A 144,179-nucleotide genomic window follows, 5' to 3' on the forward strand; every position below is an offset into this window, starting at 1 on the left:
GAGTACAAAAGCAGGGAGGTCCTGCTGCAACTGTACAGGGTATTGATGAGGCCGCACCTGGAGTACTGCGTGCAGTTTTGATCATCTTACTTAAGGAAGGATATACTGGTTTTGGAGGGGGTACAGAGACGCTTCACTAGGCTGATTCCGGAGATGAGGGGATTACGGGGAACAAAGAAATGGCGGACCAATTGAACAAGTACTTTGGTTCGGTATTCACGAAGGAGGACACGAACAACCTTCCGGTTATAAAAGGGGTCGGGGGGTCTAGTAAGGAGGAGGAACTGAGGGAAATCCTTATTAGCCGGGAAATTGTGTTGGGGAAATTGATGGGATTGAAGGCCGATAAATCCCCAGGGCCTGATGGACTGCATCCCAGAGTACTTAAGGAGGTGGCCTTAAGGAGTGGATGCGTTGACAGTCATTTTCCAACATTCCATTGACTCTGGATCAGTTCCTATGGAGTGGAGGGTAGCCAATGTAACCCCACTTTTTAAAAAAGGAGGGAGAGAGAAAACAGGGAATTATAGACCGGTCAGCCTGACATCGGTAGTGGGTAAAATGATGGAATCAATTATTAAGGATGTCATAGTAGTGCATTTGGAAAGAGGTGACATGATAGGTCCAAGTCAGCATGGATTTGTGAAAGGGAAATCATGCTTGACAAATCTTCTGGAATTTTTTGAGGATGTTTCCAGTAGAGTGGATAAGGGAGAACCAGTTGATGTGGTATATTTGGACTTTCAGAAGGCGTTCGACAAGGTCCCACACAAGAGATTGATGTGCAAAGTTAGAGCACATGGGATTGGGGGTAGTGTACTGACATGGATTGAGAACTGGTTGTCAGACAGGAAGCAAAGAGTAGGAGTAAATGGGTACTTTTCAGAATGGCAGGCAGTGACTAGTGGGGTACCGCAAGGTTCTGTGCTGGGGCCCCAGCTGTTTACACTGTACATTAATGATTTAGATGAGGGGATTAAATGTAGTATCTCCAAATTTGCGGATGACACTAAGTTGGGTGGCAGTGTGAGCTGCGAGGAGGATGCTGTGAGGCTGCAGAGCGACTTGGATAGGTTAGGTGAGTGGGCAAATGCATGGCAGATGAAGGATAATGTGGATAAATGTGAGGTTATCCACTTTGGTGGTAAAAAGAGAGAGACAGACTATTATCTGAATGGTGACAGATTAGGAAAAGGGGAGGTGCAAAGAGACCTGGGTGTCATGGTACATCAGTCATTGAAGGTTGGCATGCAGGTGCAGCAGGCGGTTAAGAAAGCAAATGGCATGTTGGCCTTCATAGCAAGGGGATTTGAGTACAGGGGCAGGGAGGTGTTGCTACAGTTGTACAGGGCATTGGTGAGGCCACACCTGGAGTATTGTGTACAGTTTTGGTCTCCTAACCTGAGGAAGGACATTCTTGCTATTGAGGGAGTGCAGCGAAGGTTCACCAGACTGATTCCCGGGATGGCGGGACTGACCTATCAAGAAAGACTGGATCAACTGGGCTTGTATTCACTGGAGTTCAGAAGAATGAGAGGGGACCTCATAGAAACATTTAAAATTCTGACGGGGTTAGACAGGTTAGATGCAGGAAGAATGTTCCCAATGTTGGGGAAGTCCAGAACCAGAGGTCACAGTCTAAGGATAAGGGGTAAGCCATTTAGGACCGAGATGCGGAGGAACTTCTTCACCCAGAGAGTGGTGAACCTGTGGAATTCTCTACCACAGAAAGTTGTTGAGGCCAATTCACTAAATATATTCAAAAAGGAGTTAGATGAGGTCCTTACTACTAGGGGGATCAAGGGGTATGGCGAGAAAGCAGGAATGGGGTACTGAAGTTGAATGTTCAGCCATGAACTCATTGAATGGCGGTGCAGGTTAGAAGGGCCGAATGGCCTACTCCTGCACCTATTTTCTATGTTTCTATGTTTCTACCTTATGATGATGGATTGAGTAGACTGGGTCTTTACTCGTTGGAGTTCAGAAGGATGAGGGGTGATCTTATAGAAACATTTAAAATCATGAAAGGGATAGACAAGATAGAGGCAGAGAGGTTGTTTCCACTGGTCGGGGAGACTAGAACTTGGGGGCACAGCCTCAAAATACGGGGGAGCCAATTTAAAACCGAGTTGAGAAGTAATTTCTTCTCCCAGAGGGTTGTGAATCTGTGGAATTCTCTGCCCAGTGAAGCAGTTGAGGCTAGCTCATTGAATGTATTCAAGTCACAGATAGATACATTTTTAACCAATAAGGGAATTAAGGGTTACGGGGAGCGGGCGGGTAAGTGGAGCTGAGTCCACAGCCGGATCAGCCATGATCTTTTTGAATGGCGGAGCAGGCTCGAGGGGCTGGATGGCCTACTCCTGTTCCTAATTCTTATGTTCTTATGTTCTTATGTTCTTATGTCATTCAGATCAATTTCCTGTGACACAGTGGCGTGATCATCGTTTACATTTTGTTGCTGCCGCCTGCTCTCTACCTGATCATGAAGGTTGGGGTGAACCAGCGAGAGTCTGGTTTTAAGTGTCCTTTTCATGAGTAGCTCAGCCGGGGGCACCCCTGTGAGCAAGTGGGGTCTCGTGCGGTAGCTGAGCAGTACTCGGGACAGGCGGATTTGGAGTGAGCCTTCTGTGACTCGTTTAAGGCTCTGTTTGATGCTTTGTACTGCCCGCTCTGCCTGCCCATTGGAGGCTGGTTTAAACGGGGCCGAGGTGACATGTTTGATCCCATTGCAGGTCATGAATTATTTAAATTCGGCACTGGTGAAACATGGCCCGTTGTCACTGACCAGTATGTCAGGCAGGCCCTGGGTGGCAAACATGGCCCTCAGGCTTTCAATGGTGGCGGTGGCGGTGCTTCCCGACATTATTTCACATTCAATCCATTTTGAAAAAGCATCCACCACCACCAGGAACATTTTACCGAGAAACGGGCCCGCATAGTCGACATGGATCCTCGACCATGGTCTGGAGGGCCAGGACCACAAACTTAGTGGTGCCTCTCTGGGCGCGTTGCTCAACTGAGCACACACACTGCATTGCCGTACACAGGACTCTAAGTCAGAGTCGATACCGGGCCACCACACGTGGGATCTGGCTATCGCTTTCATCATTACTATACCCGGGTGTGTGCTGTGGAGATCCAAGATGAATGTCTCCCTGCCCTTTTTGGGTAGCACTACGCAGTTACCCCACAACAGCCTGTCTGCCTGAATGGAGAGCTCATCCTTTCGCCACTGGAACGGCTTGATTAGCTCTTGCATTTCAACGGGGATGCGGGCCCAGCTCCCATGCAGTACACAGTTTTTTACTCTGGACAGCAGAGGATCTTGGCTGGTCCAAATCCTAATCTGGCGGGCTGTGACAGGTGATTTATCATTTTCAAACGCTTCCATGACCATCAACAAGTCTGCGGGCTGCGCCACCATCAACAAGTTTGCAGGCTGTGCCATTTCCACCCCCGTGGTGGGCAATGGTAGCCGACTGAGAGCATCCGCACAGTTCTCGGTGCCTGGCCTGTGGCGGATGGTATAGTTATACGCTGATAGCGCGAGTGCCCACCTTTATATGCAAGCTGAGGCATTAGTATTTATCCCCTTGTTTTCAGTGAACAGGGATGTGAGGGGCTTGTAATCGGTTTCCAGCTCAAATTTGAGGCCAAACAGGTACTGATGCATTTTCTTTACCCCGAACGCACACGCTAATGCCTCTTTCTCAATCATGCTGTAGGCCCTCTCGGCCTTAGACAAGCTCCAGGAAGCATAGGCGACAGGTTGCAACTTCCTCGCAACGTTAGCTTGTTGTAATGCACATACGGTTCCGTACGATGACGCGTCACATGCTAGCACAAGTCTTTTACACGGGTTATACAATACAAGCAGCTTGTTGAAGCATAAAATGTTTCTGGCTTTCTCAAAAGCAATTACTTGTTTTTTTTCCCATACCCAGTTCTCACCTTTACACAATAACACATGTAGGGGCTCTAAGAGGGTGCTTAACCCCGGTAGGAAGTTACCAAAATAGTTGAGGAGTCCCAGGAACGACTGCAGCTCCGTGACGTTCTGTGGCCTGGGCACATTCCTGATAGCCTCTGTCTTGGCATCTGTGAGCCGAATGCTGTCCGCCGCGATCTTTCTCCCCAAAAACTCCACTTCTGTTGCCATGAAGACGCATTTCGACCTCTTCAGCCTCAGCCCGATGCGATCCAGTCGCTGGAGGACCTCCTCCAGGTTTTGTAGGTGCTCGACGGTGTCCCGACCCGTGACCAATATGTTGTCCTGAAAGACCACCGTGCGTGGTACCGACTTGAGTAGGCTCTCCATGTTTCTCTGGAAGTTCGCTGCAGCCGACCGAATTCCAAACGGGCATCTGTTGCAGATGAACAGTCCCTTGTGCGTGTTGATGCAGGTGAGGCCCTTCGAAGACTCCTCCAGCTCCTGCGTCATGTAGGCCGAAATCAGGTCGAGCTTGGTGAACATCTTGCCTCCTGCCAGCGTCGCAAATAGGTCATCTGCCTTAGGTAGTGGGTATTGGTCCTGTAGCGAGAAACGATTAATAGTTACTTTATAATCGCCGCAAATCCTGACCATGCCATCAGTTTTGAGTACTGGAACTGTCGGGCTTACCCACTCGCTGAATTCCACTGGGGAGATGATGCCCTCGCGTTGCAGCCTGTCCAGCTCGATTTCCACTCTCTCCCTCATCATGTGAGGTACCGCTCGCGCCTTGTGGTGAATGGGTCGTGCCTCTGGAACCAAGTGGATCCGCACCTTCGCCCCGGAAAAGTTTCCAATGCCTGGCTCAAAAAGGGAAGGAAATTTGTTAAGAACCTGGGTACATGAAGCCTCATTGACATGTGATAGTGCTCGGATGTCATCCCAGTTCCAGCGGATTTTGCCCAGCCAGCTCCTTCCAAGCAGTGTGGGGCCATCGCCCGGGACAATCCAGAGTGGCAGTTCATGCACCGTGCTCTCGTAGGTGACCTTGACCATGGCGCTGCCCAGGACAGTGATAAGTTCTTTGGTGTACGTTCTCAGTTTCGTGTAGATGGGGCTCAGGGCTGATCTGAATGCCTTGTTGCACCACAGTCTCTCAAACATCTTTTTACTCATGATGGATTGGCTAGCTCCAGTGTCCAGTTCCATGGCTACGGGTAAGCCATTCAATTTTATGTTTAGCATTATAGGTGAACATTTCATCGAAAATGTGTGCACACCATGTAGTTGGCATCTGCCTCCTCTCTCTGAGGCTCGAAATTGCTTTGATCCACCATGGACCGGTCTTCCTCTGCCACGTGGTGGTTAGCAGGTTTTGTAGAGCTTGCAGCTGTTTGCAAGCTCGTTGGAGGTGCCCCATTGTTCCACAGCTCTTGCAAACATACCCTTTGAAGCGGCATGAATAGGCTGAATGGAAGTCTCCACAACGCCAACAAGGTGTGAATTGCCTTGCATTCATCCTTTGTTGGGGACTCTGAGTCATCTGGGTCACCTGAGGCCTGCTGGCAGTTGCAGGCTTGTGGTTTCTGCCCTGTACATTTCTGCTCGCAAACACAGTTCCAGTTAATTTATGAACATTGCTAGCACTTGTATGCTGAGAGATTTGTTTGGTGTTATCACTGGTGGCCAGAAACGCCTGTGCTATCGCAGTGGCCTTACTGAAGGTCAGTGTCTCTACAGTCAAAAGTTTTTGTAGGATGGTCTCGTGGCCAATGCCCAGTACAAAAAAGTCTCTGAGCATTTGCTCCAGGTAGCCATCAAACTCACATTGTCCTGCAAGTCGCCTTAGCTCGGCGACATAGCTCGCCACTTCCTGACCTTCAGATCGCTGGCACTTGTAGAACCGATACCTCGCCATCAGCACGCTCTCCCTCGGGTTAAGACGCTCCTGAACCAGTGTACACAGCTCATCATACGACTTATCTGTGGGTTTCACCGGAGCCAGAAGATTCTTCATGAGGCTGTAGGTCGGTGCCCCGCAGACTGTGAGGAGGACCGCTCTCCTTTTTGCAGCGCTTCCTTCTCCGTCCAGCTCGTTGGCTACAAAGTACTGGTCTAGCCGTTCGACATAGGCTTCCCAGTCCTCACCCTCCGAGAACATAAGAACATAAGAATTAGGAACAGGAGTAGGCCATCTAGCCCCTCGAGCCTGCTCCGACATTCAACATGATCGTGGCTGATCTGGCCGTGGACTCAGCTCCACTTACCCGCCCGCTCCCCATAACCCTTAATTCCCTTATTGGTTAAAAATCTATCTATCTGTGACTTGAATACATTCAATGAGCTAGCCTCAACTGCTTCCTTGGGCAGAGAATTCCACAGATTCACAACCTTCTGGGAGAAGAAATTCCTTCCCAACTCGGTTTTAAATTGGCTCCCCCGTATTTTGAGGCTGTGCCCCCTAGTTCTAGTCTCCCCTACCAGTGGAAACAACCTCTCTGCCTCTATCTTGTCTATCCCTTTCATTATTTTAAATGTTTCTATAAGATCACCCCTCATCCTTCTGAACTCCAACGAGTAAAGACCCAGTCTACTCAATCTATCATCACAAGGTAACCCCTAGTGAATCGTCTCTGTACCCCCTCCAAGGCTAGTATATCCTTCCTTAAGTAAGGTGACCAAAACTGCACGCAGTACTCCAGGTGCGGCCTCACCAATACCCTGTACAGTTGCAGCAGGACCTCCCTGCTTTTGTACTCCATCCCTCTTGCAATGAAGGCCAACATTCCATTTGCCTTCCTGATTACCTGCTGCACCTGCAAACTAACTTCTCCAGGAAGTCCACAGTTTGCTGCATCTTTGCGTTGGATTCGTATTCTCGTTGCCAGTTATTGTGTTTCTAACACAGATAAGGCTGCACACAGGGAGGTTAAAGTAACAGTGACCTCAGTCTTTAATAAGACACTCCAGAGTGAGGAACAGGCCTTAGGGGCCGGCTTATATACAGTGCTCCCAAGGGATGCTGGGATCCCTTGGGACTTCAGGGGATGAGCTTCCTGGTGGCGGAACATAGGAGTGCATGCTTTACAGATACACAACAGAGGGCTGGCAATCCTGGACTGGGTGATGTGTAATGTGAAAGGACTATTAACAATCTTGTTGTGCGAGGCCCCTTGGGGAAGAGTGACCATAATATGGTAGAGTTCTTCATTAAGATGGAGAGTGACACAGTTAATTCAGAGACTAGGGTCCTGAACTTGGGGAAACGTAACTTCGATGGTATGAAGCGTGAATTGGCTAGAATAGACTGATGAATGATACTTAAAGGGTTGATGGTGGATAGGCAATGGCAAACATTTAAAGATCACATGGATGAACTTCAACAATTCTACATCCCTGTCTGGAGTAAAAATGAAACAGGGAAGGTGGCTCAACCGTGGCTAACAAGGGAAATTAAGGATAATGTTAAATCCAAGGAAGAGATATATAAATTGTCCAGTAAAAGCAGCAAACCTGAGGACTGGGAGAAATTTAGAATTCAGCAGAGGAGGACAAAGGGTTTAATTAGGAGGGGAAAATAGAGTATGAGAGGAAGCTTGCTGGGAACATAAAAACTGACTGCAAAAGCTTCTATAGATTTGTGAAGAGAAAAAGATTAGTGAAAACAAATGTAGGTCCCTTGCAGTCAGATTCAGGTGAATTGATAATGGGAAACAAAGAAATGGCAGACCAGTTAAACAAATACATTGGTTCTGTTTTCACGATGGAGGACACGAATAACCTTCCGGAAATACTAGGGGACCAAGGGTCTAGTGAGAAGGAGGAACTAAAGGATATCCTTAGAAAGCGGGAAATTGTGTTAGGGAAATTGATGGGATTGAAGGCCGATAAATCCCCGGGGCCTGATAGTCTGCATCCCAGACTACTTAAGGAAGTGGTCCTAGAAATAGTGGATGCATTGGTGATCATTTTCCAACAATCTATCGACTCTGGATCAGTTCCTATGGACTGGAGGGTAACTAATGTAACACCACTGTTTAAAAAAGGAGGGAGAGAGAAAACGGGTAATTATAGACCGGTTAGCCTGACATCAGTAGTGGGAAAAATGTTGGAATCAATTATTAAAGATGAAATAGCAGCAAATTTGGAAAGCAGTGACAGGATCAGTCCAAGTCAGCATGGATTTATGAAAGGGAAATCATGCTTGACAAATCTTCTGGAATTTTATGAGGATGTAACTCGTAGAGTGGACAAGGGAGAACCAGTGGATGTGGTGTATTTGTACTTTCAAAAGGCTTTTGGCAAGGTCCCACACAAGAGATTGGTGTGCAAAATCAACGCACATGATATTGGGGGTAATGTACTGACGTGGATAGAGAACTGGTTGGCAGACAGGAAGCAGAGAGTCAGGATAAATGGGTCCATTTCAGAATGGCAGGCAGTGACTAGTGGGGTGCCGCAGGGCTCAGTGCTGGGACCCCAGCTCTTTACAAGATACATTAATGATTTAGATGAAGGAATTGAGTGCAATATCTCCAGGTTTGCAGATGACACTAAACTGGGTGGCAGTGTGAGCTGTGAGGAGGACGCTAAGAGGATGCAGGGTGACTTGGACAGGTTAGGGGGCAAATACATGGCAGATGCAGTATAATGTGGATAAATGTGAGGTTATCAACTTTCGGGGTGAAAACACGAAGGCAGAATATTATCTGAATGGTGGCAGATTAGGAAAAGGGGAGGTGCAATGAGACCTGGGTGTCATGGTACATCAGTCACTGAAAGTGGGCATGCAGGTACAGCAGGCGGTGAAGAAGGCAAATGGCATGTTGGCCTTCATAGCTAGGGGATTTGAGTATAGGAGCAGGGAGGTGTTGCTGCAGTTGTACAGGGCCTTGGTGAGGCCTCACCTGGAATATTGTGTTCAGTTTTGGTCTCCTAATCTGAGGAAAGACATTCTTGCTATTGAGGGAGTGCAGCGAAGGTTCACCAGACTGATTCCCGGGATGGCGGGACTGACATGTGGAGAGACTGGATCAACTGGGCCTTTAAACGCTGGAGTTTAAAAGGATGAGAGGGGATCTCATAGAAACTTATAAGATTCTGAAGGGACTGGACAGGTTAGATATGGGAAGAATGTTCCCGCTGATGGGCAAGTCCAGGGGACACAGTCTTTGGATAAAGGTTAGGCCATTTAGGACTGAGATGAGGAGAAACTTCTTCACTCAGAGAGTTGTTAATCTGTGGAATTCCATGCCGCAGAGAGTTGTTGATGACAGTTCATTGGATATATTCAAGAGGGAGTTAGATATGGCCCTTACGGCTAAAGGGATCAAGGGGTATGGAGTGAAAGCAGGAAAGGGGTACTGAGGGAATGATCAGCCATGATCTTATTGAATGGTGGTGCAGGCTCGAGGGGCCGTATGGCCTATTCCTGCACCTATTTTCTGTATTTCTATGTTACAAGTGGTCCATGTCCCTGAGCCATACAGGAGGGCGGGTATTACTACAGCCCTGTAGACCATAAGCTTGGTGGCAGATTTGAGGGCCTGGTCTTCAAACATTCTTTTTCTCAGACGGCTGAAGGCTGCACTGACGTACCGGAGGCGATGTTGAATCTCGTCATCAATGTCTGCTCTTGTTGAGAAGAGGCTCCCGAGGTGTGGGAAATGGTCCACATTGTCCAGGGCCGCGCCGTGGATCTTGATGATTGCGGCAGTGCTGTGCGGTGAGGACAGGCTGGTGGTGGACCTTTGTCTTACGGATGTTTAGCGTAAGGCCCATGCTTTCACACGCCTCAGTAAATACGTTGACTGTGACTGTAGCTTGATGACAGAGGTTGAGGTGGTTCTTGGACCTGGCCTGGAGATGAAGAAGGTTGAGCAGGTTCCCACTGGTTCTGTAGTTTAGTTCCACAGAACGGTTACAGCACAGAAGGAGGCCATTCGGCCCGTCGAGCCTGTGCCGGCTCTCTGCAGGAGCACCTCAGCCAGTCCCACTCCCTCGCCCTTTCCTTCAGGGACTTATCCAACTCCCTTTTGAAAGCCACGATTGAGTCTGCCTCCACCACCCTCTCAGGCAGCGCATTCCAGATCCTAACCACTCGCTGCGTAAAAATGTTTTCCCTCATGTCGCCTTTGGCTCTTCTGCCAATCGCCTTAAATCTGTGTCCTCTGGTTCTCGACCCTTTCACCAATGGGAACAGTTTCTCTCTCTCTACTCTGTCCAGACCCCTCATGATTTTGAACACCTCGATCAAATCTCCTCTCAACCTTCTCAGCTCCAAGGAGAACAACCCCAGCTTCTCCAGTCTATCCACGTCACTGAAGTCCCTCATCCCTGGAACCATTCTCGCAAATCTTTTCTGCACCCTCTCTAAAGCCTTCACATCCTTCCTAAAGTGTGGTAAAGTGTACTCTATGCCTCTATTTATGAAGCCAAGGATCCCATAAGCAGTGTTAACCGCTTTCTCAACCTGCCCTGCCCCCTTCAATGATTTGTGCCCATACACCCCAGGTCTCTCTGTTCATACACCCCCCTTTAGATTGTATTTATCAGATAGGGTTACAGCAGTTTGGGAAGGAAAGAATCTGGGGAAGAAAAAAGAATATAGAAGCACTGGAACCAAATTTTAATTTGGTTTAAGGTTTTGTTAAACTTCAAAATGTTAATTTGTGGGTTCTAGTGCCCTTGCCAAAGTTTCAAATAAAATAGTTACAGAGGCACTGGAGAAGGTGAAAAAATATTTACAAGGATGATACCAGAACTGAGAGCTTATACCCATCAGGAAAGATTGAACCAGCTGGGGCTCTTTGCTCTTGAAAAGAGAAGACCAAGGGGTGAGTTGACAGAGGTATTTAAAATTATGAAAGGGTTTGATAGGATAGACATAGATAAGATGTTTCCATTTGGTGGGAGACTAAAATTACCGCTTATAAATATGACAATCATTAATAAATTCAATAAAGAATTCAGGAAAAACGTCTTCACCCAGAGCCTGGTGAGAATGTGGAACTTGACGAGGACAGTTCTTCACATGTCCAGCAGGGAGCAGTGCGAGCCAAACAACACAACACACTACATCCTGTCACTGTCTGAGTCCAGCACATGGGCACCGTGTCATGTGGGCAGGCAACCTGCCGAGCCCTGCTCACACATAGACTGAAGATACACTTGCAGCCGAATATTCTCTGCTCACCATTCCCCGAGTTTCACAAACACACACCATGTCATTTAAAGCAAGTAAAGCACGAGATTTGTGTTTAGATAGAAACTTATTTCATCTCTCAGAATTGCGCTGCAATGCTTCATCTACACGGAAATACTTTTAAAATACCGCGCTTGTTGTCATATAGGCACATGAGTAACACCGCGAATATCGATGGAGTAACAGTGAAAGTATCGGTGGAGTAACACTGTGAGTATCGGTGGAGTAACACCGTGAGTATCGGTGGAGTAAAACCGAAAGTATCGGTGGAGTAACACCGAGAGTATCGATGGAGTAACACCATGAGTATCGGTGGAGTAACACCGAGAGTATCGATTGAGTAACACCGAGAGTATTGGTGGAGTAACACCATGAGTATCGGTGGAGTAACACCGAGAGTATCGATTGAGTAACACCGAGAGTATTGGTGGAGTAACAGTGAAAGTATCGATGGAGTAACACCAAGAGTATCGATCGAGTAACACCGAGAGTATCGGTGGAGTAACACCGTGAGTATTGATCGAGTAACACCGAGAGTATCGATGGAGTAACACCGAGAGTATCGATGGAGTAACACCGAGAGTATTGGTGGAGTAACACCACGAGTATCGATGGAGTAACACCGAGAGTATCGGTGGAGTAACACCGAGAGTATCGATGGAGTAACACCGAGAGTATCGGTGGAGTAACACCGAGAGTATCGGTGGAGTAACAACGAGAGTATCGATGGAGTAACACCGAGAATATCGGTGGAGTAACAGTGAAAGTATCGATGGAGTAACACCGTGAGTATCGGTGGAGTAATACTGTGAGTATCGATGGATAACACCGAGAGTATCGATGGAGTAACACCGAGAGTATCGGTGGAGTAACACCGAGAGAATCGGTGGAGTAACAGTGAAAGTATCGGTGGAGTAACAACGAGAGTATCGATGGAGTAACACCGATAGTATCGATGGAGTAACACCGAGAGTATCGGTGGAGTAACGGCGAGAGTATCGGTGGAGTAACAACGAGAGTATCGGTGGAGTAACACCGAGAGTATCGGTGGAGTAACATCGTGAGTATCGATGAAGTAACACCGAGAGTATCGGTGGAGTAACACCGTGAGTATTGATCGAGTAACACCAAGAGTATCGATGGAGTAACACCGAGAGTATCGATGGAGTAACACCGCGAGTATCAGTGGGGTGACAGAGAGAGTATCGATATAGTAACACCGAAAGTATCGGTGGAGTAACAGAGAGAGTATCGATGGAGTAACACCGAGAGTATCGATGGAGTAACATCAAGAGTATTGATGGAGTAACACCGAGAGTATCGATGGAGTAACACCGAGAGTATCGGTGGAGTAACAGAGAGAGTATCGATGGAGTAACACCGAGAGTATCGGTGGAGTAACAGTGAAAGTATCGATGGAGCAACACCACGAGTATCGGTGGAGTAACACCAAGAGTAAGGATTGAGTAACACCGAGAGTATAGGTGGAGTAACAGTGAAAGTATCGATGGAGTAACACCGAGAGTATCGATCGAGTAACACTGAGAGTATCGGTGGAGTAACACCGAGAGTATCGGTGGAGTAACACCGAGAGTATTGACGGAGTAACACCGAGAGTATCGGTGGAGTAACACCGAGAGTATCGATGGAGTAACACCGAGAGTATCGGTGGAGTAACACCGAGAGTATCGATGGAGTAACACCGAGAGTATTGGTGGAGTAACACCGCGAGTATTGATCGAGTAACACTGAGAGTATCGGTGGAGTAACATAGAGAGTATCGGTGGAGTAACACCGAGAGTATCGATGGAGTAACACCATGAGTATCGATGGAGTAACACCGAGAGTATCGGTGGAGTAACGGTGAAAGTATCGATGGAGTAACACCGCGAGTATCGGTGGAGTAACACCGAGAGTATCAATGGAGTAACACCGAGAGTATTGGTGGAGTAACACCGAGAATATTGGTGGAGTAACACCGAGAGTATCGATGGAGTAACACCACGAGTATCGATGGATTAACACCGAGAATATCGGTGGAGTAACAGTGAAAGTATCGATGGAGTAACACCGTGAGTATCGGTGGAGTAACACCGAGAGTATCGATGGAGTAACACCGAGAGTATCGATGGAGTAACACCGAGAATATCGGTGGAGTAACACCGAGAGTATCGATGGAGTAACACCGAGAGTATCGGTGGAGTAACAACGAGAGTATCGGTGGAGTAACACCGAGAGTATCGGTGGAGTAACAGTGAAAGTATCGGTGGAGTAACAGAGAGAGTATCGGTGGAGTAACAATGAGAGTATCGATGGAGTAACACCGAGAGTATCGGTGGAGTAACACCGAGAGTATCGATGGAGTAACACCGAGAGTATCGGTGGAGTAACACCGCGAGTATTGATCGAGTAACACCGAGAGTATCGGTGGAGTAACATCGCGAGTATCGATGGAGTAACACCACGAGTATCGATCGAGTAACAGCGCGAGATCGATTGAGTAACACCGAGAGTATCGATGGAGTAACACCGAGAGTATCGGTGGAGTGACACTGAGAGTATTGATGGAGTAACACCGCGCGTATCGATGGAGTAACACCGAGAGTATCGATGGAGTAACACCGAGAGTATCGGTGATGTAACACCGAGTGTATCGATGGAGTACCACCGAGAGTATCGGTGGAGTAACAGAGAGAGTATCGGTGGAGTAACACCGTGAGTATCGATGGAGTAACACCGAGAGTATCGGTGGAGTAACAGTGAGAGTATCGATGGAGTAACACCACAAGTATTGATGGAGTAACACCGCGCGTATTGATCGAGTAACACCGAGAGTATCGATCAAGTAACACCGCGAGTATCGGTGGAGTAACAGCGAGAGTTTTGGTGGAGTAACATGGCGAGTATTGATCGAGTAACACTGAGAGTATCGATCGAGTAACACCGCGAGTATTGATGGAGTAACACCGAGAGTATTGGTGGAGTAACACCGAGAGTATTGGTGGAGTAACACCGAGAGTATCGATGGAGTAACACCGATAGTATCGATCGAGTAACAGCGCGAGTATTGGTGGAGTAACACCGAGAGTATTGGTGGAGTAACACCGAGAGTATTGGTGGAGTAACACCGAGAGTATCGATGGAGTAACACCGATAGTATCGATCGAGTAACAGCTCGAGTATTGGTGGAGTAACACAGAGAGTATCGGTGGTGTAACACCATGAGTATCGATGGAGTAACACCGAGAGTATCAGTGGAGTAACACCGAGAGTATCGATCGTGTAACACCAAGAGTATCGGTGGAGTAACACCGAGAGTATTGGTGGAGTAACACCGAGAGTATCAATGGAGTAACGCCGAGAGTATCGATGGAGTAACAGAGAGAGTATCTGTTGTGTATCTGGACTTGTATATACTCTGTACAGCCACCAGAGGGCTCATTCCCCGGAGTCCCAAGGGATTCCATAATCCCTTGGGAGCACAGGTATTTAAGGAGGCCTCACAGGTTGGAGAGGCACTCTGGAGACCTGCAATAAAAGACTAAGGTCACATTTTACTTTGAGCTCACAGTGTTCAGTCTGATTCTTTCTCCATACACAACAACTGGCGACGAGATACAGATAGCGAACCCAAAGATGCAGAAAACAGTGAGCAGCCTGGAGAAATTCTCGGAGGGAGATGATTGGGAAACTTTTGTGGAGTGACTCGACCAATACTTCGTGGCCAATGAGCTAGATGGGGAAGAGAGCGCTGCCAAACGAAGGGCGATCCTCCTCACCGTCTGTGGGGCACCAACGTATGGCCTCATGAAGAATCTGCTCACTCCAGCGAAACCCACGGAGAAATCATACGATGATTTGTGCACACTGGTCCGAGAGCATTTGAACCCGAAGGAAAGCGTTCTGATGGCGAGGTACCGGTTCTACACCTACAAAAGGTCTGAAGGCCAGGATTAGTGGCGAGTTATGTCGGCGAGCTAAGACGTCTTGCAGGACATTGCGAATTTGAAGGACATTTGGAGCACATGCTCAGAGACTTTTTCGTACTTGGCATTGGCCACGAAAACATACTTCGCAAACTTTTGACTGTAGAGACCCCAACCTTGAGTAAGGCCATAGCTGTCATGTATTTCACCATCTTGCAATGACTATAAGTATGTAACTGTAACTCATGCATACTGTGCCTGTATCCTTGTAATGCACACCCTGACCACAAGGAGTGAGCTCCTTACCTGGGCTTCCAGGTATAAAAGGGGAGGTCCCACCCAGGATCAGCACTCTTCAGTCCTGGGAATAAAGTGAAGGTCACAGAGTGACCGTGTCTGATATGTAACTGTACCCTCACTGCACCGTATAGTGACACATGTAATGTAACTTGATGAACGTACCACAGTGTATCCTGGATTGTATGAATTGTACCTTGAAATGTAAAGTAAAGAAATGTATTGAACGGAACTGCCGTCAGCATCCAAATGTACTGAACTGCTTTCGAATGTATTGTGCAAATTTTTATATGAATAAAGTATATTTTGAAATTTAAAAAAAGAGTGACCGTGTCTGATATATACATGCCGCGTGTGAGTTTGTAACAAGGTGCAGGGACACTACATTTGGCGACGAGAATCAGGAATCACCGAACCACGAGGATGGCCACCGGTGGCACAGAGGAATGCTACTGTGTGGGTGAGGACTGGGATGACTTTGTGGAAAGACTCCAGCAGAGCTTTGTCACAAAGGACTGGCTGGAAGAGGCAGCGGCTGGCAAGCGGAGGGCGCATCTACTGACCAGCTGTGGTCCACAGACGTATGCGCTGATGAAAGACCTGCTCGCACCCCAAAAGCCAGTGGACAAGTCCTTCGAAGAGCTCAGCCAGCTGATCAATGAGCATCTCAAGCCGGCAAGTAGCGTACACATGGCCCGGCACCGGTTCTACTCTCACCGGCATCGGGAGGATCAAAACATCTCGGACTTCGTGGCGGAACTGTGGCGTTTGGCCAGTCTCTGTAAGTTCTCCGATGCCTGCAGGGGGGAGATGTTAAGGGACTTTTTCATCGAGGGCATTAATCATGCCGGGATTTTCAGGAAGCTCATAAAGACTAAGGATTTGACTTTAGAAGGAGCAGCGTTGATAGCTCAGACCTTCATGGCAGGGGAAGAGGAGACCAAGCTAATCTACGCACACAGCCCTGGTTTCAATGTTGCGATGAACCAGCGAGTTAATGTTGTAAAAAGGACACAGAACCCCACAGGCAGGCAAGGGCAATTCGACACCATCCAAGCAGCAACTAGCTCCAGGGTGGGCCTGCTACAGGGACAATGGAAAGGGGATCGGCAATTCACGCCATCACGAGGAACAATGCATCCTGTGATGGGACAATTAACACCCTCCATCAGAGTGCTTAGAAACAGCCAAACGAGCCATCAGAGAGGAATTCCTGGGAATAGCACTTTTGTTAACAGCAATCTCAGCTCATGTTAGAGATGCGGGGGCAGACACACTGCAAAAATCTGCAGGTTCCAACTTTACACCTGCAGGATTTGTAATGTCAAGGGACACCTGGCCAGGATGTGCAAAAAGGCAGTAGCGAGGCTAGTCTGCGAGACAGAGGAACCAGACGAGGGGTCTGCAATGCAGGATGAGGCCTGGGGAACAACCATGGATGCTGAAGTTCAGAGAGTTCATGTGGCTGACGTCCACAGCTCATACACCAAAATGCCACCCATGATGATGAAAGTCTTACTGAATGGCATCCCGGTGCACATGGAGCTGGATACCGGAGCTAGCCAGTCCCTCATGAGCGCCCAACAATTTGAGAAACTATGGCCACACAGAGCGATCAGGCCCAAACTGGAACACATTGAGACGCAGCTACGGACGTACACCAAAGAGATCATCCCAGTGCTGGGCAGTGCAAAGCTGGTGGTAACGCATAATGGATCACAGAACCGGCTGCCACTCTGGATTGTTCCGGGAAATGGCCCCGCGCTCTTGGGGAGGAGTTGGCTAGCTAAGATGAATTGGAAATGGGGGGATGTGCACGCCATTTCATCTGTGGAACCAAGTTCATGCTTGCAGGTATTGCAAAAATTCGAGTCACTCTTTCAACCCGGTGTCGGAATATTCAAGGGCACCAAAGTAGTGATTCACATCACCCCGGACGCCAGACCAGTGCACCACAAAGCCAGAGCGATGCTGTACGTGATGCGTGAGAAAATTGAAAGTGAATTGGACAGGCTGCTCAGAGAGGGCATAATTTCGCCCGTTGAATTCAGCGACTGGGCAAGTCCCATTCTTCCCGTCCTCAAAGCAGAGGTCAGGATTTGTGGCGACTACAAAGCCACCATCAACCGAGTGTTGCTGCAAGACCAATACCCAAGTTTCTGACCACCATCACGACGCACAAAGGATTATTTGTTTACAACAGGTGCCCGTTTGGCATTCGTTCGGCAGCGGCTATCTTTCAGCGAAACATGGAAAGTTTGCTCAAGTCCATCCCTGGAACGATCGTGTTCCAAGACGGCTTCCTTATAATGAGTCGAGACACTGAGGAACACCTCCACAACCTGGAGGAGGTGCTACGCCGATTGGATCGGGTAGGCCTGCGGCTGAAAAAGGCCAAGTGCGTGTTTTTGGCCCCAGAGATCAAGTTGCTGGGCAGGAGGGTTGCCACAGATGGGATCTGGCCCACTGAATCAAAAACTGAGGCAATTAGCCGGGCGCCCAGGCCCGGCAACATGTCGGAGTTGCGATCATTCCTGGGACTCTTGAACTATTTTGGGAACTTCCTGCCGAACTTAAGCACATTGTTGGAGCCGTTACACATGCTCCTCCGTAAAGGTTGTGAATGGTTTTGGGGGGATTGTCAAGAACCGGCTTTCAATAAGGCGAGGAACCTGCTGTGTTCCAACAAACTGTTGACTTTCTATGACGCCTGTAAAAAACTGGTTTTAACATGCGATGCGTCATCCTACGGGGTTGGGTGTGTTGCAGCAGGGTAATGATGACGGTCGACTCCAACCGGTGGCTTACGTCTCCAGGTCGCTCTCCCAGGCAGAGCGTGGATACGGCATGGTCGAGAAGGAGGCACTCGCTTGTGTGTACGGTGTGAAAAAGATGCACCAGTACCTTTTCGGTAGACAGTTCGAGCTAGAGATGGACCACAAGCCGTTAACATCCCTGTTGTCCGACAGCAAGGCTGTCAATAGCTAATGCATCAGCTCACATACAGCGAAGGGCCCTCATGCTGGCTGCGTATGACTACACCATACGGCACCGGCCAGGCAACGAAAATTGCGCTGACATGCTCAGCAGGCTCCCACTGACCACCACCGAGGGGGCTTTGGAGCAGAGCGCTGAGATGGTCATGGCCGTTGAGGCTTTTGACACTGCGGACTCCCCCATCACAGCCTGCCAGATCAAACTCTGGACCAACAGGGACCCCCTCTTATCCATGATAAAGAAATGTGTCCTGACAATACTAAGCAAATCTCTCAGCACACAAGTGCTGCTACAAGTACTGTCAACAAAGTGATGTTGTTTTCGAATAGTAACAGACAGGGCAGGTCACACATACCTGCAGCTACACGTCCACAGATGTCTCAGAGTCCACCATCAAGGGTGATGAATACAAGGCCATTAACACCTTGTTGGCGCTGCGGGGGTGATCATCGTTTCCATTCATGCCGATTCAAAGGATACATTTGCAAGGGCTGTGGAACAATGGGACACCTCCAAAGAGTGTGCAGGCGAGCTGCTAGGCCTGCTAAACCTGCAAACCACCACGTTGCAGAGGAGGACAGATCCACGGAGGATCACAACGAAACAGAACCTCTGAGAGAGGAAGCAGAGGGACATGGGCTGCACACATTCACCACGAATTGCCCCCCGATAATGCTGAAGGTTGAACTAAATGGACTCCCGGTGTCAATGGAGCTGGACACGGGCGCGAGCCAGTCCATCATGGGCAAAAAGACTTTCGAAAGGTTGTGGTGCAACAAGGCCTCAAGGCCAGTCTTAACTCAAAGTTCGCACGAAACTAAGAACTTACACGAAAGAACTGATTCCTGTAATCGGCAGTGTTACCGTAAAGGTCTCCTACGATGGAGCAGTGCACAAGCTACCACTCTGGGTGGTATCGGGCGATCGTCCCACGCTGCTCGGCAGGAGCTGGTTGAGAAAGATACACTGGAACTGGGACAACATCCGAGCGCTATCGCCCACTGACGACACTTCCTGTGCCCAGGTCTTAAACAAATTTCCTTCACTGTTCGAACCAGGCATCGGGAAATTCCAAGGAGCAATTCCGGGGCGCGATCCATCCATCACAAAGCGAGAGCAGTACCGTACATGATGAGAGAAAGGGTAGAGATTGAGCTAGACCGGCGTGGGGTGTGTATTGCAACAAGCTAATGATTTCGGGAAACTGCAACCGGTTGCTTATGCATCCAGGAGTCTGTCTAAGGCTGAGAGAGCTTACAACATGATTGAAAAAGAAGTGTTAGCGTGTATCTATGGGGTAAAGAAAATGCATCAATATTTGTTTGGGCTAAAATTCGAATTGGAAATTGACCATAAGCCACTTATATCCCTGTTTTCCGAGAGCAAAGGGATAAATACCAACGCATCGGCCCGCATCCAGAGATGAGCGCTCACGTTGTCCGCATACAACTACGCCATCCGCCACAGGCCAGGCCCAGAAAACTGCGCCGATGCTCTCAGTAGGCTGCCATTGCCCACCACGGGGGTGGAAATGGCGCAGCCCACAGATCTAGCCATGGTTATGGAAGCATTTGAGAGTGAGCAATTACCCATCACTGCCCGGCAGATCAAAACCTGGACAAGCCAGGACCCCTTATTATCTCTAGTCAAAAGCTGTGTGCTTCACAGGAGCTGGTCCAGTGTCCCAGTGGAAATGCAGGAAGGGATAAAGCCGTTCCAACAGTGCAAAGATGAAATGTCTATACAGGCAGACTGCCTTCTGTGGAGCAATCAAGTAGTGGTCCCCAAGAAGGATAGAGACATCTTCATCAATGACCTCCACAGTACCCACCCAGGCATCGCAATGATGAAAGTGATAGCCAGATCCCACGTGTGGTGGCCCGGTATCGATGCAGACTTAGAGTCCTGCGTTCACAGATGCAATACATGCTCGCAGTTAAGCAATGTACCCAGAGAGGTGCCGTTAAGTTTATGGTCTTGGCCCTCCAAACCCTGGTCTAGGGTACACGTCGACTATGCAGGCCTGTTCTTGGGTAAAATGTTCCTTGTGGTTGTAGACGCGTACTCCAAGTGGATTGAATTTGAAATAATGTCGGCTAGTACGTCCGCTGCCACTACTGAAAGCCTGCGGGCCATGTTTGCCACACATGGCTTACCCGATGTCCTGGTGAGCGACAACGGGCCATGTTTTACCAGTGCTGAGTTCAAAGAATTCATGACCCGTAACGGGATCAAACATGTCACATCTGCCCCATTTAAACCAGCATCCAATGGTCAGGCAGAGAGAGCAGTGCAAACCATCAAGCAAGGCTTGAAGAGGGTAACTGAAGGTTCACTGCAGACTCGCCTATCCCGAGTCCTGCTTAGCTACCGCACGAGACCCCACTTGCTCACTGGGATCCCACCTGCTGAACTGCTCATGAAAAGAGCACTTAAGACAAATCTCTCGTTAGTTCACCCTGATCTACATGAACAGGTAAAAAGCAGGCGGCTTCAACAAAGTGCATACCATGATAGCGCAAATGTGTCACGCGAGATTGAAATCAATGATCCTGTATTTGTTTTAAATTATGGACAAGGTCCCAAGTGGCTTCCTGGCACAGTCGTGGCCAAAGAGGGGAGCAGGGTGTTTCTGGTCAAACTTTCAAATGGACTCATTTACCGGAAACACTTGGACCAAATCAAACTCAGATTCACGGACTACCTTGAGCAACCAACATTGGACCCTACCTTTTATGATCCTCCAACATACACACCAGTGGCAACCGACACCACGGTTGACCACAAAGCAGAACCCATCATCCACAGCAGCCCAGCAGGACCCAACACACCAGGCAGCCCAGCAAGGCCAGCTGCACAACAGCCCAGCGAGGGCCCAACAAATGATTCAACAACACCAGCTTTCACACCGAGATGATCAACCAGGGCAAGAAGGGCCCCAGATCGTCACACATTGTAAATAGTTACACTATTGACTTTGCGGGGTGGAGAGTTGTTATATATGTGGACTTGTATTTACTCTGTACAGCCACCAGAGAGCTCATTCCCCAAGGGATTATAAGATCCATTGGGAGCACAGGTATTTAAGGAGGCCTCACAGGTTGGAGAGGCACTCTGGAGACCTGCAATAAAAGACTACGGTCACACTTTACTTTGAGCTCACAGTATTCAGTCTGACTCTTTCTCCATACACAACAGTATCAATGGAGTAACACCGAGAGTATCGATGGAGTATTTATGCTCCACATGAGACTCCTCCCCCTTTGTTCATCTGACCCTATCTGCATAGTCTTCTGTTCACTTCTCCCTTCTGTACTTTCACAGGCACCCCGTCTAAATTACAATACCATAAACACCTTGTATATTTACATTTCATCAGTGTCTAAACCATGCTGTACCTGCCCTGTGAGTGTTTGATGGGACAGTGTAGAAGGAGCTTTACTCTGTATCTAACCCCCTGTACCTGCCCTGGGAGTGTTTGATGAGACAGTGTAGAGGGAGCTTTACTCTGTGTCTAACCCCCTGTACCTGCCCTGGGAGTGTTTGATGGGGACAGTGTAGAGGGAGCTTTACTCTGTGTCTAACCCCCTGTACCTGCCCTGGGAGTGTTTGATGAGACAGTGTAGAGGGAGCTTTACTCTGTATCTAACCCCCTGTACCTGCCCTGGGAGTGTTTGATGGGGACAGTGTAGAGGGAGCTTTACTCTGTGTCTAACCCCCTGTACCTGCCCTGGGAGTGTTTGATGGGACAGTGTAGAGGGAGCTTTACTCTGTATCTAACCCGTGCTGTACCTGCCCTGGGAGTGTTTGATGGGACAGTGTAGAGGAGCTTTACTCTGTATCTAACCCGTGCTGTACCTGCCCTGGGAGTGTTTGATGGGACAGTGTAGAGGGAGCTTTACTCTGTATCTAACCCGTGCTGTACCTGCCCCGGGAGAGTTTGATGCTAAGATTTTGTGTCCGATATGAAAAATGCTCCACTTCTTAATACTTAGATCTGTCTCCTTGAAAGAACAATCTATATCCTGAGGGGATTTGAGCCCAATCGTTATTTTTTTCCAACGTCGTACAACTTCTGGCTTCTCAGTCTGCCGCTAGAATATTCCGTGAGTGAGTGGGCCCCTTTAACAAACCCCCCCCCGCTAACATGACATCACTCAACTCTGACCTCTGGAAAGAGCTGATTTGAGAGTTTTCATCCAAATTCTTTTCATCGCTTCAGATATTCAAAGTAATGCGGCATCCCTAATCCCACACGTTGTTTAGTCCAGTGGCGAACCACGGAGCTGGTGTGATTCTAACCTTCCGGCACTTGGTTAAAATCATTGTGCAAACGATATTCCACAGTGGTTCAAACAATTAAGAAAGAAAGACTTGCATTTCTATAGCGCCTTTCACAACCACCAGATGCCCCAAAGCGCATCACAGGCAATGGAAAGCTATTGAGGCTGAGGGCCAATTGAAAACTTAAAATCTAAGATTGATAGATTTTTGTGGGTAAGGATAACAAAGGGTTATAGAAACAAAATCGAGGTATGGTGCAGATCAGCCATGATCTCATTGAAAGGCCGAACAGGCTCGAGGGGCTGAACGAGCTCCTGCTGTCTCTATGAACAAAAAGAGCTTGCATTTATATAGCGCCTTTCACAACCACCGGACGTCCCAAAGCGCTTTACAGCCAATGAAGATTTTTTTGAAGTGTAGTCACTGTTGTAATGTGGGAACCACGGCAGCCAATTTGCGCACAGCAAGCTCCCACACACAGCAATGTGATAATGAGCAGATAATCTGTTTTAGTGATGTAGATTGAAAGATAATTATTTGCACCAGAACACCGGGGAGAACTCCCCTGCTCCTCTTTGAAATAGTGCCATGGGATCTTTTACATCCACCTGAGAGCAGACGGGGCCTCGGTTTAATGTCTCAGCCAAAGGACAGTGCAGCATAAGAAATAAGAACATAAGAATTAGGAGCAGGAGTAGGCCATTTGGTCCCCTGAGCCTGCTCCACATCTCTGCCCGCTCTCTATAACCCTTCACTCTCTTATCGTTCAAAAATCTGTCTATCTCCACCTTAAATATATTTAATGACCCAGCCTCCACAGTTCTCTGGGGCAGAGAATTCCAAAGATTCACAACCCTTAGAGAGAAGAAATTCCTCCTCTGAATCCCTCAGTACTGCCCCTCCGACGGTGCGGCACTCCCTCAGCACTGCCCCTCCGAAAGTGCGGTGCTCCCTCAGTACTGCCCCTCCGACGGTGCGGCACTCCCTCAGTACTGCCCCTCCGACAGTGCGGTGCTCCCTCAGTACATCCCTCCAACAGTGCGACCCTCAGTACTGCCCCTCCAACAATGCAGTGCTCCCTCAGTACTGCCCCTCCGACAATGCAGTGCTCCCTCAGTACTGCCCCTCCGACAGTGCGACCCTCAGTACTGCCGCCCCCGACAATGCGGCGCTCCCTCAGTACTGCCCCTCCGACAGTGCAGCACTCCCTCAGTACTGCACTGGGTGTCTCAGCCTAGATTTTTGTGCTTGAGTCCCTGGTCTGGGACTTGAACCCACAACCTTCAGACTGAGAGGCAAGGGTGCTGCCCACTGAGCCACGGGTGAAACAATATTCCTAGTTAGTCAAGGGAAAACCTGGTCAGAGACAACAAGCGAGGGATGTCCAGGTTTCAGTTCCGTGCCTTTTCTTTGAACTATAAGGAGACACTGGTGTGCCCCAGTCCCATCAAACGGAACAAGAAAACCTAACGAAGGTGCCCCCTATTGCGAGGGGAACAACTAATAGAAAGCAAACAAAAACCAAGGAAAGGTATTAATATTATTTATCCGCTGTACTCTCCGGTCGCCATGGTGCCCAGGAGGCTTCGAGTGTCCGGATACCCGGACGTGAACACGACCGAGGAAGAGAGGCAGCCGGAGCGGCCCCTCTTCCCATTCCACTGGCCAGGTCCAATCTCGACCTGTGGATGGCCAGGTCACAGGAGCAGACCCACGAGAAGGTTCCCCTGACTTGTCCACGGCCCCCAGTCCCCTCCCCATCGGGCGGCCAAAGATCAGGGGTGTTGGGGACTGGAGTGGAGCCATTAGTTGCGGAGCAGCCCCTACAAGCAGCGCAAGAGAGACAGTGATCCCCCTCTCTCTCTCTACGGCTCAGCTTCGAAGCCAACGGGTAAGACATGGACACATCCAGGCCTCAGCAGTTCCAGGCGGCTGAGCGCCACTCTCCACCCCAGGTCTCCGATGGTGCCAGGGACGTCTCCTGTGTAGAGAGCGCTTCCAACAGCCTCCGCCTGACAGGGAAGGGTGCACAGGCTGGGTCCCTCGCCTCTTGAAATGAGAAGGCTGAGGGGTGACCTAATAGAGGTCTTTAAATTATGAAAGCTTTTGATAGAGCGGATACAGAGAGAATGTTTCCACTTGTGTTCTGTGCACCACGCTCCAGGCCAAGTCCCCAATAATTAGAGGGAGGACTCCTGCGTAAGGAGCACTCCATTGGGGACCTCCGTCTCCTCCGGACGGCAAGATGGTGCACCACGGTGTGTCCGGACGGCAGGCGAGGATGGCAAAGTGGAGAGTGTGCAGGAGCAGCCCGTACAGGAATCCCCTCCGTGCTGAACTGAAAGGCACGGAGGGGATTTCCCGGAGGAGGCTCAAGTTGTGAGGCGCCGACTTCCCTGGGAGGTTTTGGGGCTTGGCGCTGATGAGGAATTCCGTCTTAACAACTTAACGTACTCACAGGTGCATACATTGCAGTCGCCAATAAATCCAAAAGGGAATTCAGAAGAAGCTTCTTTACCCAGAGAGCAGTGAGAATGTGGAACTCGCTGCCACAGGGAGTGGTTGAGATGAATAGTATCGATGCATTTAAGGGACAGTTACATAAGCATGAGGGAGAAGGGAATAGTGGGTTATTGTTATATATGTAAACCTGTATATATCTGAGTAGCCACCAGAGGGCACATTCCCCAGGAGTCCCAAGGGATCCCACAATACCTTGGGAGCACAGGTACTTAAGGAGGCTTCACAGGCTGGAGAGGCACTCTGGAGACCTGCAATAAAAGACTAAGGTCACACTTTACTTTGAGCTCCCAGTATCCAGTCAGACTCTTTATTCATACTTAACAACTGGCGACAAGATACAGATGATGAACCCAACGATGCAGAGAACAGTGGGTATCCTGGAGAAATTCTCGGAGGGAGATGATTGAGAAACCTTTGTGGAGCGATTCGACTAATACTCCGTGGCCAATGAGCTGGAAGGAGAAGCAAATGCTGCCAAATGAAGAGCGATCCTCCTCACCGTCTGTGGGGCACCAACGTATGGCCTCATGAAGAATCTGCTCACTCCAGCGAAACCCACGGAGAAATCGTACGACGATTTGTGCACACTGGTCCGAGAGCATCTGAACCCGAAGGAAAGCGTTCTGATGGCGAGGTACCGGTTCTACACCTACAAAAGGTCTGAAGGCCAGGAAGTGGCGAGTTATGTCGCCGAGCTAAGATGCCTTGCAGGACATTGTGAATTTGAAGGACATTTGGAGCACATGCTCAGAGACTTTTTCGTACTTGGCATTGGCCATGAAACCATACTTCACAAACTTTTGACTGTAGAGACCCCAACCTTGAGTAAAGCCATAGCGATAGCCCAAATGTTCATTGCCACCAGTGACAATACTAAGCAAGTGCTGCGACAAGTACTGTGAAGAAAGTGATGTTGTTTTCAAATCATAATGTACAGGGCAGGTGCCACATACCTGCAGCTGCATGTCCGCAGATGTCTCAGAGTCCACTATCAAGGTTAATGAATGCAAGGCCATTAACACCTTGTTGGCGCTGCGGGGGTGATCATTGTTTCCATTCATGCCGCTTCAAAGTGTACATTTGCCAAGGTTGTGGAACAATGGGACACCTCCAACCTATGTGCAGGCGAGCTGCAAACCCTGTTAAACCTGCAAACCACCATGTTGCAGAGGAGGACAGATCTACGGCGGATCACGACGAACCAGAGCCTCAGACCAAGGAGACAGAGGTATATGGGGTGCACACATTTACCACAAATAATGATGAAGGTTGAATTAAATGGACTCCTGGTGTCAATGGAACTGGACACAGCCTCAAGGCCAGTCTTGACTCCCATTCGCACGAAACTGAGAACTTACACAAAAGGAACTGATTCCTGTAATCGGTAGTGCTACTGTAAAGGTCTCCTACGATGGAGCAGTGCACAAGCTATCACTCTGGGTGGTACCGGGCGATGGTCCCACGCTGCTCGGCAGGAGCTGGCTGGGAAAGATACACTGGAACTGGGACGACGTCCGAGCGCTCTCATCCGCTGACGACATTTCGTGTGCCCAGGTCTTAAACAAGTTCCCTTCGCTGTCGAATTAGGCATCAGGAAATTCCAAGGAGCAATTCCGGGGCGCGACCCATCCATCACAAAGCGAGAGCAGTACCGTACATGATGAGAGAAAGGGTAGAGGTTGAGCTAGACCGGCTGCAACGAGAAGACATCATTTCATTGATCGAATTCAACGAGTGGGCCAGTCCGATTGTTCCAGTCCTCAAGGGAGACGGCACCGTCAGAATCTGTGGTGATTACAAAGTAACTATCAATCGTTTCTCCCTGCAGGATCAATACCCACTACCAAAGACTGACGACATTTTTGCTATGCTGGCGGGAGAAAAGACTTAAATGAAGCTTTAATCAGGGGACACTTGTTTATTGTCTTCAACAAAATAGTTGTAGAGCTGTTGCATTGTGAGTGGCTTAGCCAGTCATGTGATGTTCAACAAGACTCAATAAAACCCCAGCCAGTTGGGTGTCGGTCATCCACGATGAGGTATGCTGTTGTGAGCCTGGTGGATGAACCGGTAATGTGTAGTGTGATTGTTAAATCTTTGTTAATAAACCAACTAGTTTTTAATAGCAATGTGTTGCTATGAATTCTTAAGCAAAGAACCCATGAAGCAAAAACAGTGCAAAGGCCAACCCAAATATCTAATTCCCTTATGAAAGAATTTTGGCTTCAAACAACGGTTTGTTTGCCGAGATTTCCAATGTTCGATCTGCGAAGAGAACCTCCCCATAAATTCCTTGATATCTCGCGCACATATTTTAATAAACCTTCTCCAGTCAAGGAACGGATCTGGTTTCTTTCACAAGGGGGGTTCTGGGATGAAGCACCATGGAACACACTCACACTCACACACACACACTCACTCACACACTCACTCACACACACACACACACACTCACACACACACTCACACTCACACACACTCACTCACTCACACACACACACACTCACACACACACTCATACACACTCACTCACACACACACTCACTCACACGCGCTCAGACACACTCACACACACACTCACACACATACACACACACACTCATACGCACTCAGACACACTCACTCACACACTCACACACACTCACACACACACTCACACTCACTCACACTCAGACACACTCACTCACACACTCACTCACACACACACACACACTCACACTCACACTCACTCACACACTCACTCACACACTCACACACACACACACTCACACACACACTCATACGCACTCAGACACACTCACTCACACACTCACACTCACTCACACACACACACTCACTCACACAGTCACACACACTCACTCACTCACTCACACACACACTCACTCACTCACTCACATTCACACATGCTCACTCTCTCACACACACTCTCTCACACACACACTCACACACACATGCTCTCACACACACACTCTCACACACACACTCACTCACACTCACATTCACACACGCTCACTCACACGCTCACTCACACATACACACTCACTCACACACACTCACATTCACATACGCTCACTCACACACTCATATACACACTCACTCACTCACACACGCTCACTCACACACACACTCACACACTCACTCACACACACACACTCACACACACACTCACACTCACACACTCATATACACACTCACACACACTCTCACTCACACACACACACTCACTCATACACACACACACACACACAGTCACATACCCTAACACACACACACTCACTCACACACACACACACACTCACACACTCACTCACTGGTGTCTGTGGAGTGCGATCTGAACCCACAACCTCTTGACCCAGAGTGCTACTCACTGAGCCATAGCAGACACCTAGATGGAGTGAAAAGTAAAGGGATTCAGTATCCCTGGGTGTCCATTCACCCAGGGCCCCTGCCTCCAATCTCTAACCAGTGACATCTGCTAGAAATCTGAGTGCGTGTCTAGTGAAAGAAAAACCTGCAGTTGCTGAAAATTGGGCGAGGACTGTATTGGGCTCAACTTTTACTGTTCCATGACCGAATAGCCTGCTGATACACCAAGCTCACACAGGGGAGATGGCCACTTGGGGGAGGATAGATGTGTGGGGAAAGGAAACATTTAGGAACCCCGGAACAGGAGGTGGCCATTCAGCCCCTCGAATCTGTTCCGCCATTCAGTGAGATCGTGGCTGATCTGCGATCTAACTCCATATACCCGACTTTGGCCCGTATCCCTTAATACCTTCGGTTAACAAAAATCTCAGATTTAAAATTAACAATTGATCAATTGCTGTTTGCGAACTTCTACCCTTTCTCTCTCAGGCAGTCCCTCGGAGTCGAGGATGACTTGCTCCCACACTAACACAAGTTCTCAGGAGACTGAAGAGTCCAACGCGGGACCTACAATCTCTGTCACAGGTGGGGCAGACGGTGGTTGGAGGGACGGGTGGGTGGGGGGCTTGGGTTGTCGTGTGCCCCTTCCGCTGTCTGCGCTTGGCTTCCGCGTGCACCCGGCGATGAGACTCGAGGTGCTCAGCACCTTCCCGGATGCTTCTCCTTCACTTTGAGCAGTCTTGGGCCAGGGATTCCCAGGTGTCCTTGAAGCGTTTCCTCTGCCCACCTGGGGCTCGCTTGCCGTGTTGGAGCTCTGGGTAGAGCGCTTGTTTTGGGAGTCGAGTATTGGGCATGCGGACGATGTGGCCCGTCCATCGGAGCTGGTCGAGTGTGGTCAATGCTTCGATGCTGGGAATGTTGGCCTGAGAGAGAACACTGACGTTGGTGCGTCTATCCTGTCAATGGATTTGCAGGATCTTGCGGAGGCAGCGCTGGTGGTACTTCTCCAGTGCTTTGAGGTGCCTGCTGTATATAGGCCACGTCTCTGAGCCATACAGGCGGGCGGGTATCACTACTGCTCTGTAGACCATGAGCTTGGTGCCGGGTTTGAGGCTCTGGACACCCTCTTCTTCAGGCGACCGAAGGCTGCACTGCCATACTAAAGTGATGTTGGACTTGGTCATCAACATCTGCCCTTGTTGACAGTAGGCTGCTGAGGTATGGAAAATGGTCCACATTGTCCAGGGCCTCATCGTGGATGCTGATAATCGGGGGCCTTACTGTGTGGCGGGGTCAGGTTGGTAGAGGACCTTTGTCTTACGGATGTTTAGTGTAGGGCCCGTACCCTTGTACGCCTCGGTGAAGGTGTTGACGATGGTTTGGAGTTCGACCTCCGAGTGTGCGCAGATGCAAACGTCGTCTGCATATTGTAATTCAATGACAGAGGACGGGATAACCTTGGATCTGGACTGGAGGCGACGGAAGTTGAACAGTTTCCCGTTTGTTCTGTAGATTCACTCCACTCCAGCGGGGAGCTTACTGAGGGTGAAATGGAGCATTGCGGCAAGGAAGGAACTTCCACCAACCTGTGTGTGTAGAAGTGTTTCCTAATGTCACTCCTGAAAGGTCTGGCTCTAATGTTTAGACCCTGCCCCCTAGTCCTAGACTCCCCAACCAGCGGGAACAGTCTCTCTGTCTATCCTCTCTGTTCCCCTTAATATCCTGAAAACCTCAGATTGTCCCTTAACCTTTGAAATTCCAGGGAATACAACCCTCGTGTGTGTAATCTCTCCTCGCAATATGAAGGATTTATGGGGAAAGAGCAGGAGGAGTGGGACTAATGGGACAGCACATTCAAAGAGCCAGCACAGGCACAATGGGCCCAACAGGATCTTTCTGTGCAACAGAGGGCAACTGGTGCTCCTGGAAGCTGCACCTCCCTCTCCCCTCCCCACTCTCCCCCTGATCCCCTCCCCTCCCCTCCCCTCTCCCCCCCCTCGTCTCCTCCCTCCTCTTCTCTCCTCTCCCTCCCAGCCTGGGGTCGACACCTCCCAGGGGCTCAGACAAACCTCCTTTCTAGAAAGGATGCCATTGTGTGAGTGTGGGAGCTGAAGGGGTTAAGGAGAGGGTTATTGTACCTTGCAATAACCGCAGTTTCTGCGTGTTTTGATTGCAAAACATGAGAGCAGAGCCTACTGCTATTTAACAGCAGAACCAGAAAACACAGATGCAAACCATTTGCAATAAACTGAGGCTGATTTACACAACCCCCACCGGGACACAGATCGACAATCGGTACCTGGGGGGGGGGGGGAACTCGAGTTGCTTCGCAATGAAAAAGATATCATTTTAAAAATTGAGGTTTTTTTCTCTTCAACCTTGAGTTTTTTTTAGAAATTGTGATTGTGCGTGGAGAGAATTTGAAACACACACACACACGGGGAAATCGTGAAAATCCGTTTTGCTAATTTTAACCCCGGCTGTTCTCATAAAGAAACTGGGTCAGCTGCAGCACCCCTCCCTGAAATAAAGTGGATTGAAGGAAGATTTTGTCCAGCTATGTCAGTTTTACATATCCGACCCCCCGATGAAAGCTCTTGGGGGATTTCTCAGGGGAACTTTCCGCGGATTGCAAGAAGTCTTTCTGTTTCTGAGCTGGTGCCAAGGCTCAGCCCTGATTCACCTCCGCCTCTCTGCTCCTCCCAGGGACATGGTGTGATTGACAGCATGATAAACTGAGGCCACAGCATGCACAAGTGGCGCCCGAGAGCAGCTCTGCCCTGCAACCGCTGTTCACCTTCTCCCTCATTCCCACTGTAGCCTTCCCAGGGAAGGCTCGTTCTCACATAGTGCCTGCCCCTGACATTAATAACAGGGCAGGTGAGAGAGAGCCGAGAGAGAGAGAGAGAGAGAGAGAGAGAGAGATACACACACAGTGTGTGTGACAGTGAACAAGAGCCTCTCACTCTAGCATTCTTGCACAGCACAATGAGTGGCCAAAACTGCTGGGGCTACGGGGAACATAACGGTGAGCTATTTAATCTTTGATGCTTTTATTTTAATAAGAATTTCTGAACTCTTGTGCCATAGGCTATTGCCCCCCACGCCCCAGTGACTAATTGGAAGTGTGTGTGTGTGTTGTGTGTGTCTATTTGTAATGTTTCGAACCATGAAGGGTTCAGGCAGTTTCTCTTAATTCACTCTTTCCAGGGGCTCAAGGGTCACTAACCAGAGGGACACAGATTTAAGGCGATTGGCAAAAGAACCAAAGGCGATATGAGGGAAAACTTTTTTATGCAGCGAGTGGTTAGGATCTGGAATGCGCTGCCTGAGAGGGTGGTGGAGGCAGACTCAGTCGTGGCTTTGGAAATGGAATTGGATAAATAATTGAAGGAACCATAGAAACATAGAAAATAGGTGCAGGAGTAGGCCATTCGGCCCTTCGAGCCTGCACCGCCATTCAATGAGTTCATGGCTGAACATGCAACTTCAGTACCCCATTCCTGCTTTCTCGCCATACCCCTTGATCCCCCTAGTAGTAAGGACTACATCTAACTCCTTTTTGAAACAATAGCAGGGATATGGGGACAGGGCGGGGAGTGGGACTGACTGGTGGCTCTTTGAAAGAAGCTGGTGTGGACTCGATGGGCCGAATGGCCTCCTCCTGTGCTGTGATAGCCGATGATTCTAGAAGGTGACATGATTTATAAAAGCTCAATGTTATGATCGTGATTGACCTTAATGGCAGGATGTTCTGAACATCTGAAATTTAAAACGTTTCCCGCCAACTCTGTATTACCCGTGCTGTTCCCCCTTATTGTAGTATTTAAAGTTTTATTCGTTAGTTTTAATTGTATCTGATTCCGGACAGGAATTCTCTGGGTTTAAAAAAAATACATGCTCCCAGAGATATTGAAAATGTATTTGGGCTGTGCTGCATTCAGTCTGCAGGGTACAACCTGGTTATAAAGTTACATCAGGAGAAACTCCAGTGTCAGGAGGTGGGTAACCAGAGGACACAGATTTAGGATAATCGACAAAAGAACCAGAGGGGTAGAGGAGGAGAATTATTTTGTGAGGTCGAAGAGATGGACATAACACTGAATGATACTGGTAATGAGATAAGTGCATTCAAAATAAAAAGAGGGGATGTATTAAATAAACTAATCAAACTTGAGGATAAAACCCCAGGCCCGGATGGATTGCATCCACGCATTTTAACAGAGTCCAGGGAAGAGCTAGCCGAGGCATTACTACACACATTTAATAATTGGTTAGAAAAAGGTGTAGTGCCAGAAGACTGGCAGATAGCTAACATAATACCAATATTTAAGGAGGGGGAATAGAACATATCCAGGGAATTATAGACCAGTCAGCTTAACATCGGTGGTAGGAAAAATAATGGGATCCCTACTTAAGGAGAAAATAGAAGAATGTCTAGAAACTAAAAATATAATATTGAATGGTCAACACGGATTTCAAAAGGGAAAGTCTTGTTTGACCAACCTCAGTGAATTTTTTAAAGAGGTAACAGAGAGAGTAGACAAGGGTAATGCAGTAGATGTCATTTATCTAGATTTTCAAAAGGCCTTCGATAAGGTGCCCCATAATAGACTGATGAACAAGGTCAGAGAATGCAGAGTCAGGGGACAAGTAGCAGAATGGATCGCTTGCTGGCTTCAAGACAGAAAGCAGAGAGTAGGGGTAAAGGGTAACTATTCACAGTGACAGAAGGTGTGTCATGGTGTTCCACAAGGATCAGTGTTGGGACCACTGCTGTTCACAATTTTAGTTAACAATGTAGACTTTGAAATCAAAAACACAATTTCTACTTTTGCGGATGACACCAAATTAGGCAATAGTCAATACTAAGGAGGACTGCAACAAATTACAGGAGAACATTAATAAACTTGCAGAATGGGCATATAATTGGCAAATGAAGTTCAACAGAGATAAATGTGAGGTATTACATTTTGGTCGGAAGAATAGGGAGGTCACTGATTACTTGGAGGGTGTGAGTCTGGGTGAGGTAGAGGAACAAAGGGATCTCGGATACAAATACACACATCGCTAAATGTTGCGACACGGGTTAGCAAGGCTGTAAAAAGCAAACCAAGCACTAGGGTTTATTTCTAGAGGGATAGAATTGAAAAGTAGGGAAGTTATGCTGAACCTGTATCGAACCTTGGTGAGACCACACTTGGAGTACTCTGTACAGTTCTGGTCGCCATATTATAGAAAGAATATCGAGGCACTGGAGAGGGTACAGAGATGATTTACAAGGATGATACCAGAAATGCGAGGGTATACATATCAGGAAAGGATGAACAAAGAAGGCTGAGGGGTGACCTAATAGAGGTCTTTAAAATCATGAAAGGTTTTGATAGAGTGGATACAGAGAGAATGTTTTCACTTGTGGGAAAGAGCATAACTAGAGACCATCAATATAAGATAGTCACCCAGAAATCTAATCCCAGAATTCAGGAGAAACTTCTTTACCCAGAGAGAGGTGAGAATGTGGAACTCGCTGCCACAGGGAGTGGTTGAGGGGAATAGTATCGATGTATTTAAGGGGAAGCTGGACAAGCATATGGGGGAGAAGGGAATAGAGGGTTATGCTGATAGATTTAGATGGGGAAAAACGGGAGGAGGCTCGAGTGGAGCATAAACGCCGGCCTGGACTGGTTGGGCCCAATGGCCTGTTTCTGGGCCGTATATCCCGTGTGATCAATGTAATGCGTTGTTGTGATGTGGAATGCGTTGCCTGAAAGGGAGCTGGAAGCAGATTAAATAGTCTCTTTCAAAAAAAGAATTGGATAAATAATTGAAAAGAAAAAGCACGTGCGGGTCTGTGGGGAAAGCGCGAGGAGGCTGGGACTATTTGGATCGCTCTTCAAAGAGCCGGCACAGGCATAGATGGGCCGAATGGCCCCCTCCCGTGCTGTATGATTCTCATGAATCCTCCTTCTTTTGACAGGTCCCTTGAACTGGTACAAGGATTTCCCGTTCGCCCAGGGAGACCGGCAGTCGCCCATTGACATCGTGTCCGGCCAGGCGGTGTACGATGCAGGCCTCCAGCCCATCTCTATGTCCTACAGTGCCTGCACCTCCATGTCCATCTGCAACAATGGCCACTCGGTCATGGTGGAGTTCGAGGACTGCGATGATAAGACGGGTGAGAGACTGAGGGGGGCGGGGCGGGGTGCGAGGGCACCAGACTGTTGCTGCATTCGAGAAAGAACTTGCCTTTATATAGCGCCTTTCACAACCTCCGGATGTCGCAAAGAGCTTTCGAGCCAATGAAATACTTTGTTTTAGAAGTGTAGTCACCGTCACAAAGTAGAAAATGCCAATTTATGCACAGCAAGCTCCCACAAACAACTAGCTAACAATAACATGAACTTGCATTTGTATAGCGCCTTTAATGTAGCAATCCGTCCCAAGAAGCGATTATCAGACAAACTCGGACACACAACTACACAGGGAGATATTGGGGCAGGTGCAAAAGCTGGGTCAGAGAGGTCAGTTTTAAGGAGTGTCTTAAAGGAGGAGAGAGAGGTCGAGAGGCGGAGAGGTTTAGGGAGGGAGTTCCAGAGCTTGGGGCCCAGGCAGCTGAATAATGATCACATAATCTTTTTTAGTGAATTTGATTGAGGGATAAATACCAGAACACCGGAGAGAATTCCCCTCTGCTCTTTAACGTCCAGCCGGTGAGATTAAATTTAAATCTTGCTGTAGTTTAGCTTCTCTGCAGAGGGTTTTGTGCGTAGACTGCAAAGTTTGATCAAATACAGAATGGAACAGGGGGATAGCTATATTTAACAGATTTTAAAACTCTTCTGTGTGGGGAAACTTCCTGCCAATACTGACACACTTGGGAGCCCCTGCAAAGGGTGGCTGACTACGGCCCGAACTTCCTGCACATACGGGCACCCAAATAAAGAACTTGCATTTCCATAACGCCTCTGGCCACCTCAGGATGTCCCAAAGCGCTTTACAGCCAATGAAGTACTTTTGGAGTGTAGTCACTGTTGTAATGTGGGAAACACAGCAGCCAATTTGTGCACAGCAAGCTCCCACACACAGCACTGTGATAATGACCCAGATCATGTCTTTTTTTTTAAAGTGATGTTGATTGAGAGATAAATATTGCCCAGGACATCGAAATAGTGTCATGGCATCTTTTACACCCACCTGAGAGAGCAGACCAGGCCTCGGTTTAACGTCTCATCCGAAAGACGGCTCCTCCGACAGTGTGGCGCTCCCTCAGCACCGCCCCTCCGACAGTGCGGAGCTCCCTCAGTACTGCACTGGGAGTGTCGGCCTGGGTTTGTGCTCCATTCTACCCAAAGGAAAAATTAATTTGTGTAAACAGAAATAATGGGAAAGTAAGCCAACAAATAAGCAGAATGCTAAAGGCTCCTCCGACCCCAGGAATCCTCTCTCAGATCATTGGTTTGATTGTTTAGACCATAAAGGTGCTTATCCAATGTTTGTGTCCATGAGGCTCAGTGGACAGCACTCTCGCCTCTGAGTCTGAAAGTTGAGAGTTCAAGTCCCACCTCAGAGACTTGAGCACATAATCCTGGCCTATACTCCCAGTGCAGTTCTGAGGGAGCGCCGCACTGTCGGAGGGGCGGTACTGAGGGAGTGCCGCACTGTCGGAGGGGCAGTACTGAGGGAGCGCCGCACTGTTGGAGGGGCGGTACTGAGGGAGTGCCGCACTGTCGGAGGGGCAGTACTGAGGGAGTGCCGCACTGTCGGAGGGGCGGTACTGAGGGAGGGCGGTACTGAGGGAGCGCCGCACTGTCGGAGGGGCGGTGCTGAGGGAGCGCCGCACTGTCGGAGGGGCGGTGCTGAGGGAGCGCCGCACTGTCGGAGGGGCAGTACTGAGGGAGCGCCGCACTGTCGGAGGGGCGGTGCTGAGGGAGCGCCGCACTGTCGGAGGGGCAGTACTGAGGGAGCGCCGCACTGTCGGAGGGGCAGTACTGAGGGAGCGCCGCACTGTCGGAGGGGCGGTACTGAGGGAGCGCCGCACTGTCGGAGGGGCAGTACTGAGGGAGCGCCGCACTGTCGGAGGTGCAGTCTTTCGGATAAGATGTTAAACCGAGGCCCCGTCTGCTGTCTCCGGCACTAGTGGAAGAAGAGCAGGGGAGTTATCTCTGGGTGTTCTGGCCAATTTTTATACCTCAACCTTTTTTTAAAAAAGAAAGATTAATTAGTAATTTATCTCATTGCTGTTTGTGGGAGCTTGCTGTGTGCCAATTGACTGCCGTGTTTCCCACATTACAACAGTGACTACACTTCAAAAAGTACTTCATTGATTCTTGAAAGGAGAGGAGATGTACTGATCCAGTGATTAGGTGCTGTATATAAGAAAGAAAGTCTTGCATTTATATAGCGCCTTTCACGACCACCAGACGTCTCAAAGAGCTTTACAGCCAATGAAGTACTTTTGGAGTGTGGTCAGTGTTGTAATGTGGGAAATGTACAGCTCCTCCATTAAACTAAAGAAAATACAGCAGGTGCTGGAAACCTGGAATTAAAATCGGAAGCTAGGGAAGGATTCTGCCCGTCAATGCAGAGAGAGGAAGCTGGGATTAACGTTTCCGGACGGTGAGTGCCCTGTTTCTACCTTTGCCGCTTTTCTCCCTCCTTCCCCGGGAGAGTGGAGGTGGCAGAAGGTCAACGACTGGAATACTGAGCTGCCAAGACCCTCGATAAACCAGCGCTTAGAAATTCTGCTTTTCTGCATATGTAAAAAAAAAGAATTGTCCGGGATGTGGGCGTCGCTGGCAAGGCTGGCATTTGCTGCCCACCCCTTAGTTACCCTGAAGTTGTCCAGCCACTGCCTTTCTATAACTGTTTGGATGCCACCGAGCTTCTCGCTGGGCCACCAGGGGGCAGTTAAGAGTCAACCACATTGGTGTGGAACTGGAGTCACCTATAGGCCCAAACCGGGTAAGGACGGGTTCCTTCTCCTGAAGGACATTAGTGAACCAGTTGGGCTTTTAAGGCCAATCTGGCTACTTCCTGGTCACTTTTAATGATAGCAGATTTTAAAAAAAAAAACTGAATTCAAATGTTCAAACAGCCCTGGTGGGATTTGAACTCGAGTTCTTTGGATTACTAGCCCAGGCTTCAGGATTACTATTCCAGCAACAATCACCACAGCACTCCCTTCTGCTGTTCTGATGCCAGTTAGCTCATCTCTTGACCTCTTGCTCTCCTGGGCTCCCATTACTAAATCCTCCCACCTTGCTACTGCTCTCCTTTGTTTAGGAACAGGAGGAGGCCATTCAGCCCCTCCAGCCTGTTCTCCCCCCAATCAATTAGATTATGGCTGATCTGGGGCACAACTCCATCTACCCACCCTGGTTCCGTATTCCTTAATACCTTTACCTAATGAAAATCTCGCGATCTCGGGTTGGTCATTTTGAATTGACCCCCCAGCCTCAACAACATTTTTGGGGGAGAGCGTTCCCGATTCCCACCGCCCTTGGTGTGACGAAGTGTTTCCTGACATCGCCCCTGAACGGCCTGGCTCTAGTTTTTAAGAATATCCTTGTTCTGGGCTCCCTTCACCAGAGGAAACCGTTTCTCTCTGATTTACCCACTCAAATCCTTTAATTATCTTAAACACTTTAATTAGATCACTCCTTAATCTGTTCCTGTACTCGAGGGAATGCGAGCCGCGTCTATGCAACCGTTCCTCTTCATTTAACCCCTTTATCCCCGGTATCACCCTGTTTTTTTTTTTCCCCCCTTGCTCTGTCCACTCCCACTGGGTTCCATCTCCTTACTGACGCATCGCTCCCTGCACCCGAGGAGCTCGACAAAAGTTCGGGTTGCTGACCAATGCTGTCATCGCAGGCTGGAAATTTATGCTGATTTTTAAAACTGTCAATTTTATGTACAATGTTCCCTGTTAATCAGGGGTGGGGGAATGAAAGGCGTAGGTTGCAGTATGTGGCGTTGAAAGGGTTCCATCTTTTTTTGTAATGTTTTGCCAGTTAATTATTTATTTAGAAATGGCAGTGCGGTCTATATTTACAGGCCTGTCCCGGCACGTATTGCAGTGTCATTTTCTTGGTAAATGAGATACAGGGGCTGACGTTCAGCAGTGCAAGAATAGCTGGCGCACCGGAGAGATTTGGTCTGGTTTTACCGCAGGGCTCCGTGAGGCGACCGTACCATCGATTTTCAGGACTTTGACATTTTTTCCAAGTCCCACCGGAAGTGGGTGATCGTGGGGGTGGGAGATGGACAGGGAGGTGGGCTGAGGGGCTGAATTTGGGTCGGGACCGGGACTCCTCTGCTGTCACTCAGTGGCGGAGGGATGGTGATGTCACAGCGCGTGTGCGTCGCCACGCTCTCCCGCCTCTGTTAAAGGGCGTTTTTTAATCTTCGGCCACTGGGGCCACCAGGGAAGGTTAGGGCCAGGCCAGCGGCTTGGCATCCAAGAGGGGGTACCGGGCTGCCCATTGACGGCCCGGCCGAACCCGTGGGCACAATCTTTCTGTGCCGATCAGGAAGTCGGCCGGCAAAAATAAAGACATGGCGGCTGCGGCAGGCCCTCCCCCTGAAGAGTCGCCACGCTGTCGGGCCGCGCACACTGGGGATAAGGTGCACCGATAGACAAACCTGTCGGGGCACAGCGCAGGGGCATCGATTTCTTCACCTGAATTTTGTTGGGTGGTGAGAGCGGAGGTGAGGGAGAGCGGAGGTGCGTGTGTGAGGTGAGGGAGAGCGGAGGTGCGTGTGTGAGGTGAGGGAGAGCGGAGGTGAGGAAGAGCGGAGGTGAGGGAGAGCGGAGGTGCGTGTGTGAGGTGAGGGAGAGCGGAGGTGAGGAAGAGCGGAGGTGAGGGAGAGCGGAGGTGCATGTGTGAGGTGAGGGAGAGCGGAGGTGCGTGTGTGAGGTGAGGGAGAGCGGAGGTGAGGAAGAGCGGAGGTGAGGGAGAGCGGAGGTGCATGTGTGAGGTGAGGGAGAGCGGAGGTGCGTGTGTGAGGTGAGGGAGAGCGGAGGTGAGGGAGAGCGGAGGTGCATGTGTGAGGTGAGGGAGAGCGGAGGTGAGGGAGAGCGGGGGTGCGTGTGTGAGGTGAGGGAGAGCGGAGGTGAGGGAGAGCGGAGGTGCGTGTGTTAGGTGAGGGAGAGCGGAGGTGCATGTGTGAGGTGAGGCTGAGGGAGAGCGGAGGTGCGTGTGTGAGGTGAGGGTGAGGGAGAGCAGAGGTGCGTGTGTGAGGTGAGGGTGAGGGAGAGCGGAGGTGCGTGTGTGAGGTGAGGGAGAGCGGAGGTGCGTGTGTGAGGTGAGGGAGAGCGGAGGTGCGTGTGTGAGGTGAGGGAGAGCGGAGGTGCGTGTGTGAGGTGAGGGAGAGCGGAGGTGCGTGTGTGAGGTGAGGGAGGTGCGTGTGTGAGGTGAGGGTGAATTTAGGTCGGGACGGCCACAGGATTCTGACACAATGCCACCGCAAACGGTCTCTTTCTGAGACCCTGCAATACAGCCCCACACAATCTCGCATCTTAAATCCAACATTTAAAAACTGCAATCATGTTGCAGCACAGACTTGACGCAGTGACACAGCTCTAGCAGGAACAGCTCTCTCTCTCTCTCTCTCTCGTGCTCTCTCTCTCTCTCTCTCGCTCTCTCTCTCTTGCTCTCGCTCTCGCTCTCTCGCTCACTCTGAAGACAATGATTCTTTATAACCAGGACACGGAACTTAAATCTTTGCTTCTTCAGCACACCTCTCTGTAACACTACCTTCTGATACCAAAGCTCCTGGTTATATCCCATGTCTATATTCAGAACCTGCCAGACAGATCTCCCCATCTTAATTGAATTTGTTCCTTTTTAAGTTAACCCTTTCTCTGCTGTCCTCACTATATGCTCTCTCTCTGCTGAGTTTTCCAGCATAGACACAGGCCGCTGTCCAATCCTGTCTCTGCTGCAGCTTTTCTCCTCGTGAGCCACCCAGTCTAATCCCCCTCATCCCTCCCCTCACCCTTTATCTTTCCTCTCTCTTTCAAGCAACTATTTAATTCTCTTTATAAAATAATTTAGGGAATCTAATTTGTGCTGTGTGTTGGAGAATGCCCCTTTCTAACCATCCTCTGTTTGAACTACTTCTTTTCCCCAGATCTCCTCTTTATTTATTTTTTGTGAAGTTTGTGCCCTCTTGTTACCACGGGACAGTGACGGTCCACGGGGCAGGTGCTCGCAGAGCTGTGTTACACACGGAGCTGCACCAGTCGCGCTGGCACTGACAGGACATTCAGTCCTCACCGAGGGCTCTAACAGATTACAGAATAAACAAGTGGAACTGTTCAAATGCAAAGCCTCCGTTGTCCCTTCGGCAACACCTCCCAAACCCGCCACCTCCACCAGCCGGAGGGGTAGGAGCAGGCGGTGTGTGGGAGCACCACCACCTCCACCTTCCCCTCCGAGTCACACATGGGCCAGTGAGGGGGGGTCAGCTGAGAGAGGCATTAGGCCCTCGCCCCACCCCAGTTACTGAGAGAAACGGGCAGGAGCTCGGGTACTGCACCTTTTATATTTTATTTTATTCGTTCCTGGGATGTGGGTGTCCCGGCATTTAGTGCCCATCCCTAATTGCCCCTTGAGAAGGTGGTGGTGAGCCGCCTTCTTGAACCGCTGCAGTCCGTGTGGTGAAGGTGCTCCCACAGTGCTGTTAGGGAGGGAGTTCCAGGATTGTGACCCAGCGACGATGAAGGAACGGCCGATATATTTCCAAGTCGGGATGGTGTGTGACTGGGAGGGGAACGTGGAGGTGGTGGTGTTCCCATGCGCCTGCTGCCCTTGTCCTTCTAGGTGGTAGAGGTCGCGGGTTTGGGAGGTGCTGCCGAAGAAGCCTTGGCGAGTTGCTGCAGTGCATCTTGTAGACGGTGCACACTGCAGCCACGGTGCGCCGGTGGTGGAGGGAGTCGATCACAGATGAGGCCGATCCTGCCCTCACACAACATCTACACACACACTTTCCAGCGGCAGCCATTGATTTCCAATTCTTGCCTCCCTCTCCCCCTCCCCTACCTCTCGCTCACCTCCCCCCTCCCCTCGCCCAGGAGCCCTGACTCCAATTTTAACGCTCCTGCTGCCCAGTCACAGGCGGTGAAAGGAATCTGTGCCTCACGGTCTGTGTGACTCGTCGGTGTGATGCCATTGACAACCGAACCGTGACTTCTTGCTTTCTGAAGGATGGAGGGGAAATGGCAGACACGCAATCCCAGGTCATCGGAAGCCACTCGAAGGGTCACCTCCTGTTGTGCCGTGACTTGACTCAGATTTAATGAAAGGCTTCGGGTGATCGAAACCGCAGAGGGGCAGGTCGGACATCCCTTGGTTTGGGTTTCAGTCGCGGACTCACTCACTAACGTGGTTTGGGCAAAATGCTGAGCTAAAAGTAGTGGCAAATTACAGGATGAAAGAGGAGGGCTATCATTGTATGATGGAGCAACACAGCTGAGTGGAACACCCGATGCTGCAGCAAAGGACGGGCTTTGTTTTTTATTTATAAGCTCTTGGAGAACAATTAACTGGTCAGCAAGTGGCAACAAACTCTACATCATCATGTACCACAGCTGTGGCTTCGTAGGAATCACTCGAGTCTCTGAGTCAGAAGGGCATGGGTTCAAGACCCACTCCAGAGATTTCAGCACATAATCTAGGCTTCAGTACTGAGGGAGCGCCGCACTGTCGGAGGGGCAGTACTGAAGGAGCGCCGCACTGTCGGAGGGGCAGTGCTGAGGGGGCCACGCACTGTCGGAGGGGCGGTGCTGAGGGGGCCACGCACTGTCGGAGGGGCAGTACTGAAGAAGCGCTGCACTGTCGGAGGGGCAGTGCTGAGGGGGCCACGCACTGTCGGAGGGGCAGTACTGAGGGAGTGCCGCACTGTCGGAGGGACAGTCCTGAGGGAGCGCCGCACTGTCGGAGGGGCAGTACTGAAGAAGCGCTGCACTGTCGGAGGGGCAGTGCTGAAAGAGCGCCGCACTGTCGGAGGGGCGGTGCTGAGGGGGCCACGCACTGTCGGAGGGGCAGTACTGAGGGAGTGCCGCACTGTCGGAGGGACAGTGCTGAGGGAGCGCCGCACTGTCGGAGGGGCAGTCCTGAGGGAGCGCCGCACTGTCGGAGGGGCAGTACTGAAGAAGCGCTGCACTGTCGGAGGGGCAGTGCTGAAAGAGCGCCGCACTGTCGGAGGGGCAGTGCTGAGGGAGAGCTGTACTGTCGGAGGGGCAGTGCTGAAGGAGCGCCGCACTGTCGGAGGGGCAGTACTGAGGGAGCCCCGCACTGTCGGAGGGGCGGTACTGAGGGAGCCCCGCACTGTCGGAGGGGCGGTGCTGAGGGAGCCACGCACTGTCGGAGGGGCAGTACTGAGGGAGCGCCGCACTGTCGGAGGGGCAGTACTGAGGGAGCGCCGCACTGTCGGAGGGGCAGTACTGAAGGAGCGCCGCACTGTCGGAGGGGCAGTACTGAGGGAGCGCCGCACTGTCGGAGGGGCAGTACTGAGGGAGCACCGTACTGTCGGAGGGGCAGTGCTGAAGGAGCGCCGCACTGTCGGAGGGGCGGTACTGAGGGAGTGCCGCACTGTCGGAGGGGCAGTACTGAGGGAGAGCTGCACTGTAGGAGGGGCGGGGCTGAGGGGGCGTTGTGATGGGGGTCGAGGTGAGAAATTAAATTTGATTTGAGAACAGTGATGGACAATCAGTGTCCCAAAGTGTTAGGATGTAGTTATCCTCATTTGCTCTGCTTAAATTTACATTGTTGCTTCGCTGTGCTTTATTTCTGAACCAACATGTCCCCGCAGGTTCTGTCCCAGAATGATTCATGAATGCTGTTATCATTGTCTCATTTTTATGTCTGACAAAATATCTCCTCTACAGTTAATTTCCATCCTGTTATGCAAACAGTTTTCTACTTGCACTTTAATGTAAGATTCTCCGAGTACCCGGGGACGGTGTGATGTCTGATTTGCACAGATTTCTGTTCACCTCTGGGACCTGCCCTGGCCAGATGTCTGTTTCACACACCGACAGATCTTCCCGCAACTCGGCCCGAAACTCTGTCGCTCGAGAGACTGAAAGCTTTGTCCGGTGTGTGGGAGTGGGACAGGAACATCGGGTGAGGGGGAAGCAGTGGGTGTGTTCCAGCCAATCGGCCAATCGTTGTGGCGACTATTTGATACAATATCCAAACCCATCCCACTTTACCCATTCTCTCCCCGCTGTCTCTCTACTTCAAATATTTAGCCAATCTTCCATTAAAAGATGCAATGGTCTTCTGCCGCACACATGCACCATAACCAGGCATTCCATGCTCCAATAACCTTCTGTGAAAAAAGTTCCTCCTAAATTCACTCTTCACTCCCTTAGTGCCACTTTTAAATCAATAATCCCTTGCCACTGACTGCTATAGAAACATAGACAATAGGTGCAGGAGTAGGCCATTCGGCCCTTCGAGCCTGCACCGCCATTCAATGAGTTCATGGCTGAACATGCAACTTCAGTACCCCATTCCTGCTTTCTCGCCATACCACTTGATCCCCCGAGTAGTAAGGACTTCATCTATAGAAACATAAAAGTTGGCAGTGCTCGTCTGGGCTCAATCGCCTTCGCCATTCACACTCTTAACATTCATCATTTCCTCAATTTAATCTCCTCTTATCCTTCTCTGCTCCAGTGGAAATAATGCCAGTATCTCCAGTCTCTGCTCCTAACTAACATAGAAACATAGTAAATAGGTGCAGGAGTAGGCCATTTGGCCCTTCGAGCCTGCACCGCTATTCAATAAGAGCATGGCTGATCATTCCCTCAGTTCCCCTTTCCTGCTTTCTCTCCATACCCCTTGATCCCTTCAGCCGTAAGGGCCACATCTAACTCCCTTTTGAATATATCTAATGAACTGGCCTCAACAACTTTCTGTGGTAGAGAATTCCACAGGTTCACAATTCTCTGAATGAAGAAATTTCTCCTCAACTCGGTCCTAAATGGCTTAACCCTTATCCTTAGACTGTGACCCCTGGTTCTGTACTTCCCCAACATCGGGAACATTCTTCCTGCATCTAACCTGTCCAATCCCGTTTGAATTTTATATGTTTCTATGAGATCCCCTCTCATTCTTCTAAATTCCATTGAATGTAAGCCTAGTCGATCCAGTCTTTCTTCATATGTCAGTCCTGCCATCCTAGGCATCAGTCTGGTGACCCTTCGCTGCACTCCCTCAATAGCAAGAATGTCCTTCCTCAGATTAGAAGACCAAAACTGTACACAATATTCAAGGTGTGGCCTTACCAGGGCCCTGTACAAATGTAGAAAGACCTCCCTGCTCCTATACTCAATTTCTCTCGCTATGAAGGCCAACATTCCATTTGCCGCCTTCACCGCCTGCTGTACCTGCATGCCAACCTTCAATGACTGATGTACCATGACACCCAGGTCTCGTTGCACCTCCCCTTTTACTAATCTGTCACCATTCAGATAATAATCTGTCTTCCTGTTTGTCCACCAAAGTGGATAACCTCACATTTATCCACATTATACTGCATCTGTCATGCATTTGCCCACGCACCTAACCTGTCCAAGTCATCCTGCAGCCTCTTAGCATCCTCCTCACAGCTCACACTGCCACCCAGCTTAGTGTCATCTGCAAACTTGGAGATATTACACTCAATTCCTGCGTCTAAATCATTAATGTATATTGTAAATAGCTGGGGTCCCAGCACTGAGCCCTGCGGCACTCTACTAGTCACTGTCTGCCATTCTGAAAAGGACCCGTTTATTCCTACTCTTTGCTTCCTGTCTGCCAACCAGTTCTCTATCCACGTCAATACATTATCCCCCAATACCATGTGCTTTAATTTTGCACACTAATCTCTTGTGTGGGACCTTGTCAAAAGCCTTTTGAAAGTCCAAATACACCACATCCACTGGTTCTCCCTTGTCCACTCTACTAGTTACATCCTCAAAAAATTCCAGAAGATTTGTCAAGCATGATTTCCCTTTCATAAATCCATGCTGACTTGGACCGATCCTGTCACTCTTTCCAAATGTGCTGCTATTAAATCTTTAATAATTGATTTCAACATTTTCCCCATCACCAATGTCAGGCTAACCGGTCAATAATTCCCTGTTTTCTCTTTTCCCCCTTTTTTAAAAAGCGGGGTTACATCAGCTACCCTCCAATCCATAGGAACTGATCCAGAGTCGATAGACTGTTGGAAAATGATCACCAATGCATCCACTATTTCTAGGGCCACTTCCTTAAGTACTCTGGGATGCAGACTATCAGGCCCTGGGGATTGAATTTGATTTGAGAACAGTGATGGACAATCAGTGTCCCAAAGTGTTAGGATGTAGTTATCCTCATTTGCTCTGCTTAAATTTACATCGTTGCTTCGCTGTGCTTTATTTCTGAACCAACATGTCCCCGCAGGTTCTGTCCCAGTATGATTCATCAATGCTGTTATCATTGTCTCATTTTTATGTCTGACAAAATATCTCCTCTACAGTTAATTTCCATCCTGTTATGCAAACAGTTTTCTACTGTTACCAGCCATCCCTGGTATCAACTGTTCACCCATCTCATCAAATTCGGCTGCCCCCGTGTCCTAACTCGCACCTAGTCCCGCTCACCCATCACCCCCTGTGCCCCGTGTCCTAACTCGCACCGAGTCCCGCTCACCCATCACCCCCTGTGTCCCATGTCCTAACTCGCACCGAGTCCTGCTCACCCATCACCCCCTGTGCTCACTGCCCCGTGTCCTAACTCACACCAAGTCCCACTCACCCATCACCCCCTGTGCTCACTGCCCCGTGTCCTAACTCGCACCGAGTCCCGCTCACCCATCACCCCCTGTGCCCCATGTCCTAACTCGCACCGAGTCCCGCTCACCCATCACCCCCTGTGCTCACTGCCCTGTGTCCTAACTCGCACCGAGTCCCGCTCACCCATCACCCCCTGTGCTCACTGCCCCGTGTCCTAACTCACACCAAGTCCCACTCACCCATCACCCCCTGTGCTCACTGCCCCGTGTCCTAACTCACACCAAGTCCCACTCACCCATCACCCCCTGTGCTCACTGCCCCGTGTCCTAACTCACACCAAGTCCCACTCACCCATCACCCCCTGTGCTCACTGCCCCGTGTCCTAACTCGCACCAAGTCCCGCTCACCCATCACCCCCTGTGCTCGCTGACCTACATTGGCTCCCGGTTAAGCATCGCCTCAATTTAAAAATTCTTATCCTTATTTTCAAATCCCTCCATAGCCCTCGCCCCTCCCTATCTCTGTAATCTCCTCCAGCCCCACAACCCCCCCGAGATGTCTGCGCTCCTCTAATTCTGCCCTCTTGAGCATCCCTGATTATAATCGCTCCACCATCGGTGGCCGTGCCTCTGTTGCCTGGGTCCCAAGCTCTGGAACTACCTCCCTAAACCTCTCTGCCTCTCTATCTATCTCTCCTCCTTTAAGACGCCCCTTTAAACTCTCTCTCTTTGACTGAACTTTTGTCACCCGCCCTAATATATGTCCTTCGTTAAAGGTTCTATATAAATGTAAGTTGTATCCAAAGCCTACGTTAATTGGCAGCAAATGAGCATGTTCACGGCCCAATGGAATGTATTTTTCAGGTTTGTCACCAAGTTTGCTTGTGTTCTATTTACTGGGCAATCGGAAGCTGTGAAGTTTGAGATTGAGATCCCGGGACTCGAGGCGAATCAAATTACTGAACTGAGCCCTCTGGGCCAGTTTGGCCTTTTGATGCACATAAATTATTCAGTGTCACTCTCGTACCGGTTTGATTAAAGGGGAGGGGCAGCCGTGTTGACTGATTTCCTTCAGCACATTCGGAACAGGATGAGGCCATTCAGCTCCTCCAGCCCGCTCCACCATTCTAGCAGACCACCGCTGATCTGCACCTCAACGCCACCCGACCTTGGCTCCATATCCCTCGATACCCTTACCCAACGAAAATCTATCTTGGCCTTGAAAGCTCAAATTGACCCCCAGTGTCTTTTTGGGGGAGAGAGTTCCAGATTCCCACCGCCCTTTGTGTGAAGAAGTGCTTCCTGACATCACCCCTGGCTCTAGTTTTAAGGTTACACCTCCCCTTGTTCTGGACTCCCCCCCCCACCAGAGGAAATAGTTTCACTATCTACCCCATCGAATCCCTTTTATTATTTGAAACACTTCGATTACATCATCCCTCAACCTCCTAAACACAAAGGAATATAAGAGAAGCAACTTATATTCTCACAATCATCATCATCGGCGGTCCCTCGAACGAGAATGACTTGCTTCCACATGGGTTCACAGATGTTTCAATGTAGGACACCATGTTCCAGTCCTGAACTCCAATTGAGGGGGTGGAAGATGCCTGTGTGTGGATTTTTTTAACGTGTGGTGACCGTTGACAGAGCGAGGTCTTGGGTCCAGGGGCAAGGGTTAACCAGGACGACTGGAGACCAGCTCTGCTGCACAGACCTAGTGCGTGCACATATCGCACAGTGTGGGCTGGGCCCGTGCTGCCCCCGGGCCCTGGGCTCTTCTGGGCCCCGAACCCTCATTCGCCGCACCTCCGCACCAAACATTCACTGATCCTCCGTCACGCTCACTCACCAAATCTCAGCCACGATCCCTCATCACTATCCGCTCCGATCACTTGTCGCCAGTCCGCTGCTCTGCCGTACCAGGGCCCTGCCGATGCTCCTGCTCACGCTCCAAACCTGGGTCCTGATGACATCACCCAGTCCCCCACCTTGAAGCCGTTGTACAGTTGTGTCGGCTCGCACTGGAAGCTGCAGTGGCTTGCTCCAGCTATTTTTATAGCCCCGACTTATAGAGATGTTCTCTCGCAGGCTGGGGTGGCCCATGATGTCCCAGGGCCCGGTGCTCCAGCTCTATTTATAGCCCCGGTATAATTCTGGTGAATCTGCGCTGCTCCCTCGCCAAGGCTCCCTCGCCTATCCAGTGCCTCCATCAGTCTTACTCCTGCACGTGAACAGCCATATTGGGAGTGAGTTCTTCGCTTTCCCGCTGCCTTACGGATCTGACAGAGTTTCAGAGAGGTTCCTTGACTCAATGGGCAGCGTGTTACAAAAAAGGAGCTGGACATTTAGTGAGAGAGTGGGGGGGGTTGAGGATTCTTGAGTGTATGTAACAACACTGTGTGATTGACATTTCCCAGTGAGGTCACGGAAGTAACCTGCTGGGGCGGGGGATGGGGGAAGGAGTCTCTGATCGAATTATCCGATGTCTGTGGACGTGATGGCCTTTTACTCATGGCAGAATTTCTCGCTCTACACGCTAGGATCTGAAGCCTTTACTTTCCAGGTTTCCCAATTTCCATCGCTCCACCATCGTTGGCCGTGCCTTCAGCTGCCTGGGCCCCAAGCTCTGGAACTCCCTCCCTAAACCTCTCCACCTCTCTCTCTCCTCCTTTTAAGATGCTCCTTAAAACCTGTTATGCATGTAAACTTTACTAGTGTGTAAGACTTGCCACCAGGGGGCGCACCTGTGGGAGACCCAAGGGTTACCTGCACACCCTGGGCAAGCAGGTATAAAAGGCAGTGTACCAGGCTGCTTCCTCACCCTGGAGTTACATTAAAGAGACCAAGGTCACAACAGTTTGAGCTTACAATATACAGTCTTGTGGATTTATTCTGAACATAACAAAACCCACCTCTTTGGCCAAATGTTTGGTTATATCATCACAGAATTCTGCAGCACAGAGAAGGCCATTTGACCCATCATGCCTGTGCCAGCTCTTTGGGTGAGATGAGATGTTTCCCGTAATTTATTTTGGGTGCACAGACTCTTTTAAGGGGCTTCGCGAGCCATTCAAAATACCGAGCATGTGCGGTTTTTACATTGACATGTCGGCCGCGCGGTTTCCCTGGAGCGCTGCACGGCTGCGTACTTTACAGAGAGCCATGATCTCGCCTGATATCTCCTTGGATAACGCTCTTGTGAAACATATTGGGACGTTTTACTGTGTTAAAGGTGCTATATAAATCCACGTTGGATGAGCCAAAATGGCAGAAAGGCTTTCCTCGTCTGTCCTGTGACCTAAGAACAGATCCAGGCAGCGGGCGGTCGAGGGGGTCGTTCAGCCCGACTGCCTGCCCCTCTCCCACGGTTACATCCGAGCCAGGGTGTCCCTGGAGATGGAGCACGCGGTGTCCACCGGTACGCTCGCGGCCTTCCGCGGGAGGTGGGTGCCGGAGGGAGTGGAGTGCATCATCACCCCCGGCAACCAAATTTTAATTTGATCCATTTACTGTTAAAAGTTTGATTTGTTTAATTTGTCGGTTTTAGTGCTCCTTTAGTCAAGGAGCACTTGGTTATTGTTTCAACAAAATAGTTGTGACCTAAGAACATAACGTAAGAATTAGGAGCAGGAGTCGGCCATTCGGCCCCTCGAGCCTGCTCCGCCATTCACTGATCACGGCTGATCTTCGACCTCAACTCCACTTTCCCGCCTCATCCCCATATCCCTTGATTCCCTTAATATCCAAAAATCTATCGATCTCTATCTTGAATATACTCAAAGACTGAGCCTCCACAGCCCTCTGGGGCAGAGAATTCCAAAGATTCACCACCCTCTGAGTGAAGAAATTCCTCCTCATCTCAGTCCTAAATGGCCGACCCCTTATCCTGAGACTGTGACCCCTGGTTCTAGACTCCCCAGCCCGGGGGAAACATCCTCCCTGCATCTACCCTGTCAATCCCTGTAAGAATTTTGTATGTTTCAATGAGATCACCTCTCATTCTTCTAAACTCAAGAGAATATCGGCCCAGTCTACTCAATCTCTCCTCATAGGACAATCCCCCCATCCCAGGAATCAGTCTGGTGAACCTTCGTTGCACTCCCTCTATGGCAAATGTATCCTTCCTCAGGTAAGGAGACCGACACTGTACACAATACTCCAGGTGTGGTCTCACCGGGGCCCGATATAATTGCAGTAAGACGTCTTTACCATTATACTCAAATCCTCTTGTAAGAAAGGCCATCATACCATTTGCTTTCTTAACTACTTGCTGTACCTGCATGTTAACTTTCGTGCACAAGGACACCCAGGTCCCCTTGAACATCAACACTTCCCAATCTCTCACCGTTTCACCATTTCCCAATGGGTTCTAACCTGGTTCTAACCCGTTTTTGATCCCGCAGTGGTCTGTGGTGGCCCCTTGGAGCATCCCTACAAACTGAAACAGTTCCACTTTCACTGGGGACGGAGAGGTTGGCGAGGATCGGAGCATACGGTCGATGGCAAGTCTTATCCTGGGGAGGTAAGCAAGTGTTCATTGGATCACACACTGCTCGGGGATGATGTGGGGGGGAGGGGGTGCGGTTATGTTTTATTCCCTTTCCCAAAGGTACTGACTCCCATAAGAACATAAGAAATAGGAACTGGAGTAGAACCATATGGCCCCTCGAGCATGCTCCACCATTCAATACGATCATGGCTGATCTGATCTTGGGCTCAGCTCCCCTTCCCCGCCCGCTCCCCATGACCCTTGACTTCTTTATCATTCAAAAATCTGTCTATCTCCACCTTAAATATATTCAATGACCCAGCCTCCACAGCTCTCTGGGGAGAGAATTCCAAAGATTCACGACCCTCTGAGAGAAGAAATTCCTCCTCATCTCCGTTTTAAATGGGCGGCCCCTTATTCTGAAACTATGCCCCCTAGTTCTAGATTCCTCCTCGAGGGGGAATATCCTCTCTGCATCTACCCTGTCAAGACCCCTTGGGTTCAGTCCTGAGACACTGGTTGGCCTCCCTTTCCTCATCCAAGTTTTTATTCGGCGTCGCTGGCAAGGCCGGCATTTATTGCCCATCCCTAATTGCCCCTTGAGAAGGTGGTGGTGAGCCGCCTTCTTGAACCGCTGCAGTCCGTGTGGTGAAGGTGCTCCCACAGTGCTGTTAGGGAGGGAGTTCCAGGATTGTGCCCCAGCGACGATTGAAACATAGAAATATACAGCGCAGAAGGAGGCCATTCCGGCCCATCGTGTCCGCCCCGGCCGATACAGAGCCGCACGGCCCTCGGTCAGCAGCCCTGAAGGTTACATATAAACCTATGAACAGTGACAGAAAGGCAAAGAGCACCCAGCCCAACCAGTCCGCCTCACACAACTGTGACACCCCTTATACTGAAACATTCTACACTCCACCCCAACCGGAGCCATGTGATCTCCTGGGAGAGGCAAAAACCAGATTAATAACCCAGGCCAATTTAGGGAGGAAACAATCTGGGAAAATTCCTCTCCGATCCATCCAGGTGATCGACACTAGTCCAGGAGATCACCCTGGCCGTATTCTATTCCCTGCAGTACTTACTATTATATCTGTGCCGTCCAACAAAAGGTCATCCAGTCTAATCCCAATTACCAGCTCTAGGTCTATAACCCTGCAGGTTACAGCACTTCAAGTGCCCATCCAACCATCTCTTAAAAGTGGTGAGGGTTTCTGCATCCACCACTCTTCCAGGCAGCGAGTTCCAGATCCCCACAACCCTCTGTGTAAAGAAGCTCCCCCTCAAATCCCCTCTAAACCTTCCACCAACCACCTTAAAACGATGCCCCCTCGTAATAGACCCCTCTACCAATGGAAATAGACCCTTGCTATCCACTATGTCCAGTCCCCTCAATATTTTGTACACCTTAATGAGATCTCCTCTCAACCTCCTCTGTTCCATTGAGAACAAACCCAGCCTATCCAATCTGTCCTCATAACTAAGATTCTCCATTCCAGGCTGCATCCTAGTAAATCTCCTCTGCACCCTCTCCAGTGCAATCACGTCCTTCCTATAATACGGCGACCAGAACTGCACGCAGTACTCCAGCCGTGGCCTAACCAAAGTATTATACAATTTAAGCATAATCTCCCTACTCTTATATTCTATGCCTCGGTCAATAAAGGCAAGCCGATATATTTCAATGCAAGCAATGAAGGAACGGCCGATATATTTCCAAGTCAGGATGGTGTGTGACTGGGAGGGGAACGTGGAGGTGGTGGTGTTCCCATGTGCCTGCTGCCCTTGTCCTTCTAGGTGGTAGAGGTCGCGGGTTTGGGAGGTGCTGCCGAAGAAGCCTTGGCGAGTTGCTGCAGTGCATCTTGTAGATGGTACACACTGCAGCCACAGTGCGCCGGTGGGGGAGGGAGTGAGTGTTGAAGGTGGGGGAGGGAGTGAGTGTTGAAGGTGGGGGATGGGGTGTGAGTATAGACAAGTGGCCATGCTTCATGCTACGCCTAGGTGGTGAGTACTGACAGGCTATTGACCCGCCTTCAGAAGACATTTCTGCCGAGCCCCCCCCTCCCACAAGCCATCCTTGCGCAGGCTGAGATGGATTAACAACACTGGGTAACTTTTCCAGCTGTCGGTCGGGTAATTCAATCAAACACTGACCCACGAGGGCCGGTGTGAAAGGAACGTGAACCGCCAGCGAGAGGGGGAGTGGATTGGGCCTTTTTGGAGGGTTTGGAGCCCAGGATGTCTGCTGCAACTCCCTGCAGGTCTTTAGGACCATGAATATTGAGAGAATCCCTGGGAAATCTCTCTCTCGGCAGGGAATTCACAAGTGGAGCTTGTATGTTGTGTGACGTATAGGCCGGTTTTATGGGTCTGGCTTAAACCGAATAAGCCATATTTGGGTGAGCTGGGTATATTTTCTGATTCCTTCCAAAGTATTTTAGAAGAATAATAACGGACTGGTGAGGAGCCTTTGGTTCATTGAGCCTGTCCCACACAATGGTGATAACTTGTGTCCCACGATAGAGATACACTCCACCCCACCCGGAACATTCTGATCCCCTGGGATGGGTGAAAAACACAGGCCAATGTGGGAGGGAAACATTTCTTGGACATTCCTCTCCCCTCCCCACCCCTCACTTTGGCGATCAAAACTAGCTCAGCAGAGCCTTGTGGCCTCAATAATTCTCTACAGTATCCCCTTTCAGTAAGATGCGATCTCTGTCGTGGCCAGAAACTCGCGCTTGAAGGAATTGATCGAATCAGTGTCCACCGCTCGAGACGGCAACTTGTTCCAAAGGCCCACTGTGCTCTGGGACAAGACCCATCTCCTGACAGCGAACCCAGATCTGGCCTTGCACAAATTAAGATTGCAGCCCCTGTTCCTCCCTAACCTATTGAATTGGAAAAATTTGTAATCTCTTCATCTTATAAACCGCGATCGGATCACCCATCATCTACGCTTCTCTAAAGGGCAGCGTCCCAGCTCTTTTAGCCCATCATAATAACGAAAATGCTTTAAACTGGGATTAACCTAGTGCCCCCCGCCCCACACACACAGTGACGCCCCCACAAGTCCAGGTCAGAATTGAGATGATTGGGTAATTCCCCCGTCAATCACGCCTGGCTGTCAGTGACTGGGATTGACGTTACACACAAACACACATACACACACACACACTGTGTATTCTGTAACTTCCCTCCAATCACTGCACTGCGCTGGGGAAATAATCCTGCCTCACTCGGGAGACTTTGCTGTAGTTTTGGTCGTGAGCTCCGTTTGCTGTAGTTCACCGAGACGGTTTGCTATAGAGCGCTGTCGTGTAGTCTCTGTTTAAATAGACTGTTGTTGCGTAGACTATGTTTGAATCGATTGTTTGCGGATGGCGGGCGAGTTCCTTGGTCTCTCCGAGCACGGGTGATCGATCTTTCTTTCCCCCCCAATTGCAGCTTCACTTGGTTCACTGGAACTCGGCAAAGTACAAAACCTTTGCGGAGGCAGCAGTGTCACCGGACGGTCTGGCTGTGGTCGCCATATTCCTGGAGGTAGGTTTTTTTTTTAATGGTGACAAGGTGTATATATTTTTCGGGACCTGAATCGACCGGTGAATGGAAAGCTAGCGTGATTCTACCCGCAATAAACCAACGTAAATATCGGTCGTCTTTGACCGTGACCCACTCTCCAGCGGTGTGTGGAACGCTACAGGCTACATCCCGACAGGGTGTCTCCCACTGAGCCAGACTTCAGCCAGACGGAATGAAAGCTCAATTTGTCACAACCATTGCGACAAACCTCTTGGAATATAAGAACATAAGAAATAGGAGCAGGAGTAGGTCATACGGCCCCTCGCGCCTGCTCCGCCATTTAATATGATCATGGCTGATCTGATCATGGACTCAGCTCCACTTCCCCGCCCGCTCCCCATAACTTTTGACTCCCTTATCGCTCAAAAATCTGTCTCCATCCACCTTAAATATATTCAATGACCCAGCCTCCACAGCTCTCTGGGGCAGAGAATTCCGCAGATTTACAACCCTCTGAGAGAAGTTGTTCCTCCTCATCTCAGTTTTAAATGGGCGGCCCCTTATTCTGAGACTATGTCCCTTACTTTTAGTTTCCACTATGAGTGGAAATATCCTCTCTGCATCCACTCTGTCGAGCCCCCATATTACCTTAAAAGTTTAGATAAGATCACCTCTCATTCTTCTGAACTCCAATGAGTATAGGCCCAACCTACTCAACCTATCTTCACAAGTCAACCCCCTCATCTCAGGAATCAACCAAGTGAACCTTCTCTGAACTGTCTCCAATGTCAGTATATCCCTCCTTAAATACGGGGACCAAAACTGTACACAGTACTCCAGGTGTGGCCTCACCAATACCCTGCACAGTTGTAGCAGGACTTCTCTGCTTTTATACTCTATCCCCCTTGCAATAAAGGCCAACATTCCATTTGTCTTCCAGATCACCTGCTGTACCTGCATACTAACTTTTTGTGTTTCATGCACAAGGACCCCCAGTCCCTCTCCTGCAGCACTGTTAGCAAGAAACTATTTGCCTTTATATAACGCATGCTGCAACCGCAGATCGTTCCAAAGCGTTTAGCAGCCAATGAAGTACTTTTATTGAAGTGCAGTCGCTGTTGTTTTGTAGGAAACGCAGCAGCCATTTTTTGCACAGCAAGCTCCCACAAACAGCATTGTGATCATGACCAGATAATCTGTTTGTGATGTGGATTGAAGAATAAATATTGGCCAGGACACCGGGGATAACTCCCCTGCTCTTCTTTGAAATAGTGCCATGGGATCTTTTACGTCCACCTGAGAGAGCAGACAGGGCCTCGGTTTAATGTCTCATCCGAAAGACGGCCCCTCCGACAGTGCAGCACTCCCTCAGCACTGGCCCCTCCCTCAGCACTATACTGGAATGTCAGCCTGGATTATGTGCTCAAACCTCTGGAGCAGTACCCTATTGCTCCATAGTACTTCAGTGTTCCATGTTGCAAGTGTTTTTTTATTCCATCCCCAGTAGCTCAACCAGTAGGTTAATATTATATAAAAAGGATGTAGATGCATTGAAAAGATGCAAAAAAAGATTTACAAGGATGTCTCCAGAACTGAACGGTTATTGCCATCAGGAAAGGGTGAACAGCCTGGGGACCTTCTCTCTAGAGGTGACCTGATTGAGGTCTTTAATATTATGAAGGGGTTTGTAGGGTAGGTGTAGAGCAGATGGTTCCACTTGTGGGCGAGACCAGAACTAGGGGCCATCAATATGAATAAATAAAGAATTTGGGAGAAACCTCTTTACCCAGAGAGCGGTGAGAATGTGGAACTCGCTGCCACAGGGAGAGGTTGAGGCGAATAGTATCGATGTATTTAAGGGGAAGCTGGATAAACACATGAGGGAGAAAGGAATAGAAGGATATGGTGATGGTGTGAGATGGAGAGGGGTCGGAGGGGGCTGGTGTGGACCATAAACACCGACACGGAGCCGTGGGGCCCAATGGCCGGTTTCTGTGCTGCATATTCTGTGTAATTCTATCAGAGGTGCTCTTACCCGAACTAATCTAGTCCTATTTCTAAAATCTTCCCCTCTCTTTCAGACTGGAGATAAACATGCCACCTTGCACCGATTAACCGATGCCTTGTACATGGTGAAATTCAAGGTAAGGTGAAAGTGTTGTAAGGAGCCAGTCCCCGATCAGGTGTGGTGCAGTTGTAGGTTTGTTGTGCAATGGCTTATTGATACTTTATCCCGCTTTAGAACATAAGACCATAAGAAATAGGAGCAGGAGTCGGCCATTTGGCCCCTCGAGCCTGCTCCGTCATTTAATAAGATCATGGCTGATCTGATCATGGACTCAGTTCCACTTCCCTGCCCGCTCCCCATAACCCGACTCCCTTATCGCTCAAAAATCTGTCTATCTCCGCCTTAAATATATTCAATGACCCAGCCTCCACAGCTCTCTGGGGCAGAGAATTCCACAGATTTACAACCCTCTGAGAGAAGAAATTCCTCCTCATCTCAGTTTTAAATGGCCGGCTCCTTATTCTGAGACTATGATTTAGTTTCCCCTGTGAGTGGAAACATCCTCTCTGATCCACCTCGTCGGGCCCCCTCATTATCTTATAAGTTTCAATAAGATCACACCTCATTCTTCTGAACTCCAATATGTATAGGCCCAACCTACTCAATCTATCCCACTTTGTTCAATGCTGGTCTCCAGTTGCTCCGAGAAAGTGCTGAGGGATATTCCCAATCCTAATTAATCTTACAACAGTGTGGCTTGCTAGGCCATTTCATTGGGGTATTAAGAGTCAACGATGTAGATTGGGACGGATAGGCCGAACCAAGCTAATTCCTGACAGACTCCTCTCCCTGAAGGACATTTGGGAACCATTAGGTTTTTGAAACAATCCCAACAGCTTTCACAGACGTTTATCCTTGGCCCTAAATAATAAAAAGTTGTGAGCGGGAGCTGAAACTGATGTTGAATCTGTGTCTTCCGTTTCCAATCAACAACAATCTACACTTGTACAGCGCCGTCAGTCTCGTGAAACCTCTCAAGACGCTTCACAGAAACATAATCAAACAAAAATTGACATTGAGCCAAAGACTCAGGCATCTGGACAGGGGGGTGGGATTTAAGGAGCACCTTTAAAGGAGGAGAGAGAGGTGGAGAGGTTCAGGGAGGGAGTTCCAGAGCTTGGGGCCCAGGCAGCTGAAGGCATGGCCACCGATGGTGGAGTGATTATAATCAGGGATGTACAACAGGCCAGAATTGGAGGAGCGCAGAGATCTCTGAGGGATGGAGGAGATTAGAGATAGGGAGGGGCGAGGCCACGGAGAGATTTGAACACGAGGATGCGAATATTTTATTTGCTGGACCGGGAGCCGATGTGGGTTAGCGAGCACAGGGGGTGATGGGTGAGCGGGACTGGGTGCGAGTTAGGACACGGGGTCAGTGAGCACAGGGGGTGATGGGTGAGCGGGACTGGGTGCGAGTTAGGACACGGGGTCAGTGAGCACAGGGGGTGATGGATGAGTGGGACTGGGTGTGAGTTAGGACACGGGGCAGTGAGCACAGGGGGTGAGGGGTGAGTGGGACTGGGTGTGAGTTAGGACACGGGGCAGTGAGCACAGGGGGTGATGGGTGAGTGGGACTGGGTGTGAGTTAGGACACGGGGCAGTGAGCACAGGGGGTGAGGGGTGAGTGGGACTGGGTGTGAGTTAGGACACGGGGCAGTGAGCACAGGGGGTGATGGGTGAGTGGGACTCGGTGTGAGTTAGGACACGGGGTCAGTGAGCACAGGGGGTGATGGGTGAGCGGGACTGGGTGCGAGTTAGGACACTGGGCACAGGGGGTGATGGGTGAGCGGGACTGGGTGCGAGTTAGGACACGGGGCAGTGAGCACAGGGGGTGATGGGTGAGTGGGACTCGGTGCGAGTTAGGACACGGGGCAGTGAGCACAGGGGGTGATGGGTGAGCGGGACTGGGTGCGAGTTAGGACACGGGGGCAGTGAGCACAGGGGGTGATGGGTGAGCGGGACTTGGTGCGAGTTAGGACACGGGGCAGCAGAGATTTGGATAAGCTCAATATTATGTAGGGTGGAAGATGGGAGGCCGGCCAGGAGAACGTTGGAGTCGTCAAGTACTGCTACTGGGCCGTCCCTCGTGACCAGGATGACGCTCTTCACACCAAAAAAAGATGGGCTCACAGGTGTTACAATGAACTACATCTTGAACAGTGGAAGATACCTGTGCGTGGATTTTTTTTAACGTGTGGTGGCCGTTGCACACCAGTCACCACACGGGCTTTTGGTCCAGTGGCAAGGATTACCCAGGACGACTGGAGACCTGCTCTGCTGCAAGGATCTAGTGTGCTCACATATCGCAGTGTGGGCTGGCCCGTGCTGCCCCTGGGCCCTCGCCTCTTCTGGGCCCCGATCACGTCGCTCTCCGATCTCGCCGCTCCTGCTGTACCTGCCTGTGCTCCAGTCACCGACCTGGACCTTGATGACGTCCGATCCAGTCGCCCTCTTCACTGCCGTTGCCCTCCTGCACCAGCTCGCGCTGCACCTTGCAGTGGCATAGCCGCCACGCTGCCCATGGCCGCCGCTCACCACTCCCCCTGTGGCCCTGACCCGTTGCTGATGGTCTCTCGCGGGTCGGGGGCCGTAAAAGGAGTGGCGAGCAACGGCCACGAGCAGCGTGGTGGCCCAGGCCTGTGACAGACCAGCGGCAGGCCAGGACCACAGAAGGAGTTTAGTTCAGTTCTTGCTCACGTCATCTTGCTTCTGAATCAGATGGTCGCGGGTTGGAAACCCACCCCAGGATTTGAGCCCATAATCTAGGCCAACGCTTCCGCGCGGTACTGAGGGAGAAGTGCGGCACCCGAGGTAGACACTAAACATCAACGTGGCACTTGCAAATCCCCTGGGAGGACAGGCGCACCAACATCCGTGTCATCGTCCAGGCCAACATCCCCAGTATTGAAGCACTGACCACGCTCGATCAGCTCCCCTGGGCAGGCTACATAGTTCGCATGCCAGATACGAGACTCCCTAAGCAAATGCTTTATGTGGAGCTCCTTCGTGGTAAATGAGCCAAAGGAGGACAGCGGAAACGTTACAGGGACACCCTCAAAGCCTCCCTGGTAAAGTGTGACATCACCACTGACACCTGGGAGACCCTGGCCGCAGACCGCCCGAGGTGGAGAAAGTCCATCCGGGAGGGCGCTGAGCTCTTCGAGTCTCGACGCAAAGTGCGTGAAGAGGCCGAGAGCGCAGGCAGCGGAAGGAGCGCGCGGCAAACCAGCCCCACCCTCTCCTTCCCTCGACGAATGTCTGTCCCACCTGTAACAGGGTCTGTGGCTCTCGTATCGGACTGTTCCGCCACTCGAGAACTCACTTTGGGAGTGGAAGCAAGTCCTCCTCGATTCCGAGGGACTGCCTGTGATGATGAATGGCACTCGAGTTAGGAGATCTCACTTAGACAGATTAGCTGGTCATTTATCTCAATGTTTGTGGGACTTTGCTTCCTGCCAACTGCTGGCTGCGATAAAAATCACTTTTAGAAAGTAATTGATTTATTAAGTGAACCATTTATTCTTGGAATGTGGACTTGGCAATGAGAATGTAATGGAGAGCCTGGCTGGGCCAAGTGGCCTCCTTCGGTGCTGTACGATCCGATAATTCTTAGATTTATTGCCCGCCCCTACTGGCCGACTTGAGCCACTGCAGTAATGGTTCGTTACAACGAGTGGCTTGCTGGGCCACTTCAGAGGGCCGTTAGGGGTCAAGCACAGTGCTGTGTGGGACTGGAGTCACCTATAGGCCCAGACCGAGTAAGGGCGGCAGGTTCCCTTCACTAAAGGGCATTCGTGAACCAGTTGGGTTTTTAATGACAATCCGACAGATTGATGGTCACTTTTACTGAATCCAGCATTTTCACAAAACTGCAATAGGAACAGAAATAGGAGGCCATTCAGCCCCTCGAGCCTCTTCCACCATTCAATGAGATCATAGGTGATCTGTGACCTAACTCCATATCCCTTAATATCTTTGGTAAACAGAAAGCTATCAATCTCCGATTTTAAAATTAACAATTGACCCAGCATCAATCGCCGTTTGCATAGAAACATAGAAACATAGAAACATAGAAAATAGGTGCAGGAGTAGGCCATTCGGCCCTTCTAGCCTGCACCGCCATTCAATGAGTTCATGGCTGAACATGCAACTTCAGTACCCCATTCCTGCTTTCTCGCCATACCCCTTGATCCCCCTAGTAGTAAGGACTTCATCCAACTCCTTTTTGAATATATTTAGTGAATTGGCCTCAACAACTTTCTGTGGTAGAGAATTCCACAGGTTCACCACTCTCTGGGTGAAGAAGTTTCTCCTCATCTCGGTCCTAAATGGCTTACCCCTTATCCTTAGATTGTGACCTCTGGTTCTGGACTTCCCCAACATTGGGAACATTCTTCCTGCATCTAACTTGTCTAAACCTGTCAGAATTTTAAACGTTTCTATGAGGTCCCCTCTCATTCTTCTGAACTCCAGTGAATACATGCCCAGTTGATCCAGTCTTTCTTGATAGATCAGTTCCACCATCCCGGGAATCAGTCTGGTGAACCTTCGCTGCACTCCCTCAATAGCAAGAATGTCCTTCCTCAAGTTAGGAGACCAAAACTGTACACAATACTCCAGGTGTGGCCTCACCAAGGCCCTGTACAACTGTAGCAACACCTCCCTGCCCCTGTACTCAAATCCCCTCGCTATGAAGGCCAACATGCCATTTGCTTTCTTAACCGCCTGCTATACCTGCATGCCAACCTTCAATGACTGATGTACCATGACACCCAGGTCTCTTTGCACCTCCCCTTTTCCTAGTCTGTCACCATTCAGATAATAGTCTGTCTCTCTGTTTTTACCACCAAAGTGGATAACCTCAGTACAGGGTCGTTCGTGTGAACCAGTTCCTGATAATGAGCGAAGTGATTGTTCCGAGGTTGGTGTGTGGAGCAAATGGCGTGAAAACCACTCTCTCCCTTAGCCCATGTGACCCCCGGGTCTCTGCCTGTCCCAACAGGCTGACTTGAAAAGTGACCGAGAAAGAAAGAAAGAGACTTGCATTTATATAGCGCCTTTCACGACCACCGGACGTCTCCAAGTGGTAGAGAGTTCCAAACTCCTACCATCCTGTGTGTAGAAGTGTTTCCTAATGTCACTCCCGAAAGGTCTGGCTCTAATTTTTAGACTATGCTCCCTAGTCCTAGACTCCCAACCAGCGGGAATAGTCTCTCTCTATCTACCCTATCTGTTCCCCTTAATATCCTGAAAACCGCGATCAGATCTCCCCTTAACCTTCTAAATTGTCGGGAATACAACACCTCGCCTCGTAACTTTACCCTTGGAGTCCGGGTATCATTCTGGTAAACCTCCAAGGCCAATATATCCTCCCTAAAGTGTGCTGCCAAGAACGGCTCACTGAACTCCAGGTGAGGTCTAACCAGGGTTTGTACAGCTGCAGCATAACTTCTACCCCGTTGTATTCTAGTCCGCTAGACATGAAGGCCAGCATTACATCAACCTTTTTGACCAAACGTCAAAAAATACTTCATTGGCTGTAAAGCACTTTGGGACGTCCGGTGGTCAAGAATGGTCCATTCTGTGCTCTCAGGTGGACGTAAAAGATCCCATGGCACTATTTTGAAGAAGAGCAGGGGAGTTCTCTCCGGTGTCCTGGGGCCAATATTTATCCCTCAACCAACATCACTAAAACAGATTATCAGGTCATTATCACATTGCTGTGTGTGGGAGCTTGCTGTGCACAAATTGGCTGCCGCGTTTCCCACATTACAACAGTGACTACACTCCAAAAATACTTAATTGGCTGTAAAGCGCTTTGAGACGTCCGGTGGTCGTGAAAGGCGCTATATAAATGCAAGTCTTTCTTTCTTTCTCGGTCACTTTTAAAGTCAGCCTGTTGGGACAGGCAGAGACCCGGGGGTCACATGGTTTTCACACCATTTGCTCCACACACCAACCTCGGAACAATCACTTCGCTCATTATCAGGAACTGGTTCACACGAATGACCCTGTGACCTTTGGTCAAAGCTGTAAGTATTCAGCATTGACTGGCAGCTGAGTTATGGTTGGTGCTGACTGTGATTCTGTGGGAAATTGGCTGGATCCGTGTGCCGAACAGCTCAGGGAAAGATTCTACCGTCATTGTGATTTGTAAACGTGAAACGAACTACAGCCCCACAGCCATTGTTGCCCAAGGCCCCCATTTGTAAACTGGAACCACAATATGATGCCGTTAAACGCGTTCACTGCAGGAATACAAACAGAATCACAGTCCCTCGAAGCCCACCCCTTGGGTACCTAAACTCCCCCAAAATCCATCCGACAAGGGCCCAAACTCTCCCACTGTAGCCTGTTTCCACCACGGCCTTGCCCTAGTTTTTACTACCTCTATACTTGCGCCCCTTGACCTGCATGAAAACACCATCGGTAGCAGGCGGGGTATAAGAACATAAGAAATAGGAACCGGAGTCGGCCATTTGACCCCTCGAGCCTGCTCCGCCATTCAATAAGATCATGGCTGATTCGATCATGGATTCAGCTCCACTTCCCCGCCCGCTCCCCATAACCCCTTATCGGTTAAGAAACTCTCTATCTCTGTTTTAAATTTATTCAATGTCCCAGCTTCCACAGCTCTCTGAGGCAGTGAATTCCACAGATTTACAACCTTCAGAAGAAATTTCTCCTCATCTCAGTTTTAAATGGGTGGCCCCTTATTCTAAGATCATGCCCCCTAGTTCTAGTCTCCCCCATCAGTGGAAACACCCTCTCTGCATCCATCTTGTCAAACCCTCTCATAATCTTAGACGTTTCGATAAGATCACCTCTCATTCTTCTGAATTCTAATGAGTAGAGGCCCAAAAACTTTCCTCATAAGTCAACCCCCTCATCCCCGGAATCAACCTCGGGAACCTTCTCTGAACTGCCTCAAAAGCAAGTATATCCATTCGTAAATATGGAAACCAAAACTGCACACAGTAGGTAGGAGAGCAGCCATTGCAGGAAGTGGTGTGAGATGGCCCAGGGTGACTGGACAGACGACCCTGCAGTCCAGGTAGCCTGTTGGAGTGGCATCCTCACTGCAGCCTTGGCTGCGATCACACAGGTTAAATATGGAGTGTCTGTGGATGATGAGATACATCTGAGGAGAGGCGAGAGTTCGGGGCCCAGGAGAGGCGGGGATCCAGGCAGCACGGACCAGCCCACACTGCGATATGTGAGCGCACCAGGTCTGTGCAGCAGAGCTGGTCTCCAGTCGTCCTGGTTAACCCTTGCCACTGGACCAAGACCTCGCTCTGTCAAGCCCGTGTGGTGGCTGGTGTGCAACGGTCACCCCACGTTAAAAAAATCCACGCACAGGCATCTTCCACCCTTCAGGATGTAGTTTGGGATTCGGAATATTTGGCCCTTCATTGTAACACCTGGGAACTCATCCCTTTTTGGTGTGGAAGCAAGTCACCCTCGATACGAGGGACTGCCTACGATGATGAAACTGCCAGGAATTGTTTGGTGTAGGTACAACAAGTAATTAGGAAGGCAAATGCTATGTTAGTCTTTATTTCAAGGGGGTTGGAGTATAAGAGTAAGGAAGTCTTGCTACAAATACATAGGGCTTTGGTGAGGCCACACCCCGAGTACTGTGCCCAGTTTGGGTCTCCTTACCGAAGGAAGGATATATTTGCCCTGGAGGGGCTGGAACAAACTATTTGTGTGTAGAAATATTTCCTAACTTCACTCCTGAAACGCCTGGCTCTAGATTTTTGTTCACTAGATTGATTCCTGGGATGAGAGGGTTGTACGATGAAGAGAGAGTGGGCCTATATTCTCGAAGAATGAGAGGTGATCTCATTTGAATGGTCTAAATTTCTTAGAGGGCTTGACAGGTTAGCAGCTGAGAGGCCGGAGAGTCGAGAACTAGTCTCAGAATAAAGGGGGCGGCCATTTAGGACTGAGGCGAGGAGAAACTTCTTCACTCAGAGGGTGGTGAATCTTTGGAATTCTCTACCCCAGGGGGCTGTGGATGAATCAGAGACTCATAGAATCAGAAAGATTTACAGCACGGAAGGAGGCCATTCGGCCCATCGTGTCTGCGCCGGCCGACCAAGAGCTACCCAGCCTAATCCCACTTTCCAGCTCTGGGTCCGTAGCCCTGCTGGTTACGGTACATCCAAATATTTTTTAAATGTGGTGAGGGTTTCAGGCAGTGAGTTCCAGACCCCCACCACCCTCTGGGTGAAGACATTTCCCCTCAAATCCCCTCTAAACCTTCTACCAATTACTTTAAATCTATGACCCTGGTTGTTGATCCCTCTGCCAAGAGAAACAGGTCCTTCCTATCCACTCTATCCAGGCCCCTCATCATTTTATACACATCAATGAGCTGAGTCTTTGAGTATATTCACGGCTGAGATCGCTAGATCTTTGGATATTAAGTAAATTAAGGGATATGGGGATCGGGCGGGAAAGTGGAGTTGAGGTCGAAGATCAGCCATGATCTTTATTGAATGGTGGAGCAGGCTCGAGGGGCCATGTGACCGACTCCTGCTCCTAATGCCTGTGTTTATTTGCACAGTTTGGTGTTAATCGATAAATACTGAGCTGAATTAATGCGACTGGATCTCTGAGCCGGCCAAATTTGAAACTGAATCTGTCTCGATCTCTTGACAGGAAACCAAGGCCCAGTTTAAGGACTTTGATCCACAGTGTCTCCTGCCCCAGTGCAGGGATTACTGGACGTACCCAGGCTCCCTGACCACACCACCTCTCCACGAGAGCGTGACCTGGATCGTCTTCAGGGAGCCCATCAGGGTGTCCGAGAAGCAGGTGAGTGGCCTCGTGTAACCAGGTTCGCCAACCCTCCAGGATTATCCTGGAGTCTCCGGGAATTCAAGGTTCCATGTGTACGCTGTCAACCTGCCACACCACCGCCCTCCCTCACCTTGTCTCTGATTTGTCCCACATCCAGATGAGTAGAAATTTCCTCCAGCTAGGTATTGGGAAGACCGAAGCCATTGTCTTCAGTCCCTGCCACAAAACTCCATTCCTCTCCCTGGTAACTATCTGAGACTGAACCAGACTGTTCGCAACCTTGGTGTCGGATTTGACCCCGAGCTGAGCTTCTAACCATCCCCAAGACCGCTTTATTCCACCTCTGTAACATCACCCGACTCCGCCCTGCCTCAGCCCATCTGCTTAAAACTCTGGAGGGTTTTGGTAGAGCGAATAAGGATGGGCCATTTTCTCTGGTTGGGGAGTCACTGATGAGGGATCATCGATTTAAAATGACCCAAGAGTTAGGAGAGAGGTTCCAAGAGATGTATTTACATGTGAGCCGGACGATTTTGAAACGCAATCTGTATTGATCTCTTGACAGGAAAAAAAGGCCCAGTTTAAGGACTTTGACCCACAGTGTCTCCTGCCTAAATGTCGGGTTTCTCAACTGGGGTATTGTGTCCAATTCTGGGCCCCGCACTGTAGGAAGGATGTGAAGGCCTTGGAGAGGGTGCAGGGGAGATTTACCAGAATGGTTCCAGGGATGAGGGACTTCAGTGACGGGGATAGACTGGAGAAGCTGGGGTTGTTCTCCTTGGAGCAGAGAAAGTTGAGAGGAGATTTGATCGAGGTGTTCCAAATCGGGAGGGGCCTGGACAGAGTAGAGAGAGAGAAATTGTTCCCATTGGTGGAAGGGTCGGGAACCAGAGGACACAGATTTAAGGTGATTGGCAGAAGGACCAAAGGCGACATCAAGAAAACAGCGAGTGGTTAGGATCTGGACTGCGCTGCCTGAGAGGGTGGGGGAGGCAGACTCAATCACTGCTTTCAAAGGGAGTTGGATAAGTACCCAAGATAATTTTTTTTTAAAAGAGGGCTACGGGGAAAGGGTGGGGGAGGGGGACTGGCTGAAGTGCTCTTGCAGAGAGTCGGCACGGGCTCGACGGGCCGAATGGCCTTCTGCGCTGTAACCGTTCTGATTACTGGACGTACCCAGATTCCATGACCACGCCTCCTGTCTACGAGAGCATGACCTGGATCACCATCAGGGAGCCCATCAGAGTGCCACTGTGGCTCATGGGGAGCACTCTCGTCTGAGTCAGTAGGTTGTAGCTTCATAAATCTAGGCTTGCGCTCCCAGTGCAGTACTGGGGGAGCGCTGCACTGTCGGAGGTGGCGTCTTTCGGATGAAACATTAAACCGAGGCCCCGTCCGTGCTCTCGGGTGGATGTAAAAGATCCCATGACAGTATTTTGAAGCTGATTCAGGCGGGGCACAGGGTTGGTGGGGAATAGGTGGGGGGGGGAGGTTCGAAGTTCTCCCTGGGCCAATATTTATCCTACAAACAACATCACAAACACATTATCTGGTCATAGAATAGAATCATAGAAATTTACAGCACGGAAGGAGGCCATGTGACCCATCATGTCTGTGCCGGCTGACAAAGAGCTACCCAGCCTAATCCAGCTCTCGGTCCGTAGCCCTGTAGGTTACGGCACTTCAAGTGCACACCCTCTGGGTGAAGAAATTTCCCCTCCTATCACATTGGTCATTGCCACATTGCTGTTTGTGGGAGTTTGCTGTGCACAAATTGGCTGCCGCGTTTCCCACATTACAACTGTGACTATACTTCAAAAAAAAAAACTGCATTGGTTGTAAAGGGCTTTGGGACGTCCGGTGGTTGTGAAAGGCGCTATATAAATGCAAGTCTTCCTTTTTATGAAATGCTTTGCAACAGGGAATGGTTGAGGCAGAAACCATCGATCTGAGAGAGAATCGCATAAATATCTGAAGTAGAGGATGATATAGGGCAGTGGGTTAGTTTTGGATTGGACTAGCAAAGGGCTGGCACAGGCTCGATGGGCCGAATGGCCTTCTGTGCTCTCTTGCTCGGTAATTAAAGCTGAATTTAGCTGTTTCCAGTACCCACCCCATTAATATCCCGTATCTCACGAGTGGCTTTTCCAATGAGATTGATCGGAAACAGTTTCCAATGGACCTTCCTGGCATTTGCTGTTTATAGAGTGCATTAAAGATTACTCCATTAAATCATTAGGCAAAGTTAATTGTTAATTGTATCAAAAGGTTATGGAGATAAGGTTAATGGTGCCCAGGATTCCAGAGAAGCTGGAGAGCACGAGGTCTAATTGCACTGTTAAACCACGATAATTGGACATGCACGCTCTCTCTGGCTCCCCCTCTCTCGCTCCCACCGCAGGATCCGACAAATCCCTGGGAGGACAGACGCACCAACATCAGTGTTCTCGCTCAGGCCAACATCCCTAGCATTGAAGCACTGACCACACTCGACCAGCTCCGTTGGGCGGGCCACATTGTTCGCATGCCCGACACGAGACTTCCAAAGCAAGCGCTCTACTCTGAACTCCTACACGGCCAGCGAGCCCCAGGTGGGCAGAGGAAACGTTTCAAGGACACCGTCAAAGCCTCCCTGATAAAGTACAACATCCCCACCGACACCTGGGAGTCCCTGGCCAAAGACCGCCCTAAGTGGAGGAAGAGCATCCGGGAGGGCGCTGAGCACCTCGAGTCTCGTCGCCGAGAGCATGCAGAAACCAAGCGCAGGCAGCGGAAGGAGCGTGCGGCAAACCAGTCCCACCCTCCCCTTCCCTCAACCACTGTCTGTCCCACCTGTGACAGAGACTGTAATTCCCGTATTGGACTGTTCAGTCACCTGAGAACTCACTGTCAGAGTGGAAGCAAGTCTTCCTCGATTCCGAGGGACTGCCGATGATGATGATGGGGGAAGGGTGGGGGTCGAGGGGGTGGGATGAGAGGATGGGTGGGGGTGGGGGGTTGTGGGGGTGAGGATGTCAGTCCCTAGCTCCTATAGTCAGATGCCGATACGTACGGTGTAAATACCACCACTGCAGTTACTGACTGATCTGGAAGCTCGGCTGCCGACAAAGACCCGAAGGGTTAAAGCTGTTGGGGGAGGGGAGATTCAGTGCAAGTGACGCTCAATTGCTTCAGTGTGAGACAATCTTTTTCGTTCTGTTCTTCCTCTTCATTCCCCCTCCCACCCCCACGCTGCAGACTGCACTGCGTACAAAGCCTGTCCCTGCCCCGTGTTGCTGTCCCTGCCCTGGTTCTGTCACTGTGGTGACTCACTGCTCAATGCCCGAGTCTCCTGCCTGCCTACAGTCTGCCCCCATTCTCCCGCGCTGGTCTGCTGCGAACGTGTCCTTTCTCTGTCCTCCCACACCGTTAATCTCCTGCTGCTCTGATTGCTGTTATATTGTTCTCTCTCTGCGGTGCATCGAATTCACAGCACAGGCCTCTCGCCCAGCCCTGGTTATACCCCACGTCATCCTGCTCCCACTCCAGTTAGATCATCCGCCCCCCTCCCCCCCCCCCCCTCTCTCTCTCTCTCTCTCTCTCTCTCTCTCTCTCTGCCTCTCTCTCTCTCTGCCTCTCTCTCTCTCTGCCTCTCTCTCTCTCTCTCTCTGCCTCTCTCTCTCTCTCTCTCTCTCTCTCTCTCTCTCTCTGCCTGTCTCTGTCTCTCTCTCTCTCTCTGCCTCTCTCTCTCTCTGCCTCTCTCTGTCTCTGCTCTCTCTGTCTCTCTCTCTGTCTCTCTCTGTCTGTCTGTCTCTCTCTCTCTCTCTCTCTCTCTCTCTCTCTCTCTCTCTCTCTCTCTCTCTCTCTGTCTGTCTGTCTCTCTCTCTCTCTGTCTCTCCCTGTCTCTCGCTGCCTGTCTCTCTCTCTCTGTGTCTCTCTCTCTCTCTCTCTCTCTCTGCCTGTCTCTCTCGCTCTCTCTCTCTCTGCCTGTCTCTCTCTCTCTCTCTCTCTGCCTGTCTCTCTCTCTCTCTCTGCCTGTCTCTCTGTGGAGGCTACCTGAGCATATGAGGGAGAAGGGGTTATGCTGATTAGATTTAGATGAGGAGAGACGGGAGGAGGCTCGAGTGGGTCATAAACACCGATATGGACTGGTTGGGCCGAATGGCCTGTTTCTGTGCCGTATATCCCGTGTGATCCGATGTTCTGGACTCGCCCACAGTGGAAAATGTCTCTCGCCACCCCTCCAATTGAACCTTTCTATTATGTCTGTAATGTCCCTATGAGTGACTCCACGATGCAATGTGTTGTACTCAAACTGTAGTGACCTTGGTCCGTTATTTGTAAAGGGTGACTTGGACAGGTTAGGTGAGTGGGCAAATGCATGGCAGATGCATATAATGTGGATAAATGTGAGGTTATCCACTTTGGTGGTAAAAACAGAGAGACAGACTATTATCTGAATGGTGACAGATTAGGAAAAGGGGAGGTGCAACGAGACCTGGGTGTCATGGTACATCAGTCATTGAAAGTTGGCATGCAGGTACAGCAGGCGGTGAAGAAGGCAAATGGCATGTTGGCCTTCATAGCGAGAGGATTTGAGTATAGGAGCAGGGAGGTCTTGCTGCAGTTGTACAGGACCTTGGTGAGGCCTCACCTGGAATATTGTGTTCAGTTTTGGTCTCCTAATCTGAGGAAGGACATTCTTGCTATTGAGGGAGTGCAGCGAAGGTTCACCAGACTGATTCCCGGGATGGCAGGACTGACATATGAGGAGAGACTGGATCGACACGGCCTTTATTCACTAGAGTTTAGAAGAATGAGAGGGGATCTCATAGAAACATATAAAATTCTGATGGGACTGGACAGGTTAGATGCAGGAAGAATGTTCCCGATGCTGGGGAAGTCCAGAACCAGGGGACATAGTCTAAGGATAAGGGGTAGGCCATTTAGGACTGAGATGAGGAGAAACTTCTTCACTCAGGGAGTTGTTAACCTGTGGAATTCCCTGCCGCAGAGAGTTGCTGATGCTAGTTCATTGGATATATTCAAGAGAGAGTTAGATGTGGCCCTTACGGCTAAAGGGATCAAGGGGTATGGAGAGAAAGCAGGAAAGGGGTACTGAGGTGAATGATCAGCCATGATCTTATTGAATGGTGGTGCAGGCTCGAGGGCCCAATGGCCTATTCCTGCACCTATTTATATGTTTCTGTTTCCAGAGTGAGCAAGCCGCATGTGGCTACCCTTTTATACAGCCCCTGCCACCAGGGCCGGAAACCCCAGGTCTCCACCAGTTGCACCCTCTAGTGGTACCAGCATAGTATATACACAGTGTAAACCTTATTGATAGTACATCAGGTAAACAAGTCTTCATCTAATGCAACTATACAGTGACTACATGGAGTATATCTATAGTCTGTATATATAACACTTTCATTATTTTAAAGATCTCTATCAGGAGAAACATTCTGCATCAAAAGCAAATTTATTTTCTGCAAATTGTCAGAAAAGTTTCTGAATTAAAGGGCCAACTCATTCAGCCCCAGGGCCAGTCTGAAAACCCGTTGGGCGTTTGAAACAGGAAACCCTTTAAGAACAGTTTGTCAGTGTGGCAGCAACTGGTTTTTCTGGCCTTCTGTTGGACGTTTTAACTTTGCTTCTTTGAATGTCTCCGTGTGTGTTTTCTGAATTCTCATCCGCAGGCTGCCACTTCCGATCACTCTCCAGTGACCCCGTGAGTGTGGGAGTAGTGGAGACCTCAGTTTACTCCAGCTACCTGCCCCCCCCCCCCCATCCCCAGGCCCCCATGCCCTCATCTTTGCAGGAGTCAGCTCTACGGCCCCTCGAGCCTGCTTCACCATTCAATAAGGTGATGGCTGATCTTCGACCTCAACTCCACCTTCCCGCCCGATCTCCAGATCCCTCGATTCCCCGAGAGTCCAAAAATCTATTGATCTCAGCCTTGAATATACTCAACGACTGAGCCCTCTGGGGCAGAGAATTCCAAAGATTCACCCCCCTCTGAGTGAAGAAATTCCTCATCTCAGTTCTAAATGGCCGACCCCTTATCCTGAGACTGTGTGACCCCTGGTTCTAGACTCTCCAGCCCGGGGGGAAACATCCTCTCAGCATCTACCCTGTCAATCCCCCTCAGAATCTTTGTACGTTTCAATGAGAAAGTATTGTTAACGAAACAGCCTTTGGTAAATGCAAAGAATATGTAAATTGTGGGGGAGGAACAAGCTTTGCATTCTGGGTTGTGCAACTTATACAAACCGGTGTGTTGATGGATGATGGGATCCCAGGAACGGGAATGTGATTTTGAGCCAGGTGGTCAATGGTTTGACCGGTTTTACCATCATGCCGAGGGACACCGCCCGAGGCCAGTGCAGTTTCAGTGGGACTTGAGCAACGATGTCACAATCTTAAACCCCAACCTCCAGTTCTGTTCTCACAATGGAGACCTGGTGAACACCCTTCGGTGAGTGTAATGGATTTGCTTCATGGGTTCTTTGCTTAATAGCAATATGTTGCAATAAATTTTTAAGAACTAGTTGGTTTACTAGCAAAGGTTTAACAGTCACACGACACATTACCGGTTCATCCACCAGGCTCACAACTGCATACCTCATCGTGGATGACCGACACCCAACTGGCTGGGGTTTTATTGAGTCTTGTGAACATCACGTGACTGGCTAAGCCACTCTCCGTGCAGCAGCTCCACAAACCCGTGAGCACCCTCACCGGTTCATACATTACAAGAGGAGAGCCTGAGTTTCTTTCAGACCGAGCAAGGATGATTGTGCGAGTATTTGGAGAAAGACGAATAATTTAATTGGGATCGAAGCATTTTTTCAAATCATTTTTACACACTCACTCGCCCCAAGTGCCAGACCTCGATTTTTCACTGAATTTCAGAAACCAGCTTATACAGTCTCAGGCGGGCCTCCGTTCCCAGAAACCTACAAGGTCTTTTAGCAGGGGCTGGGGAAAGAGTGGGGTTAAAAAATGTTGGGGTTGAAGGGGTGAAGCAGAAGGTAAGAGCCCCAAGGTTAAGTGCTGATGTGACCCATTTCAGTATGTGGCAAAAATGGAGCCATTTCTCAAGGTTTTTTTTTAAATCTGTTTCATCCGAGTTCCAAATCTGAGCCATGTTGCATTGCATTCACAGCACAGAGACTGTCCATTCGGGCCCAATGATGGTGTTCCTGCTCCACACCAGCCTTCTCGCACCCTGTTTCATTTCACCTTATCACCATACTCCTTTCCCCGTCGTGTGTTTATCCAGCTCCCCCTTAAAAGCATCGATACTATTTGCTTCAACCCCTCCCTGTGGCATCGAGTTCCACATTCTCTGGGCAAAGAGGTTTCTTCTGAATTCCCGGTTGAATTTCTTGGTGACTATCTTATATTGACGGCCTCTAGTTTTGGACTCACCTACAAGTGGAACCATCTCTGTCTATCCTATCGACCCACTTCATGATCTTGAAGACCTTGATCAGGTCAGTCGGGGAACCTCCCTTTTCCTGGTTTTGATGCCGTTGTGTTATCTCCTGCGGCCTACTCCTAGAGTTGGACCTATTCTGGTTGGATGCATCTCTGGAGATTTCGTCACATGACTGCCCGCCTACAATCGCCCCCTCCCATGCCCTCCAGCCATCGGTCGCCCGTCACACCCATCCTCGTGACGACCCGCCTTCCCGCGGCCAATCGGAAAGCCCGATTGACAGTCAACAATCATTCAATCAAACGCCCTTTCATTCCCATTTTTTTTCAACTAATAAACAAAACTGTTCAATGAAAATGAAAGAAAACCCGCTTATTTTTTTATTGTCCTGTTGATTTTTCTCCCGTGTTTTTGCTGGTGGCTGTGCCCTGTGCAGGTTAATCTTCAATTGCTGCCGATCTCCAGGACTGCCCTGGAGGGGTTGGGAATGGTACCTCTTCCTGCTCTGGCTCTGGGACTGCAGCACTGACCTCGGTCGGGGCCAGTGTCGGGGGCTGCCTCAAGCTTGAACCGGCCACTGCGTGATTGCTGGGTGCCGATGCAGGGATTGCAGGAAGTTCCTCCGGAGCGGGGAAAGGCTGTGATGGAGAGGTCAATGCTGACAGTCCCTGGGGTTAGCTCCAATACAGGAATGCTGCAAGTTTAATACATAAACGATCGAAAATAGACAGTCAGCACATTTAAAAAAAAAAAGCTTGCAACATTGCCTTTTGTCACCTCCGGATGTCCCAAAGCGCTTTACAGCCTATGCAGTATTTGTGAAGTGTAGTCACTGTTGTAATGTGGGAAATGCGGCAGGCAATTTGTGCACAGCAAGCTCCCACACACAGCAATGTGATAATGACCCAGATAATCTGTTTTAGTGATGTTGATTGAGGGATAAATATTGGCCCCAGGACACCGGGGAGAACTCCCCTGCTCTTCTTTGAAATAGTGCCCCGGGATCTTTTACATCCACCTGAGAGAGCAGACGGGGCCTCGGTTTAACGTCTCATCTGCAAGACAACACCTCCGACAGTGCAGCACTCCCTCAGCACTGCACTGGGAATGTCAGCCTGGATTTTGTGCTCGAATCTCTGGAGTGGAAATTAAACCCAATCTTCATGACTCTGAGGCGAGGGTGCTGCCCTTTGAGTCACGGCTGTTGGTGTGCGTGTGTGTGTGTGCGTGTGTGTGTGCGTGTGTGTGTGTGCGTGTGTGTGTGTGCGTGTGTGTGTGTGCGTGTGTGCGTGCGCGTGTGTGCGTGCGCGTGTGTGCGTGCGCGTGTGTGTGTGTGTGTGTTCCATGATAGTGAGCTGTGGACCAGCGAGGCTCACATCATCATCGGCAGTCCCTCGGAATCGAGGAAGACTTGCTTCCACTCTAAAAGTGAGTTCTCAGGTGGCTGAACAGTCCAATACGGGAGCCACAGTCCCTGTCACAGGTGGGACAGACAGCAGTTGAGGGAAGGGGAGGGTGGGGCTGGTTTGCCGCACGCTCCTTCCGCTGCCTGCGCTTGGTTTCTGCATGCTCTCGGCGACGAGACTCGAGGTGCTCAGCGCCCTCCCGGATGCACTTCCTCCACTTAGGGCAGTCTTTGGCCAGGGACTCCTAGGTGTCGGTGGGTTTTGTTGCACTTTATCAGGGAGGCTTTGAGGGTGTCCTTGAAACTTTTCCTCTGCCTACCTGGGGTGGGGCTTGCTTGCCGTGTAGGAGTTCCGGGAGTTGGATATGGCCCTTACGGCTAAAGGGATCAAGGGGTATGGAGAGAAAGCAGGAAAGGGGTACTGAGGTGAATGAAGAGCCATGATCATATTGAATGGTGGTGAAGGCTCGAAGGGCCGAATGGCCTACTCCTGCACCTATTTTCTATGTTTCTGAGTAGAGCGCTTGCTTTGGGAGTCTCGTGTCAGTCATGCGAACTATGTGGCCTGCGGAGCTGGTCAAGTGTGGTCAGTGCTTCAATGCCGGGGATGTTGGCCTGGTCAAGGATGCTAATGTTGGTGCGTCAGTCCTCCCAGGGGATTTGCGGGATTTTCAGGATCTTGCGGAGATATATCTCCAGCGATGTGAGGATTTTGATCAGTGCTTTTTTTTTATTTGTTCCTGCGATGTGAGCATCGTTGCCAAGCCCAACATTTATTGCCCATCCCTCATTGCCCTTGAGAAGGTGTTTGGTGGAGTGATGCGTGTGATCTGCGTGTGGGGGTGGGTACGTGGGTGTGAGTGGGGTCGGGATCTGTGCGCGGGGCGGGGTGTCCCTGTGTGTTTAAGATGTGCGTTCCCCTAGCCCTGCTCAGTGCTGTCGGCTTTATAAATTGGCTCCACTCCAACAGGACGTGGCAGCTGGCCAGAGCTGTGCTTGGACAGCTCGCCCTCGAAGTAATCTGTCCAAGTGTCGGACACGGAGAACAACATGACACACGTGGCTTTCCTTTGGTACATCGATCAGCAAGTTTGTATTTAACCACCTTGCCCACACAAGCCTCTCATTCCCCGGGGTTGTGTCTGGCTAATTGAGGGACTTGGGCTCGGGCTTGTCAGCTGTGGCTCAGTGGGTAGCAGGGCACGTTTCTGAGTCAGGAGGTTGTGGGTTCAAGTCCAGAGACTCCAGTGCACTGCATCTTTTACATCCGCCGAGAAGGCAAGGGGGGCCTCAGTTTAACCACTCATCAGAAAGACGGCCCCTCCGACAGTGTGACGCTCCCTCAGTACTGCCCCTCCGACAGTGCGGCGCTCCCTCAGCACTGCCCCTCCGACAGTGCGGCGCTCCCTCAGCACTGCCCCTCCGACAGTGCGGCGCTCCCTCCATACTGCACGGTGAGTGTCTGCCTATATTACGATCTCTAGTCTCTGGAGTGAGGCTTGAACCTCTTTGGTGGACTCCTATTCCTATTAAAACATTCAGCCCCTCGCGCCTATTCCACCATTCAATGGATGATCTGTATCCTAACTCCATCCACCCTTCCTGGCTCCATAAACCTTTATACCCTTGCCGAGCAAAAATCCATCATTCTAGGATTTAAAGTGATGAATTGAGCTAACATCTGTTGCTTTCAGTGGGAGAGAGTTCCACACTTTGCCTACCCTTTGTGTGAAAATATACAATCATTCTCAGAGGGTGGTGAATCTTTGGAATTCTCTGCCCCAGAGAGCTGTGGATGCTCAGTCTCAATATATTCAAGGCTGGGATCGATAGATATTTGGACTCCCGGGGCATTAGGGATTTGGGGATTGGGCAGGAAAGTGGAGTTGGGGTTGAAGATCAGCCATGATCTTATTGAATGGTGGAGCAGGCTCGAGGGGCCGAATGGCCGACTCCTGCTCCTAATGCTTCTGTTCTTGTGTCCTTATGCTGTTGTTCCCTGTTTTCGGTGCAGATGGACAAGTTCCGGATGCTGTTGTTCTCGGGAGAGGGAGACTCTGAGAAGCTGCAGATGGTGGACAACTTCCGGCCCCCGCAGCCCCTCAAGGGAAGAACTGTCCTCGCTTCCTTCCAATCGTAGACACCAACGACCTTCTCGCCGACCCCTGACCCCCGATCAAAACCCAACTGGACAGACCCACGGGGGGAATGGACAGAGCAACGCAGGCGCAACACCCAGCGGGAGGAAAATTGGCCCATTGACTTGGTCACTTCCACTACCCATTAAACCAGCACCGCAACCCTTCCCCATCCCCTCGCCTCTCCTGCCCTCGGCTGTGAGCTACAGAAGTCTCGACGTTGGGTGAGGCAAGAGGTTGTAATCCTACTCTGTACCCATTCCCCCAACCCACCCACAGCCGTGTGCAACGAATGCATTAGTTTGTGGCTATTCCATGCTGCTCAGTGTAGAGAGAGTTCCCGCACATCTGCAACGGCCTCTGGTCACTTGAAGCGGTTTGGCACTTGAGACCCACATTGAAACCTGGGATTGGTTTGAGGTCTGTCTTCTACCCCCACCCCGACATTGTGATTATCCACTGATTGTATGAGCGATTTCCCCCTTACCGGGGTAAGCGAGACCTCCCGCTTGAGGTGTAAAACATGGTTCTTCTCCCTTGGTTAAAGCCATGCAACCGACGCACTGTTGCCCATCTGGTTCGGTGGCCGGTGGACAAGAGATCGCTGCTAGCACGAAACCATGGTGGTAATTTGGGGAGTGGGGAACCTAACAACCACACCAACACACCACCACAACACACATCGCTAAAAAATGTAAAGAAGAAACAATCGGACTTACCTCACGTGTCCAATACTCAGTTCTTCGCTGATGGGATTATTAGAGACTGCTCCGATTCCCCGGGCGGTCAGTGGGGGGCGCCATTCCCCGGGCGGTCAGTGGGGGGCGCCATTCCCCGGGCGGTCAGTGGGGGGCGCCATTCCCCGGGCGATCACTGGGGGGCGCGATTCCCCGGGCGGTCAGTGGGGGGCGCCATTCCCCGGGCGGTCAGTGGGGGGCGCGATTCCCCGGGCGGTCAGTGGGGGGCGCCATTCCCCGGGCGGTCAGTGGGGGGCGCGATTCCCCGGGCGGTCAGTGGGGGGCGCCATTCCCCGGGCGGTCAGTGCGGGATGCACTTTCCAGCGGATGGGTCAGGCGGGTGTCACGACCACGGGCCTTGTACACCGGGCACAGCTCTGCCGAGTGGTTCTGCTCGGCGCTGCCGCTAAACCGGAGCCGAGGATCACCGCGGGGCGCTGGAGACTGACCATCTGCCCAGAACACCTCACCCCCGCCATTACCTCAGCTCCGGGGTGAAAAACGTAGCACAGAAGGCTGGAAAATGCAGCCCCATGATGGTTATTTTACTGGGCTAATAATCCCACCGGGGCGATTTCAGAATTCAGATCAGTTGGACAAAAATCTGGGAAATTAAAAAGCTGGATTCAGTAAAAGTCACCATGAAGCTGTCAGATTGTCATTAAAAACCCAACAGGTTCAGTAATGTCCTTCCGGGAAGGAAACCTGCCGCCTTTACCCGGTCTGGGTGACTCCAGGTGACTCCAGACCCACACCAACTACCCTCTGAAGTGGTCCAGCGAGCCACTCCATTCTCTCAAACTCGCTCCAAACACGGACTGTACCAGTTCAGGAAGGAGGTCCTGCAAGTAGCAGGATGGGTAATAAATGCCGTCCTGACCAGCGACGCCCACAGCCTCAGAATGAATAAAAATGAGGTGTGTGTTTTGGGGGCCATGTGCTGTAGATACCGATCTCAGGCCAGGTCAGTGCAGCTTTGAGCATTTGGGTCCAGCTCTTACTGCTCAGCTTCCAAATGCTGATGGGACCCCTCCCCCACCTCGCCACCCCCTCCCCCACCTCGCCACCCCCTCCCCCACCTCCCTGCCCACTCCCCCACCTCCCCGCCCCCTCCCCCACCTCCCTGCCCCCTCCCCCACCCTCCCCCACCTCGCCGCCCCCTCCCCCACCTCCCTGCCCCCTCCCCCACCTCCCCGCCCCCTCCCCACCTCGCCGCCCCCTCCCCCACCTCTCTGCCCCCTCCCCCACCTCGCCGCCCCCTCCCCCACCTCCCTGCCCCCTACCCCACCTCCCTGCCCCCTCCCCCACCTCGCCGCCCCCTCCCCCACCTCGCCACCTCCTCCCCCACCTCGCCGTCCCCTCCCCCACCTCGCCGCCCCCTCCCCCACCTCGCCGCCCCCTCCCCCACCTCGCCACCCCCTCCCCCACCTCGCCCCCACCTCCCTGCCCCCTCCCCCACCTCACCACCCCCTCCCCCACCTCGCCACCCCCTCCCCCACCTCGCCGCCCCCTCCCCCACCTCCCTGCCCCCTCCCCCACCTCGCCGCCCCTCCCCCACCTCCCTGCCTCCTCCCCCACCTCCCTGCCCCCTCCCCCACCTCGCCACCCCCTCCCCCACCTCCCTGCCCCCAACCCAAGAAGCGAACTTGATAAACTTGGGTTCACACTGGACTACAGTTATACCACAGGCTGTGAGAAACGATGCCCTGGGACTGGCCACGCACCTCCCGACCAATGTTCCCGTTGAGCTCCGCGGCCATGCAGTTCTCAACACATTGCTATTAAGAACTAGTTGGTTTATTAGCAAAAGTTTAACAATCACACTACACGTTACCAGTTCAACTATTTTAGTTGTACACTTTAAACAAATGCCCCCTGCAAGGGGGGGGGGGGTCACACTCCAAAATAAATGTTTTTTCCAGTGCCCCCTTTTGGTGGTGGGGTGGGGGGGGGTTTGAGGGCACCAACACACAAATTATACAAGTGCCCCCTGGCTAAAGAGGGTAGGGAGGGGGGCATTAAAACCGGCAAATTAAACTTTAGACATAAAATCAAATTAAAATTTGGTTGCCGGAGGTGATGATGCACTCCAGTCCCTCCGGCGCTAAACATTATCAGTTCATCCACCGGGCTCACAACCACCTGCCCCATTGTGGATCCCCGAACCCAACGAGCTGGGGTTTTATTGAGTCTTGTGAACATCACATGGCTGGCTCAGCCACTCCCACTCAACCACTCTACAGACCTGTGAGCGCACTCACGCGTGCACAGATTACTTGTGGTATGTTGAATGGGCCGCGTGCACAAAGAAATAAGCGGTCATTGCACTTCACCTAACCGAAGTCATAAGAAATAGGAGCAGGAGTCGGTCATACAGCCCCACGAGCCCGCTCCGCCATTCAATCAGATCATGGCTGATCCGATCATGAACTCAGCTCCACTTCCCTGCCCGCTCTCCATAACCCTTTACTCCCTTATTCTCAAAAATCTGTCAATCTCCGCCTTAAATATTGTATTCAGTGACCCAGTCTCCACAGCTCTCTGGGGCAGAGAGTTCCACAGATTTACAACCCTCTGAGAGAAGAAATTCCTCCTCATCTCAGTTTTAAATGGGCAGCCCCTTATTCTGAGACTATGTCCCTAGTTTTAGTTTCCCCTATGAGTGGAAATATCCTCTCTGCATCCACCTTGTCGAGACCCCTCATTATCTTATATGTTTCGATAAAATCACCTCTCATTCTTCTGAACTCCAATATGTATAGGCCCAACCTGCTCAACCTATCCTCATAGCTCAACCCCCTCCTCCCTGGAATCTTCCTACTGAACCTTCTCTGAACCGCCTCCAATGCAAATATATCCTTCCTTAAATACGGAGACCAAAACTGTACGCAGTACTCCAGGTGTGGCCTCACCAATACCCTGTACAGTTGTAGCAGGACTTCTCTGCTTTTATACTCTATCCCCCTTGCAATAAAGGCTATCATTCCATTGGCCTTCCTGATCACTTGTAACCTGCATGCTAACATTTTATGTTTCATGCACAATTACCCCCAGGTCCCTCTGTACTGCAGCACTTTGCAATTTTTCTCCATTTAAATTATAATTTCCTTTTCTATTTCTTTCAAAGTCTGCAGTTATACTGCTGGCTATGCATCGTTGACGATCTGAAACTAATATGACCTTTCTATACAGAAAAAATGCACACGAGGCCCATACTTGAGAGAAGGTCACTCTGTGACCAGTTACCTTTATTACCAAGACCTCAAGAGACAGACGGTGGGTGGAGTTTTCCCTTTTATACCGGACAGTCCAGGTTAGGAGTGTCTCCCACAAGTGCACCCCCTTGTGGTCAATGTTCTCAAGGTGTACAACTTAGGTCAGCTTATACATGGGTTACAATGCTGGTTGAATACATGACATCACCTCCCCCCCCCAAAGTCTTATTGGGATCACAGGTTGAGTCTCTCTGGTGGTTTACGCTCCCTTGTAGAGCGCCTGAGTTGGGGCTCCGGTTGTTGGGCGCTGGCCTGAGTGTCTGCTGTTTGTGGTGCCTCAGGCCTGTCCGGACTGCCCACAGTGACTGGGCTCTCCTCCACTTGGTTCCGGTGTTCGGTCACCTGTGATGGAGTAAACTCTACGTCGTGTTCTTCCTCTGCTTCTTCTATGGGGTTGCTGAACCTCCTTTTAGTTTGATCCACGTGTTTGCGGCAGATTTGTCCATTGGTAAGTTTAACTACCAAAACCCTATTCCCCTCTTTGGCAATCACAGTGCCTGCGAGCCATTTGGCCCTGCAGCGTAATTAAGGACAAAAACAGGGTCATTGACATCAATACATCGCGTCCTCACATTCCTGTCATGGTAGTCACATTGTGACTGACGCCTGCTCTCAACAATTTCTTTCATGGTGGGGTGTATAAGGGATAACCTGGTTTTGAGCGTCCTTTTCATTAGCAGCTCTGCGGGTGGGACCCCTGTGAGCGAGTGTGGTCGGGATCTATTGGCCAACAGGAGGCGTGATAAGCGGCTTTGTAGGGAACCCTCTTGGATTCTGAGCATCCCCTGTTTGATTATCTGCACTGCTCGTTCTGCCTGGCCGTTTGAGGCCGGCTTGAACGGTGCCGTTCTGACATGGTTGATTCCATTGCCTGCCATGAAGTCCTGGAATTCAGTGCTTGTGAAGCACGGGCCATTGTCACTGACCATGATGTCCGGTAGACCGTGGGCGGCGAACATTGCCCGTAGACTTTCTACCGTGGCAGAGGATGTGCTTGAATTTAAAATGTCACACTCAATCCATTTGGAGTAGGCGTCTACTACAACCAAAAACATTTTTCCCCATGAAAGGATCTGCGTAGTCCACATGGATGCGTGACCATGGCTTGGCGGGCCAGGACCAGGGGATAAAGGGGCCTTCCCTGGGTGCGTTGCCCAGCTGAGCACACGTGTTACACCTGCGAACACAAAGTTCCAGGTCTGCATCTATCCCTGGCCACCAAACGTGTGACCTGGCAATTGCCTTCATCATGACAATGCCCGGGTGCTCATTGTGGAGTTCTCTGATAAACACCTCTCTGCCTTTCTGGGGCATGACTACTCAGTTTCCCCACAGTAAGCAATCGGCCTGAATCGAGAATTCATCCTTGCGCCTATGAAACGGTTTAAACTCCTCAGGGCATGCCCCGTACGTGGCTGCCCAGTCCCCATTCAGGACACATTTCTTAACTAAAGATAGTAGCAGGTCTTTATTTGTCCAGACCTTAATCTGACGGGCTGTCACAGATGAGTCTTCGCTTTCGAAAGCTTCAACAGCCATGACCATCTCAGCACCATGCTCGGTAGCCCCCTCAATGGTGGCTAGTGGGAGCCTGCTGAGTGCATCGGCGCAGTTTTCAGTGCCCGGTCTGTGCCGAATTGTGTAGTCATAGGCGGCTAACATAAGTGCCCACCTCTGTATGCGGGCCGATGCATTCGCATTTATGGTCTTGTTGTCGGCCAAAAGGAACGTTAGGGGTTTGTGATCTGTCTCCAGCTCAAATTTCCTGCCAAACAGGTACTGGTGCATTTTTTTTTACTGCATATACACATGCTAGTGCTTCCTTTTCTACCATCCCATAGCACCTTTCTGCCCGGGACAGACTTCTGGAGGCATAAGCTACTGGCTGTAACTGACCATTGGCATTCACATGCTGCAACACACATCCGACCCCATAGGATGAGGCATCACACGTTAAAACAAGTTTCTTACATGGGTCATATAACGTTAACAGTTTGTTGGAGCATAGCAAATTGCATGCTCTATCAAAAGCCCTTTCTTGGCTGTTCCCCCCCAGACCCAATTGCGACCTTTGCGTAGGAGCACGTGTAGCGGCTCTAACAGCGTGCTCAATTTGGGAAGAAAGTTGCCAAAATAGTTCAGGAGTCCCAGGATCGAACGCAGCTCCGTCGAGTTACGGGGTCTGGGTGCTCTCTGGATCGCTTCTGTTTTGGACGCAGTAGGTCTGATCCCGTCTGCTGCTACCCTCCTCCCCAGGAATTCTACCTCTGGAGCTAGGGAGACGCACTTCGCCTTTTTCAGTCGCAGACCTACCCGGTCCAGTCTACGTAGCACCTCCTCCAGGTTGTGGAGGTGTTTTTTAGTATCGTAACCCGTGATGAGGATGTCGTCTTGAAAAACCACCGTCCTCGGAATCGACTTGAAGAGGCTTTCCATATTTCGCTGAAAGATCGCGGCGGCCGAACGAATCCCGAACGGACATCTGTTCTACTCAAACAACCCCTTGTGTGTCGTGATGGTGGTCAGCTTCTTCGACTCACTCGCCAGCTCCTGGGTCATGTAAGCTGAGGTCAGGTCTAATTTTGAAAAAGGTTTGCCACCGGATAGCGTCGCAAAGAGGTCCTCCGCTCTCGGTAGCGGGTACTGGTCTTGGAGTGACACCCGATTGATGGTGGCCTTGTAATCGCCACATATCCTGACCGACCCATCCGCCTTGAGCACCGGCACGATCGGGCTTGCCCAGTCACTGAATTCAACTGGCGAGATGATGCCTTCCCTCAGCAGGAGGTCCAATTTGCATGATATCTTTTCCCGCATCACGTACGGCACCGCTCTGACCTTGTGGTGTACTAGTCTGGCGTCCGGGTTTATGTGAATCACTACCTTGGCCCCCATGAAAGTGCCAATGCCGGGTTGAAATAATGAGTCAAATTTGTCCAGGACCTGTGAGCATGATACTCGCTCCACAGAGGAAATTGCATTGACATCGCCCCATTTCCAGTTCATGACAGCAAGCCAACTCCTCCCCAGCAGTGCGGGACCATCCCCCGGGACAATCCAGAGTGGCAACCTGTTCTCCGAATCTTTGTGGGTCATGACTACCGTGGCGCTGCCTAGCACCAGAATGATCTGCTTTGTGTAAGTCCGTAGCTGTGCGTCAATCGGCAATAATTTTGGCCTCCTGGCCTTGGACACCCACAATCTTTCCAACTGTTTGATACTCATCAGGGACTGGCTGGCTCCCGTGTCCAGCTCCATTAATACTGGGATGCCATTGAGGAGCACTTTCATCATTATCGATGGCGTCCTGGTATATGAACTGTATATGTGCTCCACATGAACTCGCTGAACTTCAGCTTCCAGTGATTTCCCCCAGTATTCATTTGGCCTCGTAGGGCTTACATTGGGCCCGACCTCCTTGTACATCAACCTGGCTGCAGGCTTCCTGACATATGCCCCAAGTGACCGCTGACATTGCAGTTTCTGCAGGTATATTGCTGATACCTGCAAGCTCTGGCTGGGTGTTTGCCTTCACACCTCCAGCATGAGCTGGAGGCCCCATTGTTGGAAACAAAAGGTCCATTACCAGTCGATCATCTCTGACTGTCTCTGTAACTGTCCTTAAGCGCACCATTAACAGGTGTTGATGGCCCCATTACTGGCCGCATTGTCTATTGCGATGGCATGAATCGCCGTTCAGCTAGCCATTGTCTCTATTGAATTACCCTTTGGGTTCGACTGCATGCTGGGGCATGTCCGATTGCCCTTGTCTGCCTAGAGAACTGTGTGCCGCGTTAACAATGTTGACTCCCTGGTCGTTTGCCGCATTTGAGCCAAGATTGTTGCCATAAATCATTCTGGTCTCTTCCTCCCCTGAGATAAATGTCTGGGCTATCAGAGCCGCCGCTTCCAAGGTCAAGTCTTTGGTCTCAATCAGTTTCCTGAAAACCCCAGCGTGCCCGATGCCTCAATAAAATAGTCTCGCAGCATCTCCGCTCTGCATGTATCTGGGAACTTACATAGGCTCGCCAATCGCCGGAGATCTGCCACCAAGTCAGGAACGCTTTGCCCTTCTTGCCGCCGGTGCGTGTAAAACCGGTGTCTCGCCATGTGCATGCTGCTTGCTGGCTTAAGGTGTTCCCCGATCAACTTACTGAGCTCTTCGAACGTCTTGTCCGCCAGCTTCTCTGGCGCTAGAAGGTCCTTCATCAGGGAGTACGTCCTGGATCCACAAACCGTCAGGAGATGAGCCCTGCGTTTGTCGGCCGAATCCTGTCCCAACCATTCCTTAGTGACAAAACTTTGCTGTAATCTCTCAATAAAGTCGTCCCAATCATCACCAACACAGTACCTCTCTTCTGTGCTGCTAGTGGCCATGCTCACGTGGTTTAAATCCCAGTTTCTTGTCGCCAATGATATGTCCTTACTATACAGTATAAATGTACACGAGGCCCATACTTGAGAGAAGGTCACTCTGTGACAAGTTATCTTTATTACCAAGACCTCAAGTGATGAAGGTGGGTGGAGCTTCCCCTTTTATACCGGAAAGTCCAGGTTAGGAGTGTCTCCCACAAGTTCGCCCCCTGTGACCAGTGTTCTCAAGGTGTACAACTTAGGTCAACTTATACATGGGTTACAATAACAGCTGAATACATGACAGAAACCATTGCACGTGTTCCGAAACACGTTGAATAACCGCTGTCCTACACAGACTGAAGGATACAATGGCAAGAGTGTATCGGCTTATCATCTATTCCACGCCGTGAAGCATTGCACGGGACTCGGGATCTGGAGCTGGTTTCCACTCACTGCGAAGTCCCCACTTGCCGTGATTCCGGAATTTACTCGTCCAGTCTCCATTCCTGTAATTTATTCGATTGAACAGCTGTTCAATAATGAAATGATTCCATTTAATTGTAGTTGTGTTTTGTCTTTTGTTGAAGCAACGCATGAAGGAGATGGATACAATTGTTGATGGTATGTTGGCCTTTATTACAGTAGGATTTGAGTACACGAGTAAAGACGTCTTACTACAATTACATAGGGCCCTAGTGACACTACACCTGGAGTATTGTGCACAGTGTCGGTCTCCTTACCTAAGGAATGATATACTTACCATCGAGGGAGTGCAATATGGGTTCACCAGTCTGATTCCTGGGATGGTGGGGTTGTCCTATGAGGAGAGATTGAGCAGACTGGGCCGATATTCTCTAGAGTTTAGAAGAATGAGAGGTGATCTCATTGAAACATACACAATTCTTACAGGGCTTGACAGGGTAGATGCAGGGAGGATGTTTCCCCTGGGCTGGGGAGTCTAGAACCAGGGGTCACAGTCTCAGGATAAGGGGTCGGCCATTTAGGACTGAGATGAGGAGAAATTTCTTCACTCAGAGGGTGGTGAATCTTTGGAATTCTCTGCCCCAGAGGGCCGTGGGGGCTGGGTCGTTGAGCACTTTGTTGCACGATCAGTGGAGCAGCACTCGCTTCTGAGTCAGAAGGTCATGGGATCGAGTCCCCACTCCAGAGACTTGAGCACAAAAATCCAAGCTAACACGCCCAGTGCAGTACTGAGGGAGCGCCGCACTGTTGGAGGGGCAGTACTGAGGGAGGGCCACACTGTCGGAGGGGCAGTACTGAGGGAGCGCTGCACTGTCGGAGGGGCAGTGCTGAGGGAGCGCCGCACTGTCGGAGGGGCAGTGCTGAGGGAGCGCTGTACTGTCGGAGGGGCTGTATTGAGGGAGCGCCGCATTGTCGGAGGGGCAGTACTGAGGGAGCGTTGCACTGTCGGAGGGGCAGTACTGAGGGAGTGCCGCACTGTCGGGGGGGCAGTGCTGAGGGAGTGCTGCACTGTCGGATGGGCAGTACTGAGGGAATGCCGCACTGTCGGAGGGGCAGTACTGAGGGAGTGCCGCACTGTCGGAGGGGCAGTACTGAGGGAGTGCTGCACTGTCGGAGGGGCAGTACTGAGGGAGTGCTGCACTGTCGGATGGGCAGTACTGAGGGAGTGCCGCACTGTCGGAGGGGCAGTGCTGAGGGAGTGCTGCACTGTCGGATGGGCAGTACTGAGGGAATGCCTCACTGTCGGGGGGGGCAGTACTGAGGGAGTGCCGCACTGTCGGGGGGGGCAGTGCTGAGGGAGTGCTGCACTGTCGGGGGGGGCAGTACTGAGGGAGTGCCGCACTGTCGGGGGGGGCAGTGCTGAGGGAGTGCTGCACTGTCGGAGGGGCAGTACTGAGGGAGTGCCGCACTGTCGGGGGGGGCAGTGCTGAGGGAGTGCCGTCTTTGGTACGTGACCTTAAACCAAGGCCCCAACTGCTCTCTCAGGTGTAAAAGATTCCACGGCCATTATTAGAAGAAGAGCAGGGGAGTTCTCCCCGGTGTCCTGGGGCCAATATTTATCCCATAACCAACATCACTAAAACTGATTATCTGGTCATTATCACATTGCTGTTTGTGGGAGCTTGCTGTGCGCAAGTTGCTTTTGAAGTGCAGTCGCTGTTGTAGTGTCGGAAGTGCGGCAGCCAAGTTCCTACAGCAACAGCAACTTGTGTTTATATAGTGCGTTTAACGCAGTGAAACATCCCAAGGCACCTCACAGGAGTGTTATGAGAACAACCAAAACAGTGCCTTCAGTTCAACAGTATTAATTGGCTGCAAAGCGCTTTGGGCCATTCGGAGGTCGTGAAAGGCGCTATATAAATGCAAGTCAAAAATGCTTGGAACATAAAAAATAATAATTGCCACGTAAAGCTCCCGGGAAGGAAGTGACACTTTAGCAGGAACCCTGGGTGGAGTGTTTACAATTACACACAGACTCCCTGTGTCTGTTTCACTTGCTTTAGGAAATAAGTGATTCACGTCGGATGTGGGAGTGTAGCAGATAATTTGACTTTAGAATATTACGTAATATTTTCCTCATTTCTGGCTTGCGACTCGATGGGACAGCAGAAATGGAGGGGATAGATGTGGGTTGGAGCTCTGCCCAGGGGTTAGTGGTGAAAGCCATTCCCTGGAGTGGTACTGGAGTCTTGTCGCCGAGAGCATGCAGAGACCAAGCGCAGGTAGCGGAAGGAGCGTGCGGCAAACCAGTCCCACCCTCCCTTTCCCTCAACCACTGTCTGTCCCACCTGTGACAGAGACTGTAATTCCCATATTGCTCTGTTCAGTCACCTGAGAACTCACTTTTAGAGTGGAAGCAAGTCTTCCTCGATTCCGAGAGACTGCCTATGATGATGATGATGGAATGGGCCTGACCTCCGCGACCAGCAAGTCCCCACAGCCTACCGATCCACACTAAGCTAGCTCCGCGAGCATTCAGCTCCCTATAAACTAACTGATCTTAGCTGCGAAAGAATTGAGAGCTTCACCATTCTGGATTAGGGAGAACATAAGAATTAGGAGCAGGAGTCGGCCATTCGGCCCCTCAAGCCTGCTCTGCCATTCAATAAGATCATGGCTGATCTTCGACCTCAACTTCACTTTCCCGCCCGATCCCCATATCCCTCGATTCCCCTAGTGCCCAAAAATCTATCGATCTAAGCCTTGAATATACTCAATGACTGAGCCTCCACAGGCCTCTGGGGCAGAGAATTCCAAAGATTCACCACCCTCTGAGTGAAGAAATTCCTCCTCATCTCAGTCATGGGGTGCCACAGGGATCGGTGTTGGGACCCCAACTATTTACAATCTATATTAATGACTTGGAAGAGGGACTGAGTGTAACGTAGCCAAGTTTGTTGATGATACAAAGATGGGAGGAAAAGCAATGGTTGGGCCTCTACTCATTGGAATTCAGAAGAATGAGAGGTGATCTTATTGAAACATATAAGATTATGAGGGAGCTTGACAAGGTGGATGCAGAGAGGATGTTTCCACTGATGGAGAAGACTAGAACTAGGGGGCATAATCTTAGAATAAGGGGCCGCCCATTTAAAACAGATGAGGATAAATTTCTTCTCTCAGAGGGTTATAAATCTGTGGAATTCACTGCCTCAGAGAGCTGTGCATCTGGGACATTGAATAAATTTAAGACAGAAATAGACAGTTTCTTAACTGATGAGGGGATAAGGGGTTATGGGGAGCGGGCGGGGAAGTGGAGCTGAGTCCATGATCGGATCAGCCATGATCGTATTAAATGCCGGAGCAGGCTCGAGGGGCCGTATGGCCTACTCCTGCTCCTATTTCTTATCTTCTTATGTTCTTATAAATGGCCGACCCCTTATCCTGAGACTGTGACCCCTGGTTCTAGACTCCCCAGCCCGAGGGAAACATCCTCCCTGCATCTACCCTGTCAATCCCCCTCAGAATCTTACATGTTTCAATGAGCTCACCTCTCATTCTTCTAAACTCCAGAGAATAGGCCCAATCTACTCAAATCTCTCTTCACAGGGAAACATCAAACTTCCAAGAGGGATCAGTAGAGAGCAAGGGCCTGGGTGAGGGACGCGGGCAGGGCTGCGATATTCTCACACCTTCGTCTAGCCGGCTGGCACTCGCTGACCAGACCTGCACTTGCAAACCTTCCAACCCCTCTTCGATTCTGAGCAGTCGTTTGCCCGGTAGCATAGTGGTTATAATTACTGGATTCATAACCCAGAGTCCTTGTCTCAATCTAGGGACAGGGGCTTAAATCCCACCAGGGCATTTTGTGAATTTGTATTCAGATAAATAAATCTGCATCAAACAAATAAATGGGTTCATGTCCCACTCCAGAGACTTGAGCACAAAAAATATCTGGGCTGACATTCCAGAGCAGTGCTGAGGGAGTGCTGCACTGTTGGAGGTGCCGAGATGAGGAGAAACTTCTTCACCCAGAGAATTGTGAACCTGTGGAATTCTCTACCACAGAAAGTTGTTGAGGCCAGTTCGTTAGATATATTCAAAAGGGAGTTAGATATGGCCCTTGCGGCTAAAGGGATCAAGGGGTATGGAGAGAAAGCAGGAAAGGGGAACTGAGGGAATGATCAGCCATGCTCTTATTGAATAGCGGTGCAGGCTCGAAGGGCCAAATGGCCTACTCTTGCACCTATTTTCTATGTTTCTATATCTTTCGGATGAGACATTAAACTGAGGCCTGTAAAAGATCCCATGACACTATTTCGAAGAAGGGCAGCGGTGTTATCCCCGGTGTCCTGGGGCCAATATTTATCCCTCAATCAATATCACTAAAACAGATTAACTGGTCATTATCACGTTGCTGTTTGTGGGAGCTTGCTGTGCACAAATTGGTTGCCGTGTTGCCCACATTACAAGAGTGACTGCGCTCTTAAAAAATACTTTATTGGCTTTGGGACGTCGAGTGAAAGACACTGTATAAACTCATGTCTTTGATTTTTGGAATTCAAAGTCTCGGTAATGGTCACCATGGAACTACGGCATTGTATCAAACTGCTACAAAGGAATTCAACGCATGGACTGCAGTGATTGACGATCACAAGGGCGATTCGGATAGGCAATAAATGCTGGCAATGCTCGCATCCCGTGAAAGAATAAATAAAATAACAAGTTCAAACAGTTACCTCACTCTTGCTGCCTTTTCCAATGCCTGAGCCTGACCTTTGGATTCTGTTACATCGCATTTCAGTATTTTTATATCTTTCAATAGGCTATTAAACTCCTCAGCTCCGTCAGAGAACACTACATGAACGGCTGCAGTACTCCTTGCAACACAGCACACTTTACAAATGAAAGAAAGAACTTGCATTTATATAGTGCCTTTCACAACCTCAGGACGTCCCAAAGCACCTCACAGCCAATGAAGTACTTTGTGAAGTGAGGTCACTGTTGTAACGTAGGAAATACAGCAGCCAATTTGCGCACAGCAAGCTCCCACAAACAGCAATGTGACAATGACTGGATAATCTGCTTTAATGGTGTTGATTGAGGAATAAATATCGGCCCCAGGACACCGGGCAGAACTCCCCTGCTCTTCTTCGAAATAGTGCCGTGGGATCTTTTACAAGGGGGTTCAGTGTTTCTTGTAGTTTTAGAATTTTTTTCTTTTACTGGGTTCAAGTCCCATTATGTCCCTAGCACATAAATCTAGGCTGACATTTCCATTGCAGTACTGAGGGAGCGCTGCACTGTCGGAGGTGCCGTCTTTCGGATGAGACGTTAAACCGATTTCGAAGAAGAACAGGGGAGTTCTCACCAGTGTCCTGGGACAATATTTATCCCTCAATCAAAATCACCAAAACAGATTATCCGGTCATTATCACATTGCTGTGTGTGGGAGCTTGCTGTGCGCAAATTGTTTGCTGTATTCCCACATGGCAACAGTGACTACACTCCAAAAGTACTTCATTGGCTGTAAAGCACTTTGAGACGTCCGGTGGTTGTGAAAGGTGCTATATAAATGCAAGTCTTTACAGAATTAGCTATTTAAGCTGGGGCAACGGTTAAGAGGATGATCTCTTTTCATTTTGAGTAACGTGTTTGAGTAAATGAGATCAGGTTTGATCAGGATTAAGCTGGACAACTGTAAAATAAAGGGACTACTGTTCCAAGTTGCAAGCAAATCATTTTTCTTCTTTACTTCCACCAGTTTAATGTTGCTGGAGAAGATAAACTCTGAGCCAATGGCCCAACAGGAATCATTGCTGATCAATCAGGGGGAAATTGGGTAGATTGGCCAAAAACTCAGAAAAGCTTAGAAAGCAAAGTACCTATATCTAAATTTTCAATTTATACACACATATGTATAATCTATCTGTAGGGATACAGTTTGCTTTCTTGGGCGTCGCTGGCAAGGCCAGCATTTATTGCCCATCCCTAATTGCCCCTTGAGAAGGTGGTGGTGAGCCGCCTTCTTGAACCGCTGCAGTCCGTGTGGTGAAGGTGCTCCCACAGTGCTGTTAGGGAGGGAGTTCCAGGATTGTGACCCAGCGACGATGAAGGAACGGCCGATATATTTCCCAGTCAGGATGGTGTGTGACTCGGAGGGGAACGTGGAGTTGGTGGTGTTCCCATGCGCCTGCTGCCCTTGTCCTTCTAGGTGGTAGAGGTCGCGGGTTTGGGAGGTGCTGCCGAAGAAGCCTTGGCGAGTTGCTGCAATGCATCTTGTAGATGGTGCACACTGCAGCCAGGGGGCGCCGGTGGTGGAGGGAGTGGGTGTATAGACTTGAATCCAGCTGCAATCAGCTAACTCAGCATTGACCAGGAATCGAACCTGGGACTTCTTACAAAACATTATGACTAATAGATATTTATTTACAAGCCTGATAACTACAGTTTTATAATCATCACCAAGTGGTCACACAGCTATAAAACAATGAGAAACAGCCACCGCGTTACAATGATGGAAAGCAGTCTCTGTGAATATATCCTCAGTATTTGATCATCTAGTAATTAATCTCAAAATATTTATTGATTATTCTGAAATAACACTGCACCTTCACCTGTTGGTTTACTTTAAATAAATCATTAACTGCAAGTTAAACTCAAGTTGAATCATGAATCTCAATGTATCCGTAAACATAAGAACATAAGAAATAGGAGCAGGAGTCGGCCATGCGACCCCTCGAGCCCACTCCACCATTCAATAAGATCATGGCTGATCCGATCATGGACTCAGCTCCACTTCCCCGCCCGCTCCCCATAACCCTTGACTCCCTTATCATTCAAAAATCTGTCTATCTCCACCTTAAATATATTCAATGACCCAGCCTCCACAGCTCTCTGGGGCAGAGAATTCCACAGATTTACAACCCTCTGAGAGAAGAAATTCCTCCTCATCTCAGTTTTAAATGAGCGGCCCCTTATTCTGAAACTATGACCCCTAGATCTAGATTCCCCCTCGAGGGGAAACATCCTCTCTGCATCTACCCTGTCAAGCCCCCTCAGAATCTTTGATGTTTCAATAAGATCACCCCTCATTCTTCTAAACTCCAATGAGTACAGGCCCAACCTGCTCAACCTTTCTTCATAAGACAACCCCTTCATCTCCAGAATCAACCCAGTGAACCTTCTCTGAACTGCCTCCAATGCAAGTATATCCCTCCTTAAATAAGGAGACCAAAACTGTACGCAGTACTGATGAAGGTGAAGAATCTTAGTTCTGGGGAATGGATAATTTTCCCATTGCATGCTCTCGTCCCATCAAACACTCCCAGGGCAGGTACAGCACGGGGTTAGAGACAGAGTAAAGCTCCCTCTACACTGTCCCATCAAACACTCCCAGGGCAGGTACAGCACGGGGTTAGATACAGAGTAAAGCTCCCTCTACACTGTCCCATCAAACACTCCCAGGGTGTGTAAGTGGTAGAGTGTTCCTTTGTCTGCCCCAGCAGGAATGTTGTTGGTTCGAGCTCCACTCCAGGATTTAAGTACCTAGCCTGGGCCAACACTCACCCCTGGCTTCCCTCACATAACTATCGGCGGTCAGACATCTCTCCGTTGTTTCGGCTGTAATTGTGATGTGGGGGGAGAAGAAAAGAATATTGACACAGAGGCCATTCAGCTCCTCGAGCCTGTTTCCCTCAATGAGATCCTGGCTGTTCTGTATCCACACGCCTTGGCTCATATCCTTTTATACCCTTGTCGAGCAAAATTCTATCGCTCTCAGACTTAAAATGATTCATTGAGCGAGCATCAACTGCTTTCTGTGGGAGAGAGTTCCACACTTCTACAACCCTGTGTGTGAGGAAGTGTTTCCTGACTTCTCTCCTGAATGGCCTGACTCGGATTTTAAGGTTCTGCTCCCTCCAACAGCGGAAAACGATTCTCTCTACCCTATAATCCCTTTCACAATCCATAAACCCTCAATCAGATCAGCCCTTAACCGTTTATATTCCAGGGAATACAAGCCTCTCTAATCTGTCCTCAATAATCCCCAGAAACTAGGCACAGTAGGTTAATGTATTGCTTATGTCACTGGATTAGTAATCGAGAGAGCGGGGCTGGTAGCCCAGTAGAATGTGAGTTCATATCCCACCAGGGCATTGAGAATTTGAATTAGTTTTAAAAAATCTCGAAATAAAATTAAAAGCTGGATTCAGTAAAAGTGACCATAAAGCTGTTGGATTGTCGTAAAAGCCCAACTGGTTCGCTGATGTCCTTCGGGGAAGGAAACCTGTCATCCTTACCCGGTCTGGGCCGATTGGTGATTCCAGTCCCACACCAACAGGGTTAACGCTTAACTGTCCTCTGAAGTGACCGAGTGAGACACTCCGTTATAACAAACCATTGCAGCAGTGGTTCAAGAAGAGGGCCCACCACATGAGAACATAAGAAATAGGATCAGGAGTCGCCCATTGGGCCCCTCGAGCCTGCTCCGCCATTTAAAAAGATCATGGCTGATCTGATCATGGACTCAGGTCCACTTCCCTGCCCACTCCCCATAACCCTTGACTCCCTTATCGCTCAAAAATCTGTCTATCTTCGCCTTAAATATATTCAATGACCCAGCCTCCACAGCTCGCTGGGACAGAGAATTCTAAAAATTCATGACCCACTGAAAGAAGAAATTCCTCCTCATTTCTGATTTAAATGGGCGACCCCTTATACTGAAACTACGCCCCCTAGTTCTAGATTCCCCAGGGGGAAACATCCTCTCTGCATCTACCCTGTCAAGCCCCCTCAGAATCTTATGTTTCAGTAAGATCGCCTCTCATTCTTCTAAACTCCAATGAGTACAGGCCCAACCTGCTCAACCTTTCTTTATATGACAACTCCTCCATCTCCGGAATCAACCTCGTGACCACCACCTTTTTGGAGAAACAAGGGGCTGGCCAGTAAGAACATAAGAACATAAGAAATAGAATCAGGAGTAGGCCACCTGGCCTCTCGAGCCTGCTCCACCATTTAAAAAGATCATGGCTGATCTGATCATGGACTCAGGTCCACTTCTCCGCCCGCTCCCCATAACCCCTTAATCCTTTATCGGTTAAGAAGCTGTCTATCTCTGTCTTAAATTTATTCAATGTCCCGGCTTCCACAGCTCTCTGAGGCAGCGAATTCCTCAGATTTACAACCCTCTGAGAGAAGAAATTCATAGAGAAACATAGAAACATAGAAACATAGAAATTTACAGCGCAGAAGGAGGCCATTTCGGCCCATCGTGTCCGCGCCGGCCGACAAAGAGCCACACGGCCCTCGGTCAGCAGCCCTAAAGGTGACCTACAAATCCATGAACAATGACGGAAAGGCAAAGAGCACCCAGCCCAACCAGTCTGCCCCACACCACTGCAACATCCCTTATACTGAAACATTCTACACTCCACCCCAACCGGAGCCATGTGACCTCCTGGGAGAGGCAAAAAACAGATAAAAACCCAGGCCAATTTAGGGAGAAAAAATCTGGGAAAATTCCTCTCCGACCCATCCAGGCGATCGAAACTAGTCCAGGAGATCACCCTGGCCGTATTCTATTCCCTGGAGCACTTACCATTATATCTGCGCCGTCCAACAAAAGGTCATCCAGTCTAATCCCAATTACCAGCTCTAGGTCCTTCCTTCTCATCTCAGTTTTAAATGAGCGGCCCCTTATTCTAAGATTATGCCCCTAGTTCTAGTCTCCCCCACCAGTGGAAACATCCTCTCTGCATCCACCTTGTTAAGCCCCCTCATAATCTTATACGTTTCGATAAGATCACCTCTCATTCTTCTGAATTCCAATGAGTAGAGGCCCAACCTCCTCAACCTTTCCTCATAAGTCAACCCCCTCATCCCCGGAATCAACCTGGTGAACCTTCTCTGAACTGCCTCCAAAGCAAGAAAATCCTTTCATAGAAACTAGGTGCAGGAGTAGGCCATTCTGCCTTTCGAGCCTGCACCACCATTCAATAAGATCATGCACCCCTTTCCTACTTTCTCTCCATACCCCTTGATCCCTTTAGCCGTAAGGGCCATATCTAACTCCCTCTTGAATATATCCAATGAACTGGCATCAACAACTCTCTGTGGTCGGGAATTCCACAGGTTAACAACTCTCTGACTGAATATGGAAACCAAAACTGCACGCAGTATTCCAGGTGTGGCCTCACCAATACCCTGTAACTGTAGCAAGACTTCCCTGCTTTTATACTCCATCCCCTTTGCAATAAAGGCCAAGATACCATTGGCCTTCCTGATCACTTGCTGTATCTGCATACTAACCTTTTGTGTTTCATGCACAAGTACCCCCAGGTCCCGCTGTACTGCAGCACTGTGCAATTTTTCTCCATTTAAATAATAACTTGCTCTTTGATTTTTTTTCTGCCAAAGTGCATGACCTCACACTTTCCAACATTATACTCCATCTGCCAAATTTTTGCCCACTCACTTAGCCTGCCTCTGTCCTTTTGCAGATTATTTGTGTCCTCCTCACTCATTGCTTTTCCTCCCATCTTTGTATCGTCAGCAAACTTGGCTACGTTACACAGTCCCTTCTTCCAAGTCGTTAATATAGATTGTAAATAGTTGGGGTCCCAACACTGATCCCTGCGGCACACCACTAGTTACCGTTTGCCAACCAGAGAATGAACCATTTATCCCGACTCTCTGGTTTCTGTTAGTTAGCCAATCCTCTATCCATGCTAATATATTACCCCCAACCCTGTGAACTTTTATCTTGTGCAATAACCTTTTATGTGGCACCTTGTCAAATGCCTTCTGGAAATCCAAATACACCACATCCACTGGTTCCGCTTTATGCCGGCTTTGCCAGCAATGCACACATCCTGAGACTGAATATGAACAAAGATTGGCACAAGCTCCTTAAAGCCGGGAGAGAGAGAGAGAAAACATTCAGACAAGCAGTGTGTGTTGAATTTGAGGCTCGGTCTGTCCTGGGTGCATTTATAATCAGGCCTCCCACGTCAAGATGGTTCACATGATGAATTAATCACTGAAGTGAATTGTCTATTGCATTATCCAACCCATTATTGCTGGAATAATGCAGCTTCTTATGAATCATCCAACAAGTGACACATAGAATGAGATAATTCACCTTTTACCCCGTAGCTTGGTCCCAACAAATCCAATTAAAGCTGAGATGATTACAGCTTTCAAAAGCAACTGGATAAATAGTCGTTTGGTAATGGGGCTGGGACGTGTGGGAGAGGTGCAAAGATCAAACACTCTGCAGGCTGCTGAGAGTTGGGGAGTTGTACAGAGAGTGACAGGCACTCAACATATTCTCCGTAGCTCAGCGTTACTTCAACTGGGAGTGGGTGGACTGGGGTCTGGGGAGTCTGTCGTTTGTGGGCCACAGGTAGAGAGTGGGGATCTGAAGGTGGAGGAAAATTCTGGTATTTTGTTCAATTACTTTCATGGATCAGAAGTTTCCCTCAACATTAACTAGGTGGGTAGGGTCAATGATAGGGGAGAGTGTACATGGGCTGTGGGAGGGGATTCAATGGGTGGGTAGGGTCAGTGATAGGGGAGAGTGTACATGGGCTGTGGGAGGGGATTCAATGGGTGGGTAGGGTCTGTGATAGGGGAGAGTGTACATGGGCTGTGGGAGGGGATTCACTGGGTGGGTAGGGTCAGTGATAGGGGAGAGTGTACATGGGCTGTGGGAGGGGATTCAATGGGTGGGTAGGGTCTGTGATAGGGGAGAGTGTACATGGGCTGTGGGAGGGGATTCAATGGGTGGGTAGGGTCTGTGATAGGGGGGAGTGTGTACATGGGCTGTGGGAGGGGATTCAATGGGTGGGTAGGGTCTGTGATAGGGGGGAGTGTGTACATGGGCTGTGGGAAGGGATTCAATGGGTGGGTAGGGTCTGTGATAGGGGAGTGTGTACATGGGCTGTGGGAGGGGATTCAATGGGTGGGTAGGGTCTGTGATAGGGGAGTGTGTACATGGGCTGTGGGAAGGGATTCAATGGGTGGGTAGGGTCTGTGATAGGGGAGTGTGTACATGGGCTGTGGGAGGGGATTCAATGGGTGGGTAGGGTCTGTGATAGGGGAGTGTGTACATGGGCTGTGGGAGGGGATTCAATGGGTGGGTAGGGTCTGTGATAGGGGGGAGTGTGTACATGGGCTGTGGGAGGGGATTCAATGGGTGGGTAGGGTCTGTGATAGGGGAGAGTGTACATGGGCTGTGGGAGGGGATTCAATGGGTGGGTAGGGTCTGTGATAGGGGGGAGTGTGTACATGGGCTGTGGGAAGGGATTCAATGGCTGGGTAGCAATGTTCCCACGCAGCAGATTTCCCAGCTTCTCGATGCAAAAACCGCACAGCCACTGTATTTTGAATAGCCCGCGCAGCCCCTTAAAAATAAATGAGGGAAGATTGGTGGATTGTCAGTGATGGTATGGAGCAGGGTGCATGGGCTGAATGGCCTTATATCCAGAATCGATATTAACTGTGCATCATTTCTGGAGGCCTTGCTCCTTGCTCTGCATTGTGCATCGGGCGACAGTGGGCAGGGTTTGAACCCCGCTATAACAAACTGCGCAGTTGTGCCCATGATAGCCCCGGTCGGCGGGTGATTGCAGATGTTGGAGCAGCAGTGAGACTTTCAGGGTGGAATGTCCAGCCCCTGGTCAGTGCTGGCCTCTTTCAGGCAATGGTGAAAGAAAGAAAGAACTAGCATTCATATAGCGCCTTTCTCATCCTCAGGACATCCCAAAGCGTTTTACAGTCACCTTTTGAAGAGTAGTCACTGTTGCATTATGGGAACCGCGGCAGCCAGTTTTCGCACAGCAAGCTCCCACATTCAGCAATGTGATAATGACCAGATAATCTGTTTTAGTGATGTTGATTGAGGGATAAATATTGGCCCCAGGACACCGGGGACAACTCCCCTGCTCTTCTTCGAAATAATGCCACGGGATCTTTTACATCCACCTGAGAGAGCAGACGGGGCCTCGGTTCAACAGAGGTGAGAGAGAGTGCTGCCCACTGAGTCACGGCTGATGTAGGGCATCTAAACTGTGTGGGACAAGCTGTCTGGACCATGGTGTCTTTCTCTGTCCGTCATTGTTCCTGTGCTTGTGTGTGATGGACGGGTAAGGCATGAGGGGGTTGGTAGTACAGGAAGAGCTCATCATCACCACAGGCAGTCCCTCGGAATCGAGGAAGACTTGCTTCCACTCTAAAAGTTGAGTTCTCAGGTGGCTGAACAGTCCAATACGGGAATTACAGTCTCTGTCACAGGTGGGACAGACAGTGGTTGGGGGAAGGGGAGGGTGGGACTGGTTTGCCGCACGCTCCTTCCGCTGCCTGCGCTTGGTTTCTGCATGCTCTCGGCGACGAGACTCGAGGTGCTCAGCGCCCTCCCAGATGCACTTCCTCCACTTTGGGCGGTCTTTGGCCAGGGACTCCCAGGTGTCAGTGGGGATGTTGCACTTTATCAGGGAGGCTGTGAGGGTGTCCTTGAAACATTTCCTCTGCCCACCTGGGGCTCGCTTGCTGTGTAGGAGTTCCGAGTAGAGCGCTTGCTTTGGGAGTCTTGTGTCAGGCAACATCCTCTGCCTGCTCCACGACGACATGTAGGCCGTGATCCTTACCAACGGATCCATCACAGACCCAATTCATGTCCGGATCGGGGTCAAACAGGGCTGCGTTATCGCTCCAACCCTCTTCTCAATCTTCCTCGCTGCCATGCTCCACCTCACAGTCAACAAGCTCCCCGCTGGAGTGGAACTAAACTACAGAACCAGTGGGAACCTGTTCAACCTGCGCCGTCTCCAGGCCAGGTACAAGACCACCCCAACCTCTGTCATCGAGCTACAGTACGCGGACCAAGCCTGCGTCTGCGCACATACAGAGGCTGCACTCCAGCACATAGTCGACGTATTTACTGACACGTACGAAAGCTTGGGCCTTACGCTAAACATCCGTAAGACAAAGATCCTCCACCAGCCTGTCCTCGCTGCATAGCACTGCCCCCCTGTCGTCAAGATCCACGGCGTGACCCTGGACAATGTGGACCATTTCCTATACCACGGGAGCCTCTTATCAACAAGAGCAGACATTGATGAGGAGATGCAACACCGCCTCCAGTGCGCCAGTGCAGCCTTCGGCCGTCCGAGGAAAAGAGTGTTTAAAGACCAGGCCCTCAAATCTACCACCAAGCTCATGGTCTACAGGGCTGTAGTAATACCCACCCTCCTGTATGGCTCAGAGACATGGACCATGTATAGTTGCTGGAGAAATACCACCAACGATGTCTCAGCAAGATCCTACAAATCCCCTATCAGGACAGATGCACCAACATTAGCGTCCTCGACCAGGCCGACATCCCCAGCATTAAAGCACTGACCACACTCGATCAACTCTGTTGGGCGGGCCACATTGTCCGCATGCCAGACACGAGACTCCCAAAGCAAGCGCTCTACTCGGAACCCCTTCACGGCAAGCGAGCCAAAGGTGGGCAGAGGAAACGTTACAAGGACACTCTCAAAGCCTCCCTGATAAAGTGCAACATCCCCACTGACAGCTGGGAGTCCCTGGCCAAAGACCGCCCTAAGTGGAGGAAGTGCATCCAGGAGGGCGCTGAGCACCTCGAGTCTCATCGCCGAGAGCATGCAGAAACCAAGCACAGGCAGCGGAAGGAGCATGCGGCAAACCTGTCCCACCCACTCTTACACTCAGCGACTATCTGTCCCACCTGTGACAGGGACTGTAGTCCTTGTATTGGACTGTTCAGCCACTTAAGGACTCATTTTAAGAGTGGAAGCAAGTCTTCCTCGATTCCAAGGGACTGTCTATGATGATGATGGTGAGTCTGTTCTCCCAGGGGATTTGTAGGAGCTTGCAGAGTCATCGTTGGTGGCATTTCTCCAGCGACTTGAGGTGTCTAATGTATATGGTCCACGTCTCTGAGCCATACAGGAGGGCGGGTATCACTACAGCCCTGTGGACCATGAACTTGGTGGCAGATTTGAGGGCCTGGTCTTCAACCACTCTTCGAACTAGCAGCCTAGTAACAGACAGCCACTTCAGGAAGGGGCGGAGGAATACAAAAAGTACTCCTCCGCCCCTTCCTGACCTCAGTGATTGTATACATGGATTATATACTCTACAATTAAACTAACTTAAATAAGACATCAGGAGAAGAGACTACAAATAGATTAGAGCTTCTAAAAATACAGATAACATCCTCTCACTGTTGTATATGGAGAAAAAGTCAGACTGAACACTGTGAGCTCAAAGTAAAGTGTGACCTTAGTCTTTTATTGCAGGTCTCCAGAGTGCCCCTCCAACCTGTGAAGCCCCCTTAAATAACTGTGCTCCCAAGGGATTATGGGATCCCTTTGGACTCCAGGGAGTGAGCCCTCTGGTGGTTGTACAGAGTAAATACAAGTCCACATATATAACAACTCTCCCCCCCCCCAAAGTCAATAATGTAACTATTTACAATGTGAGTTGATCTGGGGCCCTTCTTGCCCTGGTTGATCGTCTCGGTGTGAAAGCTGGTGTTGTTGAATCATTTGTTGGGCCCTCGCTGGGCTGCTGTGCAGCTGGCCTTGCTGGGCTGCCTGGTGTGTTGGGTCCTGCAGGGCTGCTGTGGATGATGGGTTCTGCTTTGTGGTCAACCGTGGTGCCGGTTGCCACTGGTGTGTATGTTGGAGGATCAAAAAAGTTAGGGTCCAAGGTGGGTTGCTCAGGATAGTCCGTGAATCTGAGTTTGATTTGGTCCAAGTGTTTCCAGTGAAGAGTCCATTTGAAAGTTTGACCAGAAACACCCTGCTCCCCTCTTTGGCCATGACAGTGCCGGGAAGCCACTTGGGACCTTGTCCATAACTTAATACAAATACAGGATCATTGATTTCAATCTCGCGTGACACATTTGCGCTATCATGGTATACACTTTGTTGAAGCCGCCTGCTCTCTACCTGTTCATGTAGATCAGGGCGAACTAACGAGAGCCTTGTCTTAAGTGCTCTTTTCATGAGCAGTTCAGCAGGTGGGATCCCAGTGAGCGAGTGGGGTCTCGTGCAGTAGCTAAGCAGGACTCGGGATAGGCAAGTCTGCAGTGAGCCTTCAGTTATCCTCTTCAAACCTTGCTTGATGGTTTGCACTGCTCTCTCTGCCTGACCATTGAACGCTGGTTTAATGGGACAGATGTAACATGTTTGATCCCGTTACGGGTCATGAATTCTTTGAACTCAGCACTGGTAAAACATGGCCCGTTGTCGCTCACCAGGACATCGGATAAGCCGTGCGTGGCAAACATGGCCCGCAGACTTTCAGGAATGGCAGCGGACGTGCTAGCCGACATTATCTCACATTCAATCCACTTGGAGTACACGTCTACAACCACAAGGAACATTTTACCCAAGAACGGGCCTGCATAGTCGACGTGTACCCTAGGCCATGGTTTGGAGGGCCAAGACCATAAACTTAGCGGCGCCTCCCTGGGTACATTGCTTAACTGTGAGCATGTATTACATCTGTGAACGTAGGACTCTAAGTCCGCATCGATACCGGGCCACCACACATGTGATTTGGCTATCGCTTTCATCATTACGATGCCTGGGTGGGTACTGTGGAGGTCATTGATGAAGGTGTCACTGCCTTTCGAAGGGAACCACAACACGATTGCCCCACAGAAGGCAGTCTGCACGTATGGACATTTCATCTTTGTGCCACTGGAACGGCTTTATCTCTTCCTGCATTTCCACTGGGACACTGGACCAGCTCCCGTGAAGCACACAGCTTTTGACTAGAGTTAATAAGGGGTCCTGGCTTGTCCAGGTTTTGATCTGCCGGGCAGTGACAGGTGATTGCTCACTCTCAAATGTTTCAATAATCATGGCTAGATCTGTGGGCTGCGCCATTTCCACCCCCGTGGTGGGCAATGGCAGCCTACTGAGAGCATCGGCGCAGTTTTCTGTGCCTGGCATGTGGCGGATGGCGTAGTTGTATGCGGACAACGTGAGCGCCCATCTCTGGATGCGGTTAAAGCACATGGGATTGGGGGTAGTGTGCTGACATGGATTGAGAACCGGTTGGCAGACAGGAAGCAAAGAGTAGGAGTAAATGGGTACTTTTCAGAATGGCAGGCAGTGACTAGTGGGGTACCGCAAGGTTCTGTGCTGAGGCCCCAGCTGTTTACATTGTACATTAATGATTTAGACGAGGGGATTAAATGTACTATCTCCAAATTTGCGGATGACACTAAGTTGGGTGGCAGTGTGAGCTGCGAGTAGGATGCTATAAGAACATAAGAATTAGGAACAGGAGTAGGCCATCTAGCCCCTCGAGCCTGCTCCGCCATTCAACAAGATCATGGCTGATCTGGCCGTGGACTCAGCTCCACTTACCCGCCCGCTCCCCATAACCCTTAATTCCCTTATTGGTTAAAAATCTATCTGTATGTGACTTGAATACATTCAATGAGCTAGCCTCAACTGCTTCCTTGGGCAGGGAATTCCACAGATTCACAACCCTCTGGGAGAAGAAATTCCTTCTCAACTCGGTTTTAAATTGGCTCCCCCGTATTTTGAGGCTGTGCCCCCTAGTTCTAGTCTCCCCGACCAGTGGAAACAACCTCTCTGCCTCTATCTTGTCTATCCCTTTCATTATTTTAAATGTTTCTATAAGATCACCCCTCATCCTTCTGAACCCTCCAACGAGTAAAGACCCAATCTACTCAATAAACTTAATAATGGGAAATGTGGAAATGGCTGAGACCTTAAACAATTATTTTGTTTCGGTCTTCACAGTGGAAGACACAAAAACCATGCCAAAAATTGCTGATCACAGGAATGTGGGAAGGGAGGACCACTATCACTAGGGGGGTAATGCTGGACAGGCTAATGGAACTCAAGGTAGACAAGTCCCCTGGTCCTGATGAAATGCATCCCAGGATATTAAAAGAGATGGCGGAAGTTATAGCAGATGCATTCGTTATAATCTACCAAAATTCTCTGGACTCTGGGGAGATACCATCGGATTGGAAAGCAGCTAATGTAACGCCTCTGTTTAAAAAAGGGGGCAGACAAAAGGCAGGTAACTATAGGCCGGTTAGTTTAACAGCTGAAACTATCATCAAGGAAGAAATAGCGGGACATCTAGATAGGAATAGTGCAATCAAGCAGAGGCAGCATGGATTCATGAAGGGGAAATCATGCTTAACTAATTTACTGGAATTCTTTGAGGATATAACGAGCATGGTGGATAGAGGTGTACCGATGGATGTGGTGTATTTAGATTTCCAAAAGGCATTCGATAAGGTGCCACACAAAATGTTACTGCAGAAGATAGAGGTACGTGGAGTCAGAGGAAATGTATTAGCATGGATAGAGAATTGGCTGGCGAACAGAAAGCAGAGAGTCGGGATAAATGGGTCCTTTTCGGGTTGGAAATCGGTGGTTAGTGGTGTGCCATAGGGATCGGTGCTGGGACCACAACTGTTTACAATATACATAGATGACCTGGAAGAGGGGACAGAGTGTAGTGTAACAAAATTTGCAGTTGACACAAAGGTTAGTGAGAAAGTGGATTGTGTAGAGGACACAGAAAGGCTGCAAAGAGATTTGGATAGGTTAAGCGAATGGGCTAAGGTTTGGCAGATGGAATACAATGTCGGAAAGTGTGAGGTCATCCACCTTGGGAAAAAAAACAGTAAAAGGCAATATTATTTGTATGGGGAGAAATTACAACATGCTGAGGTGCAGAGGGACCTGGGGGTCCTTGTGCATGAATCCCAAAAAGTTAGTTTGCAGGTGCAGCAGGTAATCAGGAAGGTGAATGGAATGTTGGCCTTCATTGCAAGAGGGTTGGTGAGGCGTGAGTCCGGGGTCGGAGGCCTATAAAAGGCCGCGAGAGGCGTCGGGAGTTCGTTGGTGAGGCGTGAGTCCGGGGTCGGAGGCCTATAAAAGGCCGCGAGAGGCATCGGGAGGTCGTTGGTGAGGCGTGAGTCCGGGGTCGGAGGCCTATAAAAGGCCATGAGAGGCGTCGGGAGTTCGTTGGTGAGGCGTGAATCTGGGGTCGGAGGCCTATAAAAGGCCACGAGAGGCGTCGGGAGTTCGTTGGTGAGGCGTGAGTCCAGGGTCGGAGGCCTATAAAAGGCCACGAGAGGCATCGGGAGTTCGTTGGTGAGGCGTGAGTCCGGGGTGGGAGGCCTATAAAAGGCCGCGAGAGGCGTCGGGAGTCCGTTGGTGAGGCGTGAGTCCGGGGTCGGAGGCCTATAAAAGGCCGCGAGAGGCGTCGGGAGTTCGTTGGTGAGGCGTGAGTCCGGGGTCGGAGGCCTATAAAAGGCCGCGAGAGGCGTCGGGAGTTCGTTGGTGAGGCGTGAGTCCGGGGTCGGAGGCCTATAAAAGGCCGCGAGAGGCGTCGGGAGTTCGTTGGTGAGGCGTGAGTCCGGGGTCGGAGGCCTATAAAAGATGAGCTTGTGCAGCTACAGGGAGAAGGCAAAAAAGAAGTAGAAAGAAACAGAAAGGTGACGTCACAGCCTAGGGGGTAAGTGATTGGCTGGTGATTGGTGAGTAGTTTTTCTTTTTCTTTTTTATATTAGTGAGTAACTTTAGCATTGTTGTTGCCAATTTAAGTTAATCCAAGGGTTAAGTCATGGCAGGAGAGCTCGGTCGGGTGTTATGCTCCTCCTGTACCATGTGGGAACTCAGGGACACTTCCGGTGTCCCTGACGACTATATCTGCAGGAAGTGTATCCACCTCAAGCTCCTGACGGTCCGCGTTGCGGAGTTGGAGCTGAGGGTGGATTCACTCTGGAGCATCCACGATGCTGAGAATGACGTGAGCATCACGTGTAGTGAGTTGGTCTTATCGCAGGTGAAGGGTCCACAGCCAGCTAGGGAATGGAAGACCAGCAGGAAGAGTAGTACAAAGAAGGTAGTGCAGGGGTCCCCTGTGGTCATCCCCCTGCAAAACAGATACACTGCTTTGAGTACTATTGGGGAGGATGACTCATCAGGGGAGGGCAGCAGCAGCCAAGTTCATGGCACCGTGGCTGGCTCTGCTGCACAGGAGGGCAGGAAAAAGAGTGGGAGCGCGATAGTGATAGGGAATTCAATGGTGAGGGGAATAGATAGGCGTTTCTGCGGCCGCAACCGAGACTCCAGGATGGTATGTTGCCTCCCTGGTGCAAGGGTCAAAGATGTCTCGGAGCGGGTGCAGGACATTCTGAAGTGGGAGGGAGAACAGCCAGTTGTCGTGGTGCACATTGGTACCAACGACATAGGTAAAAAAAGGGATGAGGTCCTACGAAACGAATTTAAGGAGCTAGGAGCTAAATTAAAAAGGACCTCAAAAGTAGTAATCTCGGGATTGCTACCAGTGCCACGTGCTAGTCAGAGTAGGAATCGCAGGATAGCGCAGATGAATACGTGGCTTGAGCAGTGGTGCAGCAGGGAGGGATTCAAATTCCTGGGGCATTGGAACCGGTTCTGGGGGAGGTGGGACCAGTACAAACCGGACATTCTGCACCTGGGCAGGACCGGAACCAATGTCCCAGGGGGAGTGTTTGCTAGTGCTGTTGGGGAGGAGTTAAACTAATATGGCAGGGGGATGGGAACCAATGCAGGGAGACAGAGGGAAACAAAAAGGGGGCAAAAGCAAAAGACAGAAAGGAGATGAGGAAAAGTGGAGGGCAGAGAAACCCAAGGCAAAGAACAAAAAGGGCCACTGTACAGCAAAATTCTAAAAGGACAAAGGGTGTTAAAAAAACAAGCCTGAAGGCTTTGTGTCTTAATGCAAGGAGTATCCGCAATAAGGTGGATGAATTAACTGTGCAAATAGTTGTTAACAAATATGATGTGATTGGGATTACGGAGACGTGGCTCCAGGATGATCAGGGCTGGGAACTCAACATCCAGGGGTATTCAACATTCAGGAAGGATAGAATAAAAGGAAAAGGAGGTGGGGTAGCATTGCTGGTTAAAGAGGAGATTAATGCAATAGTTCGGAAAGACATTAGCTTGGATGATGTGGAATCTATATGGGTAGAGCTGCAGAACACCAAAGGGCAAAAAACGTTAGTGGGAGTTGTGTACAGACCTCCAAACAGTAATAGTGATGTTGGGGAGGGCATCAAACAGGAAATTAGGGGTGCATACAATAAAGGTGCAGCAGTTATAATGGGTGACTTTAATATGCACATAGATTGGGCTAGCCAAACTGGAAGCAATACGGTGGAGGAGGATTTCCTGGAGTGCATAAGGGATGGTTTTCTAGACCAATATGTCGAGGAACCAACTAGGGGGGAGGCCATTTTAGACTGGGTGTTGTGTAATGAGAGAGGATTAATTAGCAATCTCATTGTGCGAGGCCCCTTGGGGAAGAGTGACCATAATATGGTGGAATTCTGCATTAGGATGGAGAATAAAACAGTTAATTCAGAGACCATGGTCCAGAACTTAAAGAAGGGTAACTTTGAAGTTATGAGGCGTGAATTGGCTCGGCTAGATTGGCGAATGATACTTAAGGGGTTGACTGTGGATGGGCAATGGCAGACATTTAGAGACAGCATGGATGAATTACAACAATTGTACATTCCTGTCTGGCGTAAAAATAAAAAGGGAAGGTGGCTCAACCGTGGCTATCTAGGGAAATCAGGGACAGTATTAAAGCCAAGGAAATGGCATACAAATTGGCCAGAAATAGCAGCGAACCCGGGGACTGGGAGAAATTTAGAACTCAGCAGAGGAGGACAAAGGGTTTGATTAGGGCAGGGAAAATGGAGTACGAGAAGAAGCTTGCAGGGAACATTAAGGCGGATTGCAAAAGTTTCTATAGGTATGTAAAGAGAAAAAGTTTAGTAAAGACAAACGTAGGTCCCCTGCAGTCAGAATCAGGGGAAGTCATAACGGGGAACAAAGAAATGGCAGACCAATTGAACAAGTACTTTGGTTCGGTATTCACTAAGGAGGACACAAACAACCTTCCAGATATAAAAGTGGTCAGAGGGTCTAGTAAGGAGGAGGAACTGAGGGAAATCTTTATTAGTCGGGAAATTGTGTTGGGGAAATTGATGGGATTGAAGGCCGATAAATCCCCAGGGCCTGATGGACTGCATCCCAGAGTACTTAAGGAGGTGGCCTTGGAAATAGCGGATGCATTGACAGTCATTTTCCAACATTCCATTGACTCTGGATCAGTTCCTATCGAGTGGAGGGTAGCCAATGTAACCCCACTTTTTAAAAAAGGAGGGAGAGAGAAAACAGGGAATTATAGACCGGTCAGCCTGACCTCAGTAGTGGGTAAAATGATGGAATCAATTATTAACGATGTCATAGCAGCGCATTTGGAAAGAGGTGACATGATAGGTCCAAGTCAGCATGGATTTGTGAAAGGGAAATCATGCTTGACAAATCTTCTGGAATTTTTTGAGGATGTTTCCAGTAGAGTGGACAAAGGAGAACCAGTTGATGTGGTATATTTGGACTTTCAGAAGGCTTTCGACAAGGTCCCACACAAGAGATTTAAGTGCAAAGTTAAAGCACATGGGATTGGGGGTAGTGTGCTGACATGGATTGAGAACTGGTTGGCAGACAGGAAGCAAAGAGTAGGAGTAAATGGGTACTTTTCAGAATGGCAGGCAGTGACTAGTGGGGTACCGCAAGGTTCTGTGCTGGGGCCCCAGCTGTTTACATTGTACATTAATGATTTAGACGAGGGGATTAAATGTAGTATCTCCAAATTTGCGGATGACACTAAGTTGGGTGGCAGTGTGATCTGCGAGGAGGATGCTATGAGGCTGCAGAGTGACTTGGATAGGTTAGGTGAGTGGGCAAATGAATGGCAGATGAAGTATAATGTGGATAAATGTGAGGTTATCCACTTTGGTGGTAAAAACAGAGAGACAGACTATTATCTGAATGGTGACAGATTAGGAAAAGGGGAGGTGCAACGAGACCTGGGTGTCATGGTACATCAGTCATTGAAGGTTGGCATGCAGGTACAGCAGGCGGTTAAGAAAGCAAATGGCATGTTGGCCTTCATAGCGAGGAGATTTGAGTACAGGGGCAGGGAGGTGTTGCTACAGTTGTACAGGGCCTTGGTGAGGCCACACCTGGAGTATTGTGTACAGTTTTGGTCTCCTAACTTGAGGAAGGACATTCTTGCTATTGAGGAAGTGCAACGAAGATTCACCAGACTGATTCCTGGGATGGTGGGACTGACCTATCAAGAAAGACTGGATCAACTGGGCTTGTATTCACTGGAGTTCAGAAGAATGAGAGGGGACCTCATAGAAACGTTTAAAATTCTGACGGGTTTAGACAGGTTAGATGCAGGAAGAATGTTCCCAATGTTGGGGAAGTCCAGAACCAGGAGTCACAGTCTGAGGATAAGGGGTAAGCCATTTAGGACCGAGATGAGGAGAAACTTCTTCACCCAGAGAGTGGTGAACCTGTGGAATTCTCTACCACAGAAAGTAGTTGAGGCCAATTCACTAAATATATTCAAAAGGGAGTTAGATGAAGTCCTTACTACTCGGGGATCAAGGGTTATGGCGAGAAAGCAGGAAGGGGGTACTGAAGTTTCATGTTCAGCCATGAACTCATTGAATGGCGGTGCAGGCTAGAAGGGCTGAATGGCCTGCTCCTGCTCTATGTTTCTATATTTCTATGTTTCCCCACTACAGATGTTAAACTAACCGACCTATAGTTACCTGCCTTTTGTCTGCCCCCTTTTTTAAACAGAGGCGTTACATTAACTGCTTTCCAATCCGATGGTACCTCCCCAGAGTTCAGAGAATTTTAGTAGATTATAACGAATGCATCTGCTATAACTTCCGCCATCTCTTTTAATACCCTGGGATGCATTGCATCAGGACCAGGGGACTTGTCCACCTTGAGTCCCATTAGCCTGTCCAGCACTACCTCCCTAGTGATAGTGATTGTCTCAAGGTCCTCCCTTCCCACATTCCCGTGACCAGCAATTTTTGGCATAGTTTTTGTACTGTGAAGACCAAAGCAAAATAATTGTTTAAGGTCTCAGCCATTTCCACATTTCCCATTATTAAATCCCCCTTCTCATCTTCTAAGGGACCAACATTTACTTTAGTCACTCTTTTCCGTTTTATATATCGGTAAAAGCTTTTACTATCTGTTTTTATGTTTTGCGCAAGTTTACTTTCATAATCTATCTTTCCTTTCTTTATGAGGCTGCAGAGTGACTTGGATAGGTTAGGTGAGTGGGCAAATGCATGGCAGATGAAGTATAATGTGGATAAATGTGAGGTTATCCACTTTGGTGGTAAAAACAGAGAGACAGGCTATTATCTGAATGGTGACAGATTAGGAAAAGGGGAGGTGCAAAGAGACCTGGGTGTCATGGTACATCAGTCATTGAAGGTTGGCATGCAGGTACAGCAGGCGGTTAAGAAAGCAAATGGCATGTTGGCCTTCATAGCGAGGGGATTTGAGTACAGGGGCAGGGAGGTGTTACTACAGTTGTTCAGGGCCTTGGTGAGGCCACACCTGGAGTATTGTGTACAGTTTTGGTCTCATAACTTGAGGAAGGACATTTTTGCTATTGAGGGAGTGCAGTGAAGATTCACCAGACTGATTCCCGGGATGGCAGGACTGACATATCAAGAAAGACTGGATCAACTGGGCTTGTATTCACTAGTGTTCAGAAGAATGAGAGGGAATTTCATAGAAACGTTTAAAATTCTGACGGGTTTAGACAGGTTAGATGCAGGAAGAACGTTCCCAATGTTGGGGAAGTCCAAAACCAGGGGTCACAGTCTAAGGATAAGGGGTAAGCCATTTAGGACCGAGATGAGGAGAAACTTCTTCACCCAGAGAGTGGTGAACCTGTGGAATTCTCTACCACAGAAAGTTGTTGAGGCCATTTGACTAAATATATTCAAAAAGGAGTTAGATGTAGTCCTTACTACTAGGGAGATCAAGGGGTGTGGCGAGAAAGCAGGAATGGGATACTGAAGTTGCATGTTCAGCCATGAACTCATTGAATGGCGGTGCAGGCTCGAAGGTCCGAATGGCCTACTCCTGCACCTATTTTCTATGTTTCTATGTTTCTATTTTGGTATTTAACCCCTTTACTCTCGGAAAACAGGTATCTGTGTGGCTTATGTTCAGTTTCCAATTCAAATTTTAGCCCAAACAGGTATTGATGCATTTTCTTTACCCCATAGACACACGCTAACGCTTCTTTTTTAATCATGCTGTAGGCTCTCTCGGCCTTAGACAGACTCCTGGATGCATAAGCAACTGGTTGCAGTTTCCCGAAATCATTAGCTTGTTGCAATACACACCCGACGCCATATGACGACGCATCACATGCTAGTACCAAACGCTTACATGGATCATACAACACATAAGACACAAAGCAATTTGTTTGAGTATAACAATTTTCTCGCTTTTACAAAGGCACTTTCTTGGCTTTTGCCCCAAACCCATGCGCCCCCTTTTCGTAGTAAGACATTCAGTGGTTCTCGCAGGGTGCTGAGACCCAGTAAGAAGTTACCAAAGTAGTTCAAGGTCCCAGAAACGACCACAGCACGTTCTGTGGCCTCGGTGCGTTCTCGATTTCCCGTCTTCGCGTTGGTGGGCCTGATGCCGTCCGCTGCAATCCTCCTTCCCAAGAACTCCACTTCAGGCACCAGGAAAACGCACTTCGAACATTTTAACCTGAGCCCCATGTGGTTGAGTCGACTAAGAAGCTCCTCCAGGTTCTGCAGGTGCTCGACTGTGTTCCGACCTGTGAGCAAGATGTCGTCCTGGAAGACCACGGTGTGGGGGACCGACTTCAGTAAGCTTTCCATGTTTCTCTGGAATATCGCCGCTGCTGATCGGATTCCAAACGGGCATCTGTTATAAACAAAAAGACCTATGTGCGTGTTGATGCAGGTGAGGGCCTTCGATGATTCCTCTAGTTCCTGCGTCATGTAGGCTGAAGTCAGATCCAGCTTCGTGAATGTCTTTCCTCCCACCAGCATTGCAAAGAGGTCATCGGTTTTTGGTAGTGGGTATTGGTCCTGCAGAGAGAAACGATTGATAGTTACTTTGTAATCGCCACAGATTCTGACGGTGCCGTCTCCCTTGAGGACTGGGACAATAGGACTGGCCCACTCGCAGAACTCCATCGGTGAGATGATGCCCTCTCATTGTAGCCAGTCTAGCTCGATCTCTACCCTTTCTCTCATCATGTACGGTACTGCTCTCGCCTTGTGATGGATGGGTCACGCCCCCGGAATTAGGTGGATCTGCACTTTTGCTTCTTGGAATTTCCCGATGCCTGGTTCGAACAGCGAAGGAAATTTGTTTAAGATCTGTGCACATGAAGTGTCGTCAGCGGGCGAAAGCGCTCGGACGTCGTCCCAGTTCCAGCGTATCTTTCCCAGCCAGCTCCTGCCGAGCAGTGTGGGACCATCACCTGGTACCACCCAGAGTGGTAGCTTGTGCACCGCTCCATCATAGGAGACCTTTATGGTAGCACTGCCGATTACGGGAATCAGTTCTTTCGTGTAAGTTCTTAGTCTCGTGCGAGTTGGAGTTAAGACTGGCCTTGAGGCCTTGTTGCACCACAACCTTTCGAAAGTCTTTTTGCCCATGATGGACTGGCTCGCGCCCGTGTCCAGTTCCATTGACACCGGGAGTCCATTTCGTTCAACATTCAGCATTATCAGAGGGCAATTCATGGTGAATGTGTGCACCCCATGTACCTCTGCCTCCTCGATCTGAGGCTCTGGTTCGTCGTGATCCTCCGTGGATCTGTCCTCCTCTGCAACCTGGTGGTTTACAGGTTTAACAGGCTTAGCAGCTCGCCTGCACACTCGTTGGAGGTGCCCCATTGTTCCACAGCCCTTGCAAACGTATCCTTTGAATCGGCATGAATGGAAACGATGATCACCCCCGCAGCGCCAACAAGGTGTTAATGGCCTTGCATTCATCACCCTTGATGGTGGACTCTGAGACATCTGCGGACGTGTAGCTGCAGGTATGTGTGACCTGCCCTGTACATTACGATTCGAAAATAATATCACTTTGTTCACAGTACTTGTAGCAGCACTTGTGTGCTGAGAGATTTGCTTTGTATTGTCACTGATGGCTATGAATGCCTGGGCTATCGCTATGGCCTTACTCAAGGTTGGGGTCTCTACAGTCAAAGGTTTGCGAAGCAAGGATTCATGGCGAATGCCAAGTACGAAAAAGTCTCTGAGCATGTGCTCCAAATATCCTTCAAATTTGCAATGTCCTGCAAGGCATCTTAGCTCGGCGACATAACTCACCACTTCCTGGCCTTCAGACCTTTTGTAGGTGTAGAACCGGTACCTCGCCATCAGAAGGCTTTCCTTCGGGTTCAAATGCTCTCGGACCAGTGTGCACAAATCGTCATACAATTTCCCCGTGGGTTTTGCTGGAGTGAGCAGATTCTTCATGAGGCCATACGTTGGTGCCCCACAGACGGTGAGGAGGATCGCTCTGCGTTTGGCAGTGCTCTCTTCCCCATCTAGCTCGTTGGCCACGAAGTATTGGTCGAGTCGCTCCACAAGAGTTTCCCAATCATTTCCCTCTGAGAATTTCTCCAGGATGCCCACTGTTCTGTGCATCTTTGGGTTCGCTATCTGTATCTCGTCGTCAGTTGTAGTGTATGGAGAAAGAGTCAGACTGAACACTGTGAGCTCAAAGTAAAATGTGACCGTAGTCTTTTATTTCAGGTCTCCAGAGTGCCTCGCCAACCTGTGAAGCCTTCTTAAATACCTGTGCTCCCAAGGGATTATGGGATCCCTTCGGACTTGGGGGAGTGAGCCCTCTGGTGGCTGTACAGAGTAAATACAAGTCCACATACATAACACTCACCTACTCAGGGTAGAAACAGAGATGTTTCAGCTGGTGGGAGAATCCAGAAACTCAAAATTAGAGCTAGATCATTCAATGGTGATTGAAGCAGAGAAACAGGAGTCGGCCATTCAGCCCCTTGAGCCTGTTCCGCAATGATGTCAGGAAACACTTCTTCACACAAAGGGGATTGGGAATGTGGAAGTCTCTCCCACAAGGCTATGGATGCTGGGGCAATGAGAGATTTCAAGACTGAGATCGATAGATTTTTGTTGGATTAGGGTCTCGAGGGATGTGGAACAAAGGCGGGTGAATAGAGTAGAGGTATGGATCAAATGTGATCGAATAGAATGGCAGAACAGGCTTGAGGGGCCGAATGGCCTCCTCCTGTCCCTGTATTCCTATCCATGGCGTGATCACTGCTTCAGAGAAAGAGGCTCACTTTAAACCTCATTCTATTTTTAATCCGACGCGTCTATTTGTACTAACTGAAAGGCAGCCGTTTCTCTGAATGGCGCTCCAGACCTATTGCTGATTGGTCCCCTTGGAGGATAAGCCAGACCCTGAAGTCCCTCTGGAATGTGTAACTGGAACAGCTCAGACTAAGTTCTGACTGACTTTCCAATTTATAATTCGATACATTTTGACTTCAGAAGCCACAGAGGATAGATCTCCCCAAAAGCCAAGTTACAGCAGAAGTCTCTTACCCCAACGCAAGGCCTTATTCCTCCCCCCCGCCCCATATATCAGGCATTGTGTACCAATTATTAACAGGTTTATTGGGTATGAAGTGAATAGTGACAGTGACGTGATTTCTGGATATCATCCACTCCAACGATGTCCCTTGTAACACACGCACCGAACTCGCATGCACAAGGGGGTTGGAAGAACGTGATCCATCTTCTCTGAGTTCCCTCTCTCCCCTCCGATGTCCGACCCCCCCGTCCCCCACCCACCAGCTTTGTATTCCTCTTTCACTCTCCCTACCCTCAGGCTCTCTCTATCTCTCACACCCCTCTGGCTCTCTCTCCCCATGTCTCTCTCTTTCTCACCCCACGGCCCCCATCCCAGGGTCTATCTCTCCTCTCCCACCCTGGCTCTCTCTCTCTCTGCACCACCCCCCGCCCCCCCGCCTCCTCCCAGTCTCTGCCTGCCCCACCCCCAGGCACTCTCTCCCCGCTCAGGGCTGGGGCCTCGGCGCTGGGGGGGCGGGGCGGAGGGGGGGGATGTTGGGGGGGAGAGGCAGACTTAGTATAAATAGTTACTCCGATTTTTAATTATGCGACAGGCTTGGAACATTGGGTCGCGCTCTCGCCCCTGAGTCATGAAGGTCGTGGGTTCAAGTTCCAGCCAGAAGCATGAGCACAAAATCCAGGCTGACACTCCCAGGGGACAGTACTGAGGGAGTGCTGCACTGTTGGAGGGGCAGTACTCAGGGAGCGCTGCACTGTCGGAGGGGCAGTACTCAGGGAGCGCCGCACTGTCAGAGGGGCAGTACTGGGGGAGTACAGCACTGTCAGAGGGGCAGTATTGAGGGAGTGCCACACTGTCGGAGGGACTGTACTGAGGGAGTGTCGCACTGTCGGAGGGGCAGTGCTGAGGGAGTGCTGCACTGTCGGAGGGGCAGTACTGAGGGAGCGCTGCACTGTCAGAGGGGCAGTATTGAGGGAGTGCCACACTGTCGGAGGGGCTGTACTGAGGGAGTGTCGCACTGTCGGAGGGGCAGTACTGAGGGAGCGCTGCACTGTCAGAGGGGCAGTATTGAGGGAGTGCCACACTGTCGGAGGGGCTGTACTGAGGGAGTGTCGCACTGTTGGAGGGGCAGTACTGAGGGAGCGCCGCACTGTCGGAGTGGCAGTACTGAGGGAGCGCTGCTGCACTGTCGGAGGGGCAGTATTGAGGGAGTGCTGCACTGTCGGAGGGGCAGTACTGAGGGAGTGTCGCACTGTTGGAGGGGCAGTATTGAGGGAGTGCTGCACTGTCAGAGGGGCAGTATTGAGGGAGTGCCACACTGTCGGAGGGGCTGTACTGAGGGAGTGTCGCACTGTCGGAGGGGCAGTACTGAGGGAGCGCTGCACTGTCAGAGGGGCAGTATTGAGGGAGTGCTGCACTGTCAGAGGGGCAGTATTGAGGGAGTGCCACACTGTCGGAGGGGCTGTACTGAGGGAGTGTCGCACTGTTGGAGGGGCAGGACTGAGGGAGTGCTGCTGCACTGTCGGAGGGGCAGTATTGAGGGAGTGCTGCACTGTCGGAGGGGCAGTATTGAGGGAGTGCTGCATAGTCGGGGTTGCTGTCTTTTGGATGAGACTTTCAACCAAGCCCCCGTCTGTTCTCTCAGGTGGATGTAAAAGATCCCATGGCCCTATTTCGAAGAAGAGCTGGGGAGTTGTCCCCGGTGTCCTTGGGCCAATATTTATCCCTCAGCCAACATCACTAAAACAGATTATCTGGGTCATTATCACAGTGCTGTGTGTGGGAGCTTGCTGTGCACAAGTTGGCTGCCATGTTTCCTACATTACAACAGTGACTGCACTCCAAAGTACTTCATTGGCTGTGAAGCACTTTGGGACGTCCTGAGTTTGAGAAAGGCGCTATATAATTGCAAGTTCTTTCTGTTGAAAGTGGTAGATTAACCTTTCTCATCTTTAATTGGCTAAAGCAGTAAAAATGCTTTTCTGTGGAGGCAGAGGATGGCCAACGTAGGGGTCAGGAGTGAGTGATGAAAGAGCTCAGCTTGTGCAGGCAGTGAGGGAAATGCAGGAGATACGATACGGTTTTCACAGAGGAGGTGGCTATTGGGATTGTTGAATCGCCAGAGGTGCTCGGTGGTGTTATTGTTCAAGGACAGATGAAAATACACCAGGGTGGCCACATCGCCACAACCTGCGGGTTTACATCTTGAAGCTGAACTCGCCGGGGAGGAAATTGTGGAGGCTCTGAATATCCTGCGGGCAGGAAGATTGTGCTCGAGGACTGGAGGCTGGGAATGTGACTCTGCTTTAGGAGACAGGAATAAACCAGGAAATTATAGGGCTGTTACTCTAGCTGCAGTTACTAGTTAGCTGTTGTAGTGTGCAACACGGGGGGGAATTACTGAATGTTCTGAGAAGTATGTGCTGATGAGGGCCAGGGTTGGTGCAGAGTTTGAGAGCAGAGGGCGTCCTGGATCAACCTTACCGAATTCCCTGAAGCAATGACTGAGGGTGGATAAAGGAGATACAGTCAAGACTCTGAGCTATTCAGCCAGAGATTGTTTCCACTGGGCAGTGAAAGAAAGACTTGCATTTATATAGCACCTTTCACGACCATTGGACGTCCCAAAGCGCTTCACAGCCAGCGAAGTACTTTTTGGAGTGCAGTCACTGTTGTAATGTGGGAAACGCTCCCCCTACCTTTTCATGTAGAGCGTTCCAGACCCTGACAACTGAGTGAACACATTTCCCCACCTCTCCACTCACTCCCCCACCCCCCTCACACACACACAAGGGCAAAGATGTGTGGGGGCCAATCAGAGCACGATTCACAGCCGGCAGTATAGCCCAGGTCCAACTGTCCGTGCCCCGCACTCTGCAGCTGCCAGTGGCAGGCAGGTCGTGCGGTATAACTACAGTCTGGGAGGATATCGCGAGCACCGTTCAGACAGTAACTAAACCTGGCTTTGAACCCGTCTATTAACTGAGACTGCCTACGTTGGTGGTGCGGGCTGCGATCTGAGCAGAGCCTGTTATTACGGTGTTTAATCCAGTCACAAGCCTTTCATTAGACCTGTGTGTTTGTGTGTCTGTTTTCTGAATAGAAAATAGATGGGATAAGGGTTAACTGTTTGAGTACCGGGCTGCGTTGTCGCTCTCAGTCCCAGACACTTTGGGAGCGGACCAATGATCCAGAAACCCGAGTTCAAACCCCACCACGGGCAGCTGAGGAACTTCAATTCAGTTAATTCAAAAATTCTGGAATAAAAAGCTAGTATCAGTGACCATGAAACTGCCGGATTGTCGTAAAAACCCATCGGGTTCACTATTGTCCTTAAGGGAAGGAAATCTGCCGTCCTTACCCGGTCTGGCCAATATGTGACTCCAGACCCACAGCAATGTGGGTGACTGAACTGCCCTCTGCAGTTCAAGAAGGCGGCTCACCACCATCTACTCGAGGGCAAGTAGGGACAGGCAATAAATGCCGGTCTTGCCAGCCACGCCCACATCCCGTGAATGAATAAAAGAAAGCATTTCCTTCACCTGACTTCGCATCTGAAAAAACAGGTCAGTGAAGATCCAGTGGCCACCCTTGCTCAATTCAATCAGGTTCCTGCCAAGCCTCTTAACTGAGCACCAAAACAGGCTGCGAGCTGTCTCTGCAAATCGGGGTCCTACGCAAAGGAACGGGAGGGGGCCATTCAGCCTGTTCCGCCGTTCAATTAGATCGTGGATGATCTGTGTCTTAACTCCACCCACCCACCTTGGTTCCGTAACCCTTAATACCCTTACCCAACAAAAATCTCTCAATCCCCGTTTTGACATTTCAACTTGTTGTATATCTGTAAAGCATGCACTCCCACGTTCCGCCACCAGGGAGTGCATCCCCTGAAGTCCTAAGGGATCCCAGCATCCCTTGGGAGCACTGTATATAAGCCGGCCCCTAAGGCCTGTTCCTCACTCTGGCGTGTCTCAATAAAGACTGAGGTCACTGTTACTTTAACCTCCCTGTGTACAACCTCATCTGTGTTAGGAACACAATAACTGGCGACGAGAATACGAATCCAACGCAAAGATGCAGCAAACTGTGAGCATCCTGGAGAAGTTCTCGGAGGGTGAGGACTGGGAAGCCTATGCCAAACGGCTAGACCAGTACTTTGTAGCCAACGAGCTGGACGGAGAAGGAAGCGCTGCAAAAAGGAGAGCGGTCCTCCTCACAGTCTGTGGGGCACCGACCTACAGCCTCATAAAGAATCTTCTGGCTCCAGTGAAACCCACAGATAAGCCGTATGAGGAGCAGTGTACACTGGTTCGGGAGCATCTTAACCCGAGGGAGAGCGTGCTGATGGCGAGGTATCGGTTCTACACGTGCCAGCGATCTGAAGGTCAGGAAGTGGCGAGCTATGTCGCCGAGCTAAGGTGACTTGCAGGACAATGTGAGTTTGATGGCTACCTGGAGCAAATGCTCAGAGACTTTTTTGTACTGGGCATTGGCCACGAGACCATCCTACGAAAACCTTTGACTGTAGAGACACCGACCCTCAGTAAGGCCATTGCGATAGCACAGGCGTTTATGTCCACCAGTGATAACACCAAACAAATCTCTCACCACACAAGTGCTAGCAATGTTCATAAATTAACTGGAACTGTGTTTGCGAGCAGAAATGTACAGGGCAGAACCCACGAGTCTGCAACTGCCAGGTGACTCAGATGACTCAGAGTCCCCAACAAAGGATGAATGCAAGGCAATTCACACCTTGTTGGCATTGTGGAGGCTTCCATTCAGCCTATTCATGCCGCTTCAAAGGGTATGTTTGCAAGAGCTGTGGAACAATGGGGCACCTCCAACGAGCTTGCAAACGAGCTGCAAGCTCTGCAAAACCTGCTAACCACCATGTGGCAGAGGAAGATCGGTCCATGGTGGATCAAAGCAATTTCGAGCCTCAGAGAGAGGAGGCAGATGCTGAAGTACACGGGGTTTTCGATGATAATGCTAACCGTAAAATTGAATGACTTACCCATAGCCATGGAACTGGATATTGGCGCTAGCCAATCCATCATGAGTAAAAAGATGTTTGAGAGACTGTGGTGCAACAAGGCATTCAGACCAGCCCTGGGCCCCATCCACGCGAAACTGAGAACGTACACCAAAGAGCTTATCACTGTCCTGGGCAGCGCCATGGTCAAGGTCACCTACAAGGGCACGGTGCATGAATTGCCACTCTGGATTGTCCGGGGCGATGGCCCCACACTGCTTGGAAGGAGCTGGCTGGGCAAAATCTGCTGGAACTGGGATGAGATCCAAGTGCTATCACATGTCAATGAGGCCTCATGTACCCAGGTTCTTAACAAATTTCCTTCCCTTTTTGAGCCAGGCATTGGAAACTTTTCTGGGGCGAAGGTGCGGATCTATTTGATCCCAGAGGCACGACCCATTCATCACAAGGCGCGAGCGGTACCTCACAAGATGAGGGAGAGAGTGGAAATCGAGCTGGACAGGCTGCAACACAAGGGCATCATCTCCCCAGTGGAATTATACGAGTGGGCCAGCCCGATTGTTTCAGTACTCAAAAGTGATGGCACGGTCAGGATTTGCGGCAATTATAAAGTAACTATTAATCGTTTCTCGCTACAGGACCAATACCCGCTACCTAAGGCAGACGACCTATTTGCGACGCTGGCAGGAGGCAAGACGTTCACCAAGCTCAATCTGACTTCTGCCTACATGATGCAGGAGCTGGAGGAGTCTTCGAAGGGCCTCACCTGCATCAACACGCACAAGGGACTGTTCATCTACAACAGATGCCCGTTTGGAATTCGGTCGGCTGCAGCGATCTTCCACAGAAACATGGAGAGCTTATTAAAGTCGGTACCACACAAGGTGGTCTTTCAGGACAACATATTGGTCACGGGTCGGGACACCGCCGAGTACCTACAAAACCTGGAGGAGATCCTCCAGCGACTGGATCGCGTAGGGCTGCAGCTGAAGAGTTTGAAATATCTTCATGGCAACAGAAGTGGAGTTTTTGGGGAGAAAGATCGCGGCGGACGGCATTCGGCCCACAGACGCCAAGACAGAGGCTATCAGGAATACGCCCAGGCCTCAGAATGTCACGGAGCTGCGGCCGTTCCTGGGACTCCTCAACTATTTTGGTAACTTCCTACCGGGGTTAAGCACCCTCTTACAGCCCGTACATGTGTTATTGCGCAAAGGTGAGAACTGGATATGGGGAAAAAAAACAAGTAATTGTGTTTGAGAAAGCCAGAAACATTTTATGCTCCAACAAGCTGCTTGTATTGTATAATCCACGTAAAAGACTCGTGCTAGCATGTGATGCGTCGTCGTACGGAGTCGGGTGTGTACTACAACAAGCTAACATTGCGGGGAAGTTGCAACCTGTCACCTATGCTTCGAGGAACTTGTCGAAGGCCGAGAGGGCCTACAGCATGATTGAGAAAGAGGCATTATCGTGTGTGTTCGGGGTAAAGAAAATGCATCAGTACCTGTTTGGCCTCAAATTTGAGGTGGAAACCGATCACAAGCCCCTCATATCCCTGTTCGCTGAAAACAAGGGGATAAATACTAATGCCTCAGCCCGCATACAAAGGTGGGCACTCGCGCTATCAGCGTATAACTATACCATCCGCCACAGGCCAGGCACCGAGAACTGTGCGGATGCTCTCAGTCGGCGACCATTGCCCACCACGGGGGTGGAAATGGCGCAGCCTGCAAACTTGTTGATGGTCATGAAAGCGTTTGAAAATGATAAATCACCTGTCACGGCCCGCCAGATTAGGAATTGGACCAGCCAAGATCCTCTGCTGTCCCTCGTAAAAAACTGTGTACTGCATGGGAGCTGGGCCAGCATCCCCGTTGAAATGCAAGAGCTAATCAAGCCGTTCCAGCGGCGAAAGGACGAGCTGTCCATTCAGGCAGACTGCCTGTTGTGGGGTAACCGCATAGTGCTACCCAAAAAAGGGCAGGGAGACGTTCATCTCGGATCTCCACAGCACACACCCGGGTATAGTAATAATGAAAGCGATAGCCAGATCCCACGTGTGGGGCCCGGTATCGACTCTGACTTAGAGTCCTGTGTACAGCAATGCAGCGTATGTGCTCAGTTGAGCAATGCGCCCAGAGAGGCATCACTAAGTTTGTGGTCCTGGCCCTCCAGACCATGGTCGAGGATCCATGTCGACTATGCGGGCCTGTTTCTCGGTAAAATGTTCCTGGTGGTGGTGGATGCTTTTTCAAAATAGATTGAATGTGAAATAATGTCGGGAAGCACCGCCACCGCCACCATTGAAAGCCTGAGGGCCATGTTTGCCACCCACGGCCTGCCTGACATACTGGTCAGTGACAACGGGCCTGTCTGGCATAAAAATAAAAAAGGGAAGGTGGCTCAACCGTGGCTATCAAGGGAAATCAGGGATAGTATTAAAGCCAAGGAAGTGGCATACAAATTGGCCAGAAATAGCAGTGAACCTGGGGACTGGGAGAAATTTAGAACTCAGCAGCTGAATGGTGACAGATTAGGAAAAGGGGAGGTGCAAAGAGACCTGGGTGTCATGGTACATCAGTCATTGAAGGTTGGCATGCAGGTGCAGCAGGCGGTTAAGAAAGCAAATGGCATGTTGGCCTTCATAGCGAGGGGATTTGAGTACAGGGGCAGGGAGGTGTTGCTACAGTTGTACAGGGCATTGGTGAGGCCACACCTGGAGTATTGTGTACAGTTTTGGTCTCCTAACCTGAGGAAGGACATTCTTGCTATTGAGGGAGTGCAGCGAAGGTTCACCAGACTGATTCCCGGGATGGCGGGACTGACCTATCAAGAAAGACTGGATCAACTGGGCTTGTATTCACTGGAGTTCAGAAGAATGAGAGGGGACCTCATAGAAACATTTAAAATTCTGACGGGGTTAGACAGGTTAGATGCAGGAAGAATGTTCCCAATGTTGGGGAAGTCCAGAACCAGAGGTCAAAGTCTAAGGATAAGGGGTAAGCCATTTAGGACCGAGATGCGGAGGAACTTCTTCACCCAGAGAGTGGTGAACCTGTGGAATTCTCTACCACAGAAAGTTGTTGAGGCCAATTCACTAAATATATTCAAAAAGGAGTTAGATGAGGTCCTTACTACTAGGGGGATCAAGGGGTATGGCGAGAAAGCAGGAATGGGGTACGGAAGTTGAATGTTCAGCCATGAACTCATTGAATGGCGGTGCAGGCTAGAAGGGCCGAATGGCCTACTCCTGCACCTATTTTCTATGTTTCTATGTTTCTATGTTTCACCAGTGCCGAATTTAAACAATTCATGACCCGCAATGGGATCAAACATGTCACCTCGGCCCCGTTTAAACCAATCTCCAATGGGCAGGCAGAGTGAGCAGTACAAACCATCAAACAGAGCCTTAAACAAGTCACAGAAGGCTCACTCCAAACCCGCTTGTCCCGAGTACTGCTCAGCTACCGCACGAGACCCCACTCGCTCACAGGGTGCCCCCGGCTGAGCTACTCATGAAAAGGACACTTAAAACCAGACTCTCACTAGTTCATCCCAACCTGCATGATCAGGTAGAGAGCAGGCGGCAGCAACAAAATGTAAACGATGGTCACGCCACTGTGTCACGGGAAATTGATGTGAATGACCCTGTGTATGTGCTAAACTATGGACATGGTCCCACGTGGATAGCGGGCACGGTGATAGCTAAAGAAGGGAGTAGGGTGTTTGTAGTCAAACTCGACAATGGACAAATTTGCAGAAAGCACCTGGACCAAACGAGGCTGCGGTTCACAGACTGCCCTGAACAACCCACAGCAGACACCACCTTTTTTCGAGCCCACAACACACACCCAAAGGATCAACGACACCACGCCGGACCAGGAAATCGAACCCCTCACGCCCAACAGCCCAGCAAGGCCAGGCTCACCCAGCAGCCCTGCAGGACCAACAACACGCCAGCCCAGTGAGGGCACAGCCAACACACCAGAACAGACATTTGTACCGAGGCGGTCCACCAGGGAAAGAAAGGCTCCCGATCGCCTCACCTTGTAAATAGTTTTCACTTTGTCTTTGGGGGGGAGTGATGTTGTGTATCTGTAAAGCATGCACTCCCATGTTCCACCACCAGGGAGCTCATCCCCTGAAGTCCCAAGGGATCCCAGCATCCCTTGGGAGCACTGTATATAAGCCGGCCCCTAAGACCTGTTCCTCACTCTGGAGTGTCTTAATAAAAACTGAGGTCACTGTTACTTTAACCTCCCTGTGTGCAGTCTCATCTGTGTTAGGAACACAGCACAACTGACCCCCGGCCTCAACAGTTTTTGGGGGAGAGAGTTCCAGATTCCCACTGCCCTTTGTGTGATGAAGCGTTTCCTGACATCACCCCTGAATGGCCTGGCTCTGATTTTAAGATGACGCCCCCTTGTTCTTGACTCCCCCACCAGAGGGAATAGATTCTCTCGATCTACCCCATTGACTCCTTTAATTATCTTCAACACCTGAATTACAAACTCACTAATCTTCCATACTCGAGGGAATATAAGCTTGTATAATAATTTGACCCTCTAAGCTCCAATGTCATCTCTTGACTTGACTACTCCAACGCACTCCTGACTGGCCTTCCACATTCTATCCTACGTAAACTAGAGATGATCAAAACTCGGCTACTCGTGTCCTAACTCGCACCAAGTCCCGCTCACCCATCACCCCCTGTGCTCACTACCCCGTGTCCTAACTCGCATCGAGTCCCGCTCACCCATCACCCCCTGTGCTCACTGCCCCGTGTCCTAACTCGCACCCAGTCCCGCTCACCCATCACCCCCTGTGCTCACTACCCCGTGTCCCAACTCGCACCAAGTCCCACTCACCCATCACCTCTGTGCTCGCTGACCAACAATGGCTCCCGGTTAAGCAATATCTCAATTAAAAAATTCTCATCTTTGTGTTCAGATCTCTCCATGGCCTCGTCCCTCCCCACCTCTGTAATCTCCTTCCCCCCTTCCCCACCCACCCCACACCCCCCAAGATCTCTGTGCTCCTCTAATTCTGGCCTCTTGAGCATCCCTGATTTCCATCGCTCCACCATTGGTGGCCGTGCCTTCTGTTGCCTGGGCCCCAAGCTCTGGAACTCCCTCCCTAAACCTCTCCACCTCTCTACCTCACTCTATAACTCTGTAAGACGCTCTTTAAACCTCCCTCTTTGACCAAGCTCAGCCCAAGCGAGATCAACTGACTCTGTACAGACGGGGAATCCGAACTTTGGACCTTTCTCATCTGTCATAAGAACATAAGAATTAGGAACAGGAGTAGGCCATCTAGCCCCTCGAGCCTGCTCCGCCATTCAACAAGATCATGGCTGATCCGGCCGTGGACTCAGTTCCACTTACCCGCCCGCTCCCCATAACCCTTAATTCCCTTATTGGTTAAAAATCAATCTATCTGTGATTTGAATACATTCACTGAGCTAGCCTCAACTCAAGCTACTTAGCATTGGGACGTCTGACGTCAAGCTACTTAGCATTGAAGATCCCAGCACACTGCCACTTTCCGTACATTGGGACAAAGCAGGAGGAACTATCGGTGGAAGAATACAGATAGGTTTTTACGTTATTTTAATGTAGGGGACTTCTCCTTAACTCCTCCCTCTTTGACCAAGCTTTTCGTCACCTGTCCTGATATCTCCTTATGTGGCTCGTTGTCAAATTTTGTCTGATAATCGCTCCTGTGAAAGGCCTTGGGACGTTTTAGTATGTTAAAGGCCCTATATAAATGCAAGGTATTGTTGGTGTTGAATCTGCGCTGCACCCTTACAACGCTAATGTCTGCAATAAGGGAGTTGTTGACCAATCACAGCGATCGATCTCTATCACTGGGTCTACAACAGAGCCAGACATGAGGAAAACCCCAGTGGGGGAGATCTTTGCGAATTCGGGTTAATGATGTCACTGAGCTCGGTTAAACAAGAATGGGGTATTGCTCCCCTTGCTTCTCCCCCGCGCTCTCCCCCCGCTCTCTCCCTGCGCTCTCCCCCAGTCTCCCACTCTCTCCCCCACTCTCTCCTCCCTCACTCTCTCCTCTCCCCCGTCTCTCTCCTCTCCCCTACTCTCTCCTCTCCCCCACTCTCTCACCTACTCTCTCCTCTCCCCCGCTCTCTCCCCTGTTCTCTACCCCCCACTCTCTCCTCTCCCCCTGCTCTCTACCCCCCACTCTCTCCTCTCCCCCTGCTCTCTACCCCCCACTCTCTCCTCTCCCCCTGCTCTCTACCCCCACTCTCTCCTCTCCCCCTGCTCTCTACCCCCCACTCTCTCCTCTCCCCCTGCTCTCTACCCCCACTCTCTCCTCTCCCCCTGCTCTCTACCCCCCACTCTCTCCTCTCCCCCTGCTCTCTACCCCCCACTCTCTCCTCTCCCCCTGCTCTCTACCCCCACTCTCTCCTCTCCCCCTGCTCTCTACCCCCCACTCTCTCCTCTCCCCCTGCTCTCTACCCCCCCACTCTCTCATCTCCCCCTGCTCTCTACCCCCCCACTCTCTCCTCTCCCCCTGCTCTCTACCCCCCACTCTCTCCTCTCCCCCGCTCTCTCCCCTGCTCTCTACCCCCCACTCTCTCCTCTCCCCCTGCTCTCTACCCCCACTCTCTCCTCTCCCCCTGCTCTCTACCCCCCACTCTCTCCTCTCCCCCTGCTCTCTACCCCCCCACTCTCTCCTCTCCCCCTGCTCTCTACCCCCCCACTCTCTCCCCTGCACTCTCTCTCCCCTGCTCTCTCCCCCACTCTCTCCCCTGCTCTCTACCTCCCACTCTCTCCTCTCCCCCTGCTCTCTACCCCCCACTCTCTCCCCTGCACTCTCTCTCCCCTGCTCTCTCCCCCGCTCTCTCCCCTGCTCTCTACCCCCCCACTCTCTCCTCTCCCCCTGCTCTCTACCTCCCACTCTCTCCTCTACCTCCCACTCTCTCCAACTGGAGCAGGATAGCTCATTCGTGACATCAATCTGGTAATCGTGCTGAGAATTGATCATTCACATGGCTATAGCAATATTTAAAGTTTGGTTGTATTATATTGAAATTTCTCCCAGGCTAAAAATAAAGACTTGCATTTCTATAGCACCTTTCACAACCAAAGCGCTTTACAGCTAAATGAAGTACTTTTGAAGTATAATCAGTGTTTTATTAGGAATAGGAAGAGGCCAATCAGTCCCTCGAGTCTGTTCCACCACTCAATGAGATTCCATCTACCAGCCTTGGATCCATAACCCTTAATACCTTTACCCAAGAAAAACCTATAGTGTTCACAGGTTTGTGGAGCTGCTGCACTGTGAGTGGCTTAGCCCGTCATATGATGTTCACAAGACTCAATAAAACCCCAGCCAGTTGGGTTCGGGGGATCCACGATGGGGCAGCTGGTTGTGAGCCTGGTGGATGAATTGGTAATGTGTAGTGTGATTGTTAAACCTTTGCGAACAAACCAACTAGTTCTTAATAGCAATGTGTTGCTGTGAATTCTTAAACAAAGAACCCATGCAGCAAATACATTACACTTATCAATCTTAGTTTTGAAACTTTCAATTAACCCTTGGCCTCAGCAGCTTTTTGGGGGAGAGAGTTCCAGATTCCCACTGCCCTTTGTGTGAAGAAGTGCTTCCTGACATCACCCTGAATGGCCGGGCTCTGATAGAGTCCAAAGGGGCTGAGTCACTCTGAAGCAGCGATCTGTTGCCTGGTCTGAGTGGCTAGTCTTCATACCTAAGTCCAGACTGAGTGTGACTAGCTATTTGACTACATGAGGCAGTGCAGCTGACCCTCAGCCTCTTTTGACCTCTCCACTGCCTTCGTGCTGTCAGCCTGATTGTTCGATGTGCTGCAATTTCCTCCAGCTAAACATCGGGAAGACCAAAGTCGTAGTCTTCACAACTCCGCCTACACGCAAACGATTCTGTCCCCCTCCCCAGTCACTGACTTCAGCTCATCCAAAACTCTGCTGCCCCATGTCCTAACTCGCACCCAGTCCCACTCACCCATCACCCCCTGTGCTCACTGCCCCGTGTCCTAACTCGCACCGAGTCCCGCTCACCCATCACCCCCTGTGCTCACTGACCCCATGTCCTAACTCGCACCCAGTCCTGCTCACCCATCACCCCCTGTGCTCACTGCCCCATGTCCTAACTCACACCGAGTCCCGCTCACCCATCACCCCCTGTGCTCACTGACCCCATGTCCTAACTCGCACCCAGTCCCGCTCACCCATCACCCCCTGTGCTCACTGCCCCGTGTCCTAACTCACACCGAGTCCCACTCACCCATCACCCCCTATGCTCACTGCCCCGTTTCCTAACTCACACCCAGTCCCACTCACCCATCACCCCCTGTGCTCACTGCCCCGTGTCCTAACTCACACCCAGTCCCACTCACCCATCACCCCCTGTGCTCACTGCCCCGTGTCCTAACTCACACCCAGTCCCACTCACCCATCACCCCCTGTGCTCACTGCCCCGTGTCCTAACTCACACCCAGTCCCACTCACCCATCACCCCCTGTGCTCACTGCCCCGTGTCCTAACTCACACCCAGTCCCGCTCACCCATCACCCCCTGTGCTCACTGCCCTGTGTCCTAACTCACACCAAGTCTCACTCACCCATCACCCCCTGTGCTCACTGCCCCGTGTCCTAACTCACACCCAGTCCCACTCACCCATCACCCCCTGTGCTCACTGCCCCGTGTCCTAACTCGCACCCAGTCCCGCTCACCCATCACCCCCTGTGCTCACTGCCCCGTGTCTAACTCACACCCAGTCCCACTCACCCATCACCCCCTGTGCTCACTGCCCTGTGTCCTAACTCACACCAAGTCCCGCTCACCCATCACCCCCTGTGCTCACTGCCCCGTGTCCTAACTCACACCCAGTCCCACTCACCCATCACCCTCTGTGCTCACTGCCCCGTGTCCTAACTCACACCCAGTCCCACTCACCCATCACCCCCTGTGCTCACTGCCCCGTGTCCTAACTCACACCCAGTCCCACTCACCCATCACCCCCTGTGCTCACTGCCCCGTGTCCTAACTCACACCCAGTCCCACTCACCCATCACCCCCTGTGCTCACTGCCCTGTGTCCTAACTCACACCAAGTCTCACTCACCCATCACCCCCTGTGCTCACTGCCCCGTGTCCTAACTCACACCAAGTCCCACTCACCCATCACCCCCTGTGCTCGCTGACCCGTGTCCTAACTCGCACCCAGTCCCACTCACCCATCACCCCCTGTGCTCACTGCCCCGTGTCCTAACTCACACCCAGTCCCACTCACCCATCACCCCCTGTGCTCACTGACCGCTCCCGGTCCGGCAACGCCTCTATTTTAAAATTCTGATCCTTGTTTTCAAATCCCTCCATGGCCCTCGCCCCTCCCTATCTCTGTAACCTCCTCCAGCCCCACAACCCCCCGAGATGTCTGCGCTCCTCTAATTCAGGCCTCTGGCTCATCCCTGATTATAATCGCTCCACCATCGGTGGCCGTGCCTTCTGTTGCCTGGGCCCCAAGCTCTGGAACTCCCTCCCTAAACCTCTCCACCTCTCTACTTCACTCTGTAACTCTGAAAAATGCTCCTTAAAACCTCCCTCTTTGACCAAGCTCAGCCCAAACGAAATCAACTAACTCTGTACAGGGAATCTGAACTTTGTACTCTTCTCATCTGTCTGACGTCAAGCTACTTAGCATTAGAGATCCCAGCACACTGCCACTTTCTGTACATTGGGCAAAGCAGGAGACTGGCACAGGAACTGTCGGTGGAAGAATACAGATAGGTTTTTACATTATTTTAATGTAGGGGAATTATCCCCGGTGTCCTGGTCAATATTTATCCCCATCCAACATCACTAACAACAGATTATCTGGTCATTATCACATGGCTGTGAGTGGGAGCTTGCTGTGCGCAAATTGGCTGCTGCGTTTCCCACATTACAACAGTGACTACACTCCAAACGTACTTCATTGGCTGTAAAGCACTTTGAGACATCCTGAGGTTGTGCAAGTTCAACCTTTTATTTCTTTAATACGGATCGGAAATAGGTCAGCTCACGGAGACAGAATCAGTTTGCACTGTGCGTGCTTTCAGTGTTATTTTTTGATTCAGAATGACATTGATAGCATTGCAGAACGATGAAACCTTAGACAATGTAAGAGGATATTGGCTGGGAGATGAATCCTTCTCTGATTGTGTGCACACAGCAACTTGTTCGATGACCGAAGGGTCACAAAACAGCGGCAACTTGCATTTATATAGCGCCTTTAACGTAGTCAATCATCCCAAGGCGCTTCACAGGACTGTTATGCAATAAAAATTTGACACCGAGCCACATTAGTAGAAATTTCAAAGCGCAGGTGACCAAAAGCTCGGTCAAAGGGGTAGGTTTTAAGGAGCGTCATGAAGGAGGGAAGAGAGGTAGAGAGGTGGAGAGGTTTAGGGAGGGAGTTCCAGAGCTTGGGGCCCAGGCAACAGAAAACACGGCCACCGATGGTGGAGCGATTATAATCAGGGATGGTCAAGAGGACAGAATTAGAGGAGCGCAGACATCTCGGGGGGTTGTGGGGCTGGAGGAGGTTACAGAGATAGGGAGGGGTGAGCGCCATGGAGGGATTTGTAAACAAGGATGAGAATTTTGAAATCAAGGCGTTGCTTAACTGGGAGCCAATGTAGGTTAGAGAACACATAGAAACATAGAAACATAGAAACATAGAAACATAGAAAATAGGTGCAGGAGTAGGCCATTCGGCCCTTCTAGCCTGCACCGCCATTCAATGAGTTCATGGCTGAACATGCAACTTCAGTACCCCCTTCCTGCTTTCTCGCCATACCCCTTGATCCCCCGAGTAGTAAGGACTACATCTAACTCTTTTTTGAATATATTTAGTGAATTGGCCTCAACAACTTTCTGTGGTAGAGAATTCCACAGGTTCACCACTCTCTGGGTGAAGAGGTTTCTCCTCATCTCGGTCCTAAATGGCTTACCCCTTATCCTTAGACTGTGACCCCTGGTTCTGGACTTCCCCAACATTGGGAACATTCTTCCTGCATCTAACCTGTCTAAACTCGTCAGAATTTTAAATGTTTCTATGAGATCCCATCTCATTCTTCTGAACTCCAGTGAATACAATCCCAGTTGATCCAATCTTTCTTGATATGTCAGTCCCGCCATCGCGGGAATCAATCTGGTGAACCTTCGCTGCACTCCCTCAATAGCAAGAATGTCCTTCCTCAAGTTAAGAGACCAAAACTGTATACAATACTCCAGGTGTGGCCTCACCAAGGCCCTGTACAACTGTAGTAACACCTCCCTGCCCCTGTACTCAAATCCCCTCGCTATGAAGTCAACATGCCATTTGCTTTCTTAACTGCCTGCTGTACCTGCATGCCAACCTTCAATGACTGATATACCATGACACCCAGGTCTCGTTGCACCTCCCCTTTTCCTAATCTGTCACCATTCAGATAATAGTCTGTCTCTCTGTTTTTACCACCAAAGTGGATAAGCTCACATTTATCCACATTATACTTCATCTGCCATGCATTTGCCCACTCATCTAACCTATCCAAGTCACTCTGCAGCCTCATAGCATCCTCCTCGCAGCTCACACTGCTAACCCAACTTAATGTCATCCGCAAATTTGGAGATACTACATTTAATCCCCTCGTCTAAATCATTAATGTACAATGTAAACAGCTGGGGCCCCAGCACAGAACCTTGCGGTACCCCACTAGTCACTGCCTGCCATTCTGAAAAGTCCCCATTTACTCCTACTCTTTGCTTCCTGTCTGACAACCAGTTCTCAATCCACGTCAGCACACTACCCCCAATCCCTTGTGCTTTAACTTTGCACATTAATCTCTTGTGTGGGACCTTGTCGAAAGCCTTCTGAAAGTCCAAATACACCACATCAACTGGTTCTCCCTTGTCCACTTTACTGGAAACATCCTCAAAAAATTCCAGAAGATTTGTCAAGCATGATTTCCCTTTCATAAATCCATGCTGACTTGGACCTATCATGTCACCTCTTTCCAAATGCGCTGCTATGACATCCTTAATAATTTATTCCATCATTTTACCCACTACCGATGTCAGGCTGACCGGTCTATAATTCCCTGTTTTCTCTCTCCCTCCTTTTTTAAAAAGTGGGGTTACATTGGCTACCCTCCACTCCATAGGAACTGATCCAGAGTCTATGGAATGTTGGAAAATGACTGTCAATGCATCCGCTATTTCCAAGGCCACCTCCTTAAGTACTCTGGGATGCAGTCCATCAGGCCCTGGGGATTTATCGGCCTTCAATCCCATCAATTTCCCCAACACAATTTCCCGACTAATAAGGATTTTCCTCAGTTCCTCCTCCTTACTGGACCCTCCGACCCCTTTTATATCCGGAAGGTTGTTTGTGTCCTCCTTAGTGAATACCGAACCAAAGTACTTGTTCAATTGGTCCGCCATTTCTTTGTTCCCCGTTATGACTTCCCCTGATTCTGACTGCAGGGGACCTACGTTTGTCTTTACTAACCTTTTTCTCTTTACGTATCTATAGAAGCTTTTGCAGTCCGTTTTAATGTTCCCTGCAAGCTTCCTCTCGTACTCTATTTTCCCTGCCCTAATCAAACCCTTTGTCCTCCTCTGCTAAGTTCTAAATTTCTCCCAGTCCCCGGGTTCGCTGCTATTTCTGGCCAATTTGTATGCCACTTCCTTGGCTTTAATACTATCCCTGATTTCCCTTGATAGCCACGGTTGAGCCACCTTCCCTTTTTTATTTTTACGCCAGACAGGGATGTACAATTGTTGTAGTTCATCCATGCTGTCTCTAAATGTCTGCCATTGCCCATCCACAGTCAACCCCTTAAGTATCATTCACCAATCTATCCTAGCCAATTCACGCCTCATACCTTCAAAGTTACCCTTCTTTAAGTTCTGGACCATGGAATCTGAATTAACTGTTTCATTCTCCATCCTAATGTAGAATTCCACCATATTATGGTCACTTTTCCCCAAGGGGCCTCGCACAACGAGATTGCTAATTAATCTTCTCTCATTACAGAACACCCAGTCTAAGATGGCCTCCCCCCTAGTTGGTTCCTCGACATATTGGTCTAGAAATCCATCCCTTATGCACTCCAGGAAATCCTCCTCCACCGTATTGCTTCCAGTTTGGTTAGCTCAATCTATATGCATATTAAAGTCACCCATTATAACTGCTGCACCTTTATTGCATGCACCCCTCATTTCCTATTTGATGCCCTCCCCAACATCACTACTACTGTTTGGAGGTCTGTACACAACTCCCACTAACATTTTTTGCCCTTTGGTGTTCTGCAGCTCTACCCATATAGATTCCACATCATCCAAGCTAATGTCCTTCCTAACTATTGCATTAATCTCTTCTTTAACCAGCAATGCTACCCCACCTCCTTTTCCTTTTATTCTATCCTTCCTGAATGTTGAATACCCCTGGATGTTGAGTTCCCAGCCCTGATCATCCTGGAGCCACGTCTCTGTAATCCCAATCACATCATATTTGTTAACATCTATTTGCACAGTTAATTCATCCACCTTATTACGGATACTCCTTGCATTAAGACACAGAACCTTCAAGCTTGTCTTTTTAACACACCTTGTCCCTTTAGAATTTTGCTGTAATGTGGCCCTTTTTACGAAAGGATATACTTGCTTTGGAGGCAGTTCAGAGAAGGTTCACTAGGTTGATTCCGGGGATGAGGGGGTTGACTTATGAAGAAAGGTTGAGGAGGTTGGGCCTCTACTCATTGGAATTCAGAAGAATGAGAGGTGATCTTATCGAAACGTATAAGATTATGAGAGGGCTTGACAAGGTGGATGTAGAGAGGATGTTTCCACTGATGGGGGAGACTAGAACTAGGGGGCCTGGTCTTAGAATAAGAGGCCGCCCATTTAAAACAGAGATGAGGAGAAATTTCTTCTCTCAGAGGGTTGTAAATCTGTGGAATTCGCTGCCTCAGAGAGCTGTGGAAGCCGGGACATTGAATAAATTTAAGACAGAAATAGACAGTTTCTTAAACGATAAGGGAATAAGGGATTATGGGGAGCGGGCGGGGAAGTGGAACTGAGTCCATGATCAGATCAGCCATGATCTTATTAAATGGCGGAGCAGGCTCGAGGGGCCGTATGGCCGACTCCTGCTCCTATTTCTTATGTTCTTATGTTCTACATCTCCTCTGTACCCTTTCCAGTACAATCACATCTTCCCTGTAATGCGCTGACCAGAACTGCACGCAGTACTCCAGCTGCAGCCTAACCGGTGTTTTATACAAAAGCAAAATACTGCGGCTGCTGGAATCTGGAATAAAGCAGAAAATGCTGGAAATCTCAGCAGGTCAGGCAGCATCTGTGGAGAAAGAAACAGAGTTAACGTTTCGGGTCGATGACCCTTCGTCAGAACTGGAGAGTGTTCGGAAAGAACAGATTCTTAACCAGCACTGAAAGGTGGAGAGGAAGGAAGAACAAAAGGAAGACAGGAGAGATTAGAGAGACAAAAGGGATGATGGGCCTTATTCAAATGGTAATACCAGGAGTTCGAAAAACATTCGTCAAGTTAGGGAGTGAATGGTGGGATGATGACCAACTGTCATTAGAGACAAAGAGAAAAAATACATAAGGTGTGGGGGGGCGAGTCAAAGATGGGCAGAGGTTATGGTCTGAAATTATTGAACTGGATGTTGAGTCCAGGAGGCTGTAAAGTGCCTAAATGAAAGATGAGGTGCTGTTCCTCGAGCTTGTTTTAGAACAGTGAGTGTAGGAGGCCGAGGACGGAGAGGTCAGAGTGCGAGTGGAGCGGGGAATTAAAGTGACAGGCGACTGGAAGCTCAGGGTCACACTCACTGACTGAACGGAGGTGCTCCGCAAAGCGGTCACCCAATCTACACTTGGTCTCCCCAATGTAGAGGAGACCACAGTGAGCAGCGAATACAGTATACTACATTGAAAGAAGTACAAGTAAATCGCTGTTTCACCTGGACGGAGTGTTTGGGGCCCTGGATAGTGGGAAGGGAGGGGGTAAAAGGGCAGGTGTTGCATCTCCTGCGCTTGCACGGGAAGGTGCCATGGGAAGGGGAGGGGGTGCTGGGGGTGATTGCGGAATGGAGCAGGGTGTCGCAGAGGGAGCGGTCCCTTCGGAATGCTGAGAGGGGAGGGGAGGGGGGAGATGTGATTGGTGGTGGGATCTCGCTGGAGGTGGCGGAAATGGCGGAGGATGATCCGTTGAACCTGGAGGCTGGTGGGGTGAAAGGTGAGGACAAGGGGAACCCTGCCGTGGTTCTGGGAGGGAGGGGAAGGGGTGAGAGCAGAGATGCGGAAAATAGAACAGCAGGGGGTGAGATTGGAAGAAAGGATGGGATCAGAGGGAGTGTGGGGGAAGAAAGTTCCAGAGGGGCGTTGTTGAAGCTTACGATCCTTGACACAAGAAAGGAAGGAAAAGGTTTTTGGTTAAAGCGCCAGATGAGCCGAAGGATCTACAGACCAGGACAGCTCTGAGACAGAGTGAGTTGGTGCTGCTGAAGAGAGAGGTCGAGAGTGTGCATGTTCCGGGGCCTAGTGTTGAGTGTGAATCGCAGGATGCAGCGAGAGCAGTGGTTGGAGGAACACTGAATATCGCGGAGATATCTGTAATATCAGTGTTTTATACAGTTCAAGCATAACCTCCTTGCTTTTGTATTCCATGCCTCGACTAATAAAGGCAAGCATTGCGTATGCCTTCTTAACCACCTTATCTACCCGGCCTGCTACCTTCAGGGATCTGTGGACATGCACTCCCGGGTCCCTCTGTTCCTCTGCACTTCTCAGTGTCCTACCATTTAATGTGTATTCCCTTGCCTTGTTAGCCCTCCCCAGATACATTACCTCACACTTCTCCGGATTAAATTCCATTTGCCACTGTTCTGCCCACCTGACCAGTACATTGATATCTTCCTGCAGTCTACAGCTTTCTTCTTCATTATCAACCACACAGCCAATTTTAGTGTCATCTGCAAACTTCTTAATCATACCTCCAACTTTCAAGTCCAAGTCATGGATTTCCTAAAAGCGAGGGACCCAGCACTGAGCCCTGTGGAACCCCACTGGATACATCCTTCCAGTCACAAAAACACTCATCAACCATTACCCTTTGCTTCCTGCCTCTGAGCCAATTTTGGATCCAATTTGCCACTTTGCCCTGGATCCCATGAGCTTTTACTTTCGTGACCAGTCTACCATGTCATCATCATCAAAATAGGCAGTACCTCGGAATCGAGGAAGACTTGCTTCCACTCTTAACATGAGTTCTTAGGTGGCTGTACAGTCCAATACGCCATGTGGGACCTTATCGAAAGCTTTGCTAAAATCCATATACACTACATCGTACACACTGCCCTCATCGACCCTCCTGGTTACCTCCTCGAAAAATTCAATCAAGTTAGTCAGACTCGACCTTCCCTTAACAAATCCGTGCTGACTGTCTTTGATTAATCCATGTCTTTCCAAATGAAGATTTATCCTGTCCTTCAGGATTTTTTCCAATAATTTTCCCACCACCGAGGTTAGGCTGACTGGCCTGTAATTACTCGGTCTATCCCTTTCTCCCTTTTTAAACAAAGGTACCACATTAGCAGTCCTCCAGTCCTCCAGCACCATACCTGTAGCCAGAGAGGACTGGAAAATGATGGTCAGAGCCTCTGCTATTTTCTCTTTTGCTTCTCTTAACAGCCTGGGATACATTTCATCCGGGCCTGGGGATTTATCCACTTTCAAAGCTGCTAAGCCCCTTAATACTTCTTCTCGCACTATGTTTCTCTCGTCTAATATTTCACACTCCTCCTCCCTCATTGCAAAGTCTGCATTGCCCCTCTCTTTTGTGAACATTGGGAAGGGCCGAGGTTGTCTCCCCAACCTGAGTTATCGGATCACAGCCAGAGCAGGGCAGGGACTGGGGAGTCTCAGGGACTGTGGGGTGGGGGGAGAGAGGAATTCTAACCAGGGCTCCTACTCTCAGTTGGGAACCAGTTGCTGGAAATGGTGCATGAGGCAATATCAACCGTCTGGTTGGACGGCGCAGATATAACGGTAAGTACTGCAGGGAATAGAATACGGCCAGGGTGATCTCCTGGACTAGTGTCGATCGCCTGGATGGGTTGGAGAGGAATTTTCCCAGATTTTTTCTCCCTAAATTGGCCTGGGTTATTATCTGTTTTTTTGCCTCTCCCAGGAGATCACATGGCTCCAGTTGGGTTGGATTGTAGAATGTTTCAGTGTAAGGGGTGTCGCAGTTGTGTGAGGCGGACTGGTTGGGCCGGGTGCTCTTTACCTTTCCGTCATTGTTCGTAGGTTTATATGTAACTTCAGGGCTGCTGACCGAGGGCCGTGTGGCTCTTTGTCGGCCGGAGCGGACACGATGGGCCGGAATGGCCTCCTTCTGCGCTGTAAATTTCTGTGTTTGTATGTTTCTATCAGGCCTGGCTGTGAATTCCCTCCACCCATCCACATTGTCAAATAGGCCACCTGTGGCTCAGTGGGTAGCTCTCTCTCGCCTCTGAGTCAGAAGGTCGTGGGTTCAAGTCCCACTCCAGGGACTTGAGTACATAAATCTAGGCTGACACTCCCAGTGCAGTGCTGAGGGAGTGCCGCACTGTCGGAGGTGCCGTGTTTCGGGTGAGATGTTAAACCGAGGCCCCGTCTGCTCTCTCAGGTGGACGCAAAAGATCCTGTGGCCACTATTTCGAAGAAGTGCAGGGGAGTTTTCCTCAGTGCCCTGGGGCCAATATTTATCCCTCAACCAACATCACTAAAACAGATTACCTGGTCATTATCACTTTGCTGTTTTTGGGAGCTTGCTGTGCGAAAATTGACTGCCGCATTTCCCACATTACAACTTCAAAAATGCTTCGTTGGCTGTAAAGTGCTTTGGGACATCCTGTGGATATCAAAGTTGTTAGAGAAATGCAAGGCTTTCTCTCTCTTTCCCCGAGTTAAAGGAGGAGGCATTATGTGTCTAAGATTCTGAGGGGGCTGGACAGGGTAGATGCAGAGAGGATGTTTCCCCCTGGGGAATCTAGAACTAGGGAACATAGCTTCAGAATAAGGGGCCGCCCACTTAAAATGGAGATGAGGAGGAATTTCTTCTCTCAGAGGGTCGTAAATCTGTGGAATTCTCTGCCCCAGAGAGCTGTGGAAGCTGGGTCCTTGAAGGTGGAGATAGACAGATTTTTGAAGGATAAGGGAGTAAAGGGTTATCGGGAGCGGGCAGGGAAGTGGAGCTGAGTCCATGATCGGATCAGCCATGATCTTATTAAATGGCGGAGCAGGCTCGAGGGGCCAGGTGGCCTACTCCTGCTCCTATTTCTTACTTCTGAAAAACCACAATCAGTTTGAATCTGACAACCAAAAGGAGTTAGATGTAGTCCTCACTACTAGGGGGATCAAGGGGTATGGCGAGAAAGCAGGAATGGGGTACTGAAGTTACATGTTCAGCCATGAACTCATTGAATGGCGGTGCAGGCTCGAAGGGCCTGTGGCCTGCTCCTGCACCTATTTCCTATGTCTATGTTTCTAACCATCTATCTTTAACGCTGGATTGCAGACGACTATTGTTTGGGTTGATTGAGGACAATAACATAGTGTGATTCTCTGGGAGCCTGCACTCTCACTCACCCCGCAATTAAGCTGCAATAATACTGGTGGCTGAGCAAATTCATACGTCTGACAGGTTCCTGTCTCCGCTAGTTGCTGGCTCATAGTTTCAGACATGGTTTAAAAAGCAGGAGTGGAAATGGGAACAAAGACAGTGCATTATACAGCATTTTTCATGACCTCAGGAAGTCCCAAAAATGCTTCACAGCCAACGAGCTACTGATTGAAATGTAGTCGCTGTTGTAATTAATGTCGGAAACGCGGCAGCCAACTTGCTGGAAGCGCTCAGCAGGTCAGACAGCGTCTGTGGGGAGAGAGAAACAGAGATAACATTGCAGTTCATCAGAACTAGAACAACTTAGAGATATAACAGTTTATAAGCAGGTACGGAGGCAGAGAAAAGAGGAAGGGAGGAAAAAACCAGAAAGACTTGCATTTATATAGTGCCTATCACGGCCACCAGACATCCCAAAACCAATGAATTACTTCTTGGAGTGTCGAGACTAGTTTTAACGTAGGAAATGTTGCAGTTAATTTGTACACAGCAAACACCCACATGCAGGGTACCCAGCTGCCAGATTGCGGCATGGACACCACATATACAGCAGCACCCGCTCGGGAACTTAACGGCATTTATTCCAAATAATTTAGCAGAATTTAGCGGGAGTCGTTAGCGGCGCTGAGCCCCGGGCAAAAGGTCATTTGCAGCTCATTAGCTCCCCCTGGGGGCGCTAACTGGAGGCGCAAACAGCCCCAATTTCTCCCCCATAAACTTCTGTTCTCCAATACCAATTGTCTCCTTCAACACATCTGCACGCCTTCCCCACACTCACTTCCAACAAGTGTGAGGAGCTCATGGGGTTCTCTGGGGCTAAGTTCGATACAATCGAGTCAGTCCCCTCTGCTGCAGCCCAGTTAATCCTCCTGTCCACCAACACCGGTGGGGGGTTCGGGGTGGGGGGGGGAGGAGGGGGAGTGAGGGGGGAGCACACAAGACAGCAACCTGTACATGGAAAGCTCCCTCTACACTGTCCCATCAAACACTCCCAGGGCAGGTACAGCACAGGTTAGATACAAAGTAAAGCTCTCTCTACGCTGTCCCATCAAACACTTCCAGGGCAGGTACAGCACGGGGTTAGATACAGAGCAAAGCTCTCTCTACGCTGTCCCATCAAACACTTCCAGGGCAGGTACAGCACGGGGTTAAACATAAGAACATAAGAACATAAGAACATAAGAAATAGGAGCAGGAGTCGGCCATTTGGCCCCTCGAGCCTGTTCTGCTATTTAATATGATCATGGCTGATCTGATCATGGACTCAGCTCCACTTCCCCTCCCGTTCCCCATAACCCTTTACTCCCATATCGCTCAAAAATCTGTCTATCTCCGCCTTAAATATATAAAATGACCCAGCCTCCACAGCTCTCCGGAGCAGAGAATTCCACTGATTTACAACCCTCTGTTAGAATAAAATTCCCCCTCATCTCAGTTTTAAATGGGCGTTCCCTTATTCTAAGACTATGATCCTAGATTCCCCAATGAGGGGAAATATCCTCTCTGCATCCACCTTGTCGAGCCCCCTCATTATCTTATATGTCTCAATAAGATCACCTCTCATTCTTCTGAACTCCAATGTGTATATTCCCAACCTGCTCAACCTATCTTCATAAGTCAACCCTCTCCTCTCCGGTATCAACCTCGTGAATCTTCCCTGAATTGCTTCCAGAGCAAGTACAGGTTGAACCTCCATTATCCGGAACTCTCGGGACCTGGTTTTTTCCGGATAAGGGATATTTTTGGATAAGGGGAGGTCATGTGTTTTCAACGGTTTACACTCCCAGTCTGGGGGGTCGGAGAGGTTCGGAAGCGGGCACTGAATCTACGCTGCAACAGTCGGCATGGTGAGGGTGGGTGAGGGGAGGGAGGGAGGATGTTGGAGGTCGACGGGCCGAACAGGTCCCGAGGTGTCGGCTCCGAAGTTGGGTAAATTTATTTTTCATTGATACGTAAATTTTTCCCCGGCTGCAGTGTGCACATGCACCACCTGGTGGCCGGGAATGGTACTGAACGAGGGAGTTACGGATATGGGAGGTTCAACCTGTATATCCCTCCTTAAATATGGAGACCAAAACTGTACACAGTACTCCCGATGTGGCCTCACCAATACCCTGTACAGTTGTAGCAGGTCTTCCCTGCTTTTATACTCCATCCCCTTGCAATTAAGGCCAACATTCCATATGCCTTCCTGATACAGAGTAAAGCTCCCTCTACACTGTCCCATCAAACACTCCCAGGGCAGGTACAGCACGGGGTTAGATACAGAGTAAAGCTCCCTCTACACTGTCCCATCAAACACTCCCAGGGCACGTATAGGGGGTTAGATACAGAGTAAAGCTCCCTCTACACTTCCCCATCAAACACTCCCATGGCAGGTACAGCAAGGGTTAGATACAGAGAAAAGCTCCCTCTACACTGTCCCATCAAACACTCCCAGGGCAGGTACAGCGCGGGGTTAGATACAGAGTAAAGCTCCCTCTACACTGTCCCATCAAACACTCCCAGGGCAGGTACAGCACGAGTTAGATACAGAGTAAAGCTCCCTCTACACTGTCCCATCAAACACTCGCAGGGCAGGTACAGGGGGTTAGATACAGAGTAAAGCTCCCTCTACACTGTCCCATCAAACACTCCCAGGGCAGGTACAGCACTGGTTAGATACAGAGTAAAGCTCCCTCTACACTGTCCCATCAAACACTCCCAGGGCAGGTACAGGGGGTTAGATACAGAGTAAAGCTCCCTCTACACTTCCCCATCAAACACTCCCATGGCAGGTACAGCACGGGTTAGATACAGAGAAAAGCTCCCTCTACACTGTCCCATCAAACACTCCCAGGGCAGGTACAGCACGGGGTTAGATACAGAGTAAAACTCCCTCTACACTGTCCCATCAAACACTCGCAGGGCAGGTACAGCACAGGTTTAGATACAGAGGAAAGCTCCCTCTACACTTCCCCATCAAACACTCCCATGGCAGGTACAGCACGGGTTAGATACAGAGAAAAGCTCCCTCTACACTGTCCCATCAAACACTCGCAGGGCAGGTACAGCACGGGGTTAGATACAGAGTAAAACTCCCTCTACACTGTCCCATCAAACACTCGCAAGGCAGGTACAGCACAGGTTTAGATACAGAGGAAAGCTCCCTCTACACTGTCCTATCAAACACTCCCAGGGCAGGTACAGCATGGATTAGATACAGAGTAAAGCTCCCTCTACACTGCCCCATCAAACACTCCTAGGGCACGTACAGCACGGGGTTAAACATAAGAACATAAGAACATAAGAAATAGGAGCAGGAGTTGGCCATTTGGCCCCTCGAGCCTGCTCCGCCATTTAATATGATCATGGCTGATCTGATCATGGACTCAGCTCCACTTCCCTGCCCGTTCCCCATAACCCTTTATTCCCTTATCGCTCAAAAATCTGTCTATCACCGCCTTAAATATATTCAATGACCCAGCCTCCACAGCTCTCCGGAGCAGAGAATTCCACTGATTTACAACCCTCTGTTAGAATAAAATTCCCCCTCATCTCAGTTTTAAATGGGCGTTCCCTTATTCTAAGACTATGATCCTAGATTCCCCAATGAGGGGAAATATCCTCTCTGCATCCACCTTGTCGAGCCCCCTCATTATCTTATATGTCTCAATAAGATCACCTCTCATTCTTCTGAACTCCAATGTGTATATTCCCAACCTGCTCAACCTATCTTCATAAGTCAACCCTCTCCTCTCCGGTATCAACCTTGTGAATCTTCCCTGAATTGCTTCCAGAGCAAGTACAGGTTGAACCTCCATTATCCGGAACTCTCGGGACCTGGTTTGTTCCGGATAAGGGATATTTTTGGATAAGGGGAGGTCATGTGTTTTCAACGGTTTACACTCCCAGTCTGGGGGGTCAGAGAGGTTCGGAAGCGGGCACTGAATCTACGCTGTAACAGTTGGCATGGTGAGGGTGGGTGAGGGGAGGGAGGGAGGATGTTGGAGGTCGACGGGCCGAACAGGCCCCGAGGTGTCGGCTCCGAAGTTGGGTAAATTTATTTTTCATTGATACGTAAATTTTTCCCCGGCTGCGGTGTGCACATGCACCACCTGGTGGCCGGGAATGGTACTGAACGAGGGAGTTACGGATATGGGAGGTTCAACCTGTATATCCCTCCTTAAATATGGAGACCAAAACTGTACACAGTACTCCCGATGTGGCCTCACCAATACCCTGTACAGTTGTAGCAGGTCTTCCCTGCTTTTATACTCCATCCCCTTGCAATTAAGGCCAACATTCCATATGCCTTCCTGATACAGAGTAAAGCTCCCTCTACACTGTCCCATCAAACACTCGCATGGCAGGTACAGGGGGTTAGATACAGAGTAAAGCTCCCTCTACACTGTCCCATCAAACACTCCCAGGGCAGGTACAGCACTGGTTAGATACAGAGTAAAGCTCCCTCTACACTGTCCCATCAAACACTCCCAGGGCAGGTACAGGGGGTTAGATACAGAGTAAAGCTCCCTCTACACTTCCCCATCAAACACTCCCATGGCAGGTACAGCACGGGTTAGATACAGAGAAAAGCTCCCTCTACACTGTCCCATCAAACACTCCCAGGGCAGGTACAGCACGGGGTTAGATACAGAGTAAAACTCCCTCTACACTGTCCCATCAAACACTCGCAGGGCAGGTACAGCACAGGTTTAGATACAGAGGAAAGCTCCCTCTACACTGTCCCATCAAACACTCCCAGGGCAGGTACAGCATGGATTAGATACAGAGTAAAGCTCCCTCTACACTGCCCCATCAAACACTCCTAGGGCACGTACAGCACGGGGTTAAACATAAGAACATAAGAACATAAGAAATAGGAGCAGGAGTCGGCCATTTGGCCCCTCGAGCCTGCTCCGCCATTTAATATGATCATGGCTGATCTGATCATGGACTCAGCTCCACTTCCCTGCCCGTTCCCCATAACCCTTTATTCCCTTATCGCTCAAAAATCTGTCTATCACCGCCTTAAATATATTCAATGACCCAGCCTCCACAGCTCTCCGGAGCAGAGAATTCCACTGATTTACAACCCTCTGTTAGAATAAAATTCCCCCTCATCTCAGTTTTAAATGGGCGTTCCCTTATTCTAAGACTATGATCCTAGATTCCCCAATGAGGGGAAATATCCTCTCTGCATCCACCTTGTCGAGCCCCCTCATTATCTTATATGTCTCAATAAGATCACCTCTCATTCTTCTGAACTCCAATGTGTATATTCCCAACCTGCTCAACCTATCTTCATAAGTCAACCCTCTCCTCTCCGGTATCAACCTCGTGAATCTTCCCTGAATTGCTTCCAGAGCAAGTACAGGTTGAACCTCCATTATCCGGAACTCTCGGGACCTGGTTTGTTCCGGATAAGGGATATTTTTGGATAAGGGGAGGTCATGTGTTTTCAACGGTTTACACTCCCAGTCTGGGGGGTCGGAGAGGTTCGGAAGCGGGCACTGAATCTACGCTGCAACAGTCGGCATGGTGAGGGTGGGTGAGGGGAGGGAGGGAGGATGTTGGAGGTCGACGGGCCGAACAGGCCCCGAGGTGTCGGCTCCGAAGTTGGGTAAATTTATTTTTCATTGATACGTAAATTTTTCCCCGGCTGCGGTGTGCACATGCACCACCTGGTGGCCGGGAATGGTACTGAACGAGGGAGTTACGGATATGGGAGGTTCAACCTGTATATCCCTCCTTAAATATGGAGACCAAAACTGTACACAGTACTCCCGATGTGGCCTCACCAATACCCTGTACAGTTGTAGCAGGTCTTCCCTGCTTTTATACTCCACCCCCTTGCAATTAAGGCCAACATTCCTTCCTGATACAGAGTAAAGCTCCCTCTACACTGTCCCATCAAACACTCCCAGGGCAGGTACAGGGGGTTAGATACAGAGTAAAGCTCCCTCTACACTGTCCCATCAAACACTCCCAGGGCAGGTACAGGGGGTTAGATACAGAGTAAAGCTCCCTCTACACTGTCCCATCAAACACTCCCAGGGCACGTACAGCACGGGGTTAGATACAGAGTAAAGCTCTCTCTACACTGTCCCATCAAACACTCCCAGGGCAGGTACAGGGGGTTAGATACAGAGTAAAGCTCCCTCTACACTGTCCCATCAAACACTCCCAGGGCAGGTACAGGGGGTTAGATACAGAGTAAAGCTCCCTCTACACTGTCCCATCAAACACTCCCAGGGCAGGTACAGGGGGTTAGATACAGAGTAAAGCTCCCTCTACACTGTCCCATCAAACACTCCCAGGGCAGGTACAGTACGGGTTCCCAGAACAATGTTCCTTGCCCCAGCCTCCGTTCAGCACCCTCTCCCTGCAATGTCTGATGGTCCAATGGTGGATTACCTCCGTGAGGGAGTCCTGGTCTCAATGAGTTTGGACGAGTTTGAAATGTTTTCCTCGTGAGCCTGAACCCAAAGCAGAAGTATTTGCTTGTGTCGCTCGACACTCTGATTGGGAGTGTTTGGTGAGTGATGAAGCAATGCTGCTGTAGGGCAGGTTTGGCTCTCACTGTGGGGCTGATGAAGCTCAGTGCCTGGGTCCACGCACTGGATGCACACTCTTCCCTCTTTCCCCTCACAATCCTCAGAAGTAAGATTCCTCAGTTACAACTCCGACCAGCCAGTCGGTCGTGTGTGAGGATGGACAATGAGTAGAGGCAGAGGTAGAGGCAGAAACCCTCACCACATTTAGAAAATACTTGGATGTGCACCTGAAGTGCCGTAACCTACAGGGCTACGGACCGAGAGCTGGAGAGTGGGATTAGGCTGGGTAGCTCTTGGTCAGCCAACACGGTCACAATGGACCGAAATGGCCTCCTTCCGTGCTGTAACTTTCTATGATTCTATGTGTGCCAGCAGGATATTGAACAGTGGGGTGCGTCGCATCCACAGACCAGGCA

General features: G+C 50.0%; 1 protein-coding gene across 1 annotated transcript; it reads left to right on the forward strand.

The window, feature by feature from the left end:
• Positions 1-31,486: 31,486 nt before the first annotated feature.
• ca7 (carbonic anhydrase VII) lies at positions 31,487-76,903 on the forward strand. The gene is made up of 7 exons (XM_070897046.1): positions 31,487-31,559; positions 34,509-34,706; positions 50,710-50,828; positions 54,243-54,338; positions 56,399-56,461; positions 65,053-65,208; positions 76,036-76,903. The coding sequence occupies exons 1-7, from the start codon at positions 31,520-31,522 to the stop codon at positions 76,159-76,161; spliced, it is 798 nt and encodes a 265-aa protein (XP_070753147.1). The 5' UTR covers positions 31,487-31,519; the 3' UTR covers positions 76,162-76,903.
• The last annotated feature ends 67,276 nt before the right edge of the window (positions 76,904-144,179 follow it).

This window comes from Pristiophorus japonicus, chromosome 13, assembly GCF_044704955.1.
Source record: "Pristiophorus japonicus isolate sPriJap1 chromosome 13, sPriJap1.hap1, whole genome shotgun sequence".
NCBI classification, from domain to species: Eukaryota; Metazoa; Chordata; class Chondrichthyes; family Pristiophoridae; genus Pristiophorus; species Pristiophorus japonicus.

What these genes read in the sequence shown, in the direction of transcription:
- ca7 (XM_070897046.1), top strand. Translation starts at nt 31,520, where the DNA reads ATGAGTGGCCAAAACTGCTGGGGCTACGGGGAACATAACG. An exon ending in TGTACATGGTGAAATTCAAG is followed by an intron (nt 56,462 to 65,052) that starts GTAAGGTGAAAG and finishes ATCTCTTGACAG; the next exon opens with GAAACCAAGGCCCAGTTTAA. An exon ending in TCAGGGTGTCCGAGAAGCAG is followed by an intron (nt 65,209 to 76,035) that starts GTGAGTGGCCTC and finishes TTTTCGGTGCAG; the next exon opens with ATGGACAAGTTCCGGATGCT.